Source organism: Tamandua tetradactyla, chromosome 8 (assembly GCF_023851605.1).
Source record: "Tamandua tetradactyla isolate mTamTet1 chromosome 8, mTamTet1.pri, whole genome shotgun sequence".
Taxonomy (NCBI): domain Eukaryota; kingdom Metazoa; phylum Chordata; class Mammalia; order Pilosa; family Myrmecophagidae; genus Tamandua; species Tamandua tetradactyla.
Genome location: NC_135334.1, coordinates 21,629,762 through 21,766,041, shown reverse-complemented (window position 1 = coordinate 21,766,041; position 136,280 = coordinate 21,629,762). Strand labels below are relative to the sequence as shown.

The window sequence follows — 136,280 nt, the reverse complement described above, 5'->3', positions numbered from 1 at the left end:
TTAAAAACTATTCACTTTGCTAAATGCAGATGTGGCTCATTATTTCTGGCTGTGTAGTGTTCTCATATGCACACATGCCTTCCATGTTTTTCAGTTCTCACATTAATGGGCATTTGAATTGCCTCCAACTCTGTGCCACTGTAATTCTTGAAGAAAATGAATATACAGGAATGTTCATCAGCGCTAAATATTTATTGAGCACCTACAGTTTGCAAGGCATTGTTATAGAAACAATACATAGTGGTCAAAACAGACAAGTCTTCATGTGGCTTGCGTTCTTTGGGCAGGCAGACCACAAGAATCATAAGTGAGTAGATTATATGGTATGTTATAAGGTGATAACTGCAGGGAGGGTGAAAGAAGGCACGGGAACGGAATGATATGTTAATGTTTTTGTTCTTAATTTTTTTAAATTAATAAATAAATAAATTAAAAAATAAAAAAGAAGGCACGGGCAGGCTGCAGAGGAGGTGGTGGCAGCTAGTTTTAAGTTGGATGGTCAGGTTGGGCTCCATGGGGAAAGCAATAGGAGGTGAGGGAGTAAGCAAAGAGGATATTTAGAGGGAAAGTTTAATAGCCAGTGCAGAAGCCAGGAAGACATGAATGAGTCTGGAGTGTTTGGGGAAGAGCAAAGAGGCCAGAGTGGTTGAACCAAAGTAAAAGAAAAGGAATGTTCAGAAGGAGGTGGGGCAGAGAGCAGAAAAGTATCATCTGCCACTTTTAGGGCCTTGGGTTTGACATTGAGTAAAACTGAGGCATGGTTGAAAGGTTTTGAGCACTGGATAGATGTGATCTTGGGACTGGCTTTTTGAGTGCCCAACCAGTACAGTCTCCTAGGACCCCTGTGCTTGGTTTAATGCTCTTGTCATTATCTTGAAATTCATTTTTTTTTTTACTTTTTATTTTGAAATAATTTCAAACTTACAGGGCAGTTGACATAATAATACAAACCCTGTACAGAGAACTCCAACATATCTGTCCCATCCCCCAAAAAACCAGATCCAACAATTTGAACATTTTGCCACCTTTGCCAGGTCTGTTTTCTGGACATTTGAGAACAAGTTACGCACAGCATATTCCTTGAACACGTAATACTTCCATATACATTTCCTACAAAGAAAAAAAAGATCCATGTATATAATTCACTTAAATTCAAGAAAATTAACATTGATATAAAACTTGCCGTCTGTATTCCACTTTTTTCTTATGTCCTAATGTCCTTTTGAGCCTTTCCTCCTCCATTCTTAAGTCCCATCCAATATCGTGTATTGCATTTCACTGTCATTGTCTCTTTAGATGCTTTTTTTAATTGTAGAAACATTGTACAACAAAAATCTTCTCATACCAACCCTTCCCAAGCATACTATTCAGTGGAATTAATTGCATTCACAATATTGCAGTACCCTCACCACCTTCCATTACTAGAACTTTCTTTTCACGCCAAAGAGACACCCTACAGTATTTTGCATTAATTCCCCACTGCCCTTGCCCCCCATCACTGGTAACCTTACATTATTTTCTGTATCTATGAGTCTGTACATTCTCGACTATTTTCTTTGGTGGTTACCACAAGGCTTAAATATAACATCCTCAACCTATAACAAAACTGCTCCTGTACCCCTCTGTTTCCCCTCTTTTATGTAGCTCTTGTCACAAATTACATTTTATGCATTTGCCTTTTAGATCCTGTATGTATAATAAGTGGAGTTACAAATAAAAAATACAATAGTACTGGTATTTATATTTACCCATGTCATTGTTTTTACCAGAGATCATTATTTCTTCATGTAGTTTGAGCCAATTGTCTAGTGTTCTTTCCTTTCAACCTGCAGAACTTCCTTTAGCATTTCTTATAAGGCTATTCTGGTGGGCACAGAGTCCCTGAACTTTTATCTGGGAATGTCGTAATCCTGCCCCCATTTTGATAGATGGTTCTGCCCAATATAGAAATCTTGGCTGGTAATTTTTGCTTTCAGCACTTTAAATATGTCTTCCCACTGCCTCCATGCCTCCATGGTTTCTGATGAGAAATTGGCACTTAATCTTACTGAGGCTCACTTGAATGTGACACATTGCTTTGCTCTTGCAGCTTTCAAAATTCCCTCTTAATCTTTGACATTTGACAGCTTGATTATAACATGGCGCCGTGGGTCTATTTGGTTTTTATCCTGTTTGGAGTTCACTGAATATCTTGAATGTCTATGTTCATTATTAAAAGTCTTTGTCTGGGCTGTCCGAAGTCTCACCCTCCTCACTGTTGGTTTCTAATGCTTTAGTCTTCTTTGCCTGGGAAAATTTTAATAATTTTTTAATAAGGAGCCCTTCATTTTCATTTAGCACCGGGTGCCTCAAATTATGTAGCATACCCTACAAAAAGGATTTGAAGATGACTGAATTTTTTGGCTGATTAAGTGGAAGGATGGAGTTGCCTTGTATTGAGAAAGGCGAGGTTTCTGGTAGCACGACAGGTTTAGGAAGTCTGTTCTGGGTATGCTGAAGTCTTATTAGACATCCAGACGGAAATACTGAGTAGGCAGTGGGATATTTGAATCTGGATTTCTGGTGAGAAGGGTGGACTGGAGAAGCAACTTTTGAAAGTCATTGATATTTGTGTGGTATTAAGGAATGAGAATAGATAGAGAAGAGAAAAAGGAGCAAGGCTGAACCCTGGGGGTCTGTATAGAGATTGGAGAGAAGAGGGATAACTACCAAAAAAAAGACCGGAAAGTAGCTGCTGAGAATCAAACCCAGGATACTGGTGTCCTGAAAATCAAGTGAAGAAAGTATGTCAAGAAAGGAATGATCCATGAGCAGAACGCTACTGAGAGATCAATTAAGATATTGACTAAGAAATTTATTAATACTGTATTTAGCAATGTGAGGTCAATAGTAACTTTGACAAGAAAGGTTTTGGTGGAATGGCGGAGAAGAAAGACTAGTGGGTTTAAGAAAGAATGGAAGCAAGAGAACTGGAGACAGAAAATATGGGCAGTTATTTCAAGGAGTTTTGCCTCAGAGGGAAACAAAAATATGGCACAGTGGCCTGAAACCGAAAGTGGGGACAAAGGAAGTTCTTGCTTTTTAATAAGATGGAAGAACTAACAGCATGTTTGAATGGTGATGGGAATGATCCAATAAAGACAAAACAAATTGACTCAGGAGAGAGAGAGGAGGATTGTTGGCACATTGTCCACATTGTCCTTGAGAAGGCATGAGGGGATTTCTGCCCAAGAGAGAAGAGCTTTGGATAGAAGTACGGGATAGTGAACAGTTTTAAATCATACCAGGTAGGAAGGTATATGGGCACAAACATTGGTAGGTGAGTAGATGAGGGTCAAGGAATGTGCAGAAATTCTGATTGCTTCTGTATTTGCAGTGAAATCACAAGATCAACAGCTGAGTGAGGATGGAAATGCAATAGTAGAGGCTTAAGGAGAAAGGAGAGGTATAAAATTGTCCTCTAGGAGAGTGGAAGGATGATTGGAGTAGATGAGAAATGTACTATGATTGACAGGCAGTGCTGAAGCCCCACTTGAGACCCACGGTCATGAATGTAAAGTGGGACCAGTCCATAGGACTGTATAGTTTTCTCAAGTCAGGTTCAACTTCAGGGGCCTGAGAGGGGTCCAACAGTGTTTCTTAAATCAGGGTTGTGGTTTGACCAAGCAAGTATTCCAGAACCATAGGGAGCCAGGGGGGAATTGAGGCAGCCTGCAAGGGCGTGAACTTAATGACTGACCTTGGGGTTTCAAGCTAATTAAATGAGAGGACATCAAGTGATTAAGAGCAGTGAAAGGGTTGAAATGATCTATGGATTGGAGATTTCAGTGGGATCAAAACATAGTTGGGGTGGAGAGGGAGTGAGCTGGAAAGATAAGAGGTGGTACATTTTTATGTGGTGCATAAAATGAGGTTATGGTAAGTTTGCAGTTATTGCAGTATCAGAGAAACTGTCTTAAGTAGCGTGGAAGGCAAAATCCTTGGAGAAGAGTTCAAAGAATTGAGAAGCCAAAAACTTAAGGTAGGAACTGTAGTGTTGAAGAGAGTGACAATGAAGGGAAGTGATCAAGGATTAGTAGATGATAGTAACAATGAAGATTATTTAGTTCTTATGTTAACCAGAATATACACATTTAGGAATAGATAGTATAGTAAATGGAAGTCCTGCCCGATTGCTCTTTACCAAAGCTGCAACAATGGATACTCAGAATTGTAGTGTAATAAGTGTTAGACACTGAGTGTCGTTAAGGATCCCACACCAGACAGCATTGTCAAAGCTTCACAAATTTATTGAGGGTGAGAACAGGGAGAAGGTAGGTGGGAGAAGGCAGGTGGGAGCCTGAAAATGGCAGGTGGCTCTCCCACCTGGGGAGCCAGCAGAAAGAAAGGAAAATGGCTCCCATTCGTTGATTCTGGGAGCTGTGTTTTAAAGGTACAGTGACATCGGGAGGGGAGGGTGGCCACTAGGTGGTCTGTAGTCCCTTGATTGGACAGGGGCTTGTTGACTTATGATTTGATTGGTTACTGGGGTTCTGACACACTGCTCTGTTGCTGACACACAGCTCTGTCTCTCAAACATCAGGCTCTGCAAAAGAAGCTGAGGACCATGGTTCACAGAGTCCATTTTAAAAGTTCTTTTTCTGAGAACTGACAATACGGGGTTCTGTTTCCCTGCATCTTTGCCATCACTTGGTATTATCTAGTTCTATAATTCTTGTCAATGTGATTGATATAAAGTGTTCACTGATTTTATTGTGTTTCTTTTTCTGATTACTAGTAAGGCTGAGCATCTTGTTAATGATTCAGGTACCCCCTCCTTTTGTGAATGCCTATTTATATCTTTTGTCCATTTTTTATAGATTTGGGTTGGTCTTTTACTTACAAGGTTGCAGGTGTCCTCTATATATCAGAGAACTGAGAATTTTACAATATATTTTCTGGTTTATTGTCTTTTTTTTTTGCTTATGGTGTTTTTTTTTACTATGCAGAACTTTTTAATTTTTATGTGTTATAATATTGGCATAAAATTTATAGATTAACTTGGGGAAAATTGACATTGTTACTATATATATATAGTATATATATATAGTATATATATTAGATCTCTACTCGGGGCTTCTTTTATGCCCTTAAATGCTGATTACATTTTTTCTCACAAAAGTCTAGTCCATTCTTTGATGGATTAACTCAATTATAAATGAACGTTGTAATTATATAGTTATAGAATTAACGTTTTAATTTCAGTTACTATTATGATAATACCTTTTAGAATATTTACAATTTGCTGTTTATATAGAGGAACATTATTGATTGGTATATTGCTCTTATATATCCAGCAAACGTGCTAGACTCTTATTTGTTCTAATAATTTGTATGTCGATTTTGTGTGATTTTCTGTTAATCACTTTTTCCTGCACATATGGTAGTTTGACCTACCTTCCCAACATTATATCTTATTACTTTTTCCTTTTTTCACTACTGTGTTGAAGGTTAACAATGTAAGGGGCATCCTTTCTAATTAAGAAGTTTGCCAATAATTTGTATAATTTTTCAGCAAAAACCTAGATTCATCTGTCAGAAATCATAAGGACAGTAAGGGGCTAAAAATAGTTTCCCCTAACCCTAAGGAGCCTGCATAGTGCTGAACAGTTAGCTCTAATATATACTTGATTTACTGTTTTTTAAAAAAAATTATTTATTTATTTAAAAAAACTAAGAACAAACAAACGAAAACATTAGCATATCATTCCGTTTTGCATATATAATCAGTAATTCTCAATATCATCACATAGTTGCGTATTCATCATTTCTTAGAACATTTGCATCAATTCAGAAAAAGAAATAAAAAGACAACAGAAAAAGAAATAAAACGATAATAGAGAAAAAAAAGATTATACATACCATATCCCTTACCCCTCACTTTCATTTATCACTAGCATTTCAAACTAAATTTATTTTAACATTTGTTCCCCCTATTATTTATTTTTATTCCATATGTTCTACTCGTCTGTTGACATGGTAGATAAAAGAAGCATCAGACACAAGGTTTTCACAATCACATAGTCGACTTGATTTACTCTTAACCCACCATGTGTTCATTCACCGATAAGGTTGAGCTCTTCCCATGTGCCAGGCCCTGGGGATATAGCAGTGAACAAGTCAAACCTGGATTTAGACTCTAAGCATAAAATGTGTGCTGTGGGAGTATTTGGCCAGGTAATCAGAGAAGGCCTACTTTAGAAAGAGATGTTTAAATAGAGAGCAGATGGGTAAGTAGCAGTTAATCAGGTAAGCAGGGAAGGCCTCGAATCTAGAGCTTGGGAGGCATGACTCAACAGTGAAGAGGAGCCTGGAACCTATAGACCATCTCAAGCGGTTTTCCATTTGGCCCAAGGACAATGGGAAGCCATCAAGTTCTAAGCAGAGGAGTGGTATGATGGGATTAACATCTAGTAAAATCATCAGACTAATACAGTGAATGAAATAGACCATTTGGAAGGTTATGGCTTGGACTAGAACAGTAGGACTAGAACAGAAAGAGAAGAGTCAGGAATAAATTCCAAGTTTCTGGCTGAACAACCATTTGGATGGCAGTTCTATTTGCTGAAGCAGGGAAGACAGGAGGAAGAGCAGGTTTTTTCTCAAAGAAGATGTAGTTCAGCTTTAGGAATGTTGAGTTTGAGGTGCCTGTGAAATAATCCGAGTAAAGACATCCAGTAGGCAGTTCTATATATGGGTTAGCAAGAGAGACATCTGGGCTACACAGAAAAATTGGGGAGCCTGAAGTTTATGGTGGTGACACTGTAGGCACGCATGAGGTCTTCAGGGATAGTATATGAGGAATGCACAGGACAGATACCAGCATTTCAGGGGGAAGGGGTGAAAGAGTCTGAGGAGGTCAGGAAAGGTGAGGGGAAAGCCAGTAGAATATGGTATCATAATTCCCCAGGCAGAACCCACTGCCATCTCCCAGAGAAGCTTAAAGACCACAATGGAAATCCTTGCACGTTTTGACCCTCTTCTCTGTCCAGTTGCCAGATACAGACTCCGAATAGTTGCGCCCCCAAAACTGCCTCTGGAGAAGAAACCCAATCCTGACAAAGATGGTGAGTAGAGAGGGGAGTGTGAGTTGTCCGACATGACTCTGTGACCTAGGCTGGATACCAGGGACATCCAAAGCCAGTGAGCTGTGGCACATCATCTGCTGATTATCTGTGCAGGTCCCGACATTGAACCTAACCTGTGGATGTGGGTAAATGCCAACATCGTGTACCCCCCTGGAAAGCTGGAGGCCCCAAGGAGGAAAACTGTGACAAGCATACTCTCTGCCCCTCAGCCACCCCCAAAAGAAGAAGATTCCAAATGCATCAAAGCCACAGTGGTGGAGTCACTGCCACCTTCCTTCTGCCAGCAATATCCCCCACAGAAACGGTTTGCCTCTTCCCTGAGCGACTGGGAGGTAGGGGATTTCTGGGGTAATGGGCCAGGCTTGGGCTGAGGGCAGGGTGGGCCCAGGGATGTCTTGAAGTTTTGTTTTCTTAGGGGTCATAAAGGGTTGATGGGTTCAGAAATTACCTGCATCCTTGGGTTGGGGAGAAGCCCACAATGGTGGGCCCAGGCCACTGCCCCTTCCTACTGGACCCCTGGAGTAGAGAGGCCATGGAGTCAGGACCAGTTCCTACTCTGTGCTCCTCCAGCTCACAGAAGAGGAGGAGGAGGAGGAGGCCGAGGACCAGGATGACAGCTCCTCTGTGGCTCTCCCACCCTCTCACAAAAAGGCCCCCCTCCAGAGTCAGAGGCTTCGGCAAGCCAACAGCCAGGAGGGGAGGCTCTGGCCCCGCCCCCCCCCTCAATTACTTCCATCTAATTGCTCTGGCATTAAGAAACAGTTCCCCCTGTGGCCTCAACGTGCAGCAGATCTACAATTTCACTCGGTATGTGCCGGGGGCCCTGTGGAAAAGGGGAAGGGTGGGAGTCAGGGGCTTGGTTCTGATGCCTTCCACCCTGCCCCAGGCCTGGCTGCTGCCTCAGTCTCCCCCTCTGGGTCTGAGGATGTGTTCTTGTCCAGTTCTCCTTTCCCAGGCACTAAATCTTGGTTGCCTCTGAAATGTATGTCCCTACATGTACAGGAGGCCATCCACCCTACTCCACTTCTCCCCCCATCCCCATTCACACTAAAAAAGTCTCCAATCTTTTTCTAACTTAGTATTTCTTTTTTTGTTTTGTTTTGTTTTTTCTTTTTAAACTTGGTTTTCCTTTAAAACATAAATTTACCTGGGACAGGTAACAGTTCCTCCCCTCCTCTCAATATTATCCGATGTAAAATCTGGTTTTCCCACATTTACCCTGGGACTCTCTTACTGCCTGACCTTGGTGAAAAGGGCTTGATGTGTCACTTTGGTAGGCACGTACAATGTGGGTGTGAGGGAGTGTTTCAGGCAGGCCCTTTCCCCTAATAGGAGAAGAGACTCTAAAAATGTCTCTTGCGGAATCTTCAGACCCTGCCATAGTAACCCTCAGGTTGGTACCCTCCCTGAGCACTCGTACAGGATTTGGTTGGCCTGATTCTGCTTTGTTAAGGCTGCTGGTCCAAGTCCTGCGCCCTCAGAGTACAGAAGGAAAATGAGCCTTGCCATAAGCTGGGAATGGGGCCGTGGACCAGGCTTAGAAGAGGAGAGTCTGCACAAGCATCGCATCAGGAGGCAGTCTCACCACATGTTGAGTCAGCAGGGCCAGCTTGCCATCCTCCGTGTAGAGAGAAGAGCCAAGGCTCCTGGCACCTGGGGGAGAACTTTCTCGAGGATAGAGTATCCCTGAAAGAAGCCATGCCTTTCCTTACCTTTCTTTCCTGTCCCCAGACAGCATTTCCCCTTCTTCCAGACGGCTCCAGAAGGCTGGAAGAATACCGTCCGCCACAATCTGTGCTTCCGTGATAGCTTTGAGAAAGTGCCAGCGGGCATGCAGGGGGTGGCGAGTACACGGCCTCGATCTTGCCTCTGGAAGTTGACTGAGGAAGGACACCGGCGCTTCGAGGAGGAGGCCCGTGCCTTGGCCTCCACTCAGCTGGAGAGTATCCAACAGTGTATGAGCCAGCCAGGTGTGAAGCTGTCAAGCATGGGGTCAAGGAGAGGGGACTCAGGGGACCTGACCCAATGCTGAGTGTGCAGGAGGAAGCCTGGGTCACTCCATGGGGGGCATCTCCCATTGGAAGGATTTGCTTAGGGAAAGGAGGGCAGTCGGAGATCCTGGAGTGGTGCCTGCGTGAGGTGAGACCTCTACCACCAATACGGGAGTTGAGGTACAGGGGGTTGGGGAAACCTCCTCACAGCCCCAGCAGCCTAGGGAAATGGTGACTGTACGTGAGAAGCATGGTAATAGAGCTCATGTGCAAAGGGGGCTTTCTCTTTCCCTGGAGTATTTTAGGGAGGCTGCGGAGAAGTGGGGGCATTTTGACTTTGAGAGAGGAGGAAAAGCCGATTGCTTGTTGTAGGAGAGCCTTCCAGGCTTAGAGATAGCAGGTGCAAAGGGGACATTCCTTAAACTCTCTTCTTTTCTTACAGATATGATCCCCTTCCTCTTTGAACTTGAACCCTGTTAACCCCAAGAGGCAAGAGTCGGCCCCTACTTTATTAAAGTCCCTGTGAGCAGCCTTCTGTGTGTGTGTGAGTGATCTCTGAGGACAGGGGAGAGGGTAGAAGCCAACTCTTAGGATAAAAATGGGATGCTCCCAGAGGCAATAGGCCATTGACCTGGTGTACAGCAAATGGAACTCATACTTTTCCTGACAAGAGGAAAAAAACTAAACCTTTCTCAGGATCCAGGAGCAGTACCCATTTTCTGGATTATGAGAAGAATCTTGGGAGATGTTCACTTGTAGTGCCAGCCTTACCAAAGGCCTAAGGAAGCATCAACTCATTCTCCTGACATTTAAGTAGCTACTATATACTAGCTCGGAGGACAGAAAACTGGCCCTGCCCGTAGGATCTAAGGACAATTGCTAGACTGTGACAAGTGCTATAACAGAGGTAAGAGCATGCAAAGGAAGAATTTAAGTCTTGAGGCCTGGAAAGACTAGGAAGAAGCTGCCTTTTTTTTTCCTCCAGCTGAAAGGTAATTTTGTTTGACTTTTTAGCAACTGAAAATTTCAATCATATACAAAGGAGACAGTAGTATAATGAATAATATAATAGTATAATGAACTTGCACATTTCTGTCATATAGCCTCCACTATTCATGGCCATCATACTCACATCCATTCCACTTCCCTGGATTATTTTTTAAAGCAATTCCTAACATCATTTCTTTTCTAAAAGATAAGGGCTCTTATTTTAACAATACCATTGTCACATGTGAAAAAATTAACAATTCTCTTTTATCTTAGTACTTGTCATATTTTCCCAATTTTCTCCTTTTTTTTTTAATACTTTGTTTCAGAATCCAATAAGGCCCCATACATTGTAATTACTTGATATGTTTCTTATGTCCCTTCTAAAATCTCTAGGTTCTCCCTCTATTCTTTTATTCCTTGCAATTTACTTGTTGAAGAAACTAGGTCTTTGGTTTCCTACACTCTGGATTTAGCTGATTACATCTCCATGGTGGTCTTTTAACATGCTCCTCTGTCCCCAGTACTTTCTATAAGTAGGTAGAACTGGAAGCTCAGTTAGATTCAGGTGTGGTATATTTCTATCAGGCAGACAATGTCAGGTTTTGCTGTTAGCAGCTGCTGATCACTGCCTTGATCCATTACTTAAGAATTGAAAAATGGTGACATTCTAATCCTGTCCTTCCTCAATAGCTGAAATATTTCTGTAGAAAAATCTTTCTTTTATCCACAATTTGCTTGTTCTGAAGCATAGTTTGTATAAGAAAAAGCAAGATAAGTGCTCTACTCTTTCCATTTATGTACTAGTTTTAAAAACGAGGAGTTGGCTTCCTAGCAGTGAGTAGGTAGCTTTTGATTTGACTCCTAAAGATGTGTTGGAAGGAAGTGGGTGTCTAAGGAGAAGTAGGATACCTGCAGGTAAACCCAAGATGGCATGCAGAGAGAAGTGGGAGGAGCAGCAGATGAGGCTACACTGGTAAACAGAGGCAAAACCACCTGTCACCATGAAGAGAAAGTAAGGGCTCTTAAATAGGTGAATGATATAATCATTGATTTTATTTATTTTTCACCTATATGATCTATTTGTTTGTTTTAACAAAGGTGTGGGTTATAATAATCATATTTGATTTGATACCAACTTGACTTCAATAGCATATACATATACACTGTTCCTTTATCCCTCCATCCCCCCAACTTTTTAAATACTAGTTACAAATTATATCATTGTACATTGTATGTCCCAAATCATAGATACATGATTACTTTTTTAATGCATCTGCCTTTTATACCTGTAGGAAGTAAGAAGTGGAGTTACCAAAAACAAACAAAAAACAATATAATAGTTCTGGCATTTATAATTACCCAAATGTTGACCTTTACTGGAGGTTTTTTATACCGTTTTGAACCATGGTCTAGTGTCCTTTCCTTTCAGTCTGAAGAACTCCCCTTATCATTGCTTGTAGGGCAGGTCTAGTGGTGATGAACTCCTTCACCTTTTCTTTATCTGCGAATGTCTTAATTTCTCCCTCACTTTTTTTTTAATTTTTAAATTTTTTTAAAATACCAAAAAGCACCAAACAAACACAAACATTCGTAACTTTTGATCATTCCGTTCTACATATATAATCAGTAATTCACAATATCGTTACCTAGTTGCATATTCATCATCATGATCATTTCTTGGAACATTTGCATCTATACATTCATTAATTTTAGATGAGAAAGAACATCCAGCTGTATTGTGGATGATGAAAGGGAAAGTGGTGAGTCTGGAGACCTGATAATTAGGGAGTGTTGGAATTATCCAGGGGAGTCTCCTCTAAAAAAATAAAAAATAAAAAAGAGTCTCCTCTAAGGTAGGCCTGGAATAGGGAGGAGAGATACTTAAAAGATTTATGAAGTAGAATCTGCCCACTGATATGTGCAGAGAAGGGAGGACACTAGGTTGATTTCTGGCTTGGGTACTGTTTCCTTGACTGCTCAAACAAAAGCTTTGCAATAAACAATGGAAGTTTATTTGCTTTTGGTTTTAAGGCTAAGAGAAAGTCCAAATCAAGGAACATCAGGTGATGCTTTCTCCCCAAAGACCTGCGTTCTGGGATTGGCTGATGGTGATCCTTGGTCCTTAGCTGGTCTCTTCCAAGCAATGCACATGGCAGCCTCTCTGGTCTTTTCTGGTTCCACTGAATTTCAGCTTCTTACTTCCTGTGGCTTTCTCTGTCTGAATTTTATTCTGCTTTTAAAGGTCTGCAGTATTGGAATTAAGACCCATCCTCATTGAGGTGGGCCATACCACCTTAACTGAAGTAACCTCATCAAAAAGTTCTACTTACAATTAGTTCACCCCACAGGAGTGGATTAAGTTCAAAAACATATTTTTCTGGGAGCACATATAGCTCCAAATCTCTTATAAAGGATATAAGAAGAAGAAGAGCTAGAGTATAATGTTAATTTGGAATATTCTGAATTTGAAAGTCCCATACAACATCTCATCTGTATACCAGTACATCTATGTGTTGGGATAAATGATGGTGGTCAAAGCCACATGAAATCAGCTGGGTAGGTAATTTTGTTTGACTTTTTAGCAACTGAAAATTTCAATCATATACAAAGGAGACAGTAGTATAATGAATAACATAATAGCATAATGAACTCCCACATTTCTGTCATCTAGCTTCCACTACTCATGGCTATCATACTCACATCCATTCCCCTTCCCTGGATTATTTTTTAAGGCAATTCCTAACATCATTTCTTTTCTAAAAGATAAGGGCTCTTATTTTAGCAATACCATTGTCACATGTCACACAAGAAGCCTGGGGAAATGCATCATTTATGGGGAAATGGAAGAAAAGACAAACCCTCAAAGGAGGCAATGAAGAGCAGTGAGAGACATGAGGAAGGAATTTCTTAAAAGAGTAGTCACACTCAAGACTCAACTCTCACCTTGTCATCAATCTCATCTCTATTGTAGTTGGGTCAAATTGAATTTTACTAATTCTTATAGGGATTAATTAATAGGTATAAAAAAAACAATGAGCCATCAGGGGTAAGAGTTGTCAGACCCTACATCCTCATTCTAGAAGAAGCTACTTTGGTAATGTCAACTAAAAGAATAAAATGCCCAGGAATAAATTTATTACCCAAGGAATCAAAGGCCTTCTATGTGGAGAGCTGTTAAACATTATTGAAAAAAGACCTAAATAAATGGAAAGTATTCTGTGTTCTTAGATTCAAAGACTAAGTATTGTTAAGATGTCAGTTTTACTTCAAGTGATTTACAAATTCAATCCCAATCTAAATTCCAACAGCCTTCTTTGCAGAAGTGGAAAGGCCAATCATCAAATTCAAATGTAAGGGTAAAGGTCCCTGAATAGCCAAAACCAGCATGAAAAAGAATAAAGTTGGGGAATTCATACTTCCTGACTTTTAAACTTATTAAAATGCTACCATCACAAACAGGCATTTGAACATTGATGTTCAGAGTAACATTATTCACAATTGCCAAAAGATGGACGCCACCAAAGTGTCTATTAACTGATGAATGGATAAGCAAAATGTTGCATGTACATATGATGGAATATTGTTCAGCTGTAAGAAGGAATGAAGTCTTGGTTCATGTGACAACATGGATGAACCTTGAGGACATTATGTTGAGTGAAATAAGTCAGACACAAAAGGATAAATATTGTATAATCTCACTAAAATGAACTAATTTTAATAAGTAAATTCAGTTAAAATATAGACTATAGGTTACCAGGAGATAGAATGAGGGTAGGGGAGTGGATACTTACTATGTGCAGAATTTTTAACTAGGTTGAATTCGAATGGATAGAGGTGATGGCAGCACATTATGGTGAGTATAATTAACAGCACTGAATTATGTGTTTGACTGTGGTTGAAAGGGGAAATTTAGAGTCATGTATGTTGCTAGAAGGAAAGCTAGAAGATAAAACATGGGACTGTATAACAGTGATCCCTGTGGTGGATGATGACTGATTGACAGTACAAATGTAAAAATGATCTTTCATGAACTAACACAAATGAATGTCTCTCTTACTAGGAGTTAATAATAGAGTGGTAGATGGGTAGAAATGTACCTATTGTAAACTATGGACTATAGTTAGTAATATTTAAATATTCTTTCATCAACAATATCAAAATGTACCACATCAATGCTAGGGTTCAATAATGGGGGTGATGATTAAGTGGTATGGGAAGTTTTTTTGGGGGGAATAATCTTCTAAAATTGATTGTGGTTATGAATGTACAACTATGTAATGGTACTATGAGCCATTGATTGTATGTTTGGATGGACTGTACGGTGTGTGAATGTATCTTTTTTTTTTAATTTTTAAATTTTATTTTAAATACCAAAAAACACCAAACAAACGCAAACATTCCTATTTTGATCATTCCATTCTACATATATAGGTATGTGAATATGTCTTAGAACTGCTTTTAAAAAATTTTTTTAACACATACTGCTGAATTACACCCCCCACCCCCCTCCCCCCCCAAAAAGGTGATAGGATTTTGTGCACTCTAGATGGCCTCGCCCCCATGACTCACCAGTTCAGTGCAGAGCTTTGATCCCGGCTCCAGAGGAAGCAGAGTGGTCCTCGTGCACATGCTGGGAGCATGTATGTCTGGCCCAGTCTGTCTAGTGGTGGCCTGAGGGACTCACTTTCCCAGAGCTTGCTCTGCATGTAGAAGGCAGCTCACTGAACTCTCCTACAGAATGCTGAATGGGAGAGCAGTCAAGTCAGGCTGCCTGGGTCAAGGGATTGCTGGCTGTAGGACATACAATACAGTGCCTGGGACTGTGCGGAAACTGTTTCCTAAGCAACAGGGGACATTTATGTCTGTGTAAATGGTGTAATTCCTAGAGCTAAATATGCATGCCTAAGAAAAGACTCATGTTCAGAAAGAATCAGGGAGGCCCCTATGCTCTGGCCTGAAGCTACTCTCTAAACTCATTGTGCAGATGAGTCATGAAGTAGAACATTCAGGCAGGTCAATCAGCAAAGACTGGGAAAGGTATTTTCTTTTTTTAATTTTTTAAATTAATTTTTAAATTAAAAAATTACAAGAAACAGAAGCACCTTAATATATGATCATTCTGTTCTACAAGTATAATCAGTAATTCACAATATCATCACATAGTTGCATATTCATCATCATGTTCATTTCTTAGAACATTTGCATCAATTCAGAAAAAGAAAAAGACAACAGAAAAATAAAATGAAAACAGAAAAAAAAATTATACATACCATACCCCTTACCCTCCCTTTCATTAATCACTAGCATTTCAAACTAAATTTATTTTAACATTCATTCGCTCTATTATTTATTTTTATTCCATATGTTCTACTCGTCTGTTGACAAGGTAGATAAAAGGAGCATCAGACACAAGGTTTTCACAGTCACACAGTCACATTGTGAAAGCTATATCATTATACAATCATCATCAAGAAACATGGCTACTGGAACACAGCCCTACGTTTTCAGGCAGTTCCCTCCAGCCTCTCCACTACATCTTGAACAACAAGGTAATATCTACTTAATGCATAAGAATAACCTCCAGGATAACCTCTCTACTCTGTTTGGAATCTCTCAGCCATTGACACTTTGTCTGATTTCACTCTTCCCCCTTTTGGTCAAGAGGATTTTCTCAATCCCTTGATGCTGGGTCTCAGCTCATTCCAGAGTTTTTCTCAGTCCCTTGATGCTGAGTCTCAGCTCATTCTAGGAATTCTGTCCCACATTGCCAGGAAGGTCCACACCCCTGGGAGTCATGTTCCACATAGACAGGGGGATGATGGTGAGTTTGTTTGTTGTGTTGGCTGGAGAGAGAGGCCACATCTGAGCAACAAAAGAGGTTCTCATGGGGGTCACTCTTAGGCCTAATTTTAAGTAGGCTTGACCTATCCCCTGTGAGGTTATGTTTCATATGAACAAACCCCAAGACTGGGGGCTCAGCCTATAGCTTTGGTTGTCCACACTGGTTGTGAAAATACCAAGGATTCAACTTGGGTAGGTTGAATTTTCCCCCGTTCTCACCATTCCCCAAAGGGGACTTTGCAAATACTTTTCCAATCACTGATCAAATCACTCTGGGATTCATCTGGGCATCACTCTGGACAAACCAACAAAATCTCATGTCCTACCCAAGGTTCCGTGTACTTATGTTGTTCAACCAACTATCCACATACGTTATATTAGGAAATGCACTAGTCGACATATAAATTTTGTACTAAATAAATATTTTTTGCTTTACTCTCACACATAAGTTGAAATTTTAAAATACTAATTACCATCTATTTTCAGCACCCTGCAATAATGACATTCCTTTGTTCTTCCTCACGCAAAAACACTTTTTAAATTTGTACATTTAGTCACTATCATTATACACTCTAGGCACTCCTAGATTATACCATCTCAATCTTTATCATCTATTGTTGCTTCCTATTGAAATGGAGCTTGAAGGATATTAAGGAATGATGAGAAAGAAAGAAAGACACAGACGGGCTCGGGGTTTGAAGCTTGAGTTTACTTCAGACTTCAGACAATTTTATTCTTAACCAGATCCTGGTTATATACCACAGGATGACAATAGGCATGCATGCATTTCCTGAGGGAGCAAAGTTCTTATCTTTCAGTGTTCTTCATACTTAACATAACCATTTGGGGTAAACATTCTCTTCCTCCCAGACTGCTATACCTAACAATCTCCACGGTATACTGCCACAATCCTGAGGCCAGCTGCTTCCAACAAATTCTGTAGGTCTTGTTTTAAACCCTTGGCTCCTACAATCTATCTTTCTTTGTGATTTCATTTAAGCCCCCAGCCCTCCTCCCTCTATCATTCTTACATTCAGCTTCATTCAGTGTTTTAACATAATTGTATTACAGTTAGGTAGTATTGTGCTGTCCATTTCTGAGTTTTTATATTCAGTCCTGTTGCACAATCTGTATCCCTTCAGCTCCAATTACCCAATATCTTACCCTCTTTCTATCTCCTGATGATCTATCTCTGTTACCAACGAAATATTCCAAGTTTATTCACTAATGTCAGTTCATATCAGTGGGACCATACAGTATTTGTCCTTTTGTTTTTGGTTAATCTCACTCAGCATAATGTTCTTCAGGTCCATCCATGTTTTTACATACTTCATAACTTTATTCTGTCTTACAGCTGCATAATATTCCATCTTATGTAAATGCCACAGTTTGTTTAGCCACCCATCTGTTGATGGACATTTTGGTTGTTTCCATCTCTTGGTAATTGTAAATAATGCTGCTGTAAACATTGCTGTGCAAATGTCTGTTTGTGTCCTTGCCCTCATGTCCTTTGAGTAGACACAGCATATACATGGGTCCTGTTTTTTAATCCATTCTGCCAGTCTATGTCTTTTGATTGGGGAGTTTAATCCTTAACATTAAGTATTATTACTGCATGGGTAGTACTTTCTTCTGCCATTTTGCCTTTTGAATTTTATATGTCACATCTAATTTTCCTTCTTTTTACCTTTGCTCATAGTCTTCCTTTCTACACTCTTCTCCACACCTCTCTCTTCTGTCTTTTTTTATATGTTTCTAGTGCTCCCTTTAGTATTTCTTGCAAAGCTGGTCTCTTGATCACAAATTCTGTCAGTGATTTTTTTGTCTGAAAATGTTTTAATTTATCCCTCATTTTTGAAGGATAATTTTGCTGGATATAGAATTCTTGGTTGGCAGTTTTTCTCTTTTGATAATTTAAATATATCATCCCACTGTCTTCTAGCTTCCATGGTTTCTGCTGTGAGATCTACACATAGTCTTATTGGGCTTCCCTTGTATGTGATGGATTGCTTTTCTCTTGCTGCTTTCAAGATTCTCTCTTTCTCTTTGACCTCTGACATTCTGATTAGTAAGTGTCTTGGAGTATGTCTATTTGGATCTGTTCTCTTTGGGGTATGCTGCACTTCTTGGATCTGTAATTTTAAGTCTTTCATAAGAGTTGGGAAATTTTCAGTGATAATTTCCTCCATTAGCTTTTCTCCTTTTCCCTCTCTTCTCCTTCTGGGACACCCACAACACGTATATTCATGCGCTTCATATTGTCATTCAATTCCCTGAGTCCCTGTTCATATTTTTCCATTTTTCCCTATATTTTCTTTTTCTTGTTGGATTTCATATGTTCCATCCTCCAGTTCACTAATCCTATGTTCTGCCTCTCGAAATCTACCATCGTAGGTTTCCATTGTTTTTTTCATCTCTTCTACCGTGCCTTTCATTCCCATAAGTTCTGTGATTTGATTTTTCAGACTTTTGATTTTTTTCTTTTTGTTCATTCCTTGCCTTGTTTATATCCTCTCTCAATTCATTGATTTGGTTTTTGATGAGGTTTTCCATATCTGTTCGTATATTCTGAATTAATTGTTTCAGCTCCTGTATCTCATTTGAATTGTTGGTTTGTTCCTTTGACTGGGCCATATCTTCAATTTTCCTGGTGTGATTTATTATTTTTTGCTGACATCTAGGCATTTAACTACCTTAATTAGTTTATTCTGGAATTGCTTTCACTTCTTTTACCTCGGGTTTTCTTGCTGGATGACTTTATTGTCTATCTGTTCTTTGACATTCAGTTCAGCTTTTTCTGAACCTCTAGCTTAGGTTTTGTTTAACAGAGGAGAATTTTTCAGTTCTTGATTTCTTGTTTCTTTCCCTGCTTGTATGGTGCCTCCCCCACCACCACCCTTAGGAGGGTCTACGTAGGTATTATAGACCCCAGCCAGATTTTCCCAGACCAAACTGGCCTCCTATCAGGAGGAAAGAGTCACCTGCGTCGGTTTTCCCTGAGGGTGAGACCCAGCAGGTTGAAAGACTTTCCTGTGAAGTCTCTGGACTCTGTTTTTCTTATCCTGCCCAGTATGTGGTGCTTGTCTGCCTGCAGGTCCCACCAGCATAAGATGATACGGTATCTTTAATTTTGGCAGAGTCTCCCTGCTTGGGGCATGGTAGAGATGGAGGAGAGGTTGTAGGCTGGTTTTAATGGCTTCAAATTACCAAGCCCTGGGGTCTGAATTCCTTGAGGGAGGGATTCCACCTGAGTTGGGCTTCACCCCTCCCCTGGGGAAGGCACAGGCTCCAGACAAGCCCTCAAACGAGCTTGTTTCTGTCTATGCCTGGGGCACTTGCAGCCTGAGAAGTCTTGCGGCTATATCCAAAGGCAGTCAAGCCTCTGTAGAAATATAGCCTCTGTGTTTCTGTTTTGTTTTTTTTTTTTTTTCTTTTTCCATCAGCCCTGCCCCCTTGGTGCTGGGGCAAAAATGAGCATTCTCCACTTTGACCAGGTTCACCTGAGCTGAGGGCCTATTTTTAGTAGTCAGAATTTGTTAATTAATTCCACAATTGGTGTTTGTTTGGACTCAACCCCTGCTGCTGGTAAAGTCTCTTTCCTTTCCCCTCTGGGATGCAGCCTGTGGGGGAGGGACGCCAGCTGCCAGGGCTTGGGGAACTCACGGTCCTGGGAGGGGGCTCACAGCTGGTCCAGTTGGTCCAGACTGGGGTACACTGTGTGTCCGGTCACTGACGTGGCCCCAGGAGCTGTTCTGTACTGTTTCTGGTTATTTGTTAGTTGCTCTGGAGGACGAACTAAAATGTGCACATTGCTAAGCTGCCATCTTGGCCTGGAAGAAAAGTATTTTCTTTTTCTCCTCCTCTTTTTTTTTTTATTGTTAGTTCCTGGCATCCAAGAAAAACTCTCATAACACTAGCTGGATATGAACTTAAGGAAAAAATGCTTCAGAATTCAAATAACAGCAATAACACTTTAAAATATCAGAATGTCCAAGCTTCAACAAGAGATTACAAAACACAAAAAGAAACAGGACAGGATGCTCCAGGCAACGAAGATTAAACCATCACTGAGGAGAATCAGATTTTGGACATACCAAAAACAAACAAACAAAAAAACAGTCCCTAAATATGCACAGAGAACTAAAGGAAAACATGAAAAAAGAACTAAAGGAGATCAGGAAAACAATAGAAGAATACAAAAAGAATATCAAAGAGAGAGAAATTATGAAAAGGAACGAAACAGCTGAAAACAATAAAATAAAAATTCCCTAGAGGGATTCAACAGCAGGCTGAGGCTGGCAGAAGAAAGAATCAGTGAACTTGAAGATAAGGCTATTGAAATCATCTGGTCTGTGAAAAAACAAAGAATGAACTGAGCAGAGCCTGAGGAACTTGTGGGACACCATCAAGTGTACCAATATATTCCTTGTAAGAGTCCCAGAAGGAAAACAGACAGAAAGGGGCAGAGAGAATATTCAAGAAAATAATGGCTGAAAACTTCCCAAATTCAGCAGAACACATTCAAGTTGTGCAAAGAACTCCAAAAAACATAAATCCAAATAGACCCATACTGTGGCATATATAATACCAAATATATAGAATCAAATTCAAATGTCAAAGACAGAGACAATTCTGAAAGCTTTAAGAGGGAAGTAACATGTCATGTACAAGGGAGCCTGAGTAAGATTAAGTGCCAATTTCTCAACAGAAACCATGGAGGCAGGAAGGCAGTGTGATGATGTATTTAAAGCGCTGAAAGGAAAAACTGCCAAACACAAATTTTATATTTAGTAAAACTGCCTTTCAAAATGAGGGGGCAGGATTAGGATATTCCCAGATAAACAAAAGCTGAAGGAGTTATTCACCACTAGATCAGCCCTACAGGACATGCTAATGAGATCTGCAGGTTGAAAGGAAAGGACCATAGACAATAGATGAAGCCACATAAAAAAATAAAGATCTTCAGTGAGGGTAATGAGCTGTTTAAATACAAACACCAGTACTACTGCATTTTTTGTTTGTAACTCCACTTTTTACTTCCTACAGGATCTAAAACACAAATGCATAAGATATAAAGATAACTCGATGGTTTGGGACTCATAATGTGTAAATGTGATTGTGACAAGAACTACAAAAGAGGTCGTGGGGACAGAGGGATATAGCAACATAGTTTGTGTATATCATTGAAGTTGGTATCAAAATAAATGAAACTGTTAAAGATTTAGGATGTTAAATTAAAGCCCTATGGTAACTGTGAAGAAAATATCAGAATAAAGCAAGTTCATAAAGATAAAAATTAGAGTATAGGTTGCCCAGGGCGAGGGATAGAGGGAATGGAAAATTAATGCATAATGGATGTAGGGTATCTGTTTTGGGAGTTGGGGAAGTTTTAGTAATGGAAGGTGGTGAGGGTGCCACAATATTGTGAATGCAATTAATCTCATTGAATGTTATGTTTGGGAGTGATTCATGGGAAAGGATATGCTGTATATATGTATCTACAATTGAAAAAAGAAAGAAAAAGCAACTAAAGAGACAATGGCAATTAAATGCAATACATGATCCTGGATGGGAAGAGAGAAACCTTAAACAGACATTATTGGAACATGTGAAAAAAAATGGAATATAGACTGTAATCTTCCTATCAATGTACAATATTTTGAACTTGGTAACTGCACTTAAGGTGGATATTCACCTAAGTGAATAATCCTTGTTCTTAGGAAATGTACATGCTTCAGCGAGAAAGGATCACCTTGCTGACACCTCAATTTAGCTTCAAAACCATGAGACAATAAATTCCCATTGTTTAAAAAAATTCAACTGATTAAAAAAAAGAATAAAGACTTGAATAGACATTTCTCTAAAGATATACAAACGGCTAACAAATACATGAAAAGATGCTCAGCATCATTAGCCATTAGGGAAATGAAAATCAAAATCACAATGAGATACTTCATAGCCACCAAACGGCTATTATTAAAAAACAAAACGAAACAGAAAATAAGTGCTGGATAAGATGTGAAGATATAAGAACAGTCATGCATTGTAGGTAGGAGTATAAAATGGTATAGTCACTGTGGATAAGTTTGATGATTCCTCAGAAAGTTAAGTATAAATTACCATATGACCTGGTAATCATATTTCTTATATACCCCAAAGAAGTGAAAGCAGGGACTCAAACAGATATTTGTGCACCTATGTTCATAGCAACATTATTCATTATAGCCAAAAGATGGAACCAACCCAAGTATTCAACAGATGAATGGATAGACAAAATGCAGCCTTTATATACAATGTATGTATATTTCAGCCATAAAAAGAAATGAAGTTCTATTACATGCCACAACATGGATGAACCTTAAAGACATCATGTTGAGTGAAATAAGCCAGACACAAAAGTCAAATAGAGTATGATCTCAGTTATATGAGATAATCAGAATATACAAAATTATATTCCAAAATTAGAATACAGGTTACCCAGGGTGGAGATGGGAAACAAGGAGTTAATGCTTTATTGGAACAGAGTTTCTGTTTGGGGTGATGGAAATGTTTTGGTAAAGGATGGTGCTGATGGTAGCACAACATGGTGAATGCAATTACCACTGCTGAATTGTATGCTTGAGAGGGTTAAAATGGGAAGTTTTATGTTGTATACTTTTTACCACAATACAAATTTAAAGAAACAGTATTATTTAATGACCAAAAAAAAAAAAAAGAGAGAGAGAGAGAGAGAAAACCTGCCTCAGGCAAGGCACTTTCTCTTGAAGTCTCAGTGTTCTGATTGGGATAATGGGGTAATGATGCCTCTTTCGTAGTAATACAGAAGAAAATATATGAGGAAGTGGTGGAGTGTCTGAAGAAGAAGCTAAATAAATGGTAACTATTTTTTTTTTTTTTTTTTTTTTTTTAAGGAAAGACAGAGAGAAGGAAGGAAGGATAGAAGGAAGGAAGGAAGGAAGAAAGGGAAACATCTTTAAACATTTTCTTGTTTTATTGTATTTTGTTTCTTTGTTTTTGTTACATGGGCTGGGGCCGGGAATCGAACCGAGGTCCTCCGGCATAGCAGGCAAGCACTTTGCCCGCTGAGCCACCGCGGCCCGCCCAATGGTAACTATTTTAATATTATTCATTGTGACATCTAATTTGGAGTCTGCTCCCTGCTCCTGGAGGTGGGTGGACTACTAATGGCCTGGATTTACTTTTAGCAGGCATCACTCTTACTGGTAGCCTGGACCTTACTGTTGCTTAGCAACTCTTTTATTTTCTATCTTTGACTCCCAGCACTGCTCCCTCTCAGCAGAAAACCTATTCTTGTTTCCTAAGCTGTCTTTCTTTTTTTCTAAAAAAAATTTTACTTTTTAGAATGGTTGTAGGTTTTTTAAAAAATATATTTTTATTGAGATATCTTCATGCACCATACAATCCATCCAAAGTATACACTCAGTGGCTCACAGTATCATCACATAGTTGTGTATTCATCACTATGATCATTTTTAGAACATCTGCATCACTCCAGAAAAAGAAATAAAAAGAAAAAACCCATACATCTCATACCCTTTACTTTTCCCTCTCATTGACTGCTAGTATTGCAATCTACCCATTTTTAACCCTTTATTCCCCCATTTATTATTTTTTTGTCCTTATTTTTTTTACTCACCTGTTCATAAGAATGGTTGTAGGTTTACCAAAAAATCATACAGATCATACCGAGTTCCCATATATTTCCCCTCATGCACACAGTTCTCCCTATTTACATTTTACATTAGTGTGGTACATTTGTTACAATTGATGCACCAATATTATTAGTTATATTATTAACTAAAGTCCATAGTTTACTTTGTGTTGTACTCTCCTGTTTGTTTTTTTAATTCTAATTGTGGTAACATATAGAAGGTACAGAGGGGCCAGGGAGTGGGGGTTGTCAGAAGCTGGACGTCAACAGAACCCAGAAAGAAGACTCAGTGCCACATGCCCAGAAAAGCCAAGGACCAAGGACCACCACAGTCAGACCCTGAATGCCATAGTCTTTAGAAAGAAAGCACTGCCTTGCTGACAAGGCAATGGATTTCTCCTAGCCCCAAACCACAAATCAATAAGTTCCTGTTGTTTAAACAAACCCATTGTCTAGTATTTATTTTAGAAATCCGGGAAACTAAAGCACTGGGTTTTGAAGATTTTAACAAACATGCATCAAGGACCTCCGTGTGCTAGTTCTAGGGAATCAGGCATGAACAAGACATGGTTCTTGTACTTGAGGAGCTTTACAACCACTGTTTTCAACTGGCTATTAAAAAATGAGGGCAGGAGACTTCCTGGAAGATGGCGGCTTAGTAAGACGCGCGGATCTTAGTTTCTTCTCCAGGACACCTACTAGGGGAGTAGAAACGATACAGAAAGCGCCCAAAGCCACAACAGAGATAAAAAAGACAGCGTACCCCATCCTGGAACGGCTGGCTGGCTGAGAGAAGCAGCTCGGGTGAGATCGCCGAGGCGCGCGGGCCTTACCGGGCGGGGTGGCAAGCGGCCGGAGTTACTCCCTTCCCCCTTCCCGGGCCGGCTGGGAGAATTGGAGAGGCGGTCCCCTGAAACAAAGACGGCTGGGGCCCACACCACGCGCAGCCCCCGGACCAACTGAGAGAATTGGATCGGAAACCCCCAGGCCGCGGAGAACAGTGACGGGTGGGGGAGGCCCCTTCCAAACCCGTGACTCCCGGGGAACGTGCACTCTCTCGGGCGGGCTGCTGCCGCTGGCGCCCTCCCGCCACGCTTGTTGCCCAGGGCCGACTAGGAAATTCGGACGGGCTCTTTCCCGGGCTGCGGCGACCAGCAACCCTCCCTGCGTTCGGACCGAGGGCCGGCTCAAGCTGCTTCGGCTAGCGAACCCCCAGGACGGCGAGAGTTTTCCAAAGTTTAAGGTCCCACAGCACCTTTTACTGGTGGGACCCGCAGACAAACGTGTGCCACGAGCGCCACCTACTGGGCAGGATAAGAAAAACAGAACCCAGAGATTTCACAGAAAAATATTACAACCTTGCTGGGTCCAACACCAAGAGAAATCTGAATAAATGCCCAGACGCCAGCAGCAGAAGATAACTGTCCACGCTCAAAAGATTGAGAATATGGCTCAGTCAAAGGAACAAACCAATAGCTCAAATGAGACACAAGAGCTGAGACAACTAATCCTGAATATACGAACAGAAATGGAAAACCTCTTCAAAAATGAAATCGATAAATTGAGGGAGGACATGAAGAGGACATGGGCTGAACATAAAGAAGAAATAGAAAAACTGAAAAAACAAATCGCAGAACTTATGGAAGTGAAGGATAAAGTAGCAAACATAGAAAAAATAATGGATAGTTACAATGATAGATTTAAAGAAACAGAAGATAGAATTAGTGATTTGGAGGATGGAACATCTGAATTCCAAAAAGAAACAGAAACTATAGGGAAAAGAATGGAGAAATTTGAACAGGGTATCAGGGAACTCAAGGACAATATGAACCGCACAAATATACGTGTTGTGGGTGTCCCAGAAGGAGAAGAGAAGGGAAAAGGAGGAGAAAAACTAATGGAAGAAATTTTCACTGAAAATTTCCCAACTCTTATGAAAGACCTGAAATTACAGATCCAAGAAGTGCAGCGCACCCCAAAGAGATTAGACCCAAATAGGCGTTCTCCAAGACACTTACTAGTTAGAATGTCAGAGGTCAAAGAGAAAGAGAAGATCTTGAAAGCAGCAAGAGAAAAACAATCCATTACATACAAGGGAAACCCAATAAGACTTTGTGTAGATTTCTCAGCAGAAACCATGGAAGCTAGAAGACAGTGGGATGATATATTTAAAATACTAAAAGAGAAAAACTGCCAACCAAGACTCCTATATCCAGCAAAATTATCCTTCAAAAATGAGGGAGAAATTAAAACATTCTCAGACAAAAAGTCACTGAAAGAATTTGTGACCAAGAGACCAGCTCTGCAAGAAATACTAAAGGGAGCACTAGAGTCAGATACAAAAAGACAGAAGAGAGAGATATGGAAAAGAGTGTAGAAAGAAGGAAAATCAGATATGATATATATAATACAAAAGGCAAAATGTTAGAGGAAAATATTATCCAAACAGTAATAACACTAAATGTCAATGGACTGAATTCCCCAATCAAAAGACATAGATTGGCAGAATGGATTAAAAAACAGGATCCTTCGATATGCTGTCTACAGGAAACACATCTTAGACCCAAAGATAAATATAGGTTGAAAGTGAAAGGTTGGGAAAAGATATTTCATGCAAATAACAACCAGAAAAGAGCAGGAGTGGCTATACTAATATCCAACAAATTAGACTTCAAATGTAAAACAGTTAAAAGAGACAAAGAAGGACACTATATACTAATAAAAGGAACAATTAAACAAGAAGACATAACAATCATAAATATTTACGCACCGAATCAGAATGCCCCAAAATACGTGAGGAATATACTGCAAACACTGAAAAGGGAAATAGACTCATATACCATAATAGTTGGAGACTTCAACTCACCACTCTCATCAAGGGACAGAACATCTAGACAGAGGATCAACAAAGAAATAGAGAATCTGAATATTACTATAAATGAACTAGACTTAATAGACATTTATAGGACATTACATCCCACAACAGCAGGATACACCTTTTTCTCAAGTGCTCATGGATCATTCTCAAAGATAGACCATATGCTGGGTCACAAAGCAAGTCTCAACAAATTTAAAAAGATTGAAATCTTACACAACACTTTCTCGGACCATAAAGGAATGATGTTGGAAATCAATAATAGGCAGAGTGCCAGAAAATTCACAAATACGTGGAGGCTCAACAACACACTCCTAAACAACGAGTGGGTCAAAGAAGAAATTGCAAGAGAAATTAGCAAATACCTCGAGGCGAATGAAAATGAAAACACAACATATCAAAACTTATGGGACGCAGCAAAGGCAGTGCTAAGAGGGAAATTTATTGCTCTAAATGCCTATATCAGAAAAGAAGAAAAGGCAAAAATTCAGGAATTAACTATCCATTTGGAAGAACTGGAGAAAGAACAGCAAGCTAACCCCAAAGCAAGCAAAAGGAAAGAAATAACAAAGATTAGAGCACAAATAAATGAAATTGAAAACATGAAAACAATAGAGAAAATCAATAAGGCCAGAAGTTGGTTCTATGAGAAAATCAATAAGATTGATGGGCCCTTAGCAAGATTGACAAAAAGAAGAAGAGAGAGGATGCAAATAAATAAGATCAGAAATGGAAGAGGAGACATAACTACTGACCTCACAGAAATAAAGGAGGTAATAACAGGATACTATGAACAACTTTACGCTAATAAATACAACAATTTAGAGGAAATGGACGGGTTCCTGGAAAGACATGAACAACCAACTTTGACTCAAGAAGACATAGATGACCTCAACAAACCAATCACAAGTAAAGAAATTGAATTAGTCATTCAAAAGCTTCCTAAAAAGAAAAGTCCAGGACCAGATGGCTTCACATGTGAATTCTACCAAACGTTCCAGAAAGAATTAGTACCAATTCTCTTCAAACTCTTCAAAAAAATCGAAGTGGAGGGAAAACTACCTAATTCATTCTATGAAGCCAACATCACCCTCATACCAAAACCAGGCAAAGATATTACAAAAAAAGAAAACTACAGACCAATCTCTCTAATGAATACAGATGCAAAAATCCTCAATAAAATTCTAGCAAATCGTATTCAACAACACATTAAAAGAATTATACATCATGACCAAGTAGGATTCATCCCAGGTATGCAAGGATGGTTCAACATAAGAAAATCAATTAATGTAATACACCATATCAACAAATCAAAGCAGAAAAATCACATGATCATCTCAATTGATGCAGAGAAGGCATTCGACAAGATTCAACATCCTTTCCTGTTGAAAACACTTCAAAAGATAGGAATACAAGGGAACTTCCTTAAAATGATAGAGGGAATATATGAAAAACCCACAGCTAATATCATCCTCAATGGGGAAAAATTGAAAACTTTCCCCCTAAGATCAGGAACAAGACAAGGATGTCCACTCTCACCACTATTATTCAACATTGTGTTGGAGGTTCTAGCCAGAGCAATTAGACAAGAAAAAGAAATACAAGGCATCAAAATTGGAAAGGAAGAAGTAAAACTATCACTGTTTGCAGACGATATGATACTATACGTCGAAAACCCGGAAAAATCCACAACAAAACTACTAGAGCTAATAAATGAGTACAGCAAAGTGGCAGGTTACAAGATCAACATTCAAAAATCTGTAGCATTTCTATACACTAGTAATGAACAAGCTGAGGGGGAAATCAAGAAACGAATCCCATTTACAATTGCAACTAAAAGAATAAAATACCTAGGAATAAATTTAACTAAAGAGACAAAAAACCTATATAAAGAAAACTACAAAAAACTGCTAAAAGAAATCACAGAAGACCTAAATAGATGGAAGGGCATACCGTGTTCATGGATTGGAAGACTAAATATAGTTAAGATGTCAATCCTACCTAAATTGATTTACAGATTCAATGCAATACCAATCAAAATCCCAACAACTTATTTTTCAGAATTAGAAAAACCAATAAGCAAATTTATCTGGAAGGGCAGGGTGCCCCGAATTGCTAAAAACATCTTGAGGAAAAAAAACGAAGCTGGAGGTCTCACGCTGCCTGACTTTAAGGCATATTATGAAGCCACAGTGGTCAAAACAGCATGGTATTGGCATAAAGATAGATATATTGACCAATGGAATCGAATAGAGTGCTCAGATATAGACCCTCTCATCTATGGACATTTGATCTTTGATAAGGCAGTCAAGCCAACTCACCTGGGACAGAGCAGTCTCTTCAATAAATGGTGCCTAGAGAACTGGATATCCATATGCAAAAGAATGAAAGAAGACCCATCTCTCACACCCTATACAAAAGTTAACTCAAAATGGATCAAAGATCTAAACATTAGGTCTAAGACCATAAAACAGTTAGAGGAAAATGTAGGGAGATATCTTATGGATCTTACAATTGGAGGCGGTTTTATGGACCTTAAACCTAAAGCAAGAGCACTGAAGAAGGAAATAAATAAATGGGAACTCCTCAAAATTAAACACTTTTGTGCATCAAAGAACTTCATCAAGAAAGTAGAAAGACAGCCTTCACAATGGGAGACAATATTTGGAAATGATATATCAGATAAAGGTCTAGTATCCAGAATTTATAAAGAGATTGTTCATCTCAACAACAAAAAGACAGCCAACCCAATTACAAAATGGGAAAAAGACTTGAACAGACACCTCTCAGAAGAGGAAATACGGATGGCCAAGAGGCACATGAAGAGATGCTCAATGTCCCTGGCCATTAGAGAAATGCAAATCAAAACCACAATGAGATATCATCTCACACCCACCAGAATGGCCATTATCAACAAAACAGAAAATGACAAGTGCTGGAGAGGATGCGGAGAAAGAGGCACACTTATCCACTGTTGGTGGGAATGTCAAAGGGTGCAACCACTGTGGAAGGCAGTTTGGCGGTTCCTCAAAAAGCTGAATATAGAATTGCCATACGACCCAGCAATACCATTGCTAGGTATCTACTCAAAGGACTTAAGGGCAAAGACACAAACGGACATTTGCACACCAATGTTTATAGCAGCATTATTTACAATTGCAAAGAGATGGAAACAGCCAAAATCTCCATCAACAGAAGAGTGGCTAAACAAACTGTGGTATATACATACGATGGAATATTATGCAGCTTTAAGACAAGATAAACTTATGAACCATGTAATAACATGGATGGACCTAGAGAATATTATGCTGAGTGAATCCAGCCAAAAACTAAAGGACAAATACTGTATGGTCCCACTGATGTGAACGGACATTCGAGAATAAACTTGAAATATGTCATTGGTAACAGAGTTCAGCAGGAGTTAGAAACAGGGTAAGACAATGGGTAATTGAAGCTGAAGGGATACAGATTGTGCAACAGGACTAGATACAAAAACTCAAAAATGGACAGCACAATAATACCTAATTGTAAAGGAATCATGTTAAAACACTGAATGAAGCTGCATCTGAGCTATAGGTTTTTGTTTTGTTTTGTTTTGTTTTGTTTTGATTTTACTATTATTACTTTTATTTTTTTCTCTATATTAACATTCTATATCTTTTTCGGTTATGTTGCTAGTTCTTCTAAACCAATGCAAATGTACTAAGAAATGATGATCATGCATCTATGTGATGATGTTAAGAATTAATGATTGCATGTGTAGAATGGTATGATCTCTAAATGTTGGGTTAATTTCTTTTTTTCCGTTAATTAAAAAAAAAAAAAAAGAGAAGGGTAATTGGAGATGAAGGGATACAGACTGTACAACGGGACTGGATATAAAAACTCAGAAATGGACAGCACAATACTACCCAATTGTAATGCAATTATGTTAAAACACTGAATGAAGCTGCATGTGAGGTATAGGTTTTTTGTTTTTGTTTTTTTAGTTTTTTTTTCTTTCTATTATCGTTTTAATTCTTATTCTGTTGTCTTTTTATTTCTTTTTCTAAATCGATGCAAATGTACTAAGAAATGATGAATATGCAACTATGTGATGTTATTAAGAATTACTGATTGTACATGTAGATTGGAATGATTTCTAATTGTTTTGTTAATTCTTTTTTTAATTAATAAAAAAAAAAAGTGAAAAAAAAAAAAAATGAGGGCAAGATGAGCAGAGAATCTTGCACATGAATTCTGCAGGGACAGTTCTGGATGGCTTCACAAAAGGGGTGATATTTTACTCATTCAATAAATACTGAGAGCTTACCATGTGGCGAAGTCACCAGCCTCATAGAAATTAAATTCTAGGTCATATTCCAGATTCTTCTAGCATTTGCCAGGCTGGTAAGAAGTAAATTCCAGGTATCAGGAACAAGGGCATCAAGATGCTGTGCATAGGAGCAACAGAACACCTGGAATAATGCCTGGGAAGGAGAGCTCAAGAAGGGGGAAAAGAGTGGTGAGAGACAGGCTGAAAAGGAAGTAGGCAACCGTGCTGTGAAAGTTTTGAATGGCATGCTGGGGAAGCTTAGATTTTTCCTGAAGCCACTGAAAAGCCTTAAATTAATTAGGAAAATAATTTTAGAAACTTAAGACTATACTCTGGAGGATAAATGGAGCCAGAATAGATCAGATACTTGAAAACAGGTTAGAAAGATTTTACATAAATTCAAGCCAGAGAGGGAGACAATTAAAATAAGGTATGCTCTATGAGTATGAAAAAATGGAGGACAGATTTTAAACATCTCAGAAGTCCAATGGACAAGACAACTTGTGCAGCGTGGATGTGGGGATGGAGTAATAGTGCCAAGGATGACATCTCCCCAACCTGTGGACTTTAGCTTGGGAGGATGAAAATAGGGGATGTCCTGAAGAGGAACCTGTTAAGTTCCACTTCACACAAGCCAAATTCAGGTGGCAGTTGAATACTTAGTGGGTGGAAAGCTTTTAGAGAAACAGTTTCAAAAGCAAAATTCCAGGGGGCTAAGAAGTTAATAGAAGTTGAAGCAGATAATGTAGACTACTCTTGAGATGCTTTGGAATGAATAAGGGAAAACAAAGGGCTGCACTGATCCAGGGTTGGGGTTTGACAAAGTGAAACCCAAAAGTGGAAGGTCAAGTGAAGTAAGAGGTTGCCTTGAGAATGTGGTGGAATTGGAAACATTCCTGGGATAGTGGATAAAGTGAAACAGAGAATCTAAGACCAGTGATTCTCAAACTTGAGCGAGCTTCAGAAGAGCCTAGAAGGATCATTAAAACACAGATTCTTGGGCACCACCCCCAGAGTTTCTGATTCAGTACATCTGGGGAGGGACCAAGAATTTGCATTTCTAACAAGTTTCCAGAAACTCACACTGCAGGCCTGGGATCACACTTTGAAAATCACTGGCCAAGAATAAAGCATCTGGCAGCAGGCAGATTAAAATACCTATATTGTCAGTAAATGGATGAGAAGGGAAGGAGTCCTCTTTGGGAATGGCGATCTCCCTGAAGTTAAAGACCAAACTGAAGATAAGAAAAATGGGAGGATGGAAGATGGTGGTCAGAATAAAATTTCAGAGTTTGGATTCAAAGAAGCAATTTTGGGTGGATGAGATTCAGGACTGACTGCTGTGGGGATAATGGAAAGTTAAGAAATCGGGTGTTGTGTGAGTTCTCCAAAGTTAAGAAATCGGGTGTTGTGTGAGTTCTCCAAAGGGGTCACAGTCTGGCAGAGGCTAGAGCCTAGGGGGCACCTCCAACAAGAAGTCAATACCTGGTTACCTTTTAGGCCTGGTAATTTAGATCAAATTACCTTGTAGTCAATCCACCAGAACTGGTAACAACATTGAAGGAAAGTTTGGGTTTTAGTTCGGTCTGCTCATCCTGTTAGTAAAGGTTGGCCTGAGTCCCCCACCCCTACCCTGCTTCCTGGGGAGTCTTTAAGGTGGAGAAGATCACAGCCTGGGGATTTCAACCCAGTAAGAAGGAATTCATTTTAGGCTCTAAGGCTTAGGAGAGCAGGAAAGACAAGGAGTCTGCGATTCTGGGAGAAGATTAGCACTATTACAGATTGAAATGTCTGCTAACCTTCAGAATAATTCTGTACCCCTTACAGCATCCTCTTCACAGCTTTACAGGAGCAAACTTCAAAGCACCCCTGTGGGAGCATGGCTGTGATTAGGTATTAGGGTATAGTCACCTCCAACACGTTTCCTGCAGCCTGCTAGTTCTGAAGAGCACCCATACAAACTTCCACAAAGTCACTTATCCCCCATGCCATGGTTTCCTCAATTGTAAAGTGGCGATAATAATGTTCCAATACATAGGGTTATTGTGTAGATAAGTGAGATAATTAACGTAAAACTCTGGATTTACAGTAAGTTTTCTATAAATGCACATTACTTAAGTTGACTAATATAGGTCCTTGTCAATGTCCAGAAATGTTTGTAGGTTGTGGTCCTGTAGTTTTCACCTACCTTCTTAGCGTGTGCACTTTTCTGCGCATCTGCACAGTAGTGTTGATCACTTTTAAAAAAATTTTTTTATTAATTAAAAAAAAATTACAGAAACACAAACATTCCCAATATGTGATCATTCCATTCTACATATATAATCAGTAATTCACAATATCATCACATAGCTGCAGATTCATCATCCTGATCATTTCTTAGAACATTTGCATCAATTCAGAAAAAGAAACAAAAAGACAACAGAAAAAATAAAACGAAAACAGAATAAAAAACCATACACACCATACCCCTTACTCCTCCATTTCATTGATCACTAGCATTTCAAACTGAATTTATTTTAACATTTAGTGCTGATCACTTTTACAGGCAAGGCAACATTTGGGGATATTGTTTGTGACTACTGAGTTTGAACCGAGAGAAGGAGCCGGTAAGGGACCCGCGCAGCAGCAGAAAGATTCGCGATGGCGCCTGTTGGCCGCTGGGGGCAGCCGGGAGCCGCTGGGTTCGCCCTGCCCCCTAGAGGTCAGGGTTCACCGGAAACGGAGAGTTCGGCGGCCAGCCAGGGCGGTACGCAATCCTGCGCTGATGGCTCCCGCGCAGCGCTGCTCTCTGTGCCGCCAGACCTTCTTTTGTGGTCGCGGACATGTCTACAGTCGCAAGCACCAGAGGCAGCTCAAGGTGGCTTTAGAGCGGCTCCTACCTCAGGTGCGGACGGCGGCTGGCGGGGGCCGGGGACGCGGGGCAGTGCCGTGGGACGCGGGGCAGTGCCGTGAGGGGGTATAATTTGGGGGCCCCGCGGATGTCCTGTCATCTTCCCCTTGATACCCTCTCGGTCGCAGGTGGAAGCAGCCCGCAGGGCCGTCCGCGCCGTGCAAGTGGAGCGTTACGTGCCGGAGCATGGGCGGCGCTGCTGGTGCCTGTGCTGCGGCTGTGAGGTGCACAAACACCTGAGCCACGGAAACCTGACTGTGCTGCACGGGGGGCTGCTGGAGCATCTGGCCAGGTGAGATCCAGTCTGGGAGCCTCGCCCAGCGCAGTCGCGTGTGAGAGGTAGTTTAGGGTGGGTGGTTTGATCAGGGTGAATGGGCTGTCATTTTGTAGGCAGTGCCAGTCTTGCGGAGTGGGGTGGGGAGGGAGGTTTATGGTTGCCTGGGTCCCTGTGGTCCTAGCTTCTTCACGGTCACCGCCATCACCTCCCCTCAGATTCGCACACTTTCACATTTTATTCTATTTTATTTAATTATTTTATTAATTTTAAATTTTTTTTAAAAAATAACAAACGCACACGTTAACTTGTGATCATTCCATTCTACAAATGTAATCAGTAATTCACAATATCATCACATAATTGCATATTCATCCTCATTATCATTTTTAGAACATTTGCATCAATACAGACAGAAAAAAATTCATACATAGCATATCCCTTACCCCTCCCTTTCATTGATCACTAGCATTTAAATCTAAATTTATTTTAACATTTTTTCCTTCTATTATTTATTTTTATTCCATATGTTTTACTCATCTGTTGATAAGGTAGATAAAAGGAGCATCAGACACAAGGTTTTCACAATCACACAGTCACATTGTGAAAGCTGTATCGTTATACAATCATCTTTAAGAAACATGGCTGCTGGAACACAGCTCTACATTTTCAGGCACTTCCCTCCAGCATCTCCATTACATCTTGACTAACAAGATGATACCTATTTAATGCGTAAGAATAACCTCCAGGATAACCTCTCAACTCTGTTTGGAATCTCTCAGTCATTGGCACTTTATTTTATCTCATTTAACTCTTCCCCCTTTTGGTCGAGAAGGTTTTCTCAGTCCCTTGATGCTGAGTCTCAGCTCATTCTAGGGTTTCTGTCCCACATTGCCAGGAAGGTCCACACCCCTAGGAGTCATGTCCTACATAGACAGGGGGAGGGCAGTGACACTCTCACATTTTAATTGGAAGAAGGGAGAGTGGAGCTCTTGCAGGGACTGGCAAGAATATTCCCGTCAGAACCTTGCCCAGACGCAGGGGTAGAAACCCAGATGTCAGTTTGCATTACTTAGCTAACGCCTAGATCTCTGAGGAATATTCTGTATTCAGTAGCTGATATAACTCATCCTTTCCATTCTCAGCCCCGAGCACAAGAAAGCAACCAACAGATTCTGGTGGGAGAATAAGGCCGAGGCCCGGATGAAAGAGAAGTTTCTGATCTCCCCCCAGGATTATGCACGGTAAGTCACTCGTTATGAGGGAGGAACTCTGGACCTATCTCAGGTGTGGGAGCTTCCTCATAACTATTTACTGTCTTCACAGCACTCAGAGGCACTATACTGGACACAAAAGAAGAACGACAGAGTCCTTGAAAGGTTTATAATCTAGATGGGATGGGATTTGTAATGAATTCTACAAATGGAGAACCATATATGAAATGATGAAAGGATTGTAATCAATTACTTAAATAATAAGGACCTTTAGGAATAGAAGAGATTGTTTATAATATGCAAGAAATTGATGCTCACTCAGTGTCCACTTTTATAGTAGTTTTGAACTCTATTTCAGCTGGACTCTGAAAAACTGAAGTGCAGGATGCTGCTCAGCTAGTACAAGCAGCCTCACCAATTCACTTTTTCGCATGGGCAGGCACTGGGAACCAAACCTGGGTCTCCAGCATGGCAGGTGAGAACTCTGCCACTGTGTCACCATTGCCCGCCCACCAATTCACTTTTAATTGGGACCATAACAAGATTATGGGGTATGAAACTCAAGGGAATCTTAGAGCCAGTAAATTACGGAAAAACTTATGCTATCTATTATTCCTGTGTACTCAATGCAGAGAATAATGAGGGAAGTTAAGAAATGCCTAAATTCTTACATCTTGACCTGAATCCACAGGGTAGATGAGTAGTTTTGAGAATTATGAGGATGAACTAGGTACTAATGAAAATGATTACGTATAATGGGGCAGTGGGAACAGCATGGAGATATTAGGAATAGAAGCAAGATTTTTGAGAAAAACTTTTTTTTAAAATAGTTTTTACTTTTGAACCATGTGAATTGTCAAGCTCACAGATACAAGACAAAGCAAGTCCAAGGCCTGAAATTTTTTATTAGTGTAATTACTCTGTGATTATCAGTGAGATCATGCAATATTTGTCCTTTTGTGTCTGGCTTATTTCACTCAACTTGGTATCTTTGAGGTTCGTCCATGTGTCCCTTGTATCAGAACTTCATTACTGAATAATATTCCATTGTGTGTGTGTGAATACATGCACATTTTGCTTATCCATTCATCAATTGATAGACACTTGGGTTACTTCAAACTTTTGAAAGCCTGACTCTTCTGACTGTTATTAGCTTATGTTATTAAAGCTGCAGATTTAAAAAAAGTCATGTAGAAAATAAGGTCCCATATACCCACCCCTACTAGTAACACCTTGCAATAGTGTGGTACCTTTGTTACAACTGATGAAAGAACAATTTTATAACTGTAGTCCATGGTTTACATCAGAGTCCACTGTGTTAGTCTTGTGGTTTTGTTTTTAGTAACATAAATACAACCTAAAATTTCCCTCTTAACCACATTTAAATATATAATTTAGTGGCATTAATTTCATTTAGTGTTGTGCTACCATCACCATTTTCCATTACCAAAACTTTTCCATCATCCCCCTCCCCATTCCTTACTGCTCCCTGGTAACCTGCATTCATTCTAGTTTATGACTCTGTGATTATCAGTGAGATCATGCAATATTTGTCCTTTTGTGTCTGGCTTATTTCACTCAACATGGTATCTTTGAGGTTCGTCCATGTGTCCCTTGTATCAGAACTTCATTAATGAATAATATTCCATTGTGTGTGTGTGTGAATACATACACATTTTGCTTATCCATTCATCAACTGATAGACACTTGGGTTACTTCTAACTTTTGAAGGCCTGTTTTGACTGGTAAAGAATTTAGATTTAGACAGTTTCTTGCTTAGCAAAATTAAGAATAAGCCCAAAGTGCCAGCTTCCCAGGTTCTTGTCCCCCACACCAAAAAGGACAATACTGAAACAAAAGGGGTCAGATGACTTCATTGCTGAGGACCCAAATCTAGACTGCAGCTAAGTGGTTTTATATTTTGCAGCTCTTTTCTCAGGGGTGGGGCAGAAAGTCCCTCATAAGCTAATGAGGAACTGTCTTGTGACAATGAATGAGGGAAGACAGGGAAGCAAGTAGGAGATGGCCTTGGAGCAACTCTTTACCAGCCCCCCATCCTCCAGTATTCCAGGAGCATCACAAAGCCTTCAGCAAAGAAAGCCTCAGATAAGCTGCAAGCTTTTGCCTTTATAGCTATCTGCAAGGCTGCTGGCAGAGCTGTTTCCCTACATAAAAATTTTTACAAATTAAATAAATTAGGTCAGAAAGCAACTCCTAAAATTGATTGCAAAGACAAATAATTCTAACTGTATATCAAACTGATAACAATCACAAAATAATTCATGTAATTTTTTTAAATTTAATTTTTATTAATAAATCATGTAACTTAACATAAAATTCCAACTATATACCCTTAGAAGGATATTTGCTAAATAATAAGATAAATGTCAAAGCATAAATAAACTTTGCTTAGTAGTTTTATTGTTGATGGTGGTATTGGTATTATTCTGAAAACTTTTCAGATGAATTATGAAACAACTGGGTAAACCTGATGATGTTTAGAACCAGGGTTTTTACTATGACAAAAGAAAAATAAGGAATGGAGGGTGGTATTGGGTTATAGGGAAGTATCAGTATGACGCCTTGGTTTTAATGAAAAAGCTCTGTCCTCTGAAGGGCCACAAGCAATACACTGACACGCCATAGCAGTAAGATCTTTTAATAGTACTCACATCTGTTTCTAAATACTATTTACTAATAAAAGGAAGCAGGGATCATTGGAGAAATAGTAGATTTCAGGTTTGGAGCAAGGAAATATAAGGTGAGCTTTGAACATCTTATGCTAGAAAGCAAGGAAGTAAATGTTCAGATATTATTGGCATCCTATCCAGAGGATACAAGAGCTATTCCGAAGAGGTTCTCACTAGCCATGTGAACATCAAAAAGATTGACAGCCATCTATGGACAAATATATTACTTGTCAGAGATGTCTAGAAATAGCAAATCCACAGACAGAAAGCAGAATAGAGGTCATAAGGGGATGGTGGAGAGGGAAGTGTATGTTTGGTGGATATGGACTGTTTGTAAATAAAGTTAAAGATTTTTTAAAATAATTTTTTATTAATTAAAAAAATTACAAGAAAGAAACACAAACATTCCCAACACATACAAGATTTTTTTTTTAATGACAAAATAAGTAGGGTGATCCTATTTTTTTAAATATCCAAATATGGATGATACTTTTGAGCCTTACAGTGGTGCTAATGATTATACCAGGGCAGCAGACATAAATCAGGGCTGTTCTGGGTAAATTGGCATATGTGGGGTCTATAATAAAAACACTGAAAATTTTTTAAAAATCTATGGCTCTATAATGATGTCTGAAAAAAGCAGAAGGTCTTTTACTGGAAAATGTCACCTAATAAAGAATGGTATAATAAACATCACATTTTGCAACCCCAGAATAATAACTGATTCAGGTAAGGATTATCAATGCCTGCTAAAACCACTGGGTGAACGATTATAAAACAGAAAATTCATTTAGTAGCAAATTTTACATCAGATTATTATTTTCAAAGAGGAAAATATACTTTTGTAATTGAGAGGTCTAAAGGTTAAGTAGTCAGGTGTGGTACTGGTAACACCGTAAAAGCCTCAACATTTATATGCCTTCTGAGATGATGCAACTTTTTTTAAAATTTTGCATGGGCAGGCACCGGGAATCGAACCCGGGTCTCCAGCACAGCAGGCGAGAACTCTGCCTGCTGAACCACTGTCGCACTGTCCGCCTTCTGAGGTGATGCAATGAGAATATTATCAATGTGATATGCCTGCCAGAAAGGTTTAACCTGAATCTCATTATGAAGAAACTGATGAATTCAGAATTTGGGATGGCAGACAAGATCTGACCTGGGCTCTTACAGGGATTCAAAGTAACAGAGAGAAGCAATAGGACTGTCCTAAATTTGGGGAAGATAAGAGAGACATAACAGCCTAATTCCACGTGTGAACTTTCAATGGAATTTGGGATTGTGGTGGAAGGAATGGAGGACCTGTAAGAAACACATTTGAGATAAGTGACAACTGGGCAAACCTGAGTACAGGCATACCTCAGAGACATTGTAATGGGTTTGTTCCAGACCGCCTCAAATAAAGCAAGTCACAATTTTTTTGGCTTCCCAGTGCATATAAAAGTTATGCCTACACTATAGTGTATTCTTTTACATGTGCAACAGCATTATGTCTAAAAAGCAATATACATATGTTAATTAAAAGTGACACAGAGACATGACATGAACATATGCTTTTGGAAAAATGGCACCAATAAACTTGCTTATTGTAAGGTTGCCACAAACCTTCAATTTGTAAAAAACATAGTTATCTGTAAACACAGTAAAATGTGGTATGCCTTGTAGATTGGCTTTCTTAAGTGTGGTAATGGTTTCATTGTTGTATATGATGTTCCTGTTCTTGGGAGATGTGCTGAAGAATTATTTTGGGTTAAGTGTCATGGTGTCTGAAACTTATTTTTGGTTTAGCAAAATAGAAATGTGTGTGTATTTATGTAAGAGAAGTGGATCCAGTGTGGCAAAACATTAACAGTGAATTTGGGTAAGCAGTACATTGGGTGTTCAATGTACTATACTTCTGTTTCTGTATGAAATTTCTCAAAATTAAAGAAATTATCACCTACTGAATTAATTTTCACAGCTGGCAGGGAGTTTGAGAGACCACTGGTAGGGATGGGGATTCTGGGCTGATTTGCTCCTTTCCTTTTTAGATTCAAGAAATCCATGGTGAGAGGTTTGGATTCTTACGAGGAAAAAGAGGATGAGGTGATCAAAGAGGTAAGTTAAAGGGAAGGTCTCTGAAGGGCCCATCTCCCTTAATCCTGTGCTGTGTCTTAGCAGCCTCTTGCCCACAGATGGCCGCTCAGATCCGTGAGGTGGAAAGCAGCCGGAAGGAGATGGTTCGGTCTGTCTTAGAGGTTGGTTCCCCTCGGAAGATCCAGAGCAGTATCCAAATCCACTGATCCCTGGCTCTCCCAGGTCCAGCATCTCACCTACCAGCAAGAGAGAACTCATGGACTCCATTCCTCATCTGCTCAACTTGAAATCCCTTACCTGTCCGGCAGGGGCAGGCCTTGCCAGTGGAGATGTGGGCCAGGCTGGGAGGGAGGGAACTTTGCAAGGTGGGCAGCACCCTCCATATACCAATTTGTTCTTTCTATGCTACTGGGTCTCTAAGGGTGGGGACATGGCCTAGGCAGGCATTTAAGCACCCTAGACACATTTATTTTTCCTCAATCAAACTCAGCCTCAGGCAGTGCCAGACCCAGAAGAGGGCTCTTCGGCACCTGGAAGCTGGCAAGGGAAAAACAGGTAAGATTGTTAAAAAATCTGCTGGGAGTTGTTAGAACATTCTCTAATCTCTTGGCTGGGAAATGGGAACAGATCTCATCTCTGCTATCTTTATGCACTGGTGATCATCATTCCTTTACTATGGCCCAGGGATCTCATCTGCCAGTGTGGCTCCATTTTGTCTTTTTCAGCCGAGTAGCTTCCAGCTCACAGCAGCCTTCATATTTGCACCTGCCACAAACCCCAGAGCTTGACTGGATGGAGACGGGACAGCCTCTGACATTTATTGGGCACCAGGTATAATGAATAAGGCAGGAGGGCCAGTGCTCTCTCCCCCTCCCAGAACCCCCCTCCTGGTTTTACCACCTATTCCCCTGACCACTCCTCTGCAGGCTTTTTCATCTTGCTGTTCCCTAGTTTTGTATTCCCAGACCTCTTGTCTCACCCTCCTTGGTGACCTTATCTCTATTACCTGTTGCCTCCACCACCACTTAAGTGCCAACTCCTAATTCCACACAGAACGCGCCACAGAAATCTGCAGTTCTAGTCAGATAGAAGACATGTATATTTGAACATCCCACAAGCATCTGGAACTAATTCCACCACTCCTTATTTCCAGCAACTAGAGATTTTTATGCCCTCCCCTTCTTCCATCTCCCACACTCTACCAATGAGCATGCCCATCAATTTTACCTCCTTAATAGAGCCTACCCCAAACACATCAAAACGACATCAACTGTCATCTCATATTCTGTACTCCAGCCAAACTGACATGCTTCTCCCTGCTTTTGCTGAAATATGCTTTCCTCCCTTCATCACCTAGTTAAATCTTACCCTCTTACAGCTCTTAGCATTAATGTTATTTACTCATGGAATCTAATCTAACAGGTAATCTTTTATAATTTGCTGCAGCACCCTGTAAAACTGCCAAATAATTTTCCTTAATTCTCTTCCCCCACTATATGTATGTTGAGAGGGCAGAGTTCCATTCTCCTTGCATATAGTTCTTAACTCTAGTGTTAAGAACGTTTCTTGAAACTAGCACTATCTTTCAGTTATCTATTTGTGCTCTTGAGGTTTAATGTCATCCAGAATGCAGAATTAACATTTGGGGCACTGGGTGCCACAAACTTACTTTCCTTGAAATTTGCTTTAAGGATGGTATCATGTCTTGGCTTTTCTGTTTAGGATTTTTTTTCCATTTCCAACTACAGGATATTCCCGGAGTTGGCAACATCCACTCAGGTAAGGCCCAGGGTGGTGTTTCTCAAGCTTCAGGTGGCAATTGACATTTCTTGAAATCGAGTAAGATGAAGCATTTATCTGATAAAGGACCTATATCCAGAACATATAAAAAACTTTAAAAACTCAATAAGAAAACCCAGTGAAAAGATGCTCATCACTGTCTTTAGTAAAATGCAGATCAAAACACAATGAGATTCTATTACATACCTTTTAAAATGGCCAAAATTGTAAAAGATTGACTGTACTAAAAGTGGAGGAATTGGGACTCAGACACTGCTGGTGGGAATGTAAAATGGTATACAACCACTTTGCACAACAGTGCAGCGGTTTTTATAAAAGTTAAAAATATATGCCCATTATGTTCCAGCCCTTCCATTCCTAAGTATTCACTCAAGAGAAAAAGAAAGCACATCCATACAAGATGTGTGTATGAATCTTCATTGCATCGTTTATTTTAGTAGCTGTAAACAGGAAGCAATCCAGATGTCTATCAGATTAATGGACAAACAATGGAAACAATCAACCAATAAAAAATAATGAACTATTGCTACATTTAACATGGACCAATCTCAAAATAATTACGTTTTTAGCCAGACCAAAATAGCACTCTATATTATTCTATTTATATAAAAGCCTAAAGTCAAACTGCAGTGACAGAAAGCAGATGAGTGTTTGCCTGGGGCAGGGGACAATTTCAGAAAGGCACAGGATAGCTTGGAGGTGATACTCTTGAACGTGGTGATGGGTTCACAGGTGTTTACATTTGTCAAAACATCAAATTGTACTGTAATGGGGTTTCCAGGTGCTACACCTCCCTGGATGACCCAAGATGAGGAACACAGCTCTGGAAGCCAACAAATAGGACCCTCTTATGAAGAATTTCTTAAAGAAAGTAAGTAAACTAACTCAAGAAAGGCAGTGGTTTCATTAAAATCTTCCAACTTCAAAGCAGTTGTCTCCTTATCACCCTAGAGGAAAAACAAAAACTGAAGAAACTCCCACCTGACCGTGTTGGGGCCAATTTTGATCATAGCTCTAGCACCAGTGCAGGCTGGCTGCCCTCTTTTGGCCGAGTCTGGAACAATGGACGTCGCTGGCAGTCCAGGTATATGTCCATTCCCAGGACCCCAAATGAATACCCCTTTGGAAATCCCTGCTTCATCCCATTAACCTCTCATTTCCTCTCAGGCATCAATTCAAAACTGAAGCTGCAGCAAGGAACAAACAGCAAAAAGAAAAAAGCTAATGGTGTCCTGATGATCTTCTAATTATTCTAGACTCAAAGTCAAGTGAACAAACCCCTACCTCAGCACACTATTATTGTTTCCATGAAATTGTTTGCAATTGTCTTTCTTACAAAACAAACATAACCAATCAACCATTCATTTGATTTAATAAACTTTTATTTTTCAAAATGTACAGTTGGTTGGACCTGTAAAAAAAATTAAAAGAGGAATGAGAACCATAGTGCCTTGCAAATGGAATGCATACTTCCTTCACTAGGAGCCCAGAAGTCTTTGCTCACCTGCTCATGCATCTTCACCGGCAGCTGGGGCATCTCCACCCTTGGTGTTTCTGGTGTAAATTACTTGAGCTCTGTGCTTTGAAACCAGCTTGATAAGTCCTAGGGAGAAATGGGGAAGGCTTTCACACAGTACACCGGATGCCAGAAACTACAAAGTTTTATATATTTTCCTGTAACCCTTCCCCCAAAATAAGTGCTGAATATAAACATAAGACCATTTGGTTAACAGATACAATGCTTCCTCATCATCTATTTTTACTTATTTTAATTTAAGAGCCCATTTCCTGCCCTTGGCAAAGTCACCATCATAGCATTTTACTATAACTTAAAATTGGTATTTCCACATTATATTAATCACAACAGACAACTTAAGATAAATACACTCACTACTAATATGAAGTTATGGTAATTCACTGCTTTTCGAACTGTATCACAGACAATGGTCTGGCTATGTTTTTTTTTAAGTTCCAATGCTTTCCCAATAAAACCACTTAAGGTGGTCAGGCCAATTTAACCCGCAAGAGCTTACCAGTGCAACACACCCCTCACCTTTACTAAGCAGCTCCTGAAGGGCTGCCCTAGCCAGGGAACCTCGAATCTTCAGTCTCTCAGAGACAACAGCTGGAGTTATAAGCTTGTAGTTGGGAACTTCCTTACAGAGTTTGTCGTAAGTGGCTTTGTCAAACAAGACTAGGTTATTGAGCTTATCCCGAACTTTGCCTTTGGACCACTTCTACTCACAGAAACAAAAAGGAAAAAAGTCAGTACTCTGGCAGAAATACCCTTCCGTTCCCAAGCAACCAGTGTCGGAGAAATCTCTCTGGTTGTATAGCTACAAGGAGAGGAGTACTCTGCTCCTTGGCCTGCAAAAATTGCAAAAAAAGAAAATCTACAAATTCAAATCAGAAAGCCGGGATTTAAAGTAAAAGCTATCTTGGCTACCATTAATGGTTCAAAGGAACACAAGAGTTTGGAAAAATAAAAAGTAAAATTCTCGGGCTTTGGAATATGAGTTGAGCCCCCACGGGACCATTTAAAACACCAGGTGCCAGGCACTGGCGCAAAGGCTTTATATATTTAGTTTTCAAGTGAAAAAACAGACTTACAATGAATGATATTAAGAGTTTAAAACCCTAACAAAATGATACACTAAGGGCCACTTACACGTTACCGATCGCTACAGCTCTGGGCCTGGCACCCCCAGTCTCCCTCACTCTCTTAGAAAGAGACTCGCTCCTACCTTCTTTTTGGCTTTGCCCCCAGATTTGTTCACTGGGTCTTTGTCTTTCTTGGCCGACTTTCCGGCATCCTTCTTCTTCTTGTCGTCCTTGGGCGGCTGTAGGAGAGCGGGAATGCAGCCAGGTCAAAAGGCAGCCCCACGCTCTTCTAGGGACTCTACGAGGGTACAACGCCCCCACCCCCGCCCAAGCCCCAGTATACTGGAGCACATGGTCGAAGTAACACCCCCGTCGGCTTGTGATCCAGCGCGGCAGTGCAAGGAGCACTCCCGTCTGATCCCACCTCAACTGAGCCCCAGCATCGCCCCGGTTTCAGGATCCCGCTGGTTTCACACACTAGAAGCTCACCATCGCGAAGCTCAGAGAGCAATAGTTGCCACTGCAGCCTTGCTAAGATGTCGGGGGAAAAAGGAAACGCTGCTGTCGAAGAGGCCCCAAAACCTCCACCCGCAGAAAACACTTCCGGGGCAATGGGCGGAGCCCCGCGGAGGAAGTTGTAAGTAAAAATGCTTCCCCTCGTGCCAGAGACAAGAGGAAGGAAGTGCAGTCCTGTTGACAGCATCGTAGACTGTGCCCCGCTATATCCACTCAGATTGTTGAGCTTTACTGATAGCTGTGAAGCAGTCACATATTGGCATTTCCTAGCACTAAGAATAGAAAAAGAGAGGCAGAAAACAATCTAGCACGTTCGGGTAACTGACCAAAGCGTATGGCTTAAAATGCGCAAGCGCAGCAGGAGGCAGCGCCCTAGGACAGGAAGGAGAAAAGGGGCGGGCCTTCGGAGGGGGGGCCTGGGCTGCAGTTCCGGGACCCGGCCCCAGCGAAGAGGTTGACCGGTGTCCTGGACCCGTGGTGGCGGAGATGGCGATTTTTAGTGTGTATGTGGTGAACAAAGCTGGCGGCCTAATTTACCAGTTGGATAGCTACACGCCTCGTGCTGAGGCTGAGAAAACTTTCAGTTATCCGCTTGATCTACTGCTCAAGCTTCACGACGAGCGTGTGCTGGTTGCCTTCGGCCAGCGCGACGGCATCCGGGGTGGGCGAGGCTCGGGCACCAGTGCTGGCGAAGGGGGCTGGGGAGAGGGGCGGGGAACTGCGTCCCTTGTCCCCTTGGCGGAGTCCCCAGGCAGGAACTTTCATGACTCTTGGCCTCATTTCTTTAGTGGGACACGCTGTGCTGGCAATCAATGGCCTGGATGTGAACGGCAAGTACACGGCCGACGGGAAAGAGGTGCTGGAGTACCTGGGCAACCCTGCGAATTATCCGGTGTCCATTCGATTCGGCCGGCCCCGCCTCACCTCCAATGAGAAACTCATGCTAGCGTCCATGTTCCACTCGTAAGTCCCCCAAGCCTTCCTAGTGCCCACTGACCTGGGTTTGATGCTTGAACTGGCAGGATTAGTGTGGTTCTGCGGTCAGAGCAGTGCTCACCTTTCTCTATCTTCTCCTAAATTGTCGATTCTTATGTTGTGAAAAGAAAAACAACCGAATCTGTATATCTAGGTTTTAGATAATACTAGAACGCATGATCTTGAATAAATCAGCCTTTCTTGAGCGTTAGTTTCTTCATCTAAAGTAAGACCGTTGAAAAAAATGCCCTTTAATATTTTTTCTTGCTCTCAACTATGGTATAAGATGTGCTGGGGTACTCATAGCCATTGTGGTAAGCAGGGCACATATTCCCAGAGTGCTAATTTTACCCAAAGATTTCAATGGAAAGTGTTTCTATAGTAAAGTATGATATATAAAATATATGCAAAATTCAGTTGAACTTTTAAGAAATTTTGGTAATGCTGCCAATCACTGCACATTATTGCATCTCCAAACTGCACCAGGCTGTAGGGTTAATTTAGGGTCAGTTCAACGGAGAAATTTGAGAAGCCTGCCTTCCTGACAGCAGTGGATGCATTCCCAACTTTGCCTACTTTGCATATAGGCTCTTTGCCATCGGCTCCCAGCTGTCTCCTGAACAGGGCAGCTCAGGCATTGAGATGCTAGAGACAGACACATTCAAACTGCACTGCTTCCAGACACTGACAGGTATGTGCCTCCAGATAAATGGATGAGCTGGGTTGGGGAAGGGATTGGCCAAAGACAACTTTGGTAAGTAAGGGTTAGGGGGGTGGGGGTGGGGTTGTCATCTTTTTCTGGGAGTTATACAGACACATCTATTTATTTGCTTTGTGAGTCCAAAAGAAATATTTAATCTGAAACTGATTTTGTCCACGTCATTTTACATACTCAGCCCTGGTTATCCTGTGGTTAGATAAAATTCACTTTAATGTTATCTTATACTATACGCATTTTGGATGTTATGTGTTGTTCCAAAATGACATTTGAAAGCCAAATGGAAATAGCCTTTGAATCGCAGAAGTCAGTGTTTCACTCCCTTGATGCAGAAAAATGAAAACTACCTGAATTTGTCCCTGCCTGGCACTGTTTCTGGTGAGGGGACCCCAAGATGGTCTATAGTGACAGCTACGATGCAGAGCCTGGTCTCTGGATCATTTGGGTGACCATGATGAAGTCACTTCACTTCTTTGGTCTCATTTATAGAGACAAAGACCTGGCTTTTCTGCTTTATGTAACAAAAAGGATAAAATGAATATAGGTCTGTGAAAGTGCTTTGCAAAGTTAAAAGTGCTATACAAATACAAGATGATGTTATTTGCTGCATTCTCTACCCTTTGATAACCATTCCCTGTTCCTCTCCAGGAATCAAGTTTGTGGTGCTGGCGGATCCTAGGCAAGCTGGAATTGATTCTCTTCTCCGAAAGATTTATGAAATTTACTCAGACTTTGCCCTCAAAAATCCATTCTACTCCCTGGAAATGCCCATCAGGTAAGTGTCCATTCCCCAGATGCCAATCAAAGACTTCTTGGCCCCTTCCCCATTCCCTGGATACTGCCTTCTAAGTTATTTTGAATTTAGTAGAGTATTACTTAAATAAAACAAAAGTTACTAGCTTATTTTCTTTCTTTTTTTGAGAAACCAAAGATTTTCCTTGGGGTTCTTGTCCTTCTTCAAGCAGAATTTCCAGTGGCCCTGCCTTTGCCCCTAAGATGAATGCAGAGAAAGCCTGAGGCCTCACACTTTTTTATTTGTACTCCTGGGCTTGGGCTAGGTGTGAGCTGTTTGACCAGAACTTGAAGCTAGCCCTGGAGGTGGCAGAAAAGGCTGGGACTTTTGGACCTGGGTCATAGGCTGAACCTGCAATGGACCCCACAATTCTCAGATCCTACAGCAGGAACCCTGCTGGCTCTACTCCAATGGAGAACCCATCAGCTTTGGTAGTTCTAAGCCTGATGATACGATACAGATTCCTGAGCCTTACTACCATGTTTTTTCCTCCCTCCTGTATATATCATAGTCCTATTTCTCAATTCTATACAGACTTATTTATGGAGGAAGTAGGCCCAGACATGTAATAAACATTCCTTTGGTCTCACTGTTTGCTATTCTAATTGTTTTTGGGGAAAAGCACTGACTGGTAAGGGAACTCTGGGAAGACAAGACACTACATTCTAGTAGAAAACAAAACAAATATGTGTTGATTAAATGAATGAACATGGGACTTTGAGTTAAGAGTCTTATTCTAGTCCCAGAATTGCTGCTGAAGTCCTGGGGTGGTGGTAATAAGAATACGGGTGTCAGTTGCTAACAGGCTTTACTGCTTTATCTTACTTAACCCTTCCCATAACCTGGGGAGGTACATTCAGTTACTTACAGACAGGAGACTTAGCAAGGTTACTGTCAGTCTGCATTTGAATCCAGGCTTTCTGACTACATCATTCAACCACTGTCAGACCTCCTTCCATCAAGTTATTTAGCCTGCTTGAAACCCAACAGCTTCATCTCTAAAACTGAACTATACAATGCTAAGTTGAAGGCAGAGGAGGCGTAGGACATAAAGGAATCCAACTATGCCTTGGCTTTCCCATTTCCCAGGGAATTGGGGTCTTTCTCCTTTGGGAGGAAAGAGCAGGTACTGACAAAGTATATCCCCAAGAAAGCTCTCTGGCTTATATTACCCCTTTTGAAAGGATGGGTCACTGACAGTGTTTAGTATCAAATCTAGTTTTAATATTCTGTAACCACCAGTCTTCTTGTTATCCCTCCCATACTCCTGACTGTACCCAGGATCGGTGGGAGTGATGGCCAACTTTCTTCCCCTGGAGACTGAGGTATTGGCAATAGCAGACACCCACTGCTAAGAGGCCTTGGGAGAGAAGTCATGGGTTATTAGTGCCCTGCAACTGCAGCAACAGCAACCCTGTGATGGGGGTGGGGTGGGATGTGGTCAGGGCAGGGCCCAGGAGAGAAGGAAGGGTATAGGAGACTCCCTGAGTACAGAGGTTTCCTGTTCGTCTGGATGCACACAATAGGAGCTAATACAGGTCAGGAACAAAGGAGATCTTTTAAATAGAGCATAGGATGGGTAGCTGGGCCCCCTTTAGCCACTGATAACTTCCAGTGCCACCTGGGCAAGGGAGAAGGGGCAGAAAAGGAAAGTCAAAAGTCCAGGGCTAGCCAAAGCAGCACCCCTCCCCCTTTTCTCCCCTCTCCCCATGGAGAAAGGCCTTGGGTGGGAGACACTCCAGAGCCTCCACTCTCTTCACTCAGCCTTCTTGGGCAGTCGGCCCATCTTGGTGCGGATGTTTCTTAGGAGGAAGAAAGCAGCTGTGCTGGCTGCACAGATAACTTCAGCCACCCAGAAGGCTGTGCTCCAGCTGTAGTGCTTGGCAATGGTGCTGAAGGGCAACCCAGCCAGGAAACCACCCACTGTCAGGAGGAGGAAAAGAGCCTGAGCCATTTGTGAGGCTAGAGCCAGTGAAGCCTGTTCCAGCCTCTAGCTTGTCTAAGTGCAAGGCACACATGGATGAGATAGAGACTAGAATCCAGAAAGTATCACTTACCATTGGCCATGAGTCCCACAATGGCATGGGAGGTACCACACAAGTTGGGAGGGGCACTTTCATTGGCTATAACTCCAAACAGGGCAATGGGCCCGTAAGAGGAGAAACCAAACACAGCACCCAACACTAGGATCCAGAGCTGTAAGGGCAGAACAGGGTGGCTTTAGCATATGAGAAAGCCTCCTTACCCACCCTTTGCCAGAGAAAAGAATGCCTGGTCCCGAGGGAAAAATAGTAGTAGTAAGGAGATAGAAAGTGGCCCCCACATCCTATTTCCCAACACAATTAGTAGTACAAAGCTGGAGTGAATGTCACACTGAGGTAAGCCAAGGGCCTGCACAGGTAGGCAAAGGAAATAGAGAAGTCATCTCTCAAGAGTTAGATGCTATCTGACCCTAGGATTTATGCAAGCTGGATTAGCTAGGAGCTAGCAGAGGGGATAGAACAAAGGTGAGACAAACCAAAGGAGAAATCAGAGATAAAGATAAAGCACCTCATGCTCCGTAAAGCCTGTGAGCTCAGCAAGAGGATGCAGACCTGGAGTCCAGAAGGCAAAATCCTAGAAGAGCATAAGGAAGAGAAGAAAACCAGGCCCTGGGTAGAGAAGGAAAACCAAAGTACAGAGGAGAGGAACTGAGGGACAATCTGAACTGGATAGGGAGGTCTCAGAGGCAGAGAAAGGATTGGGACAGACTAGAGCCCCAGCAGAAGGAGACTAAGAGTCAGTACCCCTGGCTTTCTCCCTGTGTGGCACACCCTGGACCAAACCCTCCTTATTTACCTTGGGGGAGTCACTGGTCACAGTTACCCGGAAGAGGTACATGGACACGGTCATGCCAGCCATCATGAGCAGCAGCAGCCCATGGCGAGGGCTCCCGTGGATAGACGGTCCTGCCTGTGGATACAGCTCCAGTGTCAGGCTGGAGAAGTGGGGCAGAGATCCCCAACTGCTGGGCTCTGCACAGAGGTCTTTGGCAGTCCCACCACAATTCTTGGCCCAGGGCAGCTCTGAAAGGCCATGGGACCTGCTCATTATGTTCTGAGGCCAAACTCCACAATATCCCTTCCTCCATCTTGGGCAGGCTTGGCACACATGCTGGAAAGCCACACTCAGTCCCTACCCACCCACCCATTTTCCTGGGGATGTGAAGAAGTTTACAGCTATGCTGAGAAATTCTGGCTCTTCTTTGACATCAGTTAAAACCCATTCCCTAAGAACCTTATCTCTTTACCCCTAGGACAGGTAAGACTAGCCTGGAATCATCTCCACATTTCCCAACCAAAGCCAGCATATGCCAATCTGCCTATGCCCCAGGGCTCCCAGCTCTCTGGTGCCTGCCCCAACCATGCTGGGAAGAGTCAAAGGGACCCTTCTCCCTGTGCCTTCTGCTCACTTACCTTTGCCATAGCCCGGTCTGACAGGTAGCCAGCTGCGATGCTGCCTACCAGGCCCCCAACCTCCAGGGCACTCATGTAGGAGCTACCTGCGGTGGGGAATTGTGGTGGGACGAGGGAAGGGTGGAAGGGTGTTACACACTGGGGTTGTCCCAGGTTGGCTTAAACCCAGAGAGGTGCAGAGTCCCCAAGGCTGACTGGCCATAGCTGCCTGTACCCGGCCTCAAGGAAAGAACAAAGGGGACACAGATACAAGGGCCAGAGTGTCTCAGCCCCTGCCCTTGGTTCCTGCTCCCTTTGCCCGCTTGTGCTCCAGCACTCATCTTACCCACGAGGGCTGACTGGCCTTTCTCCTGGATAAGGAAGAACTGGCCCCAGTCAGTGCAGCAGGTCTTCACGCCAAACACTACGAGGTAGCCAGTGGAGAGCACCCACAGGTAGGGGGATAGCAGTAGCTCCTGGAGGGTACTGTCCTCCTTCAAGGAGCCTGAAGACAGAAGGCCAGGCTTCAGGCTTTTCTGCTGCCCTGCCCCGACATGAGACCCCACCATTCATTAACCAGCCCCAGGGACAGAGTCCATCAGTGCAGCCAGGGAGCAGCCTGAAGGGTATCCCTTCCACTCCACTCCTCTACCCACCCACCGCAAGCCTCAGTGAATGAAAGAAAAACTGAGGAGCAAGGCATCCAAGCCTTGTGAGGAAGGAGTGCTCTCAGTACTTGTTGACTCTGCCATTTGTCTGATACTTACCTGTCTCTTGGGATTTTGTTTTATTTATGCCTCAACCCCACCTTCCCTTACACCCACTGGCTAGCACAGGAACAGGCATAGAGCCAGTACTCATAAAGTGCTGAATGAATGACTGGCAACTGAAGGTACACCAGTGGCTGGCCTGGGTGGGGGCTTACCCTTCTTGCCTTTGGAAGGGGTGGGGTCCAGGTTGCAGAGTCCAACATCAGCAGGTTCATTGTGGATGAGCAGGAGACAGAGGAAGGAGACAATCACACATAGTGCCCCAGACAGGGCCAATGTGCTGCGCCAACTATAGCTCTGTGCAAGGATGGTTGCCAGGATGGGGCCAAGCCCTCCAGCCAGGTTCATGCTGGTTGACAGGATGGCCCACCAAGTGCCAAACTGGGATGGCTCAAACCACTGTGGGGCACAGGGAGACAGAGTAAGTGTCCAGCCTGCAGCACATGTTGAGGTGGGGGTCAGATGGGGCAGACCCAAAGGGTCACGTTACAAGGATGAGAGAGAGGAAACTTTTACTTGGCAGGACCAATTCCCTCATCTGCCACCTGATCCCACCACTCTCAGGCTCCTAAAATATCTTGACGAGCAAGAGGAGCTGGGCTGGAACGCCTAAAGATCCTGCCATGGCTTAGGGGTGGAGGTGACAGGTAAGAAAGGGCCCTCCCATATGATCTTCAGTAGCTTCTATGACAGTCTGCACAGGCTCTGCAGAAGCAGCTGCTCACCTTCCGCAGGACCTTCCCACATGGTGGCCAGCCCAGCCCCTGTGCAAGGCCATTGAGGAACCAGAGAGCAGCGAAGACAGCAACCGTGGAGCTCCAGGAAAAAACTATGTTGACCAGGCCAACCAGGAACAGCCCCGAAGAAAAGAGCCAGCGAGCACTCATCTGGTCAGACAACACCCCACTCACAAACTTGCTGATGGCATAAGCTGCCGACTGGCTGCTGGTGATGAGCCCTGTGGAGGAGGAAGGCAGGGAGCAGGACACCTGGGGAGTTAGAGGCCAGGGCCAAGGACACAGGATAGGTGGAGGAAAGTATGGGGTCTGGTGTATAGAGGCACTAATAGGGTTAGACAGGTTCCTTCCAAGAGGAACAGGAGAAGCCTGTGCTGGAGTCTTGACACTTGTTCATGAGGCTCCCACTACATCTCCCACCTCACCATCAGCACTAGCCCCGGGCTGACCCATGACTTTTCAGCCTCTTGGAGCAGTCCATCTGCAGCTGTCAGGGGACTAGAAGGGAGCAGGAGACAGCAGCTTCCCTTCCCTGGGATACACATATGCTTGATTGCCCATCTCACCTTGGATACCAATCCAGGGCCTCTGGCAGTTCTGCTGCCCCACCTCTGAATGTAGCCCACTCGGGACTGGAGTTAGGGACATGGCTCCTCCTGAAGGGTGGCCTGCCAGCCTACATGCAGTCATTGTGCCAACTCAGTACCTAGTGCTCACAGTGTCAGAGACGGGCATTCACCCTCAGCCTTAGGGTATGGAAACCATGCTTAGAACCCCCAAACATACCCAGAATAAACAGCACTTCTGAGCATGCCTACAGGTCATAGGTACACACACACACACAGGTCATAGGTACACACACACACACACACACATACACACACACACACACACCAGATAAGGAGCCCTCCTCAGACATGCATAGATGATAGGCAGAGTACTTCCCCCAGACCTGAACATAGATCCCAGAGCCTCTGTGGCCGGTACCTGCAGATGGCCCCCCACGGTGCTGTTTACTCGCCTGTCTATACCACACTGCCACAAACACCCAGTGCAGTCTGCTGGTTCTGTGTCCCCAGGGCTCACCCAAGTCATCCTTGTCCAGAGGGATCTCCTCCACCAATGAGGGCATGACAAAGGAGAAGGTCTTGCGGTTGAAGTAGTATAGGCTATAGCCCCCAAACATGGCTGAGAAGATCACAGTGCGATAAAAGCTGTATCCCTGGGCCACCATGGTGGGAGAGAGCAGGTCCTACAGGCCAGGATACGGAGCCTTGGAGCCTCTGACCACAGCCGCTGCCTGCAGGCTCTCTCAGCACCCAGATCTGCTGAGTTAGGTCTTTTCAGCTCCCTCCTCCACTCAGGCTCCCAGGCTCCCTTTTATAGCTACCTTCTGACAATCATTAAGCCTGAGGCTGCTCCTGGGGAACCCAGTGTCCTGAGGGAGAAGAGAAAACAGATTACTGACAGCCAAAGGGAGAAGAGAAAACAGATTACTGACAGCCAAATTGTGGGGGTTGGAGGGGGTCCCAGAGGGAGGCAGTGCCAGGAGCCAGGCCAGCACCCTTGTCCCCAGGATTTCTGCCCTTCCCTCCTCTTCCATGTCCTCCTGCCTGTGAAAACAGCTGTGATTAAAGGCTCAATCTAATTACTTTTGTCTGCCATGAGCCCAGGGGAGGCAGGAGTGGGGGTGAGCAGAGCTGCCCTCTCCAGCCCTGCTCCCTCAGCCACCTGCCTTCTCAGTCATTCAACCAAGGTATATGGAGGGTCCTGGTTGCCAGGCACTGCACCAGGTGCGAGCTTAGTTTCACACACATCCATTCCATCGGACCTAAAGCCACATAAATCTACAACAGGCCCACCTCTGAGTCTTTTACACCTGACCTCACCAGAGTTCAGTGCACACAATGGCCGTGACTAATCTTTCTTGAATTATAGTTACAGAATTCTAAGTTGGGGCCCCACTCGGTGCTAGCTAGGGTCATGATGGGGCCACTTAGCGCTGTCTCTGGTCCTCATTACCCTGCCACATCAGGCGGGTGGGGGTCTCCCTACATGGCTGCCTAAAGGCTGCAGGGAGGAACCCAGCCTGAGGGACCGTGGCAGCGACCGCAACCAGAGGGACTGGCCGACCTGGGGGCGGGAGGGTGCTCTGGCAGACTTCAGGCGGCAGTGCCGAACCACCCTGCTTCACAGGGCCCCGCCGACGTGCCCCCACCGTTTCCGCTCCATTTGGGAGAGCAATTGGAGCAGAAAGCAAAGGCACAAGCGGAGCAGAGGACGGCACGTAGTCTCCCGGAGGCCCCTCGCCTCTGGCAGCCGAGCGGCTCAGCCTGGCAAGGAAAGGCCAGTAGCGAAAAGGGGAAGGAGGGAGGGAGGCGGCGGGCTTCCCGCACCTGCCCAGCCGCGGTGTCCTCAAGCTACCCAGGAGGCCGGAAACAGACGGGGACTTGGGGCAGAGAAGCCGGAGAGGTGCGGGGAACCCGGGGCACAGGAGCCGGAGAAGTGCGGGGTGCACAGGACTGGTGAGCTATAAAGGCGAGTCACCGGCAGCGCTCCGGCTGCCCCCAGACCCAGGAATTGTCCCTTACCCCGAAAGGGGCTGCTGCAGGAACAGCTCCGGAATGTATCGGAAGTTGGGGTTCGGTAACAAAGGTGCCCCAAGATCTGCGACTCACTCTAGCCCCGCCCTCAAGAGACGCCCCTCCCCCGCACACCGCCCCCTACCTGAACGGAGGCGGGAGCCAGAATCCGACTGGGAGGGGCGGAGCCGGAGGGCGCATGCGCCTTGGAAGGGGCGGGGTCTTGGCCCGGCTCTCCATGGCCTGGGAGCTGAGTCTGAACTCGCAGATTTAGACGTAGTGCTGCGGGCACGCTGGTGCGATCATGGAGACAGCGCCTCTTACCGGTTGGTACTAGTTATGTCGCTTCTTTAACAAAATTTTTTTCAATTAAAAAATTTTTTTATTTATTAGAGAAGTCTTGGTTTATAGAACAATCATGCATAAAATACAGAATTCCCATATACGACCATTAATAACTTGCACTGGTGTGGAACATTTGTCACAACTGACACACAGTTTTATAATTCCACTATTAACTATAGTCCATGTTTTAAGTTATGTCATTTCTGAACTGATGCTTTCAACAAACCGGTTTTTAGTGAGTGCCTCCCACTTTCTTAACACACGGGATACTGTTTCCGAGTTGCTCCCAAGATGGGAAAGGCTTTGTAGAACACAATAATTTCTATACGAAATTAATAAGCACAATTTAAAAATAGGATTGTGGTCAGACTGTGTTGGGGATAGAGATAAAACCAAATCGTCCCCATGTTTAATGTATGGGCCAGGAGTAAACCTTAAATTCTAATCCTCCACCTGCTGCTATCTTGTAACAGCATGACTTTAGGTAATCTGTACGAGCTCCAGTTCCTTCTTTAAAAGGAGATAATAGCTGTACCAACCTCATAGGTTCCTTTTGAGGACTCAGTAGACTGTACACCATGTTAGCCAACAATAGGAGATTTAGGTAAGAGTTCTAGGCAACAAGCACGTTCATAAATCACACTGGAGAGTTGCTGCAAGAAGTTATAAGCACTCCAAAGTTGACAGCAAAGATCTTTTAGGGTGGGGTTTAGGGTGGGGAAGATGGTCTGGAAAAAAAGATGGAGGTGAGATAAGATGCAACTACCATGTGGCTGAAATTCTTTAACAGGTAACTCCTGAGCCAGGCCCTTCTTTTCTTTCTTTCTTTTTTGAATGGGCAGGCAGCAGGAATCCAACCCAGGTCTCTGGCAAAGCAGATAAGAATTTTGCTGAGCCACCATGGCCTGCCCTAACTCAGACTTTTTTTTTTCTTCTAACTCAGACTTTAAATGTGTACCACTTGCTGAGCTTTCAGTGAAGTTGATCAGAGAACCAGGAAATGGTTTTCTCCCCAAACCAAACCAAACCAAACCTTAGAATCCCCACTTTACCTTTTAGGCAAGGAGGGCCATCTCTGTATTTTCCACCCTTTTTTTTTTTTCGGTGTGACATACACAAAGTAAAAAAAAAAAAAAAAGCACCAATCTTAAATGTGCAGCTCAGTAATTTCTTTACATACCTAAAGGCCCTATAACCACCACCTAAATTAAGATAACTTCCCTGTCCTTTTATTTTGGAAACTTTGAAACCTACAGAAAAGTTGCAAGAATACTCCTCACCTAGAAACTCAACAAATATTTTGCTGTTTGCGTAATCTCTGTATAATTATACATAAATGTATTTGTGTTGAACTTTTGAAAATTAGTTGCTGACATCATGAAACTTCACTCATATATTTTGGCCTGTATCTCCCTAAAAGAAAGATATTCTCCTACATAACCACAATACAATTTTAACACTTAGGAAATGTATTTGAATGTATAGTCCATGCTTAAGTGTCTTCAATTTTTCCAAAGACCTTTTTAAAAAACCCAAAATCCAATTAAGGGTTATATGTTGCATGCAGTCATAATTCTTCAGTCTCCTATAATCAATCCCTTGTAAAAATCGTTCAGAAGTCCAGGCTAGTTGTTTTGCTGAATATCTTTCAATATGGATTTAAGGGATGCTATGGATCAGGTTAACCAATTTCAGCCAAAACACTGTAGAGGTGATGTACCCATCTCAGTGCCTTCTATCAGGAGGAACATGATGTTTGATCATTTGGTTAAAATGGTGCCCATCTGATTTCTACATTTTTGTAAAGGTGCCTTTTTTTCTTTGTAATTACTAAGTAATCCATGGCATTATTCTTTGGTATTGCATAAATATGTTCCAACAATCTTTCACCCAATGGATTTTAGCATCCATTGATAATTCTTGCTCAAATTGAGGATTTTCTCATTCCTTTATTAGTATTTTTCTGTTAAGAACTTACTCTTCTCCCCTCCTTCTTAAAAAAAATATACTATCAGTACACATCGATATTAACATGATGTTAAATTATTATTATTTTTGCATGGGCAGGCACCAGGTGTTAAATTATTTTTTAAAAAGTAAGATTACAAGTACAATATAAATATCAATATGTAAAACTAAGTCCAATATGTTACTAATTACCTCTGGAGGGAGCATTATAGGTAATACTATTACTCAAACTTCTTTCAAATTCTTTATAATAAACATGTTTTTATTTATATTCAAGAAGTAAACACCATGAAAAAAAATCACAGCACAATAACTGTAGAAAAGAATATTTTATTGAAAGTTTCTCAATTAACAATGGAGCAAAGTATAATTTTGACTCAAACCTGTCCTACCAGCTTCAAATGCTAATGAAAAACTCAAACACAAAGAAGAGGGAGTGGGGGCAGGACCCTTAGGTCCTATTTCTGCCAATGTGGCAAAAAAAAAAAAAGAAGAAGGATAAAAAAGACAGACATGAAGTGGCTCTCCCTTGCTTTGGCAGCCGGGAGGCAACCTGGGCCTCTCCTACAGACAGAACGCTGGAGGACAAGCTCCCTAGCAGTTGGACCTGGTAGACAAGGGAGCCACCATCTCAGCAGAGCAATGCAGGTAAGGAAGATCAGCCCTCACTTTCTTCCTTCACCTACAAAGCCTGCATCAAAGAGATACCAAGTTGGCATTTTTACATTCACACCATGGTCTCTCTTTCCTTCCCGGGGGGTCTTGGGAGAGGGGCTCACAGTAGAAAGCACATTTTGGTCAACCCGGGGGAGGGGGTAGTGGGTGGGTAAAGGGATGAGGGAAAGGCTCTGTTTGGAAGGAGAAGGGGGCAGGTAGTTCAATGGACCTTGTACTAGGTTACTGGGAAGGTAAAAATGTTGACAGTGCTTACAGAATGCTGGCATCCCATGCCAATCACTCCACAATGCTTTCCTGGACAGGAATGCTACCAGGCATTCACATTTCTCACTTCCGACTAGGCAGCTGGATCCTCTTCACTTTCTCCCTGCCTACTCTAGCCATTAGGGGTTGTTAAGTGTGAACGGGAATCCACCTAGATTTACTTCAGCCATCCAGATAGAAGGACTTTGGACAGGAGGCAGAGGCAAGGAAACCCATGGGAAATGAGACAGATGGTGCTTATAGGCCTTTTTTTTAAGGGAAAGAGAAGATGGTAGAGGAGGAAAGGAACATAGATAGGCACTCAGAAACCAAGGCTCTGCAGACACTGATCCCATGGCCCTCTTGCTAGGTAGTAATGGGATGTTGATTAGCAGGAGAAGCAGCAAGGAGGGAGGGAGGATGACTAGAGAAAACTAGAGACTCGCCAGTGTCCCAGGACAACCTTCCCCCTACCAGGTATCTGTCAACCACTGATGGCTATTCTCTCACCCACCCACTGGCAAAGAATGAAGATGTAATAGTGATTTTTACCCCCAAATTTAGGGCCTGGATGGGTGGAAGACCAGGGAGTAGGACTGGGGATAGAAAATTTTCAGTTTTTAACCACAGAGCTACTCCAGAAGGAACTGGTGAGCTGTCCCTTTCTTTCCCTTTTCCACACCTCCACCCACAGAAGAGTGAAAAGGACTTTCAGCTTGAGGGCAGGACCAACCCCTCCCCTCACCCTCGATGGTTAATAAATAGAGGTGGTGAGAGAAGGGGGTGGAAGGAATGGGGAAACTGGAAGTGGGGGTTATAGTTCATCATTCTTCAAAGACGGCTGCTGTCCTGTCGGCTGCTCCTTCTGCTCAGATTCTGTGGGATAGGGGTGAGGAGAGAGGGAATGATAGCAGGTCAGAAATGCCAGTTCTTTGCAGATATTTCCCCCCAGGCCCCATCAAGCTTCCCTCATACCCCCAGCTCTACCCTTACCTGCTCCAGGACCTCCTAACTCCAGAGGCTCAGCATCTGCTTGTTTAGATCCTGCTTTTTCAGAAGGAATAGGTTAGTCTCTGCAGAGAAAGGGGCTAATGGAGGTGACTGGCAAGTTTTATGAAAAGAGCCAGATGGTAAATATTTTAAGATTTGTGGGCCACATCCGGTCTCTTTGCATGTCCTTCCCCCCCGCCTTTAAATATTTAGAAAGTATAAAGACCATACACAGCTCATGGGGTGTACAGAAAGAGGACCCGCCTGCAATAGTTTGCCAAGCTCTAGGCTACTGCAATCTCCACGTTCCCAACCGGTTTCCTCAACTCACCAGTCTCTACTTTCTCAGGTTCTAAAATGGGCTTTGCATCTTCAGCCTGGCCTAGAAGGAGACAGGTGGTAGAATGTAGCCCCAGGAGGGAAAGGAGAACTCCCTGCCCAATAGAACCTGGAGCCAGGCACTCTGCCCTCACCTGGTGGAGGGATGACTTTCTCCCCCTGGTCACTGGCATTGAGGGGAGGCTCTGCCCGGGTCCCATTCTTGTCTTTGGGCCGAGGCCGGGGCTTGGCAAACTTGGCTTTATTGAGCAGATACTGCACCTCACGGTCCAGGGCCATCATCCTGGCCTCAATGTCTTTTGAAAGCAGCACAGGCTTCTCTGTGGCAGGAAGCTTGGCTTGCTCAGCCATCGTCGCATTCTTCCAGGCCTGTGGGTGAGGTCAGGACAGACTCAGACCTAGCTGTGGAGAGAGCTGACATCTCTGTCCCTGATGAAATGGTACCCCCAACTAGACTCGGATTCTTCTTTCAGACTTCAAATCACTCTGCCCCCACCCCCACCCACCCATGGTCATCAGCTCCACAGGGGTAAGCAGAATCCTCAGCCTGGCATTCAAGGCTGTCCACAATGGAATCCTAAAGACACCTTTCAACCTCATGGCCTAACTACAGCTGAACTAACTTCTTGATTATTCCCATTTTGCCCTTCCAATCCTGAGCTCTGGCTCAAAAAAGGCTCCCATAGGTCCAAAACATTTTCCGCCTCACATAACACCTAGCCAACCCCTGGCCTATTTTCTGGGCCCAACTCAAAGCCCAGCTCCTCAAAGTAGCCCACTCTAACCTCATGGGGATGGGCTTTGTCGCTCCTTCAATCCAATGACTCAAGCTATTATCCTTGTTTGGGGCTCATCAGACAAGCCTCAACTACAAACATCTCTTTCCTTCCCTATTAGGCTCTAAGCCAGGAGGCAGAGGCTGCCACAACTCCATTCTTCTGTATCTCCAGGTTGCCTTGAATGGTACACCATGGCAGGTAAGTATTTACACAGTGATTACCCAGGTCTCATTGATGACTTTCTCTAAAGTTGTCATTTCCACCTCAGTGAAGATCTGGTCCATCTCTGGGATGAGCCGGGCTCCCCTGGAAGCCAGAGAGGAGAAAATCAGCCCCATATGAAGAGGGCAGGGTAAGAGAGGCTCAGGCTGTGGGTGTTGGGCAATGAGGGCAGAGCATGGAAGCTAATAGGGATGATGAAGCCAGTGGCCTTGATGGGACTGTAAAAGGAAGAAAGAGTATAGGGCAACTCACTTGAGGAACATGCTGGAATGATTGAGGAGACTGTCAAGGGCAGACAGTCGTTCAGGCCACTTCTTGCGCTCTTCCACCCGAAAAAACAACCCATGGCACAACTTTCTTAGCTCCACCAGCTTCTCCTTTAGCATCTAATGGGTGTGGGGTGGGGTGGTGGACAGATGGGTTGAAAGGATGACAAGAGAGCACTGGAATCAAACACTGCATCTCTCTTTATGGCTTCACGCTCCAGCTCTTCTCACTCTCTCTGACCCTGGGACAGGAAAAAGAGAGCTCCCATCCCATCCTCCATGTCCTGGGAAGGCCACTCACCACTGTGGTGGCTCCAAAGCCTTCGTCCTCCAGCCAGGTGGAAGCGGCACTGAGTTTCCCAGAGATCTCTTCACGCTGTTCCTTGGTGGACACCTCCTGGTATTCAGGTTGGTAGAGCTTGTCCTAGGGAAGAAAACATACATGCACATACACATACACACTTGTGAGCCTTGGAAGGCAGGGCTCCCAGAGCCAGAGTCTTCCCTACCACAAAGGCCAGGAAGGAGTGCAGGCTTCCTGCTTACCAACCTGGGTCTCAAAAATGAAAGCTTCCAAACTGTTGGCAGCTTTCTCCCGTTCCTGTTTCTCCAGGTCTCTGAGGGTCAAGTCCTGAAGTCTGTGGTGAGGCAAGGATAAGGGAGTGGGTGTGTTAGAACTTGGATCCCATGTCAGACAGCTCTCTCCCTCCCAGGAGCGCCATTCCACGTGCTCTCCACCCTACACACTACACCCGTGCACACACATGCACACGCCTGCACTCCCACCCCTCACTTACTTCTGCATTGAACGAGCCAGCTCATCCTCAGGCATGTCAGGCAGGTCCAGAACGACCAGCTCCACGCCAATCTCCTCTACCATTCTCTGCTTCCGGGCAGGCTTCTGCTTCTTTCCTTCCTCAGAGGCAGGAGGGACACCCTCAGGCCCTGCCTCTCCCTTTTCACTTGGCTTCTGGGTGGGAAAAGACAGGAAGGTCAGGGAAAGCCTCTAGAGGGCAGGGCTCCAGAGGGCAAGAAACAAAGTACACTTCTGTTCCTTTAGCTTCTGGGTCCCTGGCTGTCTTACTGTGCCCACCGCTCACCTGGGCCTCAGACTTTTCCCCATTTTCTTTTTCTGCCACCTTTTCTCCATTAGGGGTTGTGTCCCTCTTAGACTCAGGGGGTGGGGGCTGAGAGGTATCCTCCGCCGGGGCCTCAGCTTCCTCCTTAAGTTCCACTTGCTCCCCAGGCTCATCCTTGCTCCCCTCAGCAGGACTTTCTTCTTCCTCCTAAAAACCAATCATATACAAGTAGACAACAATCACTGGCAGTCTTCGGATCAGGACTGGCCTCAGCAACACTTGACCACCCAGCTCTGCTTCTGAGGGGCTTGCTGTTCAAGACATAGTTTGGGGGTGGACAGATGACAACTGCATGCAATGGGAGATGTGGACTGTAACAGTCTAGCTGGACAAAGTGAGAAGAGCCTGGAGGAGGGGATGGGCCTTGACAACTCTAGTACTGGGAGTAGCTCAGGGTCCAGAGGAGAGCATGGTTAATTCCTCATGGGCTGGGGGAAAGGGAGGCTCCATCTTGGGCTTACCTGGACAGTTTCTGTACCATTCTCTTTGGCATCTGGTGTGGTACCACCTCCGAACAGGCTTGAAATGGTATTGCCAAGTTCTAGGGGGAAGAAAACCCCAAGATTCAAAAGAGGACTGCAGCAGTGTCTCATCTCCTTATCAGACAGCAATGCCTTGCTCACCTCCCCAAAATACACACAAGTAAGTTTTTTCTCTCTCACACACAGGTGTACAAGCTTATCTTACTGGTCAGAGTAGATTCCTCTTCTGGGCTGTCCTCCACCAATGTCTCAAATACAGACTCCACCTGAAAACAGGGATTTGGAATGAAGAAATGAGGGTGTCCCACATGCTACCCTGTCTTTTTCCCACAAACACCCTGCCACAGGGGAGGCTTGCTTGTGCACATCTACAGGACGTCCAACTGTGCTGGCTTATTCTCTCACCTGCTGTCCTCTAAACTCTTGGATCAAGTCATCCACCCCTATTTGATTATTAGCCCTCTGAGAACAGGATCCCAGCTCCTCTTCTTACCCCTCCCCAGGAACCCACCCCCTCCCCCACCATTTATCCACTCAGTAACAGTATGGACCATTGTTTCCCATAGTATAATCCCTAAACAGTTCTTCAAAAATGGGTTCCTCAACCATTTTATATTTCCATCTGAGCAATTTACAGTGCCCCTAAGCATTTAAAGGCTACGAGAATGCCCACACTAGATCCCTGATTAGCTTTGTTTAGAGTCAAGATTTCTCTGACTCTAAAACCCATCTTGTTCATCGTGTTCTACCTTGAAGCCTGCTTTGGAGAAGGCTAGTAGGGCCAAGTAGTGCCCAGTACACAGGGCCTCCTTTTGCTCTCACCCTGTCCAGGCTTAACACACCACTCTCATCCAGGTTGAAGTGAGCCTTGATGCCCTTGGACTCGTAGTCAGGATACTTCTTGAAGCTCTCACCCACACCTTTTAGCTTCACGGTGGTCAGATTCTGGGAGCCAAATACCCTGTTTGGGGACAAGACAGGAATTAGAGGGAAACTACCCAGCCTGCCTCCAGCTCTTACTTCCAGGCATAAGAGGTCATGGGCCTTATCCAATGACACAGGAGGGTGGAAACACTCTCCAGAGAAGATGCTCGCAACCTGAGCCACAGCCTGTGCCCCCTCTTTCAGTCCTGCAGTCCCAAATCTTCCCTCACCCTCAATCCTCACGCTGTTGGCAGCCACATCTCCCACCCTACCCCCACCCCTGTAAATCCCATCGTGCCCGCCCCCTCACCGTAGATCCTCAGGCCCCAGGAAGCCCAGGTCACCGTAGTTGATGTGGAAGTTGAAATCATGGCTGTAGCGGTTAAAGGTGATGACTTTGCGCTGAGGGTAGGGCCCCATCCGAGAAAACAGCACACGTTTATTATGCTTCAGGCTGCGAATCCCAGGCTCTTCCTCCACCTCCCTTGTGAACTCCACCTACACAGCAAGCAGAGAGAAGGTGCACTGAAAAACCTGGGTAGGCTCCAGGAGTAAGGATGGGTGGGAAACATCTCTTGGCAGAAAGACAAAAGGACATTTCACACTAGAGCAGAGAGAAGGGGAGATCATACCTGGAGAGGTAAAGGGAGCTTGTCACTTGATCACACAGGATCACTCACCAGGATGGGGTAGATCACTGCATCTCGAACTACAAATGGCTTCACCTTGAAGGCTTTGCTGAGTGCAGCTGCCTGGTATACAGCCCCCATAGCAGCTGCTTCATCTGCATTGATGTTCTTCCCTAGCTCCTCCCTATAAAAGGCCCCAGTTTCAGCAACGCCCACAGTGGAGCCCCGAGGTAGAATAACTCACATGCCCCATCCCTCACACTCACTTGCCCACAGCCTTCAGCAGCACCTCCTGAACTTTGGGGACCCGAGTGGCCCCGCCCACCAAGATCACCTGCTCAATTTCATCCTGCAAAGTGGGGGATAAGGTGGGACAGCATGCAGTTAACCCTCCTCCTCAGTAGACACTTACCTTGATGTGTTTCTCCTCCCCCTCCTACCATCTAATCGCTTTTTACCCCACTTGTCTCCCACCCCATCCCCACTGGACACCCCCATTTCCAACTGGCCCCTCACCAAATTCATTTCAGCACTCTGGAGTGCCTGCTGTACAGGCCCAGGCACCCGCTCAAACAAGTCTGCACATAGCTCCTCAAACTCCACTCGCGTCACTTTTGCCTTGAAGTCCACATCATCCATGAGGCCCTCAATCTGGGGAAGGGTGAGGAGTGTCAGGGAGCCCTCAGCCAGGTCCTGCTCTCCGGGTGGGTAGGGCAGAGACTAAGGGAACAGGTCTTTGGGAGGATGGGGGGAGGAATGGGAAAGGGTACAGGCCACAGCAGGCACAAGTGGCAAGCTCAGGATGGTGGGTTCCTCTGCCCTCTGGGTGGGGAAGATTTGCCCTCAGCCAGGCACACATAGGAACCTGTGCCATGTGGTCAGCGTTGGCACTCAGGACTGTTTTGAGTCGATTGGCCTCACGAAGCAGCTTCGCCATAGCACGGGGGTTCTCCTGCACATCCTTCACTCTTTGGCCCTTGTGCTGTTTATTGAAAAGTCCTGCCAGGTGCTCACGCAGCCGGAGCTCCATCTCCAGGCCCCCCAGTGTGCGATCAAACCTGTTAGACAAAGATAGCAGGGATAAGTGTGAGGAACACATGGGATCCCCTCATTTACCAGGAGCCTGACTCTCATCCTACATGCCACCTTTCCTTGTTTCAGGGGGCCCTGTTCACTCCCAAATACCCCAAGTGTGTAAACATACTCTGCCTTCAATTCCCCACAGCACAGGTGACAACCTGCAGTGACAGGTCATAACCCAGTCAGTCAACAGTCTTTACTGAGCATCATCTATGTACTTGTCTTGGGATACAACAAAACATAGACATAGACAAGTCCTATGAACCAAAAAAACCCAAAAACAACAACATAGGGTTCCTGCTCTCTAGTAATCAAATATGTAAAATAATAAGAAAGAGGCAGAAAATGCTATTAGAGCATACGTGTGGGAGATGTGAGCTATTTAGAGATGTCAGAGAAATGATGTGTGAACTGGAACTGGACAGATGAGCTGCAATTAACTAGGTGAAAAGGAAAGGAAAGAATGTCCTTGACAGAAGAGTTATGTGTAGAGACCCTGAAGTAGGAGAGAACACTGAGAAAAGAAAGGCAGGTACTGCTGGAGCTCAAAGAGCAAGAGAGCTCAAGGTTAAAGCCAAGCTGAAACAGACACAGTTTCACATGCCAGACTGGAAGAAGACCACATCGCAAGTGAGAAATCTCTTTGGTAATTCTGCTGGTGAAAGGCCATGGTATAAAAAAAAAAAAAAAAGTGGATATATGGGGCGGGCCATGGTGGCTCAGCAGGCAGAGTTCTCGCCTGCCATTCTGGAGACCTGGGTTCAGTCCCTGGTGCCTGCCCATGCAAAAAAAAAAGTATATGTGATGTTAGCTAAATGTAAGTATGCCATAGTACTGTGAAATCAATGTAGTCATTTAATCTCAATAAAGAAATCATTTCAAAAAAAAAAACAAAAAGGCCATGGTATACCACACAAATGCAAAATGTTAATAATAGGAAAAACTGTGTGTGTGTGTTAGGTGGGGATGGGGAGTGTTATAGGGGGACTCTGTATTTTCTGCATGAATTTTCTGTAAGCCTACAAATGCTCTAATAAAAATAGGTAAGTAAATAAAGTAAAAGAAAAAAAAAGAAAAGATATTTAAATAATGACTTAGAAAGATCCTTCTCTATTAGACTGTAAACTCAGGAACACCAAACGGGAGCATGTGAATTCCCATTGCATATGGTTGGGTGCTCAATACATGCTAAATGAATAAACAAACAACAACAACAAAAAGGGAGGGGGCAATAGCAGCTTGAACTAGGATAGTAGTGAGAAAAGGATGGGCTCAAGAAAGAAGACATTAAATCAGAAATTATGTAAGTAAACTGGAAACGAAAAAAGCAAAAGAAATGACTCATGATGTATGGCTTGCAGCCTTCTAGAATTCCTCAGAGGAAGGAGAGGCATTCAGGGAATGCCCTGCTTTTAAATCTTCCTTGATTGTCCTTCCCCTACCTCCAGCTTCCCTTGTTTTTTGGGAGAAGTACCCAGGAGAGCACTCCTACAGGGAACAGGAAAGTAAGGCCCTGCTGTCCCTCCAGAGAAGGGACTCCCAACCCAAGTGCCTCAGCAGAAACACTTCCTTCAGCACCTACTTACCCCACTCCCCGAATCTGCAGCTGGGGTTGCATCCCTGCTTCCTTCGTCTTCACCGTCTGGTAGGTCACGATGGTGCACACAGTGCTGCCTGAACCCATGTCATAGAACATGATATTCTACAGAGACATCAAGACAACTATTGTGGGAACCTCATTTAACTCCAGGGTACCTGCCTGCCCACCTATCTGCCTCAAAGGGTTATGCCAACTCTCAACTTAAAGCTGAATGGCTCCTACAGAGGCTGAGAGGAGGCTGCCGCTACACCTGTCAAGAGCCAACCAGGCAAAACAAGATGTAAAATGAGCTAGTGGCCTCCATTCTCCTCAGAATCAGTCACTTTGCATGTTTGGTCAGGAGGCACCTCTGGCTCACCTGAGCAGTGCTGTTGATATCTTTCCGGCGGAAGACACCATAGCTGAGGGCGGTGGCAGTATTGTCATTGATGAGCTGCAGCACTTTGAGGCCAGCCATGCGAGCAGCCTGCAGCACAGCTCGGCGCTCAGCCTGGTTGAAGAAGGCAGGCACGGTAATCACTGCATCCTTGATGGCCTGCTCTACAGAGGACAACAGGACAGAGTTTCCATCAGCTCCACACATTGGGTGAAGGTTTCCCACCCTTGGCACTAGGGACATAGTAATTCTTCGGTAATTATTTATTGCAGGGGCTGGCCCATGCCTTATAGGAGGCACAGCAGCATCCTTGGCCTCCACCCACTAGATACCAGAAGCATCTCCCCAGTGTGACAACCAAACGTATCTCTAACCGTTGCCAAATGTCCCCTGGGAGGCAAAATTGCCCCTGTCTGAAGACCACTGCCTTGGACCCTGGAGAATGTGACCTCCACTGGCCTTATCTTGGCCACTCACCTGCGAAATCTTCAGCGAGGGAACGAGAGTAATTGAGAATCATACCCAGGACCTCCTCAGGTGAGACCTTCAGCTGCCTGGTGAGTGGTGAGGGGGATAGTTAGAGGCAAGCAAAGCCAGGCATAGAGGCAGGGCAATTATGAGCACGTTCCTATGAGGAGCCCAGTAGGGCTGCTGAGCCGCCTTCCCAGAAACTCACGGACTAATCTGGAAGTGCACAGTCTGTCTCTGTGGGTCGAAGCCTAGCTCATGTTCTGGGAAACGAGCCTGGTAAAGGGCCACATGGGGATTATCTGACTGCTTCCCCAATAGGTGCTGGAAGTATCGAAGTGTAGCCTTCGGATTCTTGATGGCCTGAGGAGGTTAAGAAGGAGGTTAAGTATTAGGCTCCTAAGCCCATTATCGTCCCCCTCTTACATCATAGGACTAATAAGAGAACAGAGTCCGTCTAGGGTCTATCATCTCCTCTCCTTGCCCACTGTCTCTGGGAAGGGGTGGGCTGTGGGCTCACCATGCTTGCTGCACTGTCTCCAAAGAATCTTTCATTTTCTTTCAGGGTCACAAACACTGGGGTTTTTCGCCGGGATTCCCTGAGGAAAAGAGACATTGGGCCCAGGTGCCTAAAGGGGAAGATTAATCCACCTGCAGCAGGATATGCTCTCAGGAGCCTTGACAACCCACGTACTATCAATCACTCAAATACCAAAGTCTTTTTAGCTGTGGGCACTAAAAAGAACACATACCCACCTAGAACCCAGACTCCCTCTCTCCCCACCCCGGACACTGGGGCTGCCCTCACTTGTTCAAGACAATTTCCATAGGCACTCCAGGTTTGACGATGGCCACCTTCATGGACTCGCTGCCCAGGTCCACAGACATCACTGCCAGCGTGTCTGAAAGGGAAATACGTTTGTCAATTAACCCCTCTTCCCTCAACTTCCTGAGGTTCCTCTAATCAAAGCATAGCACTCCCCATGGAGAAGGAGCACAGGACAAAGAAAAGCTTGGGCGTAGCAACTCAAGAGTCCAGAAGTTTCCAACTACTGAGCCTCGTTTCCCCTTCCCACCATTCATCATTCACTCGTTTATTCTTCTTTTGATCCCTCAGCTGGAATACACACCACTCAGTGCCAAAAGGTCTGCCAAAAGCACAGCTATCAAGGCCCAACAGGCTAGCCTCCTCGGCCTTTGCCTTCTGACTGTGGTTGCCATCGTGCCCCTGAGAAAGAAAAAAAAAAAACACTTGTAACTGGATACACTGAATGGAGACAGAACCGTGTCCAGAACCAAGATGACTTAAGATTCATTAAGTTCTACTTCATTCTCACCCAGGGCAGAGCTGCCACAGCCCTCCGCTCCTTCTTCATGGATGGGTACCAACCACTCTCTAATTATCCCCAGAAGTGCCCACACAAACGTCAAGCACAATAGCAGGGGTCCTTGGCTCCATCCCTAAGCTGAAAAGGCAGTAGGCTAGCAGGAAGGAGATCAGAGCCTTCTGTCTATCTACACAGGTAATAAATGACCCTGCTGTCAGACGTCTGGGGTGGGGCCAGGGATTCAGCCCAGGGCTCAACCACCTCCTCATACCTGGAGCTCCCCCACTGGCAGGGAAAGCCACACTTGGGCCTGGACGGGAACTGAGAGATGGTGACGCTGGGAGAGAGTGGGATGGAAGAAGGGCCGGTCCTCGGCATCCCTCCGGACGGTCCTGCCCCGCCCCTCTTTCCCATTCCACGCCCCTTTCCAAAACCCCGCACATACAGGGTGTGCTTGGAGATTAAAGCTCCTCACCGGCGGATACCCAGTATCCCGGTGTTCGCCTCAGCCTCAGTCTCACCTGACCAAGGCAGTGGAACACCACCACCCCCACCCGCAACTCCCGGAAACGAGTCCCGATCCACCCCCAACGCGTGGGGGCGCCCCGAAGGCCGAGATGCAGGACCCAAGTGCGCCGCCGTCCGTGCGGCCCTCGCTCCAGCTACCGGCCCGCCTTCGGAGCGAGCACATTGCCTCCCCTTGGGAGGACGGCCGGCCCCCATCCCCACTACCTCCTGGCTCCACTTCTCTGGACCCAGTTCTGGGACGAAAGCTACGGACGTACCCAAGAGGCCGGCAGAGCGCCCCACCGTCCGCGCCCTTCACAACTCCCCTCTTTTTGCAAACTGTTACATTAGCCACCAACCTCTCCGCGGTGTCTCGCGCACCAGCCGGCCCCGGACGCGGCGCGCGCTCATTGGAGCCTCTGCCGCCCGGACCTGCGCCCGCGCCCGGCCCCTCCCCCCGCCGCCCCAGCGCGCGCTCCTATTGGGCCACGTCCTGGGCCCGCCCCCTCCGCCGTCGCCTGGGGAGGGCGGTGGGGCGGGTACACCAGTTGGGGGGGTAAAACCGCCGACGCCGGCCAGGGATTGGTCCACGTCACAGGCCAAGGGCTGCGCTCCCGCCTCCCCAGCGCCGGCTCAGGGGCCCTCGCGGGAGCCTCTCCGGCCTTGGCATTGGGTGTTTTACTGCTGGGTTTAGAGGGTGACCGCGGCCTCGGGCAAGTCGGGTGCACTCTCGGTCCCGCCCTCGAACGTCCTCTTCCTGGGGAGCCGCGGCCGAGGAATGGGGATGACGGGCATCCCCACGCGGAAGCTGTGCCTGCTTGCTGGTTGGTATTGCACTGCCCTTAGGTTTTGGGTAGAAATCAGAGAGTGTCTGCGCTGCAGGCGTAGTCCACCCCAGCCCTCCTCCGTTTCATTGAGGAAACTCGAACCACACAAAAAAGGTGTTCACTAATGGGTCGGAAACAACACTAGGAATTAGTGGCAAAATTTGGCCAGGACTCCTTGCTCTAAGCCACCTTTGTATGCGAAAGAGCATTGAAGCGCCACATAACAAAAGGCACTTGTGTCCCACTAAATCCGGTAACATCTTCCCCTTCTCTTTTCTGTTGCTGTTGTAGAATTAAAGCACCTGGGGCAGGAATTTGGCTGTCTATATTCCCTTCCCTGTTATTTTACAGTCCCATGGAAATGTGTGCAGGCCTTGGAGAGCACATTTCTTAAATGTGGAAATCAGTAGCCTGTTTTCTCTAACTCAACGCCTGGCCTCCCTTTAGTGAGCGCTCTGTTTTGCAGGCCCGGCCGTGACCGCCATTGTTTTGATAAACCTGAGCTTCAGAAACTCTCATCTGTTCCTTTCTCTACATTTTTCATGATGCTTATGGGGGGGGAGAGAAGAGTAGTCAGATGATGTCTATTCTTAGGAAATAAACCTACTGGCAGTACCGGACACACACACACGCATTTACATATCACATACGTATATGTTCTCTCTAGAAGCATGTAGCTTTTGTCTTTTTTTAAGCCATAAAATGTTATACAATGTATATTATTTGCAACTTGCTTTTTGTAGACTAACAATAAATCATGGAATTTTCCCTGTCATATGTAAAGATTCACCTCTGTTATTTATTGCTGTACTACATTCCATAGCATGGCATTTGTTTAGCCACAATGATGGATATGTAAGATGTTAGTTCACTTCCACAGAGAATGATTTTGTTCCTCAAGAATTGATTATACTTTTGGTCAACTATCCAGAAGATTTTTTCTATCCGTTTCAAACAGAGTACCATTTTAACACTTATCAGGCCTCTGTGATATGTAGTCATGGGCTAGGTACAAGGAATCCTTGGCCCTGCCCTCAGATTACAGTCTGTTGGGAAACAGATATGTTCATGGTTTCTTGAATCTTTTAAAAACCTATTGAACAGTGGCAGAGTTCTTGCCTGCTGAGCCGGAATCCTGGGTTCGATTCCCAGAGCCTGCACATGTCAAAAAAAAAAAAAAAGATCCAAAAAAAACCTATTGAAGGAAAAAAAAGACAAAAAACATATTGAAGGATTGCAGATTCAGAAGCTAAGGAAGTCAAGGTCTCCTGTTCCTAATAGCTCCCCCACTCTGCCTCTGCTCCCTGTTGATGGGAGCATGGCTTCGTGTAGCCATGATAAAATATCTCATGCTCTAGACCCAGATATCTGTCCCCTGGGAGGGGCAGCAGGTGCAAGTGCTCTGGGGAGTCACCTGTTTTGTTTTCTGACCAGAGAGGAGTATACTCAATTTTGCAAAAATGAGCTGTAGGACAATGAGAATTTTTAAATGTAAAACACCTGTCTTAGATTGATTTCAGCAGCTGAATTCACTAGTTCTTGTCCAGATAACTTGTTAATACCATTTGAGGGCTACACTCCCTCCCCGACAATGTGCAGAAACCCAAGGGAAGGAAGTTGCTGTCTTGCAGGACATATGTGAAACTGACAGAAGAGTAAAATGAAGACATTAGCAAGGGTATAGGCACAAATTATAACTGAGGGCCGTGTTGATCAATGTTGTCCAGGAAAATATTTTCAAAAATTAGTTTTCACCCAGGAGTCCCATTCTTAAGATTTATACCTAACAAATACATTCATATGTTCACCAAGAGACTGTGCAACAGCTTGATTCATTATAGCTCCAAAATGAAAACTAACCCATATCCATCAAGTATTGGGTGGATAAATAATTTGTGGTAGATTCACACAATCGAATTCTATATAGCAAGGAGAATGAATGGCCTGCTGTTACATGGGACAACTTAAATGAATCTCATAAGTGTAATATTAAGCAAAAGAAACCAGAAGCCAAAGAGTACATACCATGTACTTTTGCGCTTTTTTTTGTTGTTGTTGTTATAAACGTGAAGCAAGACTTTATTTTCCTCAGGAAAAACAAGGGGCTCCATGGAGGGCTACTTTAATAATTGGCAGAGTTCTCCGTCTATGTACATATCCAGAGGCACACTGCACTTTCAGGTGGAGGGTCCAGCTGAACTTTTTTTTTTTTATTTTTAGTTCTTTTTTAAAAAAATTATGAAATATAACATATACACACAAAGACACACATGAATTTCAAAGTGCATTATAAGAAGTAGTTATAGATGCTTTTGCTTTTACAAAGTTAAAAATGGGCAAAACAGCTATAGTGATAGGAATAATATGTGCAGTTTTCCATATGTATACTTGGATAAATTTAAACTTTTTTGTCTTTTTTTAAATTGTTTATTGTGTGCATCACACAAAAGATTTGAGGATTTAATGTTGTTATAATCCTAGGCAGGAGGAAAGCTTTACTTTCAGCAGGAGAAAGCTTATCCCAGGGATAAGCTTTTTTCTATAATGATATATATATATCATCATTATAGAAAAATATATATATATATTTTTGGCTTAGGCAGGCACCAGGATTCGAACCTGAGTCTCCAGCATGGCAGGTGAGACCTCTCCCTGCTGAGCCACCATGGCCCGCCCTATGATGATATTTTTTAAATCATAAAAGGAGTATGTGGTTATTGAGCAAAATTGGGGAGACGTAGGAAAAGAATAAAAACCCAATTCCGTTTTCCAGATTAAATCATGTAGTATTATGTATATAGTCCACACATACCTTAAACTTTAATGTGAATAATATATTGTAACTTTTTCATTTAATTTATTGAGAACATTTTCCTATGTCATGTTTTTCCTCTACAGGATTTTCAGTGGCTATATTTATGGGATTGTTTCATGGGAAAGAATAATAATTTATTTACCAAAATTAATAGTTTGATAATTATGTAGTTTTCCCTCTCTTCCTTTCTTTTTCGCTCTTATAAACCCAAAATAGACACCTTTGTTGATAAATCTTTACGTCCCTTACAGTCTACTTAGGATAAATTTTTAGAAGTGGAAATGCTGGCCTAAAAGGTATCTTCCTGTGTTTAGACTTTCAATGCGTATTCCCAAATTACCTTCCAGAAAGGTTTAACAATACATACACCCCAACAGCAGTACAGCCCCTATTTCTTTAACACTAGAATATTATTGCATTTTAAAAGTCTTGGCACATATGAATTTGTATAGGATACCCGAAAATTGAGCACCCAGAATTCTGGACTTTGGAGTTGACCAGATCTGGGTTTGCCAGTATGTTCCACCATTTCCTACCTGAATGAGGCTCCAGGCAAATTTAGCTTTTCCGAGTCTCAGTTCCCTCATCATTATAAGAAGCATGCTAACACATGCCTTCAAGGGTTGGTGTAAAAATTGAAGAAGGAAAAAATATATACATGGTAGCCCATGACAAACTCTGGGATCTTTCCTGTGACTACTTGTTGAAGAGTGCTTTGAAAACTATTGCTTTTTTATTTCTTTGCTTTGTATATATGTTGTACTATACAACAAAAAAGTTAAAAAAAAAAAATTGAAGGAGGCACAGTGCTCAATACAGTGTCAGGAATTGACTAAGCACCAAGTATGCATTAACTAACTTCTTGCTGTTTTTGTTAATAGCTAGAGAAATAAGACTAAAAGATGGGGGCTAGTGCAGTTTTAAAAGCTTGATTAGAAGCTTTGCTAAATTCAAAGGGAATTTACTTTCCTTTTTGCAGGCCAGATTTCTTCAGTCAATAATCAGCTAATTTCTCCACTCACGGTAGTTGTGGAGTCCTGGATTCTCTGCATTATAAGGCATCTGAGTTTAGATTGACTTTGCTACTCCTAAGGTGGAAACTGCTGCAAGCCTTTTGGGGCCTAAAAGAAAAAGCAAGCAAGCAAACAAAAAATAGACTTTTCAATATTCTGAAAAATGATTTCTACCCAAAGAGCCAGATAAGGAAAAAAAAAGTGATAAAAAATTAAAATCTGTATCTGTGACAAGAAGTGTTCTTATTTTGCTCCAGTGGATATGATTGTTTTACATCATGGGTAGCAATTTTCTGAAGGAGACGAGAAGGCAATGCAAGCAAATTCTTGCATTCTTGTTTCTGAACTGTGGACTCTGTAATTTCAAACTAAAGATCTCTTCAGAAATCACATTTTCATTTTGTAGAAATATAAGTGAGTTTGTACACATTTTCTGTGTTGTATGCCTATTTTCCTCCCTGCTGAAGTTCTTGGATTTAGACAACTATAACTAAAAGACAAACCCCAGCATATGTTCTGACAAGAATAGCTTAGCTTCACACCCCAGCAAATCATCTAATTAGTGGTTAGGGGGCTGAAGGACTTTTGTTTTATTTCCAAAGAACTTTGATGATTTTGCCCACTTTAACCTCTTTGAGACTGATTTCTCATCATAGATGGTTGGTATGAAGATTCCACGAAAAGTGAAAGCACTTTGCTACGTATAACTCCATAAAATTAAGGACTTGTTACTATCATTCTTTTATATATCTGTCCCCTCTAGTGGTGGTTGAACTCCCTAAACGGTAAGGACTGTATCTTGTTCATGTTTATATTCTGGGCATCAAAGAACAATTCCCAGCAAAGCAAGTGCTCAATATATATTTTTTAAATGAAGAAAGGAAGGAAGGTAGTAAGTTCAGAGCAACGCCATGGGGGTAGGGTCGCTCTGACAGGCCAATCTCTCCCTTTGTACTTCTCTTCAATAAGAAGATCTAATCCGCAGAGTCAGAGCCAGATTCAGACGTAAATCAGGGAAAGGAAGCTTCTGGTTCTCTGCCATTGAACAGTAGGGGGAGCACCCGAGTCAACAACAAAGATGCCGCTGTCTATTTGCTGTTCACATCTCTTTTTGCGTTCACACTGCATCCTTTAACATGTATTCGTCATGGTCTTAACAACTTCACCTCATTTATCTAGTCAGACAAAGGGACTCTACCTGTTCTGTCAACCAGATTGAGTGGTGATAAGAAGAGTCGTTCCTGTATTCATCCCTTCAGCCAAACATGGAACACATACCAGGCTCTGTTGGGACTGGTTCGTGGTGAACAAGACACAGCCCCTGATCCCAGGAACTCCTGGGCTGGTGGAAATAAAGAGTAAATAGTCAGAAGATAAAAAGTTGTGTGTGTGTGTATGTGGGTGGGTGTGGGAAAATAACAAAAAACCCTCACAAATACTAATCACATAGCCACTTTTTTTACTTGTCCATGCTATCTCAAAATGACTGTCACTTCTATATATCGCTCCTTGGGGCATGCAAATAGCAAACCTATAGCTGTCTAGGACAGCTCCTTTGGCACACAAAGCAATTCTAGCCAGAGTGGGGAATGAAGGGGAACCACACAGCATTTTGGACACTGAACTCTCAAAACTATCACCTCCAGAATTTTTTAGCTGTTCTGCTATGTCCCATACCTTTTCACCACGGAGAGGGGGCGAAGGCCCAGGGTCTTAGGAATTTCTGTTCCATCAATGTTCCCCAGGTTCCCTAAGAAAAATGTTTTCAGTGCCACACGCTCTGACACGGGAACAGAAAAACAAAACAACAACAACAAAAAAAAACCAGGAATAATTAAGTACTGTGTTTCACAATCTTGGCAGACACAAATGTCTCATTTAGCTTCGGCTGAGAAACCGATTCCGTGTACATCATTTATGCCTCAACGCTCCCTTGAGTCCAGAACATACTTAGGCACAGCGGGTTACAGTTTACAAAGCGCAGGACGTTCCTGATCTTGATCCCTACATATCCCGTCTGCTTCATGAAGGAGGAACTGATGCTCAAAGAAGTGAAGGGCCTAGCTTTCAGAAACATTTTAGCCAGCTAAATTACAGTAAAACCCGGCAAAATTCGTAAGCTGCGGGAAGAGAGGCGGGCTGGGCGCGCGATCGCACTCGCGCCCCGCCCACACTCCGGGCAGCTCCCACAGGAATGTGAACGCCTCAAAGCGCTCAGGCTCCAAGAAGCTGTCAGGTCAGCCTGCCCTTCCGGGCCATGTGATTTGCCGAATCGTCTCACGTGACATCTCTCAGAGAGGCGGGGCCCTCGGCCAAGATGGCGGCCTATCTGCAGTGGCGGCGTTTCGTTTTCTTCGACAAGGAACTGGTAAAGGAACCGCTGGGCAATGATGGGGCTACTCCCGGCGCGGCGCCTGCCTCTGGACCAGCTGCTTCCAAGGTCCTTTCCCTCCCTCCTGGCATCACTGTTTGCGACTCAGGCCGAGGGAGCTTGGTCTTTGGCGATATCCTTCCCCTGGAGCTGTCTCTTCCCTCCCCGGATCCCTGAAGAGATCCAGCAAGGATGGAATCTGTCCTTCAGAGGGATTCGTGCTACGTGCCACTTTCCTTTACACGGAAGCCCAGTATTCCATCTGTGGTCTGAGGGAAGAAGCAAATCCCTTCTCTAACTTGTTGCCAACTAAGCAATTCTGGGCAAGTCATTTAACTTCTCTGGGCTTCAGTTTCCTTACTTTAGGAACAGTGTAAAATGCCACTTCGACAGGATTACTTTAAGTATCAATAAAAAAATGGCTGCAGCTTAGCTTTAAAAGATCAAGATGTAAGGTGCCACTGTTACCTCCACTGTCCAATGCAGTAGGAGAGGAGGTAAATGAGTCCAGGAGTTTGCTACTTTGTTCCTCATTTGTTGCCATTGAATTCTGGCCTTACTTTTCACTCCTTTTTTTTTTTTTAAGGTGGGGAGGCCCAGGAGATGATAGGTAGAAAAATTCTTGAAAGTTTTAAAGAATGTTAGTTGTTTTCTGGGTCCTGGTCTAAATATAAGTATCTCTCCTTGGAAAGGAGGTTCCTTGACTACCTTGCACATATGGAAGGTCAGATCTGGTTCTTGCCGCGTTCCCTGCAGCTTACTGGCTTCCAGGCCTACAAACTACGGGTGACTCACCTGTACCAGCTGAAACAGCACAATATTCTGGCATCTGTTGGTGAGGATGAAGAGGGCATCAATCCCCTGGTGAGTTCCAGAAAGGAGAGTCCCAGAAAGGAAAGACCTAGAAGCCTGGAAATGGTTGATTGTTGGATGGTGATTGGCATTCATACTTTTGGGGTCTGTCCACAGGTGAAGATCTGGAACCTGGAGAAAAGAGATGGTGGCAATCCACTGTGCACTCGAATCTTCCCTGCCATCCCAGGAACAGAGCCAACTGTTGTATCTTGCTTGACTGTTCATGAAAATCTCAACTTTATGGCCATTGGTAAGCAGAAAGAAGGTGAAGCTAACACTTAGTGATTTGCTATAAATTTTCTTTAGCAAAACTTCTGCAGTTGTACTTCACTGTTTTCAGTGAGACCACTGTGTACTGAACTGAGGCCTTTGAGGAAGTTTGGGATGGGAAGGCATTTAATTTTGTTCTTTGAAAAGGAGTCAGTGAGTATTGTTCTTCATGTTAACCATTGGAAATTGGGTATGAGGAGAAAGTGTGACACCTCTGATGAGTGCCTCAAATGGTCTTCTTTCCCCTCTGTGCTTCCTTACCGTTACAGTCTCACTGAAGTGCTTTTTTTTCTCCTACAGGTTTCACAGATGGCAGTGTTACATTGAACAAAGGGGACATTACCCGTGACCGACATAGCAAGACCCAGATTTTGCACAAGGGCAACTATCCTGTTACTGGACTGGCCTTTCGCCAAGCGGGAAAGACCACTCACTTGTTTGTTGTGACAACAGAGAATGTTCAGGTATGACTAGGGCCTCCATTGTTAGGGGCAAGCAGGAAAGGATTTCATTATTCAGGGGCGTAGGGCAAGGGACTAACAGGAGGGATATGATTCTTAAATTTTTCATCATATAGCTTTGAATCATTTCTCCTGCTTAATATCTTTATTTTTTTTTACTTAAGAGACTAGGAAGAATTAGAGTTAGGAAAAGAACTCTGGGCTTAGAGTAGAAAGAACTGAATTTTTTTCCTACGTAATTTTTAAAGTTTCTTTACCTCTCTAGTTCTTAGTGTTCCTAATTTATAGCAACCTACCCTTTAAGGCATACACTTTGGATAAAACAGTAAAAGATTGTTGAATTTGTTGCATGCAAAATTCCTGTACGGTAGTGATAGTGCACCCAGAGGAAGAAAATGTGATCCTACATTATATTTAATGAACGGGTGACGATTGATGGAAAAGGCCCGCAGCCTGGGAAAGTCTTGGAGTGGTAAGAGACAAAAAGATAGAAAACAGCATGGTGATGGTAATACCTTTATGAAGGCTTAGATGCTGCCTCCTCAGAGGGAGCCTTTGTTAACTCCTTTATTACTTCTTGCAGTCCTACATAGTTTCTGGAAAGGACTACCCTCGTGTGGAGTTGGACACTCATGGTTGTGGCCTACACTGCTCAGCTCTAAGTGACCCTTCTCAGGACCTGCAGTTCATTGTGGCTGGGGATGAGTGTGTCTACTTGTACCAGCCTGATGAACGTGGACCCTGCTTCGCCTTTGAGGGCCATAAGCTCATTGCTTACTGGTTTAGAGGCTACCTTGTCATTGTCTCCCGTGACCGAAAGGTTTCTCCCAAGTAAGGATGCCAGGGAGAAGGGAAAGGGAGAGGGATGGACTTGTTCACCAGAATTAACCTGACTTTAAAATCCTAATGCCAGGATTCTCTTTTGTTGTTGTTTATAGATTGAATTTACACTTAGGTGCAGTATTTACTGAAAAATATGCGTTTTTGCTGCAGACATTTTTTGAGATGTATTAAAATGCTCCAGGGAATTTGAACTTGTTTTTGTGAACTCTTAAGTCAAAATAGATTGGGCAGAGGAAAAGGCATTGAGTAGAAGAGAAGTTGAAAAGTGCTGGGAAATGCAGAATAGACTACTTTTTATTAACTAGAAAGGGGGAAGGGGGAGGTGGTGGTCTGCTGCATTTTGGAAGTACTCCCCTGTCCAGTGTTGGTTTGTTTTCATTTGGTACTAAGTACAGTGTCTTACAAATAGCAGGTGCTAGATGATCATTTGTTAGATGAGTGGTTGTCTGAATGTACTTAAACTGTTGCCTGCATTAATTATAGATCCTAAAGGTTAAGATTAGGTCTATATATTCTCGTCTTACAATTGCCAGCACAATGCTGCATGTTATGGGATGAGGTGCTGGAGGGGCCAAAGAGGTGATTTGTTATAGATGGAATGGGCAGCACCAAAGTTGTCATGGGAAAGGAAATAAAGGGGAGCTGAGACAATACAAGTATCTGATGCTTTTTCTTTTCCACACAGGTCAGAGTTTACCAGCAGGGACTCACAGAGCTCCGACAAACAGATTCTCAACATCTACGACCTATGTAACAAGTTTATAGCCTATAGCGCCGTCTTTGAGGATGTAGTGGATGTGCTTGCTGAGTGGGGTTCCCTGTATGTGCTCACGCGGGATGGGCGGGTCCATGCACTGCAGGAGAAGGACACACAGACCAAACTGGAGGCAAGGCCACCATGTTCCCAGGGTTGGCCACGGGCACCCAGAAGCAGCCACAGAAACAGTCTCCCCAGGTCACCTTGGCCAGGGTGTTTCCTTCCCTTTGGGTCACAGCCTTACTCAGCTTCCATTGGGTAGGATTACAAGGTAAAGGGCCTGGGATGAGGCCTAGAGGGAAGTAGTGGCTGGGAACTTGAACCCACTGTTAGAGTCTCTTAGTCTGCAGAGAACCTTTGGAGGGGATGGGATGTTGGTCTTGGGAGTATCTGGGAGGCTTCACCTTGTCTAGGATCTAAGTAGACTGAAATTCCAGGGTTGTCTGGCCTGTGTGCTGTGGGCACATTCTATAAAGGGTCTTCTCAGACTGCTTCTGACAATTTCTAATTTTCCCTTCCAGATGCTGTTTAAGAAGAACCTATTTGAGATGGCAATTAATCTGGCTAAGAGCCAGCACCTGGACAGTGATGGGTTGGCCCAGATCTTCATGCAGTATGGGGACCATCTCTACAGCAAGGGCAACCATGATGGGGCTGTCCAGCAGTATATCCGGTCAGTGGCGGTGCTTTGGGATAGATCTTTGAAGGCAGGGATGGGCAGCCAGAGAGGCCAAAAACCTATGCTCAGGGCAGGGTGTCGAACTCTACTAGTTCTTTTTTTCATGCAGAAACTGTAATGCCTCAGAATGAGAAAACAAATTACCTTATTGAGAAGGGAATGTTTAGGTTCAAATATTACATGACCAGCATGCATGCAAAAGAGTTGACGAGTTCCTTTTATTTTGGGGGGAAATGTGAGGGGGGGAAATGCTTGATCTGGGAATCGAACCTGGGTCTCCCTCATGGAAGGCGAGCATTCTCCATTGAACCATCTGTGCACCCTGACAAGTACCTTTTAAACTTCAGCTTGATCTTTGATAATGTTCATTGTGACCCAGTTCTCTAAAGGGAAAAGGGTATTCATCTCTTGCTTTCACACTTCCTTCTCTTGGTACTAATTCTTGGAATTTTCTTCCCTGGAAAGGGTTTTAGGAACTTGTCTAATATCTTTCCTGCACTATCTATAATTCCTATTTGTGCTAATTTTTAAGAACCAAAGCTCTGGACCCTTGCTATTTAGTGTGTTCACAGTTTTATCACGTGAAGGTCACCCGGGGTTAACTAGAAATGCAGAATCTCAGGTCCCACCTCAAACCTACTGAAACAGAATTTGTATTTTAAGATCCACAAGTGGGGACAACCAGATCAATAGATTAAGCCCCCAATCTTGGGGTTCACCCCTATGAAGCTTATTCCTACAAAGGATAGGCTAAGCCTCCTTAAAAGTAGGCTTAAGAGGGGTTTGTTCATATGAAACGTAACCCTGTAAAGGAATTGATGCAAATGTTCTAAGAAATGATCATGATGATGAATATATAACTATGTGATGAAAAAAAAAGTAGGCCTAAGAGTCACCCCAGAGAACCTCTTTCGTTGCTCAGATGTGGCCTCTCTCTCTAAGCCCATAGGGCAAGTGAACCCACTGCCCTCCCCACCTACATGGGACATGATTCCCAGGGGTGTAAATCTCCCTGGCAATGTGGGACAGAAATCCTGGGATGAGCTGGGACCTGGCATCAGGGGATTGCAAAAACCTTGACCAAAAGGAGAAGAGAGAAATGGTGAAAAAATAAAGTGTCAGTGGCTGAGAGATTTCAAACAGAGTTGAGAGTTTCTCCTGGAGGTTATTCTTAGGCATTATATAGATATCCCTTTTCAGTTTATGGTGTGTTTGAGTGGCTAAAGGGGAGTACCTGAAACTGTAGAGCTGTGATCCAGTAGCTTTGTTTCTTTAAGATGATTGTATGAAGATGCAACATGTACAGTGTCACTGTGTGATTGTGAAAACCTTGTGCCTGATGCTCCTTTATCTAGGGTATAAACAGATGAGTAAAATATATCGATTAAAAAAATAAACAAATAATAGGGGGAACAAAGGTTAAAATAAATTGGGTAGATGGAAATACTAGTGGTCAGTGAGAGGGAGGGAGGGGTAAGTGGTATGGTATGTATATATAAGTTTTTTCTTTTTATTTTTCTGGAGTAGTGATGCAAATGTTCTAAAAATGGTCATAGTGATGAACACACAACTATGTGATGATATTGTGAGCCATTGATTGTACACCATGTATGGAATGTTTGTATGTTAAGAATGTATGTGTTTGTATGTGTTTTGTCAATAAAAAATATTTTTAAAAAAATGATCCACAAGTGATTCCTGTGCATGTTAAAGTTTGAGAAGTATACTGATGAAGATATTTGATGCATGTCTCCCTAGAACCATTGGAAAGTTGGAGCCGTCCTATGTGATCCGCAAGTTTTTAGATGCCCAGCGCATTCACAACCTGACCGCCTACCTGCAGACCCTGCACCGGCAGTCCTTGGCCAACGCTGACCACACCACTCTGCTGCTCAACTGCTACACCAAGCTCAAGGATAGCTCAAGGCTGGAGGAGTTCATTAAGGTGCAGGATGGTGGGGGTGGGGGTGCATTCTTCATGGGCCCCACTGAGCATGGGTGGCTCCAGCAGGGCTTGCTCTTCTTCAGCAAAATTCAGGCAGAGGAAAGACTTGATCTAATTTGGGGACCAGGATCCACTGCTCTATAAACAGAGAGGAGGAATAGTTGTTCCTGTTAATCTCTTCCAGTTTCCCCAGTTTATGTTGCTATGGGGTCCAAGCACCAGGAAATGGCATTGGGAGTTCCCTTTAAAGTTAGGAGCAGAGCAACTTGGGACAGAAATCCTAGAATGAGCTAAGACTCAGCAGCAAGGGATTGAGAAAACCTTCTCGACCAAAAGGGGGAAGAGTGAAATGAGACAAAGTGTCAGTGGCTGAGAGATTCCAAACAGAGTCGAGAGGTTATCCTGGAGATTATTCTTACTCATTACATAGATATCACCTAGTTAGTCAAGATGTAATGGAGAGGCTGGAGGGAACTGCCTGAAAATGTAGAGCTGTGTTCCAGTAGCCATGTTTCTTGAAAATGATTGTATAATGATATAGCTTTCACAGTGTGACTGTAATTGTGAAAACCTTGGGTCCAATGCTCCTTTTATCTACTTTATCAACAGACGAGTAAAACAAATGGAATAAAAATAAATAATAGGGGGAACAAATGTTAAAATAAATTTAGTAGATTGAAATGCTAGTGATCAATGAAAGGGAGGAGTAAGGGGTACGGTATGTTTGAATTGTTTTCTGTTGTCTTTTTATTTCTTTTTCTGAATTGATGCAAATGTTCTAGGAAATGATCATGATGATGAAAAAAAAAGTTAGGCGCAGAGGAAAACTCTGGGTATAAGTCAGAAACTTTCTGAGAGAACATAATGTTCTAGAAGCATGGATTCTGGAGCCACACCTGTGTGTGAATCTGGGCTCTGCCGTTTATTATCTCTGTGACCTCGGGCAAGTTACTTCATGTCTTGGAGTCTCACTTTTTTCATCCATAAAATGAAAATAGTAATAGTCTCTGCTTCTGAGAGTTGTTCTGAAGATGAAATGAGTTGTGTCTATAAAGCATCAGGCTCAAAGAAAGTGCTATATAAGCGATACTATCACTAACACAATCTCCATTACTATTTTAAGATGTTGGAGATGGATGTTTCCTCTCCCTTCCCCTACCACAACCACTTTGAATGACTTTGTCTGATGTCCCCCTGGCAGACAAAGAGTGAGAGCGAAGTGCACTTTGATGTGGAGACGGCCATCAGGGTCCTCCGGCAGGCTGGCTACTACTCCCATGCCCTCTATTTGGCCGAGAACCACGCACATCACGAGTGGTACCTGAAGATCCAGCTAGAGGACATTAAGGTGGGTGGCACCCTTGCCTTGGGCAGGGCCCCATTCTTTTTCTAGAACATCCCTAGAGTGATAAAGTGCTTCCTGGTGTGTGAGCCAAGAATCTGAGGGTCCCTCTTATGGGTCTGATGGGTCAAATGAGCCACTCTGCCTTTTATGTCTCCACAGAATTATCAGGAAGCCCTTCGGTACATAGGCAAGCTCCCTTTTGAGCAGGCAGAGAGCAACATGAAGCGCTATGGCAAGACTCTCATGCACCATATACCAGAGCAGACCACCCAGCTGCTGAAGGGACTCTGTACTGACTATCGGCCCAGCCCTGAAGGCCCCGGTGACAGGGAGACCCCAGGCTGCAGGGTAAGGCCTCAGGGAGAATAGCTTTTTTAGAGGCCTCCTCGGTACCAAGCCCACTTGCTGAGCCTCATCTCTCCTCCCTCTCTCTGTTGCAGGCCAACTCAGAGGAGTTCATCCCTATCTTTGCCAACAACCCAAGGGAGTTGAAAGCCTTCCTAGAACACATGAGTGAAGTGCAGCCAGACTCACCCCAGGGCATCTATGACACTCTCCTTGAGCTCCGACTGCAGAACTGGGCCCATGAGAAGGATCCACAGGTAAGGCCTGGCTTGCACAGGCAGAGGGTACTGGAGAAAGACAGTTCCTGCTGTTCCCATTCTTCCGTCTTCTGTGGTTGCCTTTTGGTGCATTCCTTAAGAAAGGCCAGCAGCACCCCACCCTTGGAGCTGAATGGTCCCCAGTAAAGACTGAACGGAGGGGAAGAGATAGTAGACTTGCCTTGTCTTAAGAGAACATGTGAGTTCTTTTATTTCCAGCTGCTCCACCCTCCTTCTTCCCTAGATCAAAGAGAAACTTCATGCAGAGGCCGTCTCCCTGCTGAAGAGTGGCCGCTTCGCCAATGTCTTTGACAAGGCCCTCGTCCTCTGCCAGATGCATGACTTCCAGGATGGGGTCCTTTACCTCTATGAGCAGGGGAAACTGTAAGAGTTTGAGGCATTTTCGGGAAAGGGGCAGGGATCTATGTACTTTTCTAGGACAGTCACTGAGGTGTTCTCTTGCCCCGGCCCCAGGTTTCAGCAGATTATGCACTACCACATGCAGCATGAGCAGTACCGGCAGGTGATCGCCGTGTGTGAGCGCCACGGGGAGCAGGAGCCCTCTCTGTGGGAACAGGCACTCAGCTACTTTGCCCGCAAGGAGGAGGACTGCAAGGAGTACGTGGCCGCTGTGCTCAAGCATATCGAGAACAAGAACCTCATGCCACCCCTTCTAGGTACTTTGGAGGACAGGGTGGGTGAGTGGCAGACAGCTGATCACTGTGGGCTCTGGGGCAGGGTTGCCTCAACTCTATCCAGAGGGCCCTGCTTGGTTCTTTGTTTCATTTCCTTTCTAACCCCAATTTCAGTGGTACAAACCTTGGCACACAACTCCACAGCCACCCTGTCAGTCATTAGGGACTACCTGGTCCAAAAACTGCAGAAACAGAGCCAGCAGATTGCACAGGACGAGCTCCGGGTACGGCGGTACCGAGAGGAGACCACCCGCATCCGCCAGGAGATCCAGGAGCTTAAGGCAAGGTACTTGGCATCTGGATATGTGAGTGGGCACGTGGAATATCAGTATTCTTCACAGGATGATAGTAAATGCTTTTCACAGACCGAGTACTATATGGAATGTGTTTGAGAAATTTCATTCTTGAAATGTTTAACAGAGCACTTCCAAAGAACGACTTACTACATAGATTATTATTTATTGGGCTTTGAAGGATATTATGTATAATCCTATATTTTACCTCTTCTAAGCACACATCTAAGTTGCGTTTGGAAGCCATTCTGAAGTAAAAATTTTGCTTTAGAAAATGCAGCCAAGTGGACAATTTTGACATATTTATAATAGGCATCAGTTCTCACTCTTAAGTCTTACCTGCCCTTAACATTGTAAACTATTTATTAGCAACAGTGTCTTCATTCCACAATATTTCCTGAACCCATACACTGTTCTAAATGACACCAAAAAAAGTCTGCCTTCATGGAGCTTATGTTACAGAGGTAGAAACGGATGGTAGACATGTTAAATAAGTAGTATATCGAGTATGTTAGATAAAGGGAATGTGGTGAAGTGTTTGTGTGTGTGCATGTGTTGTAATTTTAGATAATGTGGCCAAGAAAAGCCTCATGGAAAGGTCACATCTGAGTAAAGACCTGAAAGACAATTCCTGGCAATTGTGAAACTTAAAAGAGAAACAGAAATATCTCCCTGGGTTACTTGGACTTGCTGTGAGCATGTGACTACTCTAAGTCCAGGGCTGTTGTCCTCATCTGATGCCTTGTAGGTGGTAATATGTCAGGACCTGTACCTTCCTTGTAAACCCCAGCTGCCTTCTCTCTCCGCGAGGGTCTTGGCCCTGCCTTACAGTTTTGTCACTCGTTTCTGGTCTCTCTTTCCTGCAGTCCAAAGATTTTCCAGAAGACCAAGTGCAGCATCTGTAACAGTGCCTTGGAGTTGCCCTCAGTCCACTTTCTCTGTGGCCACTCCTTCCACCAGCACTGCTTTGAGAGTTACTCGGAAAGTGATGCCGACTGTCCCACTTGCCTCCCTGAGAACCGGAAGGTCATGGATATGATCCGGGCCCAAGAACAGAAACGTGATCTCCATGATCAGTTCCAGCACCAGGTGGGGATGAGTGGGGTAGATGGGGCAGGGGACACCTACCAATGTCACAGGAATCACTCTGGAAGCACTGAAGGACTTGTTTCTTTTTCTCTTCTCAAGTTTGTGGGGTAGGGGCCATTTGGTAAATAAGCACTTCAGTTCTTTCTGATTCTTATTTCTTTCCTCCTCTTCCCGTACAGCTCAAGTGCTCCAATGACAGCTTCTCTGTGATTGCTGACTACTTTGGCCGAGGTGTTTTCAACAAATTGACTCTGTTGACCGACCCTCCTACGGCCAGGCTGACCCCAAGCCTGGAGGCAGGGCTGCAACGGGACCTGCTTATGCACTCCAGGAGGGGTACTTAAGCAGCTTGTAGGAAAGAGTATGATAGTGGAAACACAGCATTATGGTAATGGGGGAGGAAGGAGAGAGGCAGAGCTCTTGTACAGGAGGCAGGCACACATGTCCAGGACCCACTCTGAGCTGATGTCATAGCCCTCAGTACTAAAGGGGCTTTTCTTTTCTTGCCTCCTCCTTTTGTCAGCCTGCTGTTCCTCCTGTTAACCATTTTGAGCAGGGAAGGTCATTCCAGACCAGCAGGGGAGGGCACCTCAGCAACCACTGATTATGGACAATAGCTGCTTTATTCTCCATCCAAGAGCACCAGGCTGTGCTTGGGTCCTTGCTCCCAGAGTCTATGAATAAAATAAAATAATAACTTGGGGGTTGAATAAATTATTCTTGGGGCTTCCTGGTGATTCTTAACTGTGCATAAGGCATTTCCCTCTGCTCTCCTAGAGGTCTACTTCCCTTCCTGCAGAAAGAGTTCCTTGTAAAACCTGTGGATTTGCCTTCCTTCCAGTAATGGGTGGGGCTTGTGGCATTTAAGAACAGCTCAATTTGAAGAACCTTTACAAAAGACTTAATGACTGACCTCAAAAAGCAGTATAGCTCTTGTTTTTTAGTTTTGCTGATCTCCAGGGCTCTTGTTTAGAGAAGGTTTCCATGCAGGAGGCAGATTCTGATAGAGACTCCTAGACTTAAGCCTGTCTTCATAATGAATAGGTTAGTGTCTTGCTGTACTACTCAATACCAGATGATAAACAGGATAAAAAGTCCTTTATTGAAACACTTTTCACTCTTTGAAGTTATCTGATGAAGTTTGTGTTGCAGGGCTGTGTGTAATCTGAGTGTGACTACCTGTCAGGAAATTGCTCCTATGGTGGTGTTTCTTTTTTTTTTTATTGAAGGAAGTAAGTTGGTTTGGGTGATATTTAGAAGAAGCAGTTTGGATATAAACTTTGAATTAGCTGACCTGAGTTTGAATTCTGGGTGTGCTGTTTGATGTAGAACAAGGCTCTTACCTACTCTGAAGTTCAGTTTCTTTACCTGCACATTTGGGGTTATAATAGTTGTAAGGAGCTCATGGGTGTCTGTTCTTAGTGTGCTCAATATGTGATTTAGGCATACCTCTGAGGTTGTAGGCTCAGTTCCAAGCCACTGCAGTAAAGTGAATGTCACCATTAAGTGAGTCACATGAATGTTTTGGTTTCCCAGTGCATATAAAAGTTATGAACTACATATAAAAATATAGTGCACTATACTATATTAAGTGTGTAGTAGCATTATATGTTTTTTTAACAATCTGATAAAATATATCTATCATGATACATAACTAGCATACATGCATATACATATATTTATAACACAGTTCAAGAATATCCATTCCTTTAAGCATACACAGAACATTTATGAAAATACCCACGGTATTGTCATAAAACTAACTCAGTAGGTTTCAGAGGATTGACGTCATACAATCAACAAACTGATCACTTAATACAATTAAGTTAGACATTAATAAAAGAATGATAACAGAAAGGCCTTTTCTGTACAGAAACTTAAAAACACTTCTAAAAATAATCCATAGGTTATGAAAGAATTCATAATGGAGATTAGAAAATATATAGAATTGAATAACAACAAAAGTACCATATGTCAAATGTTTTAGATATGTGTAAAATGGTACAGTCACTTTAGAAAATAGTTGGAAAGTAGTTTCTCAAAAAGTTAAACGTAGAATTAATATATGACTCACTCGTAGGCATATATGTAAGAGAACTGAAAATATATATCTATGGCCCTTTGCCATATGGCCTGGCATGTGGCAGTGTCTGCCAGCCTCTCCTTTGTCTTCTGGGTTTTGTTGATTTCAGCTTCTTGCCTTTGAGGCTTTCATTCTCTTTGTTTGAATTTCATTCTCTTATGAAGGACTCCAGTTTAGGATTAAGACCCATCCTGATTGAGGTGGGACCCATCTTAACTGAAGTAACCCCTTCATAAGGTCCTACTTACATGGGTGTACACCCACAGAACTGGATTAGATTTAAGAACAGTTTAGTTGGGGCGCATACAGCTTCAAACCACCACACACTTTATCATCAATACAGTATATACAAGTACAGTATACATGATCAGTGTACAATAAAGAGAGTGGTCAGAAAATTTTACTGAATGAATAATAGAGCATATCTGGCATTTGCCCTTTACTAGCAAGTTCTTTCTGAATAAGTAGAAGAAATTTGAGGGGGGAATATTTAAAATCTTAATGAATAAGATTTTACAACTCTGAAAATGTTGAATTTACAAATTAAATCCTAGTATTGAATAAATTAATATTCAGTAAAATTTCTAACATAATATCTCCTAATTATTTGTATGTAGTACTAGCTCAAAATTTGTTAGTAAGCACATACTACCAAGTACAAAGCTTTCTGCCTTTTTTACTTTATTATTACCTTATCTTAAAAAGAATTTACTAAAAGCCCAGTATAGGATCACAGAATCCTTGATGACCTTAAAGATCATCTAATAATGATGATAATCACAAACTCTTGCATTATATGTTTTTTAATGTCTCCCTATGTATATGCAGTATGTCTTAAAAAATGTACATATGAATTAAAATGTGACAGAGGCACCAAAGCACATGCTGTTGGAAAGATAGACTTGTTCCACAGAATTACCACAAACCTTCAATTTACATCAAGCACAGTATCTGCAAAACGTGATATGACAAGGTATGCCTGTACTATTCATGTAAGTAGAAAAGGCAAGTTTTCTAACAAGTACTTTTCCCATTGAATAATGTCTTGGCACTGCCACTTAATAGTTACTTATCTTCAGGCTGCCCTTTAGTTTCTCCCGAACAGGTTCTTCATTTTTAAAATAGAAATGTTGCCCATTTCAGGTCTGTAGCGAAACTAAGTTTGAACAGAGCAAGGGAAGTGCTACACAGCAGCACTAATTGCATGTGCTAGGGAGGTAAAGCTGTCCAATTCTGGATGATTAGCCTTCTGGAGCAGCCCTTTTATTTATAGGCGATGAATGTAGCCTAAGGGGCTTAGTGACATGTTCAAAGACCTTTATGCCTAACCTGGTATTTTAAGGCTAATACATCCTCTTGTTCCTCTTAGACAGGGTTAACTTTGGCATAATTGACTATCCTTTTGAGTGAATGTTGGAAGTAACTGCAGAGACAGTTTACTTTGTGGATAAATCTGTGGGAAACATTTCAGCCACTGACCATCAATATTTCTAGCTCAGCATTATTTCATTTAACTTGTATGGTCAATTTATTAAATACCGTAATTACATGGAATCTTGAATAGGGAATGAGATCTCGTTGGTTTGTATAGGTTAATGTGATGCCCCAATACATCCCAGAATAATTTGAGCAGAGAATAAAAATTTTTATTTGAGAAGTCCCCTTGGAGCATAGGAAGAAAGGAGGAAATATTCAACTTTCCCATCTGGAGAATTCCTGATATTCTTGCAAGCATTAAGGACAACCAATTCAATAGGCTGAGCCCTCAATCTTGGGGCTTTCCCCTATGAAACTTATTTCTGCAAAGGAGAAGCTAAGCCTACTTACAGTTATGCCTAAGAGTCGCCCCCAGAGAACATCTTTAGTTGCTCAGATGTGGCCACTCTCTAAGCCAACTCCACAGGTGAACTCACAGCTCTCTCCCCTACGTGGGACATGATTCCCAGGTGTGTAAATCTCCCTGGCAACATGGGACATGACTCCCGGGGATTAACTGGGACCTAGTATCATGGGATTCAGAAAGCCTTCTTGACCAAAAGGGGGAAGAGAAATGAGATAAAGTTTCAGTGGCTAAGAGATTTCAAACAGTTGAGAGGTTATTCTGGAGGCTATTCTTATACATTATATAGATATCCCTTTTTAGTTTCATGGTGTATTGGAATGGCTAGAAGGAAGTACCCAAAACTGTTGAACTGTATTCAGTAGCTTTGATTCTTAAGACGATGGTACAACTATATATAGCTTTTACAATGTGACTATGTGATTGTGAAAACTTTGTGGCTGGCACACCCTCTATCCAGGGTATGGACAAATGAGTGAAAAGATAAGAGCAAAAAAATAAATAATAGGAGGGGATAATGGATAAACAAAAATTGGGTAGATTGCAGTATTAGTGGTCAATGAGAGGAAGGGGCAAGGAGTATGGAACGTATATATTTTTTCTTTTTATTTCTTTTTTCCTGGAGTGATGCAAATATTCTAAAAATGCTCGTAACGATGAATACACAACTATGTGATAATATCCGGAGCCACCGATACTATACACTTTGAGTGGACTGTACGGTGCATGAAGATAACTCAATATGAATATTTAAAAATATATATATATCCTGGCTCAGAAATGGGTGGTAGACAAAAATGAAAAATGACAGAAAAAAAAAGCAGGTGGTAGACCTAGGTCTCAAAACAAAGACACTCACCGTGCCAGACTGGTGTAGTAGGGGTGGAGAGAAGAGCAAGGCTCCCTCTGTCGCAATCATTCTAATTCCCGCCCAGAGGCGAGCGCCTCCTCTTTAAGGGAGAGCGCCGGAAGTGACACAGGGACCCGCGCGGATCCCGGTGTCTGGGGCCCTAGGAAGAGCACAGCCTCCACGTGTCCCTGGTGCCAGCTGACCAGCGCCTCCAGCTTCCATGCACTCTGGAGGGACCTTAACAACACCCCTCGGCCTACTTCTCCAGCAGAGCCATGTCAGGTAACGGCGACATGGCTGTAACGGCGGTAAGTCCTTAAGGGTAAGCCGGTGACCCTTATAACCGGTATTCCGGGCCATTCGTGCAACGATTGGCTCCAGTTTGCCATCGTCTGCCCTCTATTGGTTGAAACGGTTGTCCGTCAAAATCCTAACCCCCCCCCCGCGAATTGTTTTTAAAGGGCCAGTACCTGGAAGGTTCTTAGGAAGCAGAGGGTAAATCAGTGGGGGCGGGGTTGAGAGTGCAAGGGATTTATTTTTCTCGAACAGAACCCCCATCCCTGCGGAGATGAGGGTGGGATTCCTGCCAAGCATGGGATCCAGGGCTCCAAATTTAGTGACCCAACCGGGAAAAGTTCGTCTGTGCGCAACGGAATCCTTTTACTAGAGGCAGTGTTGAGGCGGGATCCGGCCCCTTAGGAAAATTTTCTACTTTGGACTCAGAAAGCAGAGCATATTCCCAAGTCTCTGAATTGCATACAAATACCCTGGAAGCGTGTCCTGAGCTCTTTCTCTCCTCTTTCCATTTTAGCCCCACTCTATTCTCAAAGTCCCTAGCTGTGACACCCCATTGGGTAACCACCATGCGTAAGGGGAAAACTTTAGGCCCTTCCAGCCCACCCCTGAGTTCAGGGCTGGTGAAGAGCTAAGTTACAGAGTGTGCAGTGGCCACTGCCAGCCTAAGATAATAAGGATGGGGCAGCTGCTTATCGCCCCACGTCCAGCTAGCTGGTGAGGACTGGGATTCTTTGCCTTTGCAGACGTTTCAGAGCACTGGACCAGGAGTAGGAAGACTTGGATAGTTTACTGTGTAACCCCGGGCAGGTCACTTCACCCCTCAGAGCAGCCTCTGCTTCTGTAGTACGGGTCCCAGAGATCCCTATCTAGGATTGTTGTGAAGATTAAAAGTAATATCCCTAGCATATAAGTGCTCAACAAGTACTTAAAAAGTAATAAATATCCCTAGCATATAAGTGCTCAACAAGTACTTATTTTTTAATGGAACAATTTAACTCGAATATGCTGTGTAGATTCATTGAACATAAAGAATTGTATGAATCTAGCTGTCCTGGGACATTAGATTTCTTTCTGTGGCCCCCTATAGCCCAGAATTTTAGTGGCCATGTTTGACATTTCAAGACTAGCCTATTTTGCTCAGGGTCTCACAGGGTTGATGTATTGAAGGTGTGAGAGCAGCACACTGTCACCTCCTCCAGCAGTCAAGGCCCGAGATGCCTGGCTGCAAAGGAAGGCCACAGGATGACTATCCCAGAGCAGGGGAAGCTGATCAAGGAAGAAATAGGACTTCTGTTTTGGTTTGTAAAACTCAGCCCTACCTGCTTGGCACTGAACACCTTTGTCCAAGGTGCCCTGGCAGAAGGAAAAGGTGTGTCCCTTTGAGTTTTCTGCTTGGCTCTGATGTCCCAGGATTTCCTTGTTGGTGAAATTAGAGGCAGCACGCTAGATGCATAATGAACGTTATGCAGCTCAGCCTCATAGTCTCATAGAACATCAGAGGCAGAAGAAACTTGAGTTCAAACATCTTCATTTTACAGATGAACAAATGTAGGTCCAGATTGGATAATGTGTCCAAGGTTTCCCAGCCAAGAGGCTGAACAGGACTGTACACGAGATCTGTTGATACAAATCCTTTCTGTATGCATCCCAGCCAGCCAAAGCAACCCTCGTATGCCTCTATGGCCACTGTTGGCATCTGGGTGGCACTGAAGCCTTCTTGAGTGTCTACTATGTTGTGGTTGTAGAGACTCCTCTAGTGACTCAGCTCAAGTTCCCCTGTGTGGCCCCAGCTGCCCTGCCCTGGCCAGTCACAGGCCCCACCCTCCCTGTGGCCAGACTGATGGGCCTTATCTCCTTACCCACCTGGCTCTGTGCAGCACTTGTACTGCGAACTGCCTTTGCCAGCGTGGGCTTTAGGGCTTCAGTGCCTGGGTTCCTGCAACTGCAGCAGCCGGTCCTACTATTGCTTCCCTCTGGTCTCTTCTTTTTTGGCTCCCTGAGTGGGCAGAACAGTGCTGAGGAAGGTAATGGAACCAGACTTGGAATATTTCCCTGCTCCAAGACTTAGCCAGCCACAGGTCAGGAACTGAGGTTCCTTTCTTCCAAGCCAGTGGTTCTGGTTCCTGGACAAGGTGTTAAGGAACACAAGAACAGAGCGAACTGTGACTTGGGGACTTTTTCTGCAGGAAAAAAACAGCCCAAAGATGAGAGTGATTCGTGTGGGTACCCGCAAAAGCCAGGTAAGTACAGGTATGGGGGTGAAGGTTTGCCAGGAGAGTTCTGGTGCTCACAGTGTCACAAGTTGGGGACTCACAAGGCTAGTTCCCAGCAGCCCAAGGATGAAGATGATGGGGTAAGTGGAGAAGATAAACCACAGGTGTTAAATCCCATGCAGATGAAGACTGCATTCTGTGGAGGGATGGTGTATGGCTGGGGAAGTGGTTGGCGACAGAGTACTCCCAGGTCCAACCCCTCTTGTTCCCAGGTGGATACTCAGTCCTCTCTCTGATGTTCTGATCCTTTCAGGATCTTCCTGACCCTCTGAGGGTCTGAGCTTGGGTCAGTGGCCAGGGGAAGGCAGGACTAATCCAAATCTCTGCCCCCAGCTGGCTCGCATCCAGACAGACAGTGTGGTGGCGGTGCTAAAAACCTTATACCCTGGCCTGCAGTTTGAAATCGGTGAGTTTCTAGGAAGGAATAGAAGCTACTGGTAAACCCACTACCCCTGGAGGGGAGCCAGAGCCTGCCTCCACTTCCTCCAAAATTCTTGACTGTCCCCGCTGGAAAGCTCTTTCCTCTGAGCACTCCTGCTTGAGTCTCCCTCTCTCTCTGTTTTTTACTATTTACTAATTTATTTATATTGAGGATCTATCTATCTATCTATCTATCCAATCTATATATATAATTTTACATTTTTAAGTATACAATTCAGTGGTATTAATTACTCTTATAACATCATACTACCATCATCATTACTAAAATTTTTCATCATCCCAAACAGAAACTCTATAGCCACTAAGCAATAGCTTCCCAGTCCTAGCCCCTGGCAGTCTCTAATCTACTTTCTGTCTCTATGAATTTGCTTATTTTGAGTCTTTTGTCTGCTCTTCTGTGCTTGACTATAAATTCCCAAAGGGTAGGGACTGAGGCTTATGTGCCTCTATACCTGCCGTGAGTCTTAGCACAGGGCCTGCCTCAGTAGGGCCTCCATAAGTGCTGATTAATTAGTGACTGATTGATTGGCTCTCTCTATAGTTCCCATGTCCACCACAGGGGACAAGATTCTTGATACTGCACTGTCTAAGGTAATAGTTTCTTCCCCCAATCCTTGCCTCCTCCTCATGTCTTTCTTTTCTCAAGTGATTCACTCTGAGCTTTTTCTTGCCTGGCAGATCGGGGAGAAGAGCCTGTTTACCAAAGAGCTGGAACATGCCCTGGAGAAGAATGAGTAAGTGAGAGACAGAAAAACCTGGTGCCCTCCAAGTATCTTGTTGGGATTCCTATCCTCTACAGAACTGGATATCAGCTAGGTTAACCTGGGCTTAAACCTTTGGGGAGGCTGGAGCGGGGCTTGCACATGGGTCTTTTCAGGTTCCAGAAAAGGTATGTGTTCTGGTTCTGATCATCTGGCTGCCTGGGGCAAGGTTAGCGGGAGAGGGCTGAGGGGAGTGGACCCTGTGGGTTCACTCGGGAAAGCTGTTTCCTCAACTGCTCTGGGCTCAGCCACGGAACTGGAAGCAGGGTAAGTGGCCTGCTGTCAGACCCCTTCTCCTTACCTCCCTCTCCCATCTTTCTAGAGTGGACCTGGTTGTTCACTCCTTGAAGGACTTGCCCACCGTGCTCCCTCTGGGTTTCACAATTGGAGCCATCTGCAAGTAAGGGGGTCTGGGAAGAGGGTAGGCCTCATGTTAACCTCCGTCTTTCCCTTTGGGACTTGGCCCTCTGCAAATAGGGCCGTTCTCCCCTGCCTTGAGGAGTGTTGAGCATGGCAGAGAACTTGGAAAATATTTAGTTGGGCATCGAGAGAGCATCTAAGTGACTCCACAACTGAAATGTCTTCTTCATTCTATGACCTTCCCTCTACCTCCAGGCGGGAGAACCCCTACGATGCTGTCGTCTTTCACCCCAAATTTGTTGGGAGGACCCTGGAAACCCTGCCAGAGAAGAGGTGATGAGGCCTGGCCGGGCACCTTGGTGGGATGTGAACAGAAGATGGAGAGATGGGAGGGGAAGAAAGTAGTGCCCACCTAGGATTAAATCTCACTTGAAACCCTCCCTCTGAGCAGCGTGGTAGGAACCAGCTCCCTGCGGAGAGCGGCCCAGCTGCAGAGGAAGTTCCCCCATCTGGAGTTCAGGAGTATTGTATCCTTTTGGAGGAGGGAAGGGATAGCAGCCAGGGAGGAAGGCAAGGTCCAGAGGGCCCTTGGAGTAATTAGTGGAAGGGGCTTCCGAAGCAAGTGGACCATGGTGGCAGTGGGCTGTCTGCCATTCCATCCACTCGTCCATCCATTCACAACCCTTTGATATTTTCATAATCTCAGGCAAATGCCTGCTGCTGGGGATGATGGTAAGCAAGATAAGCATTGTCCCTGCTTACACAGTTTACATTCTAGTTTGGGAGACAAATGGGCATTGATGATACAGTGATAATGAACAGTGTTTACTTTTGAGGGGATGGAGGGCGCTCCATTTTTATTTTATACACTGTTTTGTTTTGATTTTTATGATGAATATACAATGTTTTTTTGTAAAACTAATTAAAAAATACTTTGTGCTAAATGCTTCTGTGAGAGAAGTAGGGAACATTCTGGAAGCCTAAAGGTCTAAACACAGACTCGGGGGTCAGAGAAGGCTTTTCAGAAGTTTCATAACCTTGGGCAGGTTATTTAACCTCTATCTCATTTTCCTCATCTGTAAAATAGGGATAATAATAATACCTACCTCACAGTGTTGTGAAAATCAAATGAGTTGACAGGTGAAATACTTTAGAACAGTGTCTGGCACGTACTTAGGTGTGATAGAATTGTTGGCTGTTATTAAGTTGACAATTAAAAGATGAAGTTAACTAGAGAAGGAAAAACTGTTTCAGGCAGAGGGCACAGCATGAGGCTCCAAACTTTTTGGCCCTTGTAGCACTTAGCATCTCCCCCACAGCGCGGAAACCTCAACACACGGCTACGGAAACTGGACGAACAGCAGGAGTTCAGCGCCATCATCCTGGCCGCAGCTGGCTTGCAACGGATGGGGTGGCAGAATCGGATGGGACAGGTAGGAACTGCCCTGTCCCCTCCCTACTTAAATTGCCTGTCCTCCCTGCCCCATATTCCCCTCTTGAACACCTCATCTCAAACATAACAAGGTGAAGGGTGAATCCCAACTCAGGAAGATTGGAAATTAGAGGCCAGACTCCCTACCCAGACTTCCCCATTTCACTGTACCCCATATCTCCACCTTCCTGATGGCTTATTCTGCCTCCACAGATCCTGCACCCTGAAGAATGCCTGTACGCTGTGGGTCAGGTATGCTTGACCAGGGAAGCCAGCGTATTGTATTCCTTCCCTTTGTTCTCAACTAAGAAGTGTTCCTACTATCTTCTGCATCTGCTTTCCCCAGAATGAATTCCTAGGGAGGGATAGGCCTTGAGAGGCCTAAAGGCCTGGGGAGGAGGGGCATTTCCCATTCTTAGCTCTGTTGGTTGGGGATTAGGCCTGATGTCCTAGGCTGTTTTCCCACCAGGGGGCCCTGGGTGTGGAAGTCCGAGCCAAGGACCAGGACATCCTGGATTTGGTGGGTGTGTTGCATGACCCTGAGACTCTGCTCCGCTGCATCGCCGAACGTGCCTTCCTTAGGCACCTGGTAGGGCCTGGGCTCCACTTGTGGAGGGGTGGGGACTGGGGGAGCCAGGGAGGGCAGTGGGAAGCTTTTTCAGATTCATCTTTGTTGAATGTTGTGTGTGGGGGAATTAGGTTCGGGCCCCCAGCCTCCTTTCCTTTTCAGTTTTATCCTCAGAAATAGTGGATCTGAGGGCTGTGGTCACAGGGTGGTGTTGAGGTTCCCTGGAGCTTATAGGGAGACCATCTTGTTGTAGGAAGGAGGCTGCAGTGTGCCAGTCGCAGTGCATACAGCTATGAAGGATGGACAGGTAAGCAGGAAGATGGGTCGGAGGGCAGGGAAGGACTCGGGCATTTCTCCCTGTGCATCCTGAGCTGCTCAGAGGAGATCCTTAACAGCTCCTATCAGATCAGAATATGCTGAGGCAGCCATATTCTTTCCTAGCTGTACCTGACTGGAGGAGTCTGGAGCCTGGATGGCTCAGATAGCATCCAGGAGACCATGCAGGCCACCATCCATGTCCCTGCCCAGGTACCAAGCTGGGAGGGGGAGGGTGGTAAACAAAAGGCTGCAGGTACTCTCCCATTTCATTCTCACTCAATCCCACCTCCTTCCCTCCCCCAGCAGGAGGAGGGCCCTGAGGATGACCCACAGCTGGTGGGCATAACTGCCCGGTCTATTCCACGAGGAGCCCAGCTGGCTGCTGAGAACCTGGGCATCAGCCTGGCCAACTTGTTGCTGAACAAAGGGGCCAAGAGCATCTTGGATGTTGCACGGCAACTTAACGATGCCCACTAACAGGTCTGTGGGGCACAGGTACCTGGGTTGCCACAGTGCCCCACTCTTGATGCTGACTGAGGTGATTATACCCCAGGATCATGGACTTCCAGGGGCCTGCCTCGCCTTGGTGACTTTGCCTGGCCTCCTCAGTAGGTGGGGGCTGCATCTCTTTAGAGAAAGGTCATAGCCTTTGAATGTAACTAATTCTACTAATAAAGCAGTTCTGAAGATTGTTTTCTTTCTGCTCTTTCCCAGTGGGGTAGTTAAAATAAGTAAATAGCAAACACAAAACCCTTTACTCCTTATTTCAGAGGCCAGGCCACTACCCAAAGTAATCCTGGAACAACCTTTCGACTTCAGTAGCTCTCATTTCAAACAGAAGGAATTCTCTCCCAAGAAACACAGAACTGTAATCCAAAAATACTGTGGCTTGCTCCTTCTCTAGTTAATGAACTCCCTTATTTAGGTAATCCCCCACTATACACACTCTAAAATCAATCCTACAACTCTTGCAAAATGAAGAGACTCCTCATTAAAAAAGAAACATTTAATAAAATTAGTCCATCTGAAATTTCCCAATAACTAAGGTACTAGTCTTGGATGGGTTATCTGCAAAATTCCAGTTCAGAAGCCAACAGAGGCTCAGTCCAGACAGGGATGAACTGACTTGTGCTGGTTATCTAGGAGGTGCTTGCATTGCTGAATTGAGTTGCTGGAAGGGAAATAAAGGTGGAGAGGGTAGACCCCACAGGCCTGGCCACCAGTCGGTTTCAGGCACCTACACAGAACTGTCCACACAGTCAGCTGTGACTCCCAGCTGGAGGCCTCTGCCCCTCCCCCAAGCTTCTTTCCGAGAGGCAGTCATCTCTGGCGAAACATTCGTATCACAGCCCAGGCGGTAGCAGACAAGCCTATGAATAAAGATGGAGGAATAGATGGGAAAGCCCGTGACTTGGCAGCAAAAGGGCACCCAAGCAAATTAAGTGACCAGTCCCTCTCCCGTCAAAGCCTGGAAATCAACAGTCACGTCTGAAAAGTCCTGGGCTAAGCACCAAGCTGGAAAGGTAACAGACGACCACTCTGCCGCGGCGGTGAGGGCCTCTGCCGGCCGCTCTCTGCACCAACTCACCTTGAGGGCCGCAGGGCCGTCCGACCCCTGGGCATGGGCTGCACCCTCAGCCGCCTGGCAGCAGCAATTGCAGGGCGGGAGGCCGGTCTCCTCGGAGGGGATCCCGTCTCACCGCCACCCCGCGGCTCAATTGATAGGAGCGGATGGGTAACTAGCTCTGGAGCAGGGGCCGCGCCCCCACGCCAAGGCCACTGGAGAGACCGAAAGCGGTGTGGGAGCAGAGCTGCGCCGGCAGGCCAGGTGCTTCTACCACAGAGGACAGCCTGTCTTTCCAACCTCCCCGTAGGTGAAATAGAAACGCAGGCCTGCAAGGCCCGCGGCTGCAGAGGCCGGAAGCAAACGCGCGGCGAGGAGAGGCCGGGGGGTGTGGGGGTGAAGGGCCGGGGATGAAGGTTACGGCTCGGGGGCCGCCGCTCAGCTCTTTCCGTGAGGGCTGTGGTGGCCCTTAAAAGGGCCTTTGTGGTGGCATGGGGAGGGCCGGGGGCGGCCCGACTCCGGCGGGGCCTCCCTCAGTACTCCTGAGAGGCCTGCGTGGCCTTCTTGCCGCCCGCAGGCGCCTTAGGCCCAACGGTGGCGCTTGTCTTCTTGGGCAGCAGGACGGCCTGAATGTTGGGCAGGACGCCTCCCTGGGCGATCGTCACGCCACCCAGCAGCTTGTTGAGCTCCTCGTCGTTGCGGATGGCGAGTTGCAGGTGGCGAGGGATGATCCGCGTCTTCTTGTTGTCGCGGGCCGCGTTGCCCGCCAGCTCTAGGATCTCAGCGGTCAGGTACTCGAGCACCGCGGCCAGGTACACCGGAGCGCCGGCGCCCACACGCTCCGCGTAGTGACCCTTCCGCAGCAGCCGATGAACGCGGCCCACAGGAAACTGGAGGCCCGCGCGCGATGAACGCGACTTGGCCTTAGCGCGGGCCTTACCGCCGGTCTTGCCGCGCCCCGACATGCCGCGCGAGGTAGGATAAGCAAAGACGAAAAAGCTTCTCAACACTGAAAATCACAGCAGCCAGCCGCAGTCCAACTGCCGTCGCACGCGCCGTGGGGCCACTTTTATAGCCCCTAGGACACACCCCCGCACCTTCCTGATTGGCTCTCTTCTCTAATACCTGCCTCCGATTGGCTACTGTTAACCCTTTGATGACGCTTCTCGAAGGAGGAAGAGCGCCTGCCGATTGGTCGAATTTGAAAACCCTTAGCCCGGGGGAAAAGGCGAGGAGGAGAGGCGCACCGCAGACGCCCAACCTCCCCAGATGTAGCCAATCCATGTGAAGCGCGCGCGATTTAAACGCTACAGTGGGAGACCAGACCGGAAGACAAAGTGGGTGGAGTTTAAAACCGCCTAAAAAGCCTCTGGGAAATCCGGGCTGGCCTAGGATTTTTAAAGAAATGGAGTGAACACTAAGACCACCGCTGCTTACCCTTCCAGGTCTGGTTACTTCTCATTCTGTCCTCCTATCGGGCAAAGGGCGAATGAAAAAGGGAAGAAATGAGTCACCTAAAAGTATGAACCTATGCCTGAAATTAGATAACTCCAATCTTCTGGTCCTCAACGCCACCCAAAATATCATTATTTCAATATTTATTCAACATGGGCTATCTGTTCTCAATTCTTTCTGTTCACTTCTTGGTAGAAGGGGTCCGGTGTAATGAAAAGGATGGAGCAGAGAAATAGGTATCCTTTTGGGGATGCCCTCACTAACCCTTCCATCCTACCCTAAAATGCCCATACAGGAAAAATACCTTCAGGAACAATAAAAAGACATCACTTTATTGTCAACATTGGGAGCACCTGGCTCCTGGTCTGCTCTTACTAATCAGAACACTTAATTTGTAGTCAAATGTCAAGTCACCTTCAGGTCTGTGTCTCTGTCCCCAGCCCAGGTTCTATCCCAAGGCCTGGCATTTTCCTTGGCTGTCAGGACTCTGAGAGTTGAGTTGTGGATAACTGCATAAAAGCTGCCATATCCTACCTCAGGGCAGAAACAGGATGAAGAGGAAGAGAATGGCAAGTTGAAGAAAGCCATAGGCAAAGCCCAACCAATAGTCGTTAAGAGGGCATCATCAGGGACGGGAAAAGCTGAGAACAAATTCTGGAAGAATGAAGTGTGGGAGAGGCCTGCACTGGGAGACAGTCTTGGTTCAGAAAAAGCTCAGCCTGAGTCGGGAACCCTGGAGATTTCGAGGTAGAGAGCAATGATCAGGGGACTCAGACATCATAGAAGAGTCGGACAAGCTGGTACCGAATGGAGAAGGTGACAACACTGCCCAGGATCTGTAAGAAGAAAAGGATTCAAGTGAGAACCACAGAGAAAGTGAGACAAGAAGGAGGTGGAGACCCCATCCTCAACCTCACCTGCAGCAGCAGCAAGAGCAATGTGAGGTTTCGCTCATACATGGGTCCAAAGATTTTGAGCAGCAAATTGATGAGGGTCATGTTGTTGCACTCGGTGAAGGCACCATCCTCATTCTCATTCTGCCGCACTGTCAATAGCCGGAGGCTCTCTGCTACCTGGAGGGGCCAGAGGTGGAGAGAACTGCAGCTAAAACCTATGCTTCAGGAATGTGGATCTACCTACTGCTTCCACATTCCCTTTGATCTAAGGCAGCCCCAGGGTTCCCATGCCCCGAGTTCAGGATGGCTGCCTAAGGCCTTACCTCCTTGTCACTCTGTTACCTTTAGAATAAAGGTGCCCAAGAAAGAGAGGCTCTTGGTCTTGAACTTGGAATAGCTCATCTCCAGTTTGCCTGTTTTGGTATTGAGTCTGTGGGGTGGGGTGGGGTGAGAAGAGAGCTTTATGTGACTGTGACATTACTTAAAGAACTCTCCTCCCAGTGGTTAATCAATAGGAAGAGAAGTGACTGTGGAATTAAACAATATGAGATCTATTTCTGGCTCTGCTGCTTACTACTGTGTGATCAGAGCTACTCTGAATTTTAAATGAGTTTATGTAAGTAAATTGCTTTGTAGATTACAAAAGGGCTACCCACATGGAAAGAGTTAGCCCTTCTTTGGGCACACTCACTCTCTTTGCAAGCAAATGTATAGGCTGGCTTTAGACATCCCAAGTGAAAAGATTTTGATGTCCCTTCAATGGCTACCCTTTTCTACCCTGGTACCCAAGGCGGCTACCTGGGTATACGGTGGCGAGGGCAGGGGATGATGTGCAGGAGCTGAGGCAGTGAGTAGAGGAAGTTGAACACCTGGGGCATGAAGAACAGTAGCATGGTCTTGCTGAAGTGTCCCAAGATGCCCACCACGGCAAAGGTCATGCCAGCAAAGTAACAGAAGGTATCTCCCACAAACACCTGTGATGGGTACCTGTGGGGGGTGGGGGTATCTAAGCCAATGGCAAGAAGCATTACCAACCCTTTCTCTCACCTCTCACACTGGCCAGTAGGTAATCCTGACCCTAGTTTTGACTCAGGAGACTCCAGTTCTTCCAGCAACTTTGTAGCACACAGAGACCTGAATTCATCAATACCTGAGGGTTCTTGCCCCAAATATTGCAGGGCAGAGAGCAGTTTCCGAATTCTAACAATTGAGGACCCAGAAGATACTCAACACGGGTTTAGCCTCTCCATCAAGAGGTGGGCCATGATCAGGACCACACATTCACACAGTTCTCTCCCTTAGCCTACTTACCAGTTATGGTAGAGCAGTCCCAGGGTGGTGAAAAAAAAAGGTATCATGAAGTAGAGGGAAAAGACATGATCATCCCGACAGTCACCTTTGGGAGCAAAGAAAAAAGGAAGAGGGGGAAAGTTAATAGCTACTTGGTTCTATTTCTGTCTGTCCAACCTATCTCTAAGTTCTGTTCCAAGCAGCATCAACCTCTCCCAAATCACATTCAAGTACTCACTAACCCTCTCATGTCACCCTAGCAATTCTGGATATACCACCCCTTTCACAGAGCCTTCCTAAACTAATTACTGTTTTAAATTTGGTTTAGGACTTTCAGACCTGGGTTTGAATATGAGCCTTCTTTCCTTGCTGTGTGGCCTTGATCATGATACATTCAACTTCTCTAAGCCTGTTTCCTCATCTCTAAAATGGAGGTGATAACACCTGCTCCATAGAGTTTTTATGAGGTTTAAATGAGATGTTTGAAAAGTGCTTTAAATAAAATTTTTTTAAAAAATGATAATAAAGAAAACACAAAATGAAAAGTGGTTAACTTTAATAAGCGCTTGTTGATACCCAATGCCCAAAGACCACCAGAAGCACATCTATAGTCAAAGTTGGGTTGTTAACTTGTTGCAGCAGGAAGACTGTGGAAATCCATGCTGTAAAGGGAATGACACAGCACCTCAGTAAGAGGGTGTCAGGAGAGCTTGTTAAAGGATTTGTTTTGGGTAATTTGGGGAAGGATGCAAAGAAGCAGAGTTTTTCTCTGAACTGAGAGCTATCAGAAAGCAGGAATAATTCTATGGGTGAGCATCTTAATAGTTTTTATCTAAGAAGTAGGAGGAACTGCACTATTATTGGAAAGAAGCTGCAGTCACTCACGTTAGCCAGGAGAGGAGGATGTTTGGTCATTTTTGTGGTTTGCACAGTGTTCCTGTGGTTCTGCCTGTTCTCAGATATGATTATAGAGGGGTCTGGTCTTTGTCTTGCATCAGTACAATCACAATGTGAGCTTGTCTGATTTGGGGGTTCTATGAAATTGTTTATGTTCAACAGAAGAATACCACGGCCTAACTATTAGTATCAATGCAGTGACAGATGACAGGGCTGCTATTTCTCTTACAATCAATATTAGTTATTATTTGCAAAGCAAATAGCTTCTTTTTTCTTCTATAATTAATCACATATTGCTTCTGAGTTACCCAAAGTCATATATCAGGCAACTCACCAAACACTCAGACTTCTTTCTCATTCTTCTGCCAAGCCACCTACCTCCCAGCTCTACCAGGTTGAAGACAATGATGGAAGCAGAAATGACTAGTGACTGGCCAGCCTCTAGCCCATTGATTCCTGCCAGAATATTGATGGCATTGGTACAGAACACTGCCAGCAGCCCCATGTAGACATAGTACAGAATGCCTGGTAGAAAAGACAGTATGAAAAGAACTAGTGCCACCTATGGAAAGTGGATTGAAGAATATTCTTCTGAGGGGCATGGTAAGGAGAGTGGACAAGATGAGGGACAGAAGGCAGAAGAAGACACAGGAGTGGAACAGGAACACTGGAGAAGAATGCAGGGCATCAGGAAGGGTGTTCTGATAGATATCTGATATATCAGGAAGGGTATTCTGCTGGATATCTGCTGACCTGAAGTAAGGGCCAGAGGGGCACTAAGTGGCAGGGCTACTCACCTAAGTCCAGATGCAGGCCAAGAATTGGACGGAAGGGTTTGGGTACCACAATGGTTGTGTTGCCAAAGTTGGTGAAATAGACCATGAGTAGTGGTAATGAGGCAGCTGTGGGCAGCAGCAGCTTATGGCGCCAGCGCAAATTCAGTACATCATCCGCAAAGCCCAGGAAAATCATGCAGCAGATGGCAAGGAGGGCACCTATCAGGGCCACAAACTGGGGGAGGCTCAAGCAGGTCATCACTCAACCCTCCTCCCACTCCACCTCTTCTCCCAAGAATTCCTGTTTTCCCCAAGTCCAAATAACCCCAACTTTCTCAAGTTACTCCCAGCTCCCATCCATAGGCAACCACCCCCAATCCCCCACTTACTTCATGGTGGGGGAAGGCCTTACACTGCTCCTCCACGAAGCAGTTCAGGAAGGGAAAAGGGATGAAGCAGAAGAGGATGATAAGGAAAACAGCACCGCTGATCACTCCCTGGGACTCTGGGCTGCGACCCAGGAGCAAAAGGGATTGGGAGAGGAGGGAACAGGGGAGGAAAGGGGGCGCGGTTACTCACCAGTGTCGGCTCTACAGTAATCCAAATTGTCTTCTTCCCAGTTTTGTTTGGGGTGGAGGGCCCCCACCTATACCGCTTCCCCACTGCTAACCCGTTCTGCTCATCACCTCCCAGAGTCCCGGGCTAGCCGGGTCAACGCTGCAACTCTGCGCGTCGTCCAGCTCTCAGTCCCCGCCCCTTCGCTGCTCAACCCTGGCCCCCGGACCCGCACCCGCGTACCACCCCTCACATCTGCTGGCGGCTGGATTTGTTGAGGTCTTGCCCACAGAGGCGCGCAGCAATGAAATGGTCACGGAAGGCCGGGATGAGGGTAACCGTGGCCACGAATCCCAGTAGCGAGCCGATCAAGTTCACCAGCAGCGGCAGCGGCAACTCCGGGAAGGCCCACATGGTGACCCGCCCGGACCGCCTCTTCAGCTAACGGGCAAGCTGGGCAGAAGTCCTGCGGCCTCAGCAGTAAGGGGTGGTCCCTCCGCACGGATCGGGTCTTCCCACGCTAAAGCCTGAGCTTAAACCCACTAACTCTGACTTGAGCTGTCCGCGGAACTCCCGCCAACCTCTATGAAACAACCTTGGCTCTTCGCAGCTGCCACTGTTTCTTCCCGGATCTTGTTCTCAGAGCAACTATCGCCGTGGAAGGCGCCGGAAGCCATTTTTAATATGGGCAGAAGAAGTATTATTTAAAAATACGTCCTTCGCACGAGGGTGCAGCCATCATGAGAGCATTGGAAAAGTAATTTAAGAAAAACAAACAATAGCGGATACTTTCCTAATATCAGATTAAAGAGTATAGCCCAGAGCGGAAAAATTTCTTGCCCACTTCCAAGATGAATGCCTCCTCAAACCACGTGTCTGGCGCGGCTTACACTCTGGTTCCACGTCAGGTTTAGCTCGGTCGGCCCCTGTAGAGCACATTTAAAGGGCCAGTACCCTGTGCTTAATTTGGGATACTTCAGGAACCAGGAAGGTGGCTAAGGGAAGCAAGGGAGTAGGTAGGAAGGACGAGGATGAGGAACAGCGTCTGCTTCTTGTAGGAAAGCTGTGGGCAAGGTAGTCACAAATCAAGGTAAACATAACTCAGTTCCCAGAAACGCTGCTACAGTTTGGAAGGATGATGTAAATTCTAAAGCAGGAGACACTTGAAAAGTCCCTCCCACTCCATGTTTTTCTTATCCTTGAACCAGGTACTTTTTCTTCAGCATCCCACCCACCTCCTGCCTCCACCAGTAGTTGCTGGGCAACCCAGCGGGGTGCTTTGCCACAGAAGGGGCTGGGAGTGCCCTCAGGTCTTGGATTTGACTGGGTAGTTGATGTTCGTTGGTTCTGGATCACTGCAAGTGTCAGACTCCCAATCCGAGAAGGTGGAGACTGAGGCATTGGAAAAAGCTAAGGAGGGAGAAGAACCAGGCTTCTTCCTACACGTTGTGCCTCTTGCTTAGCACCTGCTTCCCTGCAAGTAACATTTTCACCAGCATCTTCATTTGCTTTCATTCTTCTGCAGGCTCTTATTTGGCAAATGATTTGCATTCTTCAGAGGGAAAATCACCACCACCGAGTTAGGGAGAAGACTCAGACATCCTGGCATTTGTCCATTCTTTCGAATATGCATGTTCTCCAGGAGGCAGGGTTGGGTGGACATTCTGTAGGCTGAAAAGCTCCCAAAACCAGGTGTGAAATGACCCTTCTACTTGGAGGTAGCTTCTAGTTTATTCATAATGTATACATACGCACACCAAGTAATCCCAGTAATTTATTTTATAATGCTTCATCGTTTCCAGTACTTATTATCCTGCTGGTATTGTTTTTCTGTGTGTCTGTGTGTGTGTTGTGCCTCTCAGACTGGAAATTCCCTGGAGGCAAGTGTTTTCTATCCTACAGGGTGTCCCCATGGGGCTCAGGATAACAGATGTCTGTATATAAGTCATCATCAATCATAATGAGTCTGAGTCTCTGAAAGAGGTACAGAGGACAGTAGGTGCACATGAAAGGAACAATTAATTGTGAACAAGAAAGTGAGAGGAAGAGTAGTATCTCAAAAGATTTCTAAAGATGGTAAGAGTAGAAGGGCCTTCCAACCAGGGGGGAAGAAAATGCCAGAAGCAGGTGGAAAGGAGGAGGTGTGGGATACCCAAAGGAGGCAACTGCTTTGCCTCTCTAGAGATGCCCTGTATATTCAGATATCTTGTTGTTCTGGAGCAAGCTGAGACTCCCTGGAGTTCTGAGAGGTAGACGGTGTGTATTTCCTTTTTTGTTAGGAGGTCAGTCCTATTAAATTTTCTTTCTTAGCCTGACATTGGGAAACTTCATTTCTTTCTTCTCTGGAGGTCATTAGCATTTCTCCCTACCACTGCCACCATCAGAAGAGGGTAGGAGGACATATTCAAAGGCAAGACACTAGGGAGCCATCATCCCCTTGTACATTTTAATGTACAGTAATTAGAACATGATTACTGGGATGGTTGCTGTATAATCTGAGTATTTTTGTTCCCATGATGGCAAATGTCCAGTTGATGATAAGACTAGTTAGATGGAGGAAAAACAACACATGACTATTGACCTCACTTGAATTTTTGTTCCTTTTCTGGTGAAAATTCAAAGCATTTGCCTGAATGCTAAAGCTAGCCCTGGGACTCACTGATCTGCTGAGTTGTCAGTGGCCTGGCTGGTTGCTTGGCATGAGTAGACAAGGTCTGAGCTACACATCCAAATCTAGCCCTGAGTGCCCCCCAGTGAACAAAGCTGATCCATTATTAAATCTAAATGCCAGACAAAACCTGTTCCAGAAAGTTTCCACAGTGCTTCAAAGACCATGAGCCAGCTTTGGATAGTCTGGGGGCTGTAACACTTGTAGGACCATATTTGTGGCCCTGTCCATGCAGTTGGGTTACTCTTTTTCCCTTTCTTCCTGCCTTTCCTCTATCAGTCTAACAAAAATTATCAGCTGAAATTGAGCCCCAAGATCTCCTACTCCAGTATAGTAGTGTGAATGATTATCCAAGATGACTACAACAGAGGAAGGCTTAATATTTACATGTATATTGGAATATTTTCTGTTAGATGTCTTAAAATTACAGAGATTTTGCTACATGGGAAATTCCATTACATAGGAAACTCAAATTCTATGAGGGACACAAAGTGACATAAATGCAGTTGCTTCCCACAGTGAGTCTACTTCAGCATATTTAAAGCACATTTGTTGAATATGAGGGCAAGTGATAAGTAAGACATGGTCCCTACTCTTGAACAACTTACTGACAGGTGGCAAAAGCAGATGTGTAAACAACCAGCTAGACTATAAGGCAGAATGAATTGAGTGCTGCAGGTCTAATAGCATATGGAAGGAAGTTAGGAAGGACAAACTAGGGAGAGTCATATGAGACTGAATTGTGAAGCATTATCTGGCAGCATAGACCAAGTACTTAGCGGAGGAGTTGAGAGAATAAATCCAAGGTTTCAGAGAACTAAGGTTCTCTACAGAAGGGTTCTTGCAGGAAGAAAGTCTTACACTGGACAACTTCCTGCAGAACCTGCTCTCCCAGTTCTAGCTGTGCTGCCCACTGACAGCTTCTTCCTGGCCCCTGAGTTCTGGCCCAGAGTTCTCTTTCCCCTTGATGTCCTGTTCCCACCCTCCCCTGAGATTAAAATCCCAGATTGTAGGAATTTCCACTGTTTTATGTAGCTCAGGGATGACGCATGGGCAGGGCCACAAGTGTACACCATTACCCCCATTTTTCCTTATAGTGAAATCCAGGATGCCCAGGCTATCCCATCATCCCCTTTTGCTTAGATACTCTGTTGATGACTGCCACATCCTGCTTAGTCCTGCCTAGCCCTGCAACCTCATCCTTTAGAAGGCATTGTTTACTCCCAATTGGTCATTCCTCAGACTACTAACTAGATTTCAGAGAGTCCTTGCTTACCTCTTAAGGGACTGTGCCAAAGACCTTCCAATATGTATGTGGACAAGAAGGGGCTTTGGATTGGCTAAGATCAGTGTAGTATCTGTTCTTATCAGTTTAATATCTGACATGTCCTCTACCCGAGGACAATATAATAAATGGATTTTGGAGCAGGGAGATGGAACAGGAGCTTGCTCGGTCCACTCCATACATCGACTGGTATTGCAGTATGTCTGGGAACAGTGCAACCCTCCCTCAAAAAAAAAGAAAATTAAAAAAATTAAAGGGGGCTTTGGGGGAATGGGGATTCCTTTGAATCATTTGGTAATTATTTCCTTCCCTTGTCCACCCCTTACCCCAACCTCTGGAAAGCACTGACCAGGCCCAGTCCTATAGGGATTAAATCCACACTCTCAAATTTAGGAAAAGGGATAGCTTCTAAGGCCAGAGGTTGGGCAGACTGACCTATAACACCATTTCTTGGCTTGTTGGTATGTCACAGACTTTATTTGGATGGCAAGGTCTTCTGGGTGACCTATAGATTGCCAGCTGCTCCCCCACCCCCCCCCATACCATCCCCCTCTACACATGTTCCAGAGGCCTGAGCTGTTACTATGGAAATATATTACTTTAAAAAACAGAAGCACCCCGGGTTGGGAAATATCTCTAGAACAAACCCACATTAGCAAGGAGGTTAATAGGGCTGTTCCTGGGTCCTCGCCGAGGGATGGTGGCGAAGGGAATCAATATTTCATGCTCTATTCTCAGTCTCTGTTGGGCTCTCACTCTGTCTTCCCTAAGGTCCGTATCAGCTGGACCTCTGCCAGGCACTTCTCCCATCAGGAAAGGATGCTCTATATCTCCTACACAGAGCCTAGCTCTGGCAAGGAAAGGGGAACCTCCAGGCTGAGGAACCTGGGGTGTTGGGAGAACGAGGCGGTGCTTTCCACAAGGGTCACCTCCTTCTTAACCCCACAGGGGCCCCACTTACAGAAAGCTAAGGCGCGGGGGGAATAGCAGAAGCGCTAGCTTGGGTAAGTAAAGTTACTCTTGCCCACCCTAGCCATGAGCTCGGGTGACGGGGAGAACCCGGATTCCAGGATGGGGCGGAGTGGTGAAAGATCCCGCCTATTTTCCATCCCGGAACCTCCTCCAGCCTGGTCCTCCCGCGCAGCTCAAGGGGTTGAGCGCCGGGTTCGCCTGGCCCCGCCCCGCGCGCGTGCGGCTCCTTTAAGGCCTGGTGGGGGCGGGGAGTCTGGCGGTGTTGTCAGTGTCAGCTCTGCGCACGCAGCCGTCTCGGAGCCGGAGCCCGTGCCCGCCCGCGATCCCCGCGTCCCTGCAGACGAGTCCCCGTTCGGGTCCGGCTGGGCGCGCGCCGTGGGAGGAGTCGGTCGCTGGCCGGCTACTAACCCGGGTCGGACTGCCGGAACCACGCAGGAGAGACCCCGGTCGCGGAGAAGAGAGACCCCAGCGTCGCTACCCCCCAGCACCCCTGGTCCCGGTCTGTGGCACCCACTGGTCCCCGGCACTCAGCCCCCGAGAGCCCCCGAACCCTCGCCCCCAGCTCTGGGGGAGCCCGCCCGTGCCCCGCGGCCGGCCTGAGCCATGCTTCCCCCGGGCAGCGGCTGAGGAGGAGCCGGGACTAGGACGCGAACCGGCGCGGAGCATGGATCTGGGCTGGGGGCAGCGGGACGTGGGCTGGGCGGCCCTGCTGATCCTCTTCGCCGCCTCGCTGCTCACGGTGGCTGGTTGGCTGCTGCAGTACGCCCGGGGCTTGTGGCTGGCGCGGGCCCGTGGGGGCCCGGGCGCGGGGCCCGCCTTAGCCGTGGAGCCTGCGGGCTCCCTGCGGGAGCTGGGCGTTTGGCACTCGCTGCTGCGGCTGCGGGCGACTCGGGTCGGCGTCCCTGAGGAGCCAGGCGTCCGGGGCCTCCTGGCGTCGCTCTTCTCCTTCAAGTCTTTCCGGGAGAACTGGCAGCGGGCTTGGGTGCGAGCGCTGAACGAGCAGGCCTGCAGAGACGGGGTGAGTTGGAGAAAAGCACGGAGGTGGTCCCGTCACCCTTTCCTTCTAGCCAAGCGACTGACCATGCTACGCTGGCCGGATGGGGGGCGGTAATCAACTGGGGAAACCCACAGCTTCTCTTCCCCTTTAGGATCAGAGCAAAGGGTCCTGATGAGGCTGGGGTTGTAGAAATCCGGCTTTGTCACAAATCCTGTATCCCTGTGGGCATGGGACTCTCTGGGCTCCAAACCTGTGCACTAGTTGCTGTTCACATAGCAACGCTAATCCCGGTGCCTGAGGGCGCTTCTGCCTAGCCTGGGTGCTGGTTGTGTTCGGGTGGGGGTGGGCAGAGGCAGGTGCACCTGCAGAAGGAGGGTTCCTGGTCCTCATGTCACCACTCCCAGTTAACATTTCATGTCCCAAATTCTTGGTATGGCCAGGCAGATCCCCAAGGAGCCTGACACTACCCCTCACAAATTAATTTCACTGCTATATTAAACACCTCCCCTTCCTCCATGTTGGCCTACAGTGTATTTATTTGTTGAGGGGAAGGTGTTCACATGGAGAGCAGATTGCCAATCCTTGCCCCTCCCAGTAGATAAGCCCAGAGCTGCCCCTTGAGGGTCAGTTGGTCACTAACCAGCCCAGCCTACTTCCTCTCATTGCACCATGGGCATCTGGCCTCCCAGGAAGTGGGGCAGGAAGCGTGGTCATGAGACTGAGGTGGGGTGGGAGATAGAGGCCTCCTCTTATCCTGGCCCCCTCCTATCCTGGCCAAGCACTCTTCCCTTGCCCTCACATTCCTAGCCACCCTTAGTCTGGAGGCTTTACACTACTTCCAGATGCCTGGAAGCAGAAGTGAACACAGGAATCCTCTGTCTCCTCTGCCCAGCTGGCTAGCTGCAAGCCAGATGGCATCTGTCAGTTTATACCTTGAACCCAACCCTCCACTCAGCTATCGTGTACCTTGTCCTTGGGTCAGGAGTGACTCCCAGGACAGCTGACTCAGCTAGATATTGGCTTCTCTTACAGGGGGTGGGGAGATTGAAGTTCAAGCATCTATCTCTCCATCTCCCTGGGGCTGGTCCTCTAACAAAACAGCTCCAGAAGCGAGAAATTGGCTGTCCCTGGTTTGTGAGGCAAATGACCCCTGTAGATTTTTTCCTCCCCTCCAAAAACCTAGGGAAGAGCTACCCACTTGGTCTGTGCCCTCTCCTCAATTCTTCTTCCCCATCCTGCTCACCAGATGGGACTGCAGTAGGTTGCCCCACCTCTGCTGTGTAAGAATTAGGAAGTAGTTCTTTCAAGCCTGAGCTAAGCTGCTTTCTGCTCCCTAATACCACCTTACTGTCTGCTTTGAGGAATTACCCAGGCCTCTGGAGGTTTTTTTTTTTTTTTTTTTTTTTTACTCCTAGACACTTGAGCCCTCTGAGCTTGCTTTTCTTCCCAGTTCCCCTGGTAAAGTTCCCCAAGGCCATGCCGAAGTAGTCTTGATTCTAAATCCAAGAATATGGAGTAATACTCTTGAGCTTTTGGTATTTGGTATCCTATATCCCATTTATCTGGAAAACACTCATCCTTGTTTCTCTAGCTCTTATCCTACAATTCAGTAGTTGGCCTTAAGGCCTTCACCCTTAGCTCAGTACTGTCCCTTTCTCCCCAGCTCATATATATATGAACTTTTTTCCTATGTACATGTTTCTTTGAAGATAGGATGGGGATGAAGTAGAAAGGGGAGAGAGACTCCTGGAATTCCAGGAGGAATCCAGGATCTTCAGCTGAAGGTGATCTGGCCTTTGAGGTGGTGTAAGTCTCCAGTCCTCAGTGGTCCTAGCAGCTGTGGGTCCCTGGGGAGGTGGAGTTTGAGGGGACCCCCTCCTGTCCTTAAAGCCTGAGTAAAGTAGAGGCCAGAAGCCAGCCTGCAGATGAGGCCTCTGCAGTGCCAGGGTCTAGCCAGCAACTGAGTAGGCCAAACCTGCTGGGGTGCAGCTTGGGAAACCTGATCCTGTGCCCACATTATTCCCTCAGAGCTCCATCCAAATCGCCTTTGAGGAGGTGCCCCAACTCCCACCCAGCGCCAGCATAAGTCATGTGACCTGCGTAGACCAATCAGAGCGTGCCATGGTAAGAGTCTGATGGATACTGCCCTCTTTGGGGTCTAAGGGGAGCTGACCCAGGGGTTCTCATTAGTCCAGGGGTTCTTAACCTGGAGTTCATAAATGGCTTAGGGATCCAAGGATTTGCTTCACAAGGTTTGGGAATCTCATTGAAGTTAAGAACAAACTGCTGTACGTGTGTGTCTGCATTTTTGGGGGGAGAAAAGTCTTTGGCTTTTATCTGATTCTTTTAGAGATTTGTGGCCCCCAAAAAGGTGAAGTCTCAAAGAAAATTGAAATGAGAAAAGGTCTGCTGACATTATAGAGCAAGGCAAAGCAGAAATGAGGACCTTCTTCCAGTCCTGACCCTGCCTTGCCTGTCTCAGGTGCTGCATTGCCAGCTCTCTGCTGAGGAGGTGCAGTTCCCAGTCTCTGTGACCCAGCAGTCCCCTGCTGCCGTCTCCATGGAGACATACCACGTCACTCTGACACTGCCACCAACACAGGTGGAGGGGGATGTGGGAAACGGAGTTGGGCAGGGGGCGGGTCAATTGCCTCAGCTTTTATTGTTTGGTTCCTCCTTGGGATGGCATTTGGGAAGGGAGGGTCTTGGGGAGTTGGGAGGAGTTGGAGGAGTGGGGCAGGTCAACCCAATCCCTTTACACCTTGTCCCTAGTTGGAAGTCAACCTGGAGGAAATCCCTGGTGAGGGGCTTCTAGTATCCTGGGCCTTCACTGATTCCCCAGATCTCAGGCTGACGGTGCTTCCCAAGCTCCAGGCTAAAGAGGTAAGGGGACAGGCCAGGGAGAAAAGAGACAGCACAGGGAGAGGGAGGAGAGGCTGGAGGTTCCACCTCTGTGTTTTCCTCTTCTCCCTGCAGAGAGGTGAGGAGCAAGTAGAGTTGTCCACTATCCAAGAGCTGATCGAGGATGCTATAGTCAGCACCCAGCCAGCCATGATGATCAACCTCAGGGCTTGCTCTGCCTCTGGAAGCCTGGTGAGTAGGCAACTAAAGCAAATGATTTGTGCACCTTCTGTCCCCAGGGTACTTTGTCAGGATTCTTGCTCTTTTTACCTTTTACTTGTAGGTTCCCAGTGAGAAGCCATCCGTGGTGCCCCAGGCCCAACCAGTGGCCCTCAGACCTACCCGATTATTCCTACGGCAGCTTCGAGCATCTTACCTGGGAAGCGAGCTGAGAGGTGAGGGCAAGAAGGGGCTGGGAGACTGTCAAGGCCATCGTAGCAGATAGCACCAAAAGTATGGTCTCTCTGTTCCTCGGTGACTTTTGGATTTGGACATCTTCTAATTCCTGGTTCTTCACAGGCACCGGGGAACTGTGCTGTGTGGCTGAGCTTGACAGCCCCATGCAACAGAAGTGGACTAAGCCTGCAAAGGCTGGTCCTGAGGTGGAGTGGACGGAGGACCTGATGCTGTAAGGAAGGACATCCTTCTCCTGTCCCCTAAGCCCCTGCTCCCATGCGCAGCCTGAGGATCAAACCCTTCTAGCAGACGCCTGGCCTAAGTCAGCTCTGCTCTCAGTACCTTGATATGAAGCTCCTATTGTATGCCAGGCCCTGGGCTGGACCCTGGGGATACAAACATGACCAAATCACCACCCTCACCTGGTGTTGATCACAGGCTAGAGGGTGAGACAGGTGTATATCAATAAGGTGATGTAAATGCTCCAATCAAGGTTTCACAAAGTGCTGTGGGAGTACTTGGGTGGGGGAGATTACTTCTACAGGGGAAGAAAGATCAAAGTCAACTTCATGGAGGAGGTGGCAGCTAAACCTCAACATTGGAGCAAGAGTATGTTTTCAACAGAGTGTGAGAGAAAAGTGTCCTTGGCAGAGGGAAGAGCTTGAGCAAAGGAAAGGGCATAGTGTGAGACTGAGGTGGGGAAAGCAAGGTGGGGCAGGACCACATTGGGGTTGAATGCCCAGCTGAGGAGTGAGATCTCTACTCTGGTCCTGTTGCAATCTCTTGGGAAGAGAGAGTATTTGGAAGGCAGGAATGAAGCTGATTGGAGCACTTAGGTTATTTATGTCCGTCTGTCTCTGCCTCTAGCCTGTGATCAGCTGCAGAGTGGGTTCACATTGTTAATCTTCCCCTTACCCCTGTATCTCCAGGGATCTGGGCCCCCAGAGCCGGGAACTGACCCTTAAAGTGCTTAGGAGCAGCAACTGTGGAGACAGTGAGTGTGGGGGGAGAGGGAGCACCCATGGGGGATGCTGACTGGACTGGTCATGGGGCCCAGCTCATGGTGCCACCCCTTTCCCCAGCCGAACTCCTGGGCCAGGCCACACTACCTGTGGGCTCCCCCTCCAGACCACTGTCCGGAAGACAGGCATGCCCACTCACTCCAGGTCCAGGAAAAGCTCTGGGCACAGCAGCTGTCATCGCAGTGGAGGTGAGGAGCTGACCTCTGGGGATGTGGGAGGACACAGGGCAAGGGCCATCTCTGAGGCTTTGCCTCTTTATTCTTCCATCCTTGGCAGCTTCAGTACGAGGAGGGCTCCCCCCAGAACCTGGGCACTCCCACTCTATCTACACCACGCCCCAGTATCACACCCACCAAGAAGATCGAGCTGGACCGGACCATCATGCCTGATGGCACCATTGTCACCACAGTCACCACTGTCCAGTCCCGGCCCCGTGTAGATGGCAAATTAGGTACAGAGAAGACACCTGGGAGCTCAGTCCTAGCCAGGGGCCCTGGACTGCAGACCCATGGCAGGACAGGGGGAGCGAAAGGAAAACCCTCGTTACAGCCCACCCTGTTGCCTGACATTTCACTGAGATTCTACCACATCTTCTTCATCATCTGTGTCTCTCAAACTTTCCCTTAATCCCTCCATTTCCCCAACGATTCCTCTTATCCTTTAATCCTTCTAGATCTACCAGCCCCTCATACAGGACCCCTGCTCTTCTATCTCCCCAAGTGCCCTCTATCTTTTCACAGGTCTCTTTCCTTACCCTTATGGGCTGATTGTCCCTCCCTCCACCCTCAGTCCTCCAGCACCCTATGGGGTCCTCCAACAAACCAAATGCCCTTCTTGCCTTTCCTCCCACTCCCTCCATTATATTTCTCCCATCTCCAGGGGTCCCATGGAATTTCTCCTACCTCCAGTGGAGCCCCATGTCATCTCTGTACACTCTTAATATATTTTCATAGTCTCTCCCACACTCTCGTGGGCCCTGTGGCACTTTCCCTTGCTTCCAGTGGCTCCTGTGGTATCATTTTGTCCCCCGTGTTTCCCGCCCTCCCAGTGGCCCATGGCATCTTTTTAATCACCCCTGTCTCCTGCCCCCTGAGTCAGGTGAAGTCTGCATCTCAACAAAGACAGTATGGGGTGGGGGCCATTCTAAAGCACCTCACAGCTCACTGACCCTCCCCCACCTACCAGACTCCCCCTCCCGCTCCCCGTCCAAGGTGGAGGTGACCGAGAAGACGACAACTGTGCTGAGTGAGAGCAGTGGCCCCAGCAGTACTTCCCACAGTAGCAGCCGTGAGTGGGGAATGGGTCCAGGTGAGGGTTGGCTGGCACCAGTGCTTTGGAGTTAAAAACTCTGGGTGGGGCAGGAGGAGTTCAGGTCCAAGAAAAAAAACCCAGGAACAGAAGTCAGGTATCCATCCTATGTACCTCACCAGCAGGGGAGAGCCACCTTTCCAACGGCTTGGACCCTGTAGCAGAGACAGCAATTCGCCAGCTGACTGAGCCCAGCGGGCGGGCGTCCAAGAAGACACCCACCAAGCGTAGCACTCTGATCATCTCTGGGGTTTCCAAGGTGACGGGGCTCTGGGGAGAGGAGCTGGGATAGGGAGAAAGCCCTAATGGGCCACTCATTTAAAACTTGTCCCTCCTGCCAGGTGCCCATTGCTCAGGACGAGTTGGCGTTATCCCTGGGCTATGCGGCCTCCCTGGAAGCTTCTATGCAGGATGACGCAGGGACCAGCAGAGGTCCCTCTTCACCTCCCTCAGACCCCCCAGCCATGTCCCCAGGACCCTTAGATGCCCTCTCCAGCCCCACAAGTGTGCAGGAAGCAGATGAGACAACACGTTCAGACATCTCTGAGAGGCCGTCCGTGGATGATGTTGAGTCGGAAACGGGGTCTACAGGTGCCCTGGAGACCCGCAGCCTCAAGGACCACAAAGGTGGGGTGATATTGGCAGCCCCCTCCCACCTCTTCTTTTATGCCCAGCATCATGACCAAAGTCCTGCTGGACACTCAGGGACAGGGGAGCCACAGGCCAATTTGCCTTCTTCCTCCCTTAAGAGATCACCAGAGTTCCCAGTCTGATTCAGCCAACCCAGATTAGGGAGGGGAACTTTATGCCTTAGTTCCCAGCTTGGGATCTGACAGGCTTAGGTGAAAGGGGGAGAATGACAGATTATTCTTCTCTTTAATATTCTTCTTTCTCGGTCTAAACATCTGTCTTCCTTCGCTCACTCTTTTTTTTTTCCTTCCTTTAACCCTGCACCCTCTCCCCTGTAACCATAAGAAATCCTACCTTGAGTCAACCTCAGATTGTCCCTCTGGTAGTGACAGTCTGTGGACAGCTATGGTACTTCTAACTTGCAAGGATGAAGGGCTTGCCCCAAACACCTTCATCCTTCTGCCAATGAGTCTGTCAACCACAAATCCATCTAACTATTATGCCTGGAACCTGTATGCTTCTGGGACAATGAGATTCCCAAGTCCAAAGCCTGCTGTGTAAGCAGCTTCCTCATTTTATTGGTCCTGAATTTACCTCTTTGAAGCTTCCAGAGGCACTGGCTTCTTTCACATCCTGGAATTTGGCAAACAAATCAGCGCAACCTACCCATTCCCTTCATGATTTTATAGGCTTTAAGAGCACCTGCCCGGCATTCATCTTTCCTTGCTAAAGAGGCCCAGTGCTCTCTGAGCAGCCAGCCCCGTGCCACTCCTCCGCAAGGACTGCAGTTACAAGTGCGCACAGATTCCTCTGAGCGCAGCCGTTTTGTCTCAGGAAGGATCAAGGGCCTGTTTTGTCTCTGCTTTCTTTCCTGAGGAAGCTCAGCTTCAAGGCTAAGAGATGGTTCTGTTCTGCATCCTCTAGCCTTCCATCCTTTTTCATGTCTCTGCTCCCACCTCACACCACCCCTGCCGTGCTCCTCTTCCCCCACAGTGAGTTTCCTGCGCAGCGGCACTAAGCTCATCTTCCGCCGGAGACCCAGACAGAAGGAAGCTGGTCTGAGCCAATCCCACGATGACCTCTCCAACACAACGGCCACCCCTAGTGTACGAAAGAAGGCTGGCAGCTTTTCTCGCCGCCTCATCAAGCGCTTTTCCTTCAAATCCAAACCCAAGGCCAATGGCAACCCCAGCCCCCAGCTCTGAGGACCCACCTCACCTCCTAGGCCAGGAGATGGCAGGAGCTCTTTCTGCCCATTCTCCACATCCCCTTCTGTACCCCTTCCTGGACTCCTGACAGCCTGGGCCAGGAAAGCCCTCTGGGTTCCAGGAAGCCCTGTTTACCCTGGGCTGTGGGGCCAGTTGGAAGGGTATTTGCAATGGGACGCGTGTGATAGGTGGGCACCCATTGCTGAGGACGTGGAAGAGGGAGTCGGGTTGGAAGTGAGGAGGACTCTGTCCTGGCACGTGTGGGCATTCCTCAGAATTATTTGCCTCATGTTGACACTGGCCCCTCAGAGGAGTCCTAGGGTGCTCAGTTCCTCGCCTGGTCCTTCCTCCCTTATTTATTCTCTTTTGTATTTATATGTGTGGTCCAGTACCCTCAGTGAACAGATGATAGAAGGCATCTGTCCCAGGAGGGTAGGCATTTCCCTTTGGGTTGGGGCTCCCCCACCTCCCTCAGGTCCCCACTCAGACCAGCACCAGTATCTGCCTCTGAAGACATTGGCAGCTCACAGAGAGCCGGGCGGGCGCCCGGGCTGGGGGGCAGGTACTCCCCACCTCCCCACCTCCCTTCCACTCCTCCCTCTTTCCCCTTTATTACTGTTTTTGTACTTGATGCTTTCTCCATGAGCGGTGGCTCCGTTGGAAGGAGGGAGCCAGGAGCCTGATGGGAAGCCTTCCCCAGAGAAATGGCTTTAGGGGCTTTATTTAAAGACTGTGATGGAAGCAAGGGCAAGGCTGCACTTCTGCATGTGGGAGACGATGACTCCCATTGCTGCGTGATGGCTTGGAATTTAATTTATTAAATTAAAGTCAAATTGGAGTTTATAAACTGGACAACTGGTTATCCTTTGAAAGGTGCAGAGGCAGCAACGCTGTGGTAGCGATAGAGGCAGGGGCCTTGATATTAAATAGGGGTCAGATGACACATGTATTGGGCCTGCAAGGATTTCCTGCAGGGAAGAGGGGACACGTAGGGAGAGAATGGGACAGACAAGAGTCTTTAAAGGGTGATGTTCCAGCAAAAAAGTCAAGAGGATATAAATATCTATTTTTTTTTAAAAAAGGGTCGATTTGTCTAGCACAATCACCTTTATTCCCCTTTCTTGAACAGGCTGTTCCATCCAGGATATAACAGCCCAGAGCATGGACTGTGCAACTAGACTGCCTGGACAGCCTCAGCTGGGGTTGACAACAAGACAGCCTTAGCTGGGGTTAAGTCCCAACTCCACTAAATTGCCTGTTGATGTCTGGCAAATTATGTAACCTCTGAGTGCCTCTGTTTTTAATCTGTGAAATGGGGACTGGGATAATAATAGTGATCTCATGTGAGTGAGAAGGAAATGAGTAAAGTGCTCAAAATTATGCTGGCATATAGTCAGTGCTGAATGAGTATTAGCTATTGCCTCAGCGGAGTCAAATTGGGAAGGGAAAGTCTTATTACATCATCATAAAAAACCTTTCATTCCTAACGGGGGGCAAGTTGCAGAGAGTTACAGATACTAGCAGGACATCTGTCCCTGGTTCCTGTTTCTAGTATCTTATGCAGGGCATGGACCAGGCAAGCTGCTTCAGGGTGTTAGGGACAGAGCACAGGCCCAGGAGTTGGGAGAGTTAAGTTGGTCACAAACACTGGGGGACCTTGAGCTAGCCACTTCTCTTTTCTGAAGGCTCAGCTTCCTCAACTGTAAAGTGAAGGGTGGTTTAGATAAACGTTCAGTTCATTTTCAGCCCTCACATTCTGTGATTTACCTACATCACGGGGCTAAAAGCATGTTGCCTTTGGATGGGCAGATAGTACTGCTCATGTTCCCCATGCTCAGGTTTATTGCCATTGGAAGATATGGGATATTTGGAAGGGGTGGCAGATTATGGATATTTAATTTTTATATATGAAATGCTCACCTCTAGGTCATGAAAACTCATAAGAGATTTATCAGGCTTTATCCCTCAATTTAAGAAATGCATCTCTTATTTGTTCATAGAGGAGCAGTTTGTTTACCAATATGAGAAGGCAGCCAAGTGCACTGAACTTGAAATTTCACAAGAAACTTATTGAAGGGAGGACAGGTATTCAGGTTCCCAGTGGACCTGTGGATTGAATGGATGGTAACTGGAAACAGTACTCAGTCTCCAGTGCCAAGGTGCCTGGAGATCAATGTACATATTTTGTAGTTAAGAAGACCTTGATCTCATTTCAAAAAAGTGGTTTTAAAAATGAATTCAGAAGAAATATAAAACCCAATTTGATCAACTTTATCCATCTCACACTTTTAGAAGAGATCCACAGCTTTTGATGAGTATGAATTATGCTTTAAGTTTTTGTGTCAGCTTTAGAAGAACAGATCTCAGGATGTGTCTGAATTCTCAAGCCAACATAAAGGCTTGTTTTTAAGAGAAGCAGATTGAGATGGAAGTAAACTATGCTAGACAGCAAGACACTGCCTCAAGTTTTGGAAACATGGATTCCAGAGCGCTCTTGAAATATTTTTTCCTTAAATTTTTTATTTTGAAATAATTAAAAACTTTCAGAACACTTGCAAAAATAATACAAAATCCATACAAGAATTCCAACATACCCTTCCCAACTCCCACCAGATACAGATCCACCCCCAAACCCCCACCAGTTACCAGGTCCACCAACTTTTATCCTGAAATTTTTACTCCTTTGTTTGAGTATACACAGCTCTGTGAATGAACTTTTTCTTCATGAAATTGCTAAATTAAAGCTGAGAGATTTCTTCAGTGTTGTAAATCTGAATTAAGATGAGCTTGGCATGTCATGAAGTACTACTTATAATTGCACTTTTGAATGAATAAAGTTGCTAAAATATATTTTTGTGTTATTTTTAAATTATATTTTAAAACCTATATTTAAATAGAGACCATGCTATATATAATTCACTGTTGCTAATAACAAAATTTATACACGAATTTCTGATTGCATGACCTTACTATTTTAATGGCATCTTTAAATTTATTTTATTTGTAATGAATATGTCTTCTGATTATATATAGTTTTATTTTTAACTTAGAAAATATAGAAAAATACAAAACAACCAATAAGCAATAAAATAAATATCAATCCTAATGAACTTTACTAATGAACTTTACTAATGAACTTTTCATTAAACAAGTATGTCTTGAATCCTTACTGAGTTTCAGCCACTGAGCTAAGTGATGGCGTTATCAAGGTGAAGAATGTAGGGACAACACCTGGCTCCCTCACTGAATTTAGTCATGTGCAGAATGCAGACAAGTAAACGGGTAAATACAATACAATGTAACAGAGCTGTAAGGCCAAAACACAGGAAAGGGATGTCAAGGCATCCATTCTGGGGAAAGAGGCAGCATCTACATTAAGACCAGATGATGAGGAGTGGGAATCAGTTGGCCAAATAAACAAGGAAGGGAGTGCAAGGGAAGATTGTTCCAGGGAGTGTAAACAGCAAGTACAAGGCATAAAGGTGACAGAGGGCTTCATGTGGTGGAGAAACTGAAATTCGGGGCGGAGAGCAGGAAGGAGAGAGGTAGGCAACGCCCAGATGCTGCATGGCCGGAAAGCCTCGGTATAGCTTGGGGCCTTGACTCTGAGCCCAGCAGAATGCCTCTGGGTTGTTTAAACTGGCGCGGTAACTATATCCGATCTGCATTTTGTGAAGATCACTTTGAGTGCCTGGTGGAGAATAGCGTGAGGGAAGAAAGGGTTGCACGCCGTGGGGACCAGTTAGACCAGTGCAGACATTGCCAGTGGACGAGAGTGGGGGTGGAGAAGATAAAAGGGAGAAAATTTGAGAAAATCTGTATTTAAAGAGGTGGAATCCTTGACAATAGATTGGAAGTGACGGGTGAGGGAAAAATCAGGGATGATTCCCAGGTTTCTAACTTGAACGAGGGGTGGGTGACATTCGTTCACCGAGCGTGGGAATGCAGGAGACAGAGGTTTGGGGAACAGGGAGGACGGCACAACAGTACTAACATGTAAAAGACAAGGAGTGTAACAGGATGAGAGACAGAGACAGGACCCCCAGGATGGGCCGAGAGGAGCTGGCAGTGCTAGGCATCAAGTTTCCCACGCCTCCTACTCGTTGAAGCCACCGACACCCTACGCAAAAATGAGGTACCACAGGAAACCCTTCCCCGACGCCCAGCCCAAACTCTGCGCATGCCCGTTGGGGGGGAGGGGCCCATGCGCCGAGTCTGCGCAGTTCGGGGAACTCAGACTTCTGGCATCCCCGCCTCCGCATTGCCTGGAACCCAGCGGCGTCCCGCCAGCGCTACTTTTTCATCCCGCGGCTCAGTACTCCCGCCCTGGACGCCGCGCCCCACCCACCGTTCCCGCCCCTTCCGTGTTTTGGTCTTGCACGGGTTCCGTCAGACGCCCCAGTAATTGGCTGTTAGTCGATTCGGAGAGCGGCGATTGGCTGTGGCTGGCCGTCGCTCAAGCGCCCTCTCCGGCGCGGCTTGGTAGCCCGGGGTCGGGAAGCTGGGACTCCTGGGTTGGTGCTCCGCCTTGGCGTGCGTCCTGTGGGGCATACGGAAGGTCAGGCTCTTCCGGGGTCGCCTCGGCTTTCTCGACCACTCCATTCTATTCTGGCACCTGCAGTGTCCCCCGTCCCTTAACCCCGATCCGAACCTCCTCGTTTTCTTGTCCGCGTCTGGGGGCTTCACCACACCTTAGGGGGAGGGATTCCAGAAGTCTCCGGGGCTGAGTGAGAGGTTGCTCCCGCCCAGACTATCTTCCTCCTTCCCTCTGAACTCTCCCAGTCCTTCAAGGCTTGGCCGGACCTCCACCGCATATGGGACGCCTTCCCTGCCTTCTCCTGCCTACGGGGATTTCTCTCTGATCGTTGCCTTCACACACGCCAGACTTATCTCTTCGGCCAAATTGTGAGTCCTTAGGAGGTTCAGGACCTGGACTCTCCTTTTCTTGAATACCTTTCAGGGTTTATTGGGTGCCTTGCGTTATAATGTATACTCCCGAAGATCTCTGACAGTTGCTTCTTACTATGACTCCTGACGAAAAAAGAGTGTTAGGAAGCCTTTTTGTTGACCTTTTTGCAGAGTTCATACTTAAATTATCTCACTCTGGAAGCAATTCATTTGAGAGCTAACACTTGTTGAGTTCTAATGGTATGTTATGGCTAAGCGTTTCAAGATCCATTGTCTTATTTAATCCTTAATTACTTCAAGGAGATAGATATCATTACTCCCATACTTCATGGGGGGAAACTGAGGCTTAAGTAGTTTGCCCAGGTCACGTACTTAGTAAATGTGGAAGCTTTCTAACTGGGTCTGTTGATTTTTTTTTTCCTTTTCTTTCTTGATTTGTTTTTTCTTATTTCTTTTTTCTATTTTTTTTAGATTCCTCTTTATTTTTGAGAATTTATTTTATTTACTTATTTTTTTTTAACCAGGCCTATTGAATCCAACACCTATGACTGTGATATTGGTGTCCCACTTAATGTTTAAGGAAACTGGTTTAGAGAAGCTAAGTTATTTGTCCAAAACAAAGTAATAAGTTGTAGATTAACTTACACATTTAAAGAATTCATAGTAGGTGTGTGCTGGCTCTGCCCATAGCAATTAACAACACACAGGCCAGGCTTTCTAGGAGGTCATAGCTTAATCGGAGGAAACTGACACAATACCTACTTAATAAAATATGTTCTGATTATTGTGTGTACAGATATGTGGCTGTGGGAAGGAGGGAGTCAGACAAAGGCAGGTAAGGTAGGCACATATAGGTAATAGGAACCAAGCTGCCTGGGTTTGAATTCTGTTTGGGCACTTCCTAGCTTTGTGGTCCAGAGTAAGTTTTTAACCTGTCTGTGCCCCTTTCCTCTGCTGTGAAGTAGGGATGATGATAGTACCTACCTCATTAGAGTTGTTGTATTAATAGTTTTCATACACGTAAAACACTTAGAACAGTATTTGATATATGGTAAATACTTAATAGGTGGTGTTTTGTTATTCTAGGTGGGACAAAATCATTGAGACAGGAAACTTGAACCCAGGTCTTCTTGTAGCTTGTCCTGCATGTCCCTTCCACCATACAAGGTGCCTCATTTTCATTCCCTGACTGGAGAAAGAGGAGTGATGACCTTATTGTAATCACCCAGTCCCATAGCTCCTCTAAGTAGAAACAAGCAGGCCACAGGGAGAGAAGCTAAAGAAGGCTGGGAATAGTGAAAGAGAGAGCCAGAACACTTTGCCTGTTTCAGGTCCTTCTGCATCTCTGTTATAACTTGCCTCCTGGGTCTGACCCACCAGTCTAGCAACAGGTATGGTTTGAGAATATTTGTGCTTGGCACTACTCTCAGCCCAGTATAGGAATACAAGATGTACTTTGGTTTATGCTCAGAAGATTAGAACACATGAAACAAACCAAAGTGACCATGGGCAGTCTTATATTAGGAATGAGATTTTATGGCATCAGCTGTTTGAGCCGTAGAACCAAGAGGCTTGATCCCTGAGGCATGGGGTAGCTTAGGAAGGCAAAGCATGTGATCATTTCCTGACATTTATTGAGCATCCAGAGTGCACAAAGCTCTGTGCTGATGTGGAATCAGAAGTGAATGAAGAATGGTCTCTGCTCTGAGAAGCTCCGCTCTAAGGGAGACAGACATTCCATTCCATTGTAACCAGTGCTGTGATGGAGTATACAAAGTGCTGCAGAAGCAGGAATGGAGATATTCCACTTGTATCTGGATTAGTTGGGAAAGGAGTCACCAAGGAGGGGACATTTGGGCTTTAGGGTGAGTAGAAGTTGCTTAGGCAAAGTTTTAGGAGAATGTCATGTGTTCAAGGACAAGGACGGTTGAATTGGAGAGGAGAGGGAAGTGAATAACTTAATCCCTTTCTCATTTTCGGAAGACAGTTTTGCCAGATAGAGAATTCTTGCTTGGCAGTTTTTTGCTTTCAGCACTTTAGGTTTATCTTCCCACTGCCTTCTTGACCCCTAGGTTTCAAATGAGAAATCCACACTTAATCTTATTGAGGTTCCCTTGTACCCGACACAGTATTTTGTTTTGATTTTTTTTTATTGATTCTTATTTTGTGTTTTTTTTTTGCAACACAGTATTTCTCTCTTGCAGCTTTCAGAATTCTCTTTAGCTTTTGACAGTTTTATTATAACATGGTACAGTGTAGTATATTTGGGTTTATCCGGTTTGGAATTTGTTGAATGACTTGGGTACATGTATTCATGTCTTTCATTAAATTTGGGAAGTTTTCAGCCATTATTATTTTTTTATTTCAAGAATTTTTTTTCTCTAATATTACTATAGCTGCCTATAGTTTTTTTTTTTACCTTTTTAAATATAAATATGTATATATTTACACACAAAGAAAATAAAGAAAAAAGCAATAATTTTAAAAACACACCTACCATTATTTCTGTAATATTTTCTCTGTCCCTTTCTGTCTTCTCCTCCAGGACTCCCACGATGCATATATTGGTACGTTTGATGGTGTCCCACAAATTCCTCAGGCTGTGTTCATGTTTCTTCTTTCTGCTCTTCAGATTGGATGGTTTCAGTTGTCTTATCTTCAAGTTCTCTGATTCTTTCTTCTGCCATTTCCAATCTGCTAGGGAATTTTTAATTTCTGTTACTCTGGTCTTCAGCTCACTTTGGTTCCTTTTTATAGTTTCCATCTTTTCTCTTGGTATTCTGTTGTTTTCCTTTATTTTTTTTTTATGCTGTGTGGTGAGGATCACATTTCATTCTCTTTCCATGTGACTATCTTGTTATTGCAGCACCATTTGTTGAAATTTTTTTTTTTCTTTTTTTTGGGGGGGGTCGGTGGACATGCATGGGCCGGAAGTCGAACCCAGGAATCTCCCTCATGGCAGGCGAGAATTCTACCACTGAACTACCCCTTGTACCCAGCCCTTTACTTTTTTGTCCATGTTTCCCTTTAGTTCTTTCACCCTATTGAGGGCCTTTTTTTTTTTTTTAACTTTTTAAATTGTATGATGTAACATATGTACAAAGCAGAGAAAGAAAAAAGCAATAGTTTTCAAAGCACTCTTCAACAAGTAGTTAAAGAACCGATCCCAGAGTTTGTCATGGGCTACCATACCATTAACTTAGATTTTTCCTTATAGCTGCTCCAGCATATAGGAGGCTAGAAGGAATAAATATTTTTTTATCTTCACAATAGACTTTTTTTCTTTCTTTGTGAAAAATAACATATACAAAAAAGCAATGAATTTCAAAGCACAGCACAACAATTAGTTGTAGAACAGATTTCAGAGTTTGGGATGGGTTACAATTCCACAATTTTTTACGTCTAAAATACTGCTCTAAAATACTGGAGACTAAAAGGAATAACAGTTTAGTGATTCAGCAGTCATATTCATTTGTTAAACCGTATCTTCTCTGTATAACTCCACCATCACCTTTGATCTTTCTGTCCCACTCTTTAGGGGTATTTGGGCCATGGCCATTGTAATTTTTTCATGTTGGAAGGGGCTGTCAATAATATGGAGTAGGGAGACGGAACTAGCTGATGTTTGGGAGAGGCTGGGCCCTTTAGTTTTAGGACTTATCTGTTCCACGGACTCAACCTACAACTTGGAGTTTGTAGGTTTCTGGAAATTTATCCTAGTGCATGGAACCTTTGTAGAATCTTATATATTGCCCTACGTGTTCTTTAGGATTGGCTAGAATGGTTTTCGTTGGGGTTTGGCAAGTTATGATAGGTAGCAATGTCTAACTGAAGCTTACATATAAGAGTGGCCTCTAGAGTAGCTTCTTGACTCTATTTGAACTCTCTCAGCCACAGATACTTTACTAGTTAAATTTCTTTTTCCCCTTTTTGTCAGGATGGAATTGTTGATCTCACGGTGCCAGGGCTGGACTCATCCCTGAGAGTCATCTCCTGTGCTGCCAGGGAGACTTTCACCCCTGGGTGTCATGTCCCACGTACAAGGGAGGGCAGTGATTTCACTTACAGAGTTGGGCTTCAAGAGAGTGAGGCCACGTTGGAGGAACAAAAGAGGTCTTCCAGAAGTAACTCTTAGGCATACCTATAGGTAGGCTAAGCTTCTTTTCTACCTAGATAAGCTTTTCATAAGAGTAAGCCTCAAGATCAAGGGCCTTCCCAGAATGATTTGATCAGTGACTGGAAAAGTATTTACAAGCCCCCTTTGGGGAATGGTGAGAGTGGGGAGAAATTCAACTTCCCCAAGTTGAATTCTTGATATTCTCACAAGCAGTGTGGACAACCAAAGATATAGGCTGAGCCCCCAGTCTTGGGGTTTGTTCACATGAAACTTAACCCCACAAAGGATAGGTCAAGTCTACTTAAAATTTAGGCCTAAGAGTCACCCCCAAGAGAGCCTCTTTTGTTGCTCAGATGTGGCCTCTCTGTCCAGCCAACATGACGAGCAGTCTCACCACCCTCCCCCTCTCTGCGTGGGACATGACTCCCAGGGGTGTGGACCTTCCTGGCAACGTGGGACAAAGATCCTGGAATGAGCTGAGACTCAGCATCAAAGGACTGAGGAAAACCCTAGAATGAGCTGAGAATTAACATCAAGGGATTGAGAGAACCTTCTTGACCAAAAGGGGGAAGAGTAAAATGAGACAAATTGTTAATGGCAGAGAGATTCCAAACAGAGTGGAGAGGTTATCCTGGAGGTTATTCTTACGCATTAAGTAGATATCACCTTGTTGTTCAAGATGTAGTGGAGAGGCTGGAGGGAACTGCCTGAAAATGTAGAGCTGTGTTCCAGTAGCCATGTTTCTTGATGATGATTGAACAATGATGTAGCTTTCACAATGAGACTCTGTGAATGTGAAAACCTTGTGTCTGATGCTCCTTTTAGTTACTATATCAACAGAAGAGTAGAACATATGGAATAAAAATAAATAATGGGGGAACAAATGTTAAAATAAATTCAGTTTGAAATAGTGGTAAATGAAAGCAAGGGGTAAGGGGTATGGTACGTATAGTTTTTTTTTTTTCTCTATTATCATTTTATTTCTTTTTCTGTTGTCCTTTTATTTCTTTTTCTAAATCGATGCAAATGCACTAAGAAATGATGAATATGCAACTATGTGATGATATTAAGAATTACTGATTGTATATGTAGAATGGAATGATATCTAAATGTTTTGTTTGTTAATTTTTTTTTAATTAATAAAAAAAGTTAAAAAAAAAAAAAAGATCAAGGGCTTGTCCTATGGATTTGGGTGTCTCCCTGATGTTTGACACACTACCGGGATTCCCTGATGGTAGAGTTTAATAGTTCCATATTTTTTTCTCCCACTCCTCAAGGGTCTTTTCTAATACTCTTTGATTATCTGCTTAATATATTCTAGGGTGTATCCAGACGTTTCATTAAGCTATACAGGATTAAAGGCCCTCATTCTTACTCTGGCCATTTTTAAAAAAGACTATCTGGTCTGCCCCAACTCCTTAATGATGGTTGCTGATGCTTTAATTTTCTTCTTTGTTTGGGTTGTCACTTCCTGTTGCTTTGTATGTTTTATAATCTTTTGTTGAAACCTGGATATTTTGATATTTTTATGTGTTATCACTGGAATTTAGACTCTGAGGTGTCAGTTTCTTAAGCTTGAATCCAGCTAATGTTATGACAGCTGTTCTCCTTGAATGCCAGCAGCTAATAAAAAAAAAGAAAAAGGAAGAAATAAAACGCTTTTCCCAGTCTTTGCAGATTGACCTGTGTTAGTACTTATCCACACAGTGAGTTTAGAGAATAGCTCCAGGCCAAAGTGTAGGGTCTTCTGTGGTCTTTGCTGCCATTGTGTTTTGTCTGGGTAAGTTTATTTGGCCCTAGGACCTGTCCCCTTTTCCCTCTTCTGTAGAAAACGGTTTCCTCATAGTCCTGGGCATTGCACTGTATTCTGTACAGCCAGCAATTCCTTGCCCTAGACAGCCACTTGACTGCTATCCCACAGCCTTCTGTAGGAGACCTCTGTAAGCTGCCTTCTACACACAGGGCAAGTTCTGGGACAGTGAGTCTCTCAGGCCACCATCAGACAGATTGGGCCAGACATACGTGCTCCCAAACAGGGGTTACTCTCCTCCGTCCCAGGGACCCACACTGGGAGCGCACATCAGTGAGGGGCCAGCCCAAACACCAGGAGATTCCTACTTCTTTTAAATGGTCCTTGTCTTGATTTGGGGCTTGCCCTATTACTGTAAACTTTTAACTGTTTTCTGAAACTTTGAGAAAAAGGTTTCTACCAGTTCTTCCTGGTTGTTCAGAGATTGTGTTGGGGAGGTAGAGACCTGCCTAAAGCTTTTCACTCTGCCATCTTGATTGGGGTGGGCCAGAAACCTTTAGTTTTTCACTCAACTTTCTTCAACAAATTTTTCTTTGATATTTATTACATGCCTAAGCATGCCTAGGATGTATAGACTCTGGAGGTACAGTATAAACTAGACAGATATGGCCTCTGCAGTTGTGGAGCTTATGTTCAAATGGAACCTACATTTTAGTTCATTGGGTGCTAAAGTGTGGAGTGGGGTAAAAAAGTGGACATGTAAGGCAAGGGCAAATTGTATGGCACTTGGAAAGTCTGGCAGAGTAATTATGACCTGATGCAGTAAGAAATTAGGAGCTTCTGGGCTCAGGCTATGTAGAGTAGGAAAAATATGGACTTCAGAGTCAGTGTGACCTATCTAACCACAGTAGTTGTGTGACCTTAGATGAGTCAGTTAACGTTGTGCAGCCTCAGTCATCATCTGTAAGTGAAGTTGAAAGTAGTGTATACCGCGTAGGGTGGTGTTGGTAATTAAAGGGCATAATGTAAGTAAAGTGCTTAGTATGCTGCTTGGCACACAGTGAGTGTGAAGTTAAAAGCATAAGGTATTATCTCTATTTCTCAGATGAAGAAGTTCAGGTGGATAGGTTATGTGACTTAGCCAAGGTTACACAGCTATTAGGTGGTAGGCAGTAGACTGTGGTTTTGAACTCTGGTCCTTCTATGAAGCCATCTCTCGAACCTCAGCCCTGTACTGCCTCTCATGGGGGTGTTTCTTTCCTAGTGTGTGGATCAGGAGCTTAAATTAGAGAATGTGTGATAAAGTGGTTAGCTCAGTGCATGGCACATGTTCACTGCTGTTAATTTCTGTTCTCCCTTTCCAAGGATACCAGACAGCTTCCAGGAGGTTTAAGAACTGTTGCTCTGCCCTTTTTGAGAAAGCAGGATTCTTATGGGTCTTGGACAAAATGCCTGCTGGTTCCAGTGGCCTCCCCAGCTATCTGATTTGGGTGGAATCTTAGCAGCTGTGAATTTTTTCATTTTCCTCTAGGGTGAAGGCCATGCCGCCCCCTGGGAAAGTTCCCCGAAAAGAAAACCTGGGGCTGCAGTGTGAGTGGGGGTCTTGCTCCTTTGTGTGCTCAGCCATGGAGGAGTTCTGCGAGCACGTCACGCAGCACCTGCAGCAGCACCTGCACAGCTCTGAGGAGGAGGAAGAGGAGGAGGAGGAGCCCCTGGGTAAGGGAGTAGGGCACAGGAGGGAGAAAGAGCTCAAGGGAAGGCAGATTATCTGACTTTCCTTTCCCCAGAGCGAGGAGGCAGCCAACCTGGCAGTTTATTTCCCTAATTGTAGTGGGGTTTTTGTGTTTAAAAAAAAAAAACTGTCTACAGTGTAAACTCACTGTAGAAAGGAGACAACAAGAATTTAAGGACTGAATCTGCCATTCTACCACAAGAGGCAAATTATTGACAGTATTTTAGTAAATATTTTTTTTACCTCTTTCTCTGCATGTATATGCATGTATACAATAGATAAATATGACTGTGCTTTTTAAAAAAGAATCATAATTGTGAAACCTGTTGGCATTCTGCCTTTTTTCACTATGGTAATATTTCCCAGTTTTTTTTTTCCTACTACAAACCTTAATTAGAAATACGTTTTACATCACAACCTCATACACGAAAGTTAAAGGAAAAAATACTTGAAGCTTTGCTTATACTTTTTGCATGTTCTCTGAAATGTTCTGTTATATTCTGTTCTTTCATTTTAAAGTAAATTGCAGTCCATTAAAAGATTTCATCACCCATTAATGAATCGCAATCCACAATTTGAAAAACTGCTCTACAGAAAGTATAGAACCATTCTTCTCCCCCCTCACCTCCAGATTCTGTTTGAAGTCTAGTGACTATGAACTATAACCAATAGTTTGAAAAGTCAACTAACATTGATACAAAAGAGAAATTAGGAGATGGTTGTATTTTTTTAAAGTATTTACTTTTCAAAAAACGTGAATTCCTGTAACGGATCCCTAGAGAGGATTTTTTGAGAGATGGGAAATGGATTGGGACAGTTAATCGGGTCTTTCTGGGAAGGATAAATCTTGAGCAGAATGGGACAGAAAGGAGGACTTTTTGGTTTCATAGAAAGGCATAGGAAACATCCCAGGTTGGACGGTAGCACTTTCCTCAGAGAACAGCAGAAACTCTGAGCTAGATGTAATATATTTCAGCCATCCCTGCCATCTCTGAGTTCCTGTCACTGGGCCTTTGCATATACCATTACCTCTGCTTAGACCACACTTTCACTTAACTTACAACTGCTCATTCTTCTGATCTCTACTCAGAGACTCCTTCCAAGACCTCCCTGTCTATATCAGTTTATGTCTTGTTTAACACTTTTATAGCACCATATACCCCCTTCATAGCATTTATCACTGGTTGCAGTTTTACATTTATAAATGTAATTATTTGATGAATGTTCTTTCTCCCTGATTGAAAGTTATGTGACAATAAGGACTGGGACTCTGTGCTTACTGTTATATCCTCAGTGTCTGGCACAAAATTGGTGCTCATTAAATACTAGTACTTGCTGAATGAAGTCCTGGTAATTTGGTAGGGCCAGACCTCCTCACTCCCTGCTAAATGCCACAGGTAGAAGGAAAGCTGAACTTCAATAAGTAACAGCCTCTTCCTTCTATACCCCCTTCTGTAGAGGAAGAATTTTCCTGCTTGTGGCAAGAATGTGGCTTTTGTTCTCTGGACAATTCTGCTGACCTCATCCGCCATGTCTACTTCCACTGCTACCACACCAAGCTGAAGCAGTGGGGGCTGCAGGCCTTGCAAAGTCAGGCTGACCTCAGCCCCTGTATCCTGGACTTCCAGAGCCGTAATGTCATTCCTGACATCCCTGACCACTTCCTGTGTCTGTGGGAGCACTGCGAGGTCAGCAGGCAGTGCCATTACTAGGGGTGGAAGTGGGGACCCAACTCAAAATGTGTTGACCCTTTCAGGGAACCCAAATTCCCAAGAGTCCTGCTAGTACCGCTCTTCCATTTCTAAGAAGCCCCTTTGGATACATAGGGGTAAGAGTCCCTCCACCTACTCCAAGTCCTTACCCCACGTTGCCCTGGCACAGAGCTCCTTCGACAATCCTGAGTGGTTCTATCGGCATGTGGAAGCGCACAGCCTGTGCTGTGAATACCAGGCAGTTGGCAAAGTTGTGCTGTGTGGCTGGAAAGGTAGGGCCACTCCTTAATTTTTGGCCTCTGGAAGAAGCCCTGGGGTTATTAAGGGGCTAGGGCAGCCAGGGAGGGGACCGTTCCTGAGGGACAAGGCTGGGTACTTGCTGGAGAGACTTGGGGGGTACCAGAGCCAAATGCTGGGGCAGTTTGTGGCTGGACCTTGCCAGGCCTTCCTTCCCAGGCTGTACCTGCACCTTCAAGGACCGCTGTAAGCTTCGAGAGCACCTCCGCAGCCACACTCAGGAGAAGGTGGTGGCCTGCCCCACCTGTGGAGGCATGTTTGCCAACAACACTAAGTTCTTAGATCACATCCGTCGCCAGACCTCATTGGATCGTAAGCAGTCAAAGAAGAAAGGGGATGGGTGCAGACTTTCTTACTTGGAGTGGAGTATATCCCCAGGGGAGGTGGCTACTGAGGGAATCTGTAATTGGCTACTCTCCTTTAGGGCTCAGTTATTTTCCTGCAGTCTTTTTGCTGATTCAGATTTATTGAATGTTTTTATTCAGTACCTACTTTGTGCCACATTAGTTATTTTGGTTAATCTAACCAAAGCTAGTAGCTTTGTTTTATCCCCATTTTTGTGGAAACAAAGGCTCAGGATAAATCACTTACCTGCTATCACACAGCTATTAAGTGATGAAGCTGATATTCTCCAAGTCCCATGCTGTTTACCTGGAACTATGCCCACGACAGCTGTCTAAGCATCCTTTTTCTCTTTGGGTGGTTCCCATGTGCCTGGGATGGTCCCCTCTCTCTGGCTTGCTCTTCTCTCTGTGCCTCCTCACCATCCCCACAGCTCTCCTTTCTTCTGCCCATCCTGCCCCCAGAACAACGCTTTCAGTGCTCTCATTGTTCTAAGAGGTTTGCTACAGAGCGGCTGTTGCGAGACCACATGCGGAATCATGGTGAGTATCCCGCATCCCTAACCTCCCTACCCTCTCTCATGGCTCCACTGGCCCTCCAACCTCAGCCTCCTCTCTGCCTCTCTCAGTGAATCACTATAAGTGTCCTCTGTGTGACATGACCTGCCCGGTGCCTTCCTCTCTCCGCAACCACATGCGCTTTCGCCACAGTGAGGACCGGCCCTTTAAATGTGACTATTGTGACTACAGGTAAGGGGAACCAGGGCTAGAAAACAGGGAGCTCACAGTCCAAGGTTGCCCATGCATTCCAAGCCCTCCTGATCTCTCCTGGTAGCTGCAAAAACCTGATTGACCTCCGGAAGCACCTAGATACCCATAGCAAGGAGCCAGCCTACAGATGTGATTTTGAGAACTGCAGCTTCAGTGCCCGCTCCCTCTGCTCAATCAAGTCCCATCACCGCAAAGTACATGAAGTGAGTGGGCCTTGGGAGTGGGGAGGGCTAGAGAAGTGTAAGGGAGCCTAGAATGAAGAGCTGGCCTAGCCTCACTTCTCTCTCACCTCCCCATCAGGGAGACTCAGAGCCAAGATACAAATGTCATGTATGTGACAAATGCTTCACACGGGGCAACAACCTCACTGTCCATCTTCGCAAGAAGCACCAGTTCAAATGGCCCTCAGGACACCCCCGTTTTCGGTATGTTTCTCAGTCCTCTGCTGCTCTCCCACGTTCATAAATATTTTCTTCTGTATCTTTTCAACAGGTTAAAACCTTGAATTTGATGGTATTTTCACATCCAGGCTTATTGAACCCTGAGGATATTGGTGGGGCAGAGGTTATTTTTTTGTTTCTGAACCTAAGGCATTGAAGATAAATGGTAGCAAAACCCCTGCAGGCAAACTAGAACTAGAACCTAAGGGTCCTAAATTTTAGCTCCATGGCTTTTTCATAAATACTTTTTTGATACTCCCATCCTCTAGTACACACAGTCTTTCTCTCTCTCCCTCATTCCCCCTCTCTCTCTCTCATACTTTGATTGGTTTCTACATAAATTTCCCATTTTGAGTAATGATCCTTCCATCTTGCCTTTTCTTCTATATATTTTCAATAAAAACCTTTCTGTCTTCAAACTTTCACCATTTAGGATCCCTGGACCTCTTCCATCCCTCATATTTATCCCTTAACTTGCTGATTTCTGGGCTGTTTCTCCATCCCCTGCCCATGTTTACACCCCTTTATTCTCCTTCTTCACCAGGTACAAAGAGCATGAAGATGGATATATGCGGCTACAGCTGGTTCGCTATGAGAGTGTAGAGCTGACACAGCAACTCCTGCAGCAGTTACAGGGGGACTCAGGACTGGGGGTGTCCCTGCAGGAGAGCAGCCTACAGGGCATCCTTCTAGAAACAGTGCCAGGGGAGCCCGACGAAGCAGCTGAAGAAGAAAAAGAAGGCGATGGGGGTGGTGAAGGGACAGCCTTGTCAGCACCTCAGGACACCCCCAGCCCTGTTGTTCATGTGGTGAATCAGACCAGTGCCCAAGGCGAACGAGAGATTGTCTACTATGTGCTGTCTGAAGCCCCAGAAGAGCCCCCTCCTGCTCCTGATCCACCTTCAGGGGATATCATGGAAAAGCTACAGAGGACAGCTGAGGAGCCAGAGGTCCAGATGGTGTGAAGGCTGTAGAGCCCAACCATTCCTACCCCAGGCACCGGGGCTTGAGCCAGGCTGGTGGTAGTGCCCCTAGCAGGCAACTTTTGTTGATGGATTCCTTTAGGCATGGTGCTGAAAGCAATGTGATTCCATCTGCGACTCTAAAAACCTCTTTTCTGCCAGACCACGTTTTGTGGGAATTGTGAGGAGTTTGGATCCTTTGTGGGGAATACCTCCCTGATGTGTATGTTTTGGATTGGGGGGGTATTATCAGACTTAACTATAAGCCCTCTAGATGTGCTGGACAATTGATTAAACCCTTAGCCCACATTGCTTCCCATTTTAGGGGTCCACCATGGGTGGCCTCTAACTGTCCCTACAAGGGTACCTCCTCACAACCAGCCAAGGTGTGGAGAACCAGGCAGTTGTTTCTCTCTTAAGGGTCCTCCTACAACCCCAAGGACTTTCATGGTTATCCTCAGGGATGGGATTGAAGGCATTGAATATGTGTATAGCAATTGTGGTTTTTTTATAATAAAAGAAACATTTGGGCTGTTATTCATTTTTTTTTATATTTGGTGGCAGTTAATTGGGTAGTGAGGAGATGGAGCACCCAGAAGAACTGAATAATTAGACCTCTCCTTTTAGTGAGTAGGTGTTTTTGTTTTTAACCTGTCCTCTTATTTCCTGCCCCCACCCCCTATGGTATGTATTCTAGTTTGCTAGCTGCTGGAATGCAATATACCAGAAACGGAATGGCTTTTAAAAAGGGGATTTTAATGAGTTGCTAGTTTACAGTTCTAAGGCCGAGAAAATGTCCCAATTACAAGTCTATAGAAATGTCCAATCAAAGGCATCCAGAGAAAGATACCTTGGTTCAAGAAGGCCGATGAAGTTCAGGGTTTCTCTCTCATCTGGAACCAGGCACATGGTGAACACAGTCAGGGCTTCTCTCTCAGCTGGAAGGGCACATGGCGAACACGGCGTCATCTGCTAGCTTACTCTCCTGGCTTCCTGTTTCATGAAGCTCCCCAGGAGGCGTTTTCCTTCTTCATCTCCAAAGGTTGCTGGCTCATGGACTCTCTGCATCTCATGGCTACATCATTCTGTTCTCTCTGAAT

The 136,280-nt window shown here is 45.0% G+C and overlaps 12 protein-coding genes and 1 pseudogene across 30 annotated transcripts in view; 8 read left to right on the top strand and 5 right to left on the bottom strand.

Moving 5' to 3' along the window:
• FOXR1 (forkhead box R1) overlaps positions 1-9,650 on the top strand; it is a 10,621-nt gene extending 971 nt beyond the window's left edge. The window contains 6 exon segments of the mRNA XM_077112030.1: positions 7,032-7,106; positions 7,221-7,459; positions 7,698-7,841; positions 7,843-7,934; positions 8,859-9,097; positions 9,561-9,650. Of these exon segments, the coding sequence (XP_076968145.1) occupies positions 7,032-7,106; positions 7,221-7,459; positions 7,698-7,841; positions 7,843-7,934; positions 8,859-9,097; positions 9,561-9,598 (827 nt within the window). The 3' untranslated portion in view covers positions 9,599-9,650.
• A 23,897-nt stretch (positions 9,651-33,547) lies between these two features.
• CENATAC (centrosomal AT-AC splicing factor) lies at positions 33,548-43,216 on the top strand. Of its 2 annotated transcripts, XM_077112706.1 has the most exons (11): positions 33,548-33,698; positions 33,833-33,996; positions 35,124-35,222; positions 39,913-39,979; positions 40,057-40,119; positions 40,449-40,513; positions 40,684-40,789; positions 41,707-41,737; positions 42,540-42,629; positions 42,710-42,842; positions 42,926-43,216. In XM_077112706.1, the coding sequence occupies exons 1-11, from the start codon at positions 33,579-33,581 to the stop codon at positions 42,981-42,983; spliced, it is 996 nt and encodes a 331-aa protein (XP_076968821.1). In that variant the 5' UTR covers positions 33,548-33,578; the 3' UTR covers positions 42,984-43,216. The 2 variants fall into 2 exon arrangements, with proteins under 2 accessions (XP_076968821.1, XP_076968822.1); XM_077112707.1 differs by lacking the exon at positions 42,926-43,216 and having other exon boundaries at positions 42,690-42,820.
• On the bottom strand, positions 43,123-44,983 carry RPS25 (ribosomal protein S25). The gene is made up of 5 exons (XM_077112710.1): positions 44,849-44,983; positions 44,503-44,598; positions 43,812-43,995; positions 43,263-43,361; positions 43,123-43,169 (listed from the first exon to the last, which is right to left on the bottom strand). The coding sequence occupies exons 1-4, from the start codon at positions 44,849-44,851 to the stop codon at positions 43,267-43,269; spliced, it is 378 nt and encodes a 125-aa protein (XP_076968825.1). The 5' UTR covers positions 44,852-44,983; the 3' UTR covers positions 43,123-43,169; positions 43,263-43,266.
• On the top strand, positions 44,686-47,950 carry TRAPPC4 (trafficking protein particle complex subunit 4). 2 transcript variants are annotated; one of them, XM_077112708.1, is made up of 5 exons: positions 44,686-44,996; positions 45,664-45,838; positions 46,438-46,541; positions 47,217-47,343; positions 47,627-47,950. In XM_077112708.1, the coding sequence occupies exons 1-5, from the start codon at positions 44,711-44,713 to the stop codon at positions 47,703-47,705; spliced, it is 771 nt and encodes a 256-aa protein (XP_076968823.1). In that variant the 5' UTR covers positions 44,686-44,710; the 3' UTR covers positions 47,706-47,950. The 2 variants fall into 2 exon arrangements, with proteins under 2 accessions (XP_076968823.1, XP_076968824.1); XM_077112709.1 differs by lacking the exon at positions 44,686-44,996 and adding an exon at positions 45,220-45,536.
• Positions 47,951-48,563: 613 nt separating this feature from the next.
• On the bottom strand, positions 48,564-55,044 carry SLC37A4 (solute carrier family 37 member 4). Of its 3 annotated transcripts, none has more exons than XM_077112704.1 (11): positions 55,030-55,044; positions 53,693-53,740; positions 53,389-53,554; positions 52,291-52,523; positions 51,721-51,964; positions 51,142-51,300; positions 50,817-50,902; positions 50,200-50,313; positions 49,912-49,977; positions 49,419-49,557; positions 48,564-49,284 (listed from the first exon to the last, which is right to left on the bottom strand). In XM_077112704.1, exons 3-11 carry the CDS (start codon positions 53,534-53,536, stop codon positions 49,118-49,120), a joined length of 1,356 nt encoding a protein of 451 aa, XP_076968819.1. In that variant the 5' UTR covers positions 53,537-53,554; positions 53,693-53,740; positions 55,030-55,044; the 3' UTR covers positions 48,564-49,117. The 3 variants fall into 3 exon arrangements, with proteins under 3 accessions (XP_076968819.1, XP_076968818.1, XP_076968820.1); XM_077112703.1 differs by lacking the exon at positions 55,030-55,044 and adding an exon at positions 54,894-54,992; XM_077112705.1 differs by lacking the exons at positions 49,912-49,977; positions 55,030-55,044 and adding an exon at positions 54,894-54,998 and having other exon boundaries at positions 53,389-53,740.
• A 2,467-nt stretch (positions 55,045-57,511) lies between these two features.
• Positions 57,512-69,688, bottom strand: HYOU1 (hypoxia up-regulated 1). 6 transcript variants are annotated; one of them, XM_077112700.1, is made up of 26 exons: positions 69,607-69,688; positions 68,543-68,640; positions 68,221-68,314; positions 67,933-68,011; positions 67,621-67,775; positions 67,422-67,498; positions 66,927-67,108; positions 66,555-66,670; positions 64,754-64,946; positions 64,405-64,539; positions 64,155-64,237; positions 63,940-64,072; positions 63,570-63,757; positions 63,158-63,296; positions 62,541-62,601; positions 62,315-62,394; positions 61,815-62,000; positions 61,512-61,684; positions 61,265-61,352; positions 61,016-61,138; positions 60,701-60,834; positions 60,448-60,532; positions 59,582-59,816; positions 59,440-59,490; positions 59,112-59,165; positions 57,512-58,994 (listed from the first exon to the last, which is right to left on the bottom strand). In XM_077112700.1, exons 2-26 carry the CDS (start codon positions 68,631-68,633, stop codon positions 58,933-58,935), a joined length of 2,997 nt encoding a protein of 998 aa, XP_076968815.1. In that variant the 5' UTR covers positions 68,634-68,640; positions 69,607-69,688; the 3' UTR covers positions 57,512-58,932. The 6 variants fall into 6 exon arrangements, with proteins under 6 accessions (XP_076968815.1, XP_076968817.1, XP_076968814.1 ...); XM_077112702.1 differs by having other exon boundaries at positions 69,526-69,659; XM_077112699.1 differs by lacking the exon at positions 69,607-69,688 and adding an exon at positions 69,012-69,278 and having other exon boundaries at positions 61,512-61,681.
• A 6,484-nt stretch (positions 69,689-76,172) lies between these two features.
• Positions 76,173-91,192, top strand: VPS11 (VPS11 core subunit of CORVET and HOPS complexes). Its single transcript, XM_077112689.1, has 16 exons — positions 76,173-76,410; positions 76,993-77,137; positions 77,243-77,378; positions 77,699-77,862; positions 78,443-78,690; positions 79,388-79,589; positions 79,981-80,132; positions 81,897-82,083; positions 83,285-83,431; positions 83,588-83,776; positions 83,869-84,030; positions 84,275-84,414; positions 84,505-84,707; positions 84,840-85,011; positions 85,885-86,107; positions 86,287-91,192. Exons 1-16 carry the CDS (start codon positions 76,220-76,222, stop codon positions 86,449-86,451), a joined length of 2,826 nt encoding a protein of 941 aa, XP_076968804.1. The 5' UTR covers positions 76,173-76,219; the 3' UTR covers positions 86,452-91,192.
• Positions 91,077-98,022, top strand: HMBS (hydroxymethylbilane synthase). 4 transcript variants are annotated; one of them, XM_077112693.1, is made up of 14 exons: positions 91,077-91,188; positions 93,364-93,417; positions 93,784-93,856; positions 94,433-94,482; positions 94,570-94,625; positions 94,975-95,052; positions 95,268-95,345; positions 95,464-95,539; positions 96,332-96,445; positions 96,658-96,696; positions 96,914-97,033; positions 97,266-97,319; positions 97,454-97,540; positions 97,634-98,022. In XM_077112693.1, exons 1-14 carry the CDS (start codon positions 91,156-91,158, stop codon positions 97,805-97,807), a joined length of 1,086 nt encoding a protein of 361 aa, XP_076968808.1. In that variant the 5' UTR covers positions 91,077-91,155; the 3' UTR covers positions 97,808-98,022. The 4 variants fall into 4 exon arrangements, with proteins under 4 accessions (XP_076968808.1, XP_076968810.1, XP_076968807.1 ...); XM_077112692.1 differs by lacking the exon at positions 91,077-91,188 and adding an exon at positions 93,040-93,255; XM_077112694.1 differs by lacking the exon at positions 91,077-91,188 and adding an exon at positions 93,041-93,201.
• A 299-nt stretch (positions 98,023-98,321) lies between these two features.
• On the bottom strand, positions 98,322-99,955 carry H2AX (H2A.X variant histone). Its single transcript, XM_077112696.1, has 2 exons — positions 98,919-99,955; positions 98,322-98,700 (listed from the first exon to the last, which is right to left on the bottom strand). Exon 1 carries the CDS (start codon positions 99,857-99,859, stop codon positions 99,428-99,430), a length of 432 nt encoding a protein of 143 aa, XP_076968811.1. The 5' UTR covers positions 99,860-99,955; the 3' UTR covers positions 98,322-98,700; positions 98,919-99,427.
• A 705-nt stretch (positions 99,956-100,660) lies between these two features.
• On the bottom strand, positions 100,661-105,632 carry DPAGT1 (dolichyl-phosphate N-acetylglucosaminephosphotransferase 1). 2 transcript variants are annotated; one of them, XM_077112690.1, is made up of 9 exons: positions 105,017-105,632; positions 104,598-104,718; positions 104,230-104,443; positions 103,811-103,957; positions 102,557-102,641; positions 102,044-102,232; positions 101,588-101,675; positions 101,267-101,422; positions 100,661-101,185 (listed from the first exon to the last, which is right to left on the bottom strand). In XM_077112690.1, exons 1-9 carry the CDS (start codon positions 105,175-105,177, stop codon positions 101,120-101,122), a joined length of 1,227 nt encoding a protein of 408 aa, XP_076968805.1. In that variant the 5' UTR covers positions 105,178-105,632; the 3' UTR covers positions 100,661-101,119. The 2 variants fall into 2 exon arrangements, with proteins under 2 accessions (XP_076968805.1, XP_076968806.1); XM_077112691.1 differs by lacking the exon at positions 100,661-101,185 and having other exon boundaries at positions 101,310-101,422; positions 101,569-101,675.
• Positions 105,633-108,727: 3,095 nt separating this feature from the next.
• LOC143645436 (U2 spliceosomal RNA) lies at positions 108,728-108,939 on the top strand (annotated as a pseudogene).
• Positions 108,940-109,957: 1,018 nt separating this feature from the next.
• C2CD2L (C2CD2 like) lies at positions 109,958-120,990 on the top strand. 4 transcript variants are annotated; one of them, XM_077112687.1, is made up of 14 exons: positions 109,958-110,706; positions 112,714-112,809; positions 113,168-113,287; positions 113,458-113,568; positions 113,662-113,778; positions 113,870-113,981; positions 114,106-114,214; positions 114,912-114,976; positions 115,065-115,192; positions 115,281-115,455; positions 116,190-116,291; positions 116,438-116,571; positions 116,654-116,939; positions 117,936-120,990. In XM_077112687.1, exons 1-14 carry the CDS (start codon positions 110,353-110,355, stop codon positions 118,145-118,147), a joined length of 2,121 nt encoding a protein of 706 aa, XP_076968802.1. In that variant the 5' UTR covers positions 109,958-110,352; the 3' UTR covers positions 118,148-120,990. The 4 variants fall into 4 exon arrangements, with proteins under 4 accessions (XP_076968802.1, XP_076968801.1, XP_076968800.1 ...); XM_077112686.1 differs by having other exon boundaries at positions 116,435-116,571; XM_077112685.1 differs by having other exon boundaries at positions 116,190-116,312.
• Positions 120,991-122,616: 1,626 nt separating this feature from the next.
• Positions 122,617-135,736, top strand: HINFP (histone H4 transcription factor). Of its 3 annotated transcripts, XM_077112684.1 has the most exons (11): positions 122,630-122,708; positions 122,933-123,055; positions 130,457-130,641; positions 132,116-132,345; positions 132,539-132,641; positions 132,826-132,978; positions 133,473-133,550; positions 133,637-133,757; positions 133,843-133,981; positions 134,079-134,203; positions 134,763-135,736. In XM_077112684.1, exons 3-11 carry the CDS (start codon positions 130,467-130,469, stop codon positions 135,181-135,183), a joined length of 1,545 nt encoding a protein of 514 aa, XP_076968799.1. In that variant the 5' UTR covers positions 122,630-122,708; positions 122,933-123,055; positions 130,457-130,466; the 3' UTR covers positions 135,184-135,736. The 3 variants fall into 3 exon arrangements, with proteins under 3 accessions (XP_076968797.1, XP_076968799.1, XP_076968798.1); XM_077112682.1 differs by lacking the exon at positions 122,933-123,055 and having other exon boundaries at positions 122,617-122,708; XM_077112683.1 differs by lacking the exons at positions 122,630-122,708; positions 122,933-123,055; positions 130,457-130,641 and having other exon boundaries at positions 132,177-132,345; positions 132,484-132,641.
• Positions 135,737-136,280: the final 544 nt, after the last annotated feature.

What these genes read in the sequence shown, in the direction of transcription:
- TRAPPC4 (XM_077112708.1), top strand. Translation starts at nt 44,711, where the DNA reads ATGGTCGAAGTAACACCCCCGTCGGCTTGTGATCCAGCGCGGCAGTGC. An exon ending in CTAGCGTCCATGTTCCACTC is followed by an intron (nt 45,839 to 46,437) that starts GTAAGTCCCCCA and finishes CTTTGCATATAG; the next exon opens with GCTCTTTGCCATCGGCTCCC. An exon ending in CTGCTTCCAGACACTGACAG is followed by an intron (nt 46,542 to 47,216) that starts GTATGTGCCTCC and finishes GTTCCTCTCCAG; the next exon opens with GAATCAAGTTTGTGGTGCTG.
- CENATAC (XM_077112706.1), top strand. Translation starts at nt 33,579, where the DNA reads ATGGCTCCCGCGCAGCGCTGCTCTCTGTGCCGCCAGACCTTCTTTTGT. An exon ending in AGGATGAGGTGATCAAAGAG is followed by an intron (nt 39,980 to 40,056) that starts GTAAGTTAAAGG and finishes TCTTGCCCACAG; the next exon opens with ATGGCCGCTCAGATCCGTGA. An exon ending in TGGTTCGGTCTGTCTTAGAG is followed by an intron (nt 40,120 to 40,448) that starts GTTGGTTCCCCT and finishes AATCAAACTCAG; the next exon opens with CCTCAGGCAGTGCCAGACCC.
- H2AX (XM_077112696.1), bottom strand. Translation starts at nt 99,859, where the DNA reads ATGTCGGGGCGCGGCAAGACCGGCGGTAAGGCCCGCGCTAAGGCCAAG.
- RPS25 (XM_077112710.1), bottom strand. An exon ending in GGGGCAAAGCCAAAAAGAAG is followed by an intron (nt 43,996 to 44,502) that starts GTAGGAGCGAGT and finishes TTCTGTGAGTAG; the next exon opens with AAGTGGTCCAAAGGCAAAGT. An exon ending in TCAGGAGCTGCTTAGTAAAG is followed by an intron (nt 43,362 to 43,811) that starts GTGAGGGGTGTG and finishes ATTTCTCCCTAG; the next exon opens with GACTTATCAAGCTGGTTTCA.
- HYOU1 (XM_077112697.1), bottom strand. Translation starts at nt 69,154, where the DNA reads ATGGGAAAGAGGGGCGGGGCAGGACCGTCCGGAGGGATGCCGAGGACC. An exon ending in TGCCAGTGGGGGAGCTCCAG is followed by an intron (nt 68,641 to 69,011) that starts GTATGAGGAGGT and finishes TTTCTTTCTCAG; the next exon opens with GGGCACGATGGCAACCACAG. An exon ending in GTTAGGAGGTCCTGGAGCAG is followed by an intron (nt 58,995 to 59,111) that starts GTAAGGGTAGAG and finishes CCTATCCCACAG; the next exon opens with AATCTGAGCAGAAGGAGCAG.
- VPS11 (XM_077112689.1), top strand. Translation starts at nt 76,220, where the DNA reads ATGGCGGCCTATCTGCAGTGGCGGCGTTTCGTTTTCTTCGACAAGGAA. An exon ending in AAGAGGGCATCAATCCCCTG is followed by an intron (nt 77,138 to 77,242) that starts GTGAGTTCCAGA and finishes GTCTGTCCACAG; the next exon opens with GTGAAGATCTGGAACCTGGA. An exon ending in CTCTATGAGCAGGGGAAACT is followed by an intron (nt 84,415 to 84,504) that starts GTAAGAGTTTGA and finishes CCCCGGCCCCAG; the next exon opens with GTTTCAGCAGATTATGCACT.
- DPAGT1 (XM_077112690.1), bottom strand. Translation starts at nt 105,177, where the DNA reads ATGTGGGCCTTCCCGGAGTTGCCGCTGCCGCTGCTGGTGAACTTGATC. An exon ending in TGGCCTGCATCTGGACTTAG is followed by an intron (nt 103,958 to 104,229) that starts GTGAGTAGCCCT and finishes CTTTTCTACCAG; the next exon opens with GCATTCTGTACTATGTCTAC. An exon ending in TGCTCTTGCTGCTGCTGCAG is followed by an intron (nt 101,186 to 101,266) that starts GTGAGGTTGAGG and finishes TTCTTCTTACAG; the next exon opens with ATCCTGGGCAGTGTTGTCAC.
- HINFP (XM_077112682.1), top strand. Translation starts at nt 130,467, where the DNA reads ATGCCGCCCCCTGGGAAAGTTCCCCGAAAAGAAAACCTGGGGCTGCAG. An exon ending in GGAGGAGGAGGAGCCCCTGG is followed by an intron (nt 130,642 to 132,115) that starts GTAAGGGAGTAG and finishes CCCCTTCTGTAG; the next exon opens with AGGAAGAATTTTCCTGCTTG. An exon ending in GTCTGTGGGAGCACTGCGAG is followed by an intron (nt 132,346 to 132,538) that starts GTCAGCAGGCAG and finishes GCCCTGGCACAG; the next exon opens with AGCTCCTTCGACAATCCTGA.
- SLC37A4 (XM_077112704.1), bottom strand. Translation starts at nt 53,536, where the DNA reads ATGGTGGCCCAGGGATACAGCTTTTATCGCACTGTGATCTTCTCAGCC. An exon ending in CAGACCGGGCTATGGCAAAG is followed by an intron (nt 50,314 to 50,816) that starts GTAAGTGAGCAG and finishes CTGTATCCACAG; the next exon opens with GCAGGACCGTCTATCCACGG. An exon ending in TGTGGGACTCATGGCCAATG is followed by an intron (nt 49,285 to 49,418) that starts GTAAGTGATACT and finishes TCCTCCTGACAG; the next exon opens with TGGGTGGTTTCCTGGCTGGG.
- C2CD2L (XM_077112685.1), top strand. Translation starts at nt 110,353, where the DNA reads ATGGATCTGGGCTGGGGGCAGCGGGACGTGGGCTGGGCGGCCCTGCTG. An exon ending in TGACACTGCCACCAACACAG is followed by an intron (nt 113,288 to 113,457) that starts GTGGAGGGGGAT and finishes CCTTGTCCCTAG; the next exon opens with TTGGAAGTCAACCTGGAGGA. An exon ending in CCTGGGAAGCGAGCTGAGAG is followed by an intron (nt 113,982 to 114,105) that starts GTGAGGGCAAGA and finishes GGTTCTTCACAG; the next exon opens with GCACCGGGGAACTGTGCTGT.
- HMBS (XM_077112692.1), top strand. Translation starts at nt 93,205, where the DNA reads ATGGAACCAGACTTGGAATATTTCCCTGCTCCAAGACTTAGCCAGCCA. An exon ending in CAAGACTTAGCCAGCCACAG is followed by an intron (nt 93,256 to 93,363) that starts GTCAGGAACTGA and finishes CTTTTTCTGCAG; the next exon opens with GAAAAAAACAGCCCAAAGAT. An exon ending in ATCTGGAGTTCAGGAGTATT is followed by an intron (nt 95,540 to 96,331) that starts GTATCCTTTTGG and finishes TCTCCCCCACAG; the next exon opens with CGCGGAAACCTCAACACACG.